The sequence below is a fragment of the Agelaius tricolor genome, unplaced genomic scaffold (assembly GCF_023055355.1).
Source record: "Agelaius tricolor isolate 1412-34295 unplaced genomic scaffold, bAgeTri1.0.p SCAF_4, whole genome shotgun sequence".
NCBI lineage: Eukaryota > Metazoa > Chordata > Aves > Passeriformes > Icteridae > Agelaius > Agelaius tricolor.
In genome coordinates this window covers 33,798,662-33,942,440 of record NW_027269264.1, presented here as the reverse complement: position 1 = coordinate 33,942,440, position 143,779 = coordinate 33,798,662, and the positions used below count along the sequence as shown (strand labels likewise).

The 143,779-nt window shown below is 39.9% G+C and overlaps 4 protein-coding genes and 1 long non-coding RNA gene across 9 annotated transcripts; 3 read left to right on the top strand and 2 right to left on the bottom strand.

Annotated features, from left to right (window-relative positions):
* The first annotated feature begins 43,272 nt into the window (after positions 1-43,272).
* Positions 43,273-82,312, top strand: FAM169A (family with sequence similarity 169 member A). 4 transcript variants are annotated; one of them, XM_071425195.1, is made up of 13 exons: positions 43,273-43,431; positions 58,102-58,239; positions 59,658-59,757; positions 60,838-60,923; positions 62,245-62,416; positions 64,324-64,503; positions 65,936-66,064; positions 70,464-70,570; positions 73,479-73,533; positions 73,867-74,005; positions 76,137-76,302; positions 77,165-77,371; positions 78,133-82,312. In XM_071425195.1, exons 1-13 carry the CDS (start codon positions 43,300-43,302, stop codon positions 78,664-78,666), a joined length of 2,145 nt encoding a protein of 714 aa, XP_071281296.1. In that variant the 5' UTR covers positions 43,273-43,299; the 3' UTR covers positions 78,667-82,312. The 4 variants fall into 4 exon arrangements, with proteins under 4 accessions (XP_071281296.1, XP_071281294.1, XP_071281298.1 ...); XM_071425193.1 differs by having other exon boundaries at positions 70,461-70,570; XM_071425196.1 differs by having other exon boundaries at positions 43,395-43,534; positions 70,461-70,570.
* An 11,939-nt stretch (positions 82,313-94,251) lies between these two features.
* On the bottom strand, positions 94,252-100,047 carry NSA2 (NSA2 ribosome biogenesis factor). The gene is made up of 6 exons (XM_071425192.1): positions 99,909-100,047; positions 99,494-99,681; positions 97,645-97,795; positions 97,131-97,310; positions 95,873-96,065; positions 94,252-94,506 (listed from the first exon to the last, which is right to left on the bottom strand). Exons 1-6 carry the CDS (start codon positions 99,909-99,911, stop codon positions 94,439-94,441), a joined length of 783 nt encoding a protein of 260 aa, XP_071281293.1. The 5' UTR covers positions 99,912-100,047; the 3' UTR covers positions 94,252-94,438.
* Positions 100,048-100,192: 145 nt separating this feature from the next.
* On the top strand, positions 100,193-118,320 carry GFM2 (GTP dependent ribosome recycling factor mitochondrial 2). 2 transcript variants are annotated; one of them, XM_071425189.1, is made up of 22 exons: positions 100,193-100,505; positions 100,696-100,787; positions 101,095-101,177; positions 101,721-101,805; positions 102,899-102,944; positions 103,908-104,005; positions 105,046-105,171; positions 105,573-105,661; positions 107,973-108,061; positions 108,289-108,349; positions 108,448-108,633; positions 110,294-110,374; positions 111,090-111,238; positions 111,775-111,915; positions 111,996-112,095; positions 112,586-112,775; positions 113,950-114,026; positions 114,527-114,665; positions 114,784-114,969; positions 116,401-116,516; positions 116,758-116,940; positions 117,403-118,320. In XM_071425189.1, the coding sequence occupies exons 2-22, from the start codon at positions 100,766-100,768 to the stop codon at positions 117,529-117,531; spliced, it is 2,376 nt and encodes a 791-aa protein (XP_071281290.1). In that variant the 5' UTR covers positions 100,193-100,505; positions 100,696-100,765; the 3' UTR covers positions 117,532-118,320. The 2 variants fall into 2 exon arrangements, with proteins under 2 accessions (XP_071281290.1, XP_071281291.1); XM_071425190.1 differs by having other exon boundaries at positions 101,088-101,177.
* A 130-nt stretch (positions 118,321-118,450) lies between these two features.
* HEXB (hexosaminidase subunit beta) lies at positions 118,451-136,051 on the bottom strand. The gene is made up of 14 exons (XM_071425191.1): positions 135,704-136,051; positions 135,453-135,610; positions 132,029-132,094; positions 131,203-131,249; positions 130,894-131,004; positions 128,281-128,382; positions 126,618-126,747; positions 125,755-125,935; positions 124,645-124,731; positions 124,002-124,074; positions 123,156-123,330; positions 122,256-122,346; positions 121,925-122,029; positions 118,451-118,635 (listed from the first exon to the last, which is right to left on the bottom strand). The coding sequence occupies exons 1-14, from the start codon at positions 135,994-135,996 to the stop codon at positions 118,572-118,574; spliced, it is 1,683 nt and encodes a 560-aa protein (XP_071281292.1). The 5' UTR covers positions 135,997-136,051; the 3' UTR covers positions 118,451-118,571.
* LOC139589101 (uncharacterized) lies at positions 135,883-140,158 on the top strand. The gene is made up of 2 exons (XR_011678935.1): positions 135,883-137,598; positions 137,698-140,158. It is a non-coding gene; the product is annotated as an uncharacterized lncRNA (long non-coding RNA).
* The last annotated feature ends 3,621 nt before the right edge of the window (positions 140,159-143,779 follow it).

Genomic DNA, 143,779 nt, shown 5'->3' with positions numbered 1-143,779 from the left:
GCCAGGTGTGCCATGTGTGCCCTTAAACTGCCTTGTAGTTCAAGTAGTGACAGTGGTTGCTGGGCCAGGTAGCAGTGTAACTGAGCTGAAAACGAATCTTGGAAAAATTACTGCATCAAATGCAGGCAAAATGATAAACAGTAAGGAGAAGTGAAAGATACCAGGAAGTTTTAATTCCTGAAAATACTGCTCTGGTTTTTGTGTATGATGCCCCTGTGAATTTCACAAGAGGGGCCAGCTGTGGCAAACAGCATTGGAGGCAGTTTGCCTAGTCACAGGCTGCAAACAGTAGAGTTTGCAGGAAGGGAGAGAAAAAACCCAATTCACTTAGTTTGCTCCCTTATCTAAGACAAATGCGTTATGTAGCAGGTTACTGAGTTACCAGGCCTAATGCTTCACTTTGCTTTTCATCTTAGACAGCCCTGATAGGAAAAGCTATTAGGAAAACTCACTGGAAAACAATGTGTCACATTTTGTACTGAACCACTTTATGAAAAGGTACTTACTGTACCTTCCTGAAGCACATGGTAATGACCTGAAAGAGTTGCTGAAAGATTGGTTTAGGCTTGGCCTTATCTCAAAGAAGACAAATAAGGAAGGTCATTTATACACTCTGTGTCATAGGGATGATTTTACTCTTTGATAGTTCATGAGAGCCCTCATGAACCATCTGGAAGGAGCTTTGATACATAAATCTCATGTAGTCATCTCTTGAAAACAGTGACCTTCAAAACAGTGAGTCAGCCAGTGACGGAAGCAATGCAGAAACACATTTAACAAAACTGCTGTCTTTGCTTTTGTGAGCGTCAGTGCTTCAAGAGGATGAAAAGCAATGGTGGTCACCCAAGACACCGCTTCCAAGTAGCAAATGTGATTTGCAAAATACATCCATGTGGTTTTCAAGTGCAAAGCTTGGGACAGCTTCCCCACAAGATGGGGAGATGTATGTCTGTGTGTCTGTATATGTTTAAAGGTGGCCATGTGCATGCCAGTCACATTGGTGCTTTGTATTGAGCTGTCCTTTGGTGTTTTTTTAACAAAATCAGCATTCTGCCATGTGGGCTGTGGTTTTCTTGTGCTGTATGTGACTCAGGTTTGTCATCAGGGCTACCTTAAGGAAAATTTTATGGCTCACCTGAGATATTTGTGTATGTATCAATATATAATAATGTGATCCACTACTAGTCCAGCTACTCAGACCTACACTTAATGGATGTTGACAAATGGAGGAAAGGGGTGTCTCTGTTTGGCCAGGCTTCTCAGATTTGGAGGGATCATTGTGCCAGGCTCTGTGCCATACTGCCATGAGTCTGACTCACTGTAGGCTTGTGCTGGCTGGGCCAGCTCCTCAGAGAGCTCAGCCTGATGCCATGCTGGTCTCCTTCTCCTCTCTCCAGGTGGAAAGTCTCTTCTGTGCTCTGTCTCCATGGACTTGGGCCTTTGCACTTTCACTTCCTACAGAAGCTCAGAGCAACCCACTCAGCCCGCAGCAGACTTCCTCAGCCACAAGAAGAATGTGCCATCCTCTAAGCAAAGCATAAAAATTACCACAGGGACAGCAGTATAATTCATATGAAGTTAGTTTTCTCCTTCTCTGCCACAGTTAAAGCATTTATCTCAACTTTCCTTAATTTTCTGTTCTCTGGAGCTTACATTAGGGCTTACCATGTGCTCCCACATGAAAAAGAAACGGGATCCTCTGATTTTCTCGCCTGAACAGCTTTGATGCATCTTCTTTGATGCATTGTCTCGTGGAAAAGAGGTGTGACCTACTGAGGTTCCAGGCATGAGTGTGGTATTTGGTTATTCCTAGGAGAAAATTGGATCAAATAGTGATACAGTATAAGACTTACTGTCCAGGGTGCAACGGTTCAGGAAGGATTTGTGTAGTCTGCCTTAGTCAGTGGGAGAAATCACTGATAGCAGATGTTTTGTGTAGGCAAGCACAAGCTGGGAGCAAGATATTATACCATTTGCACTAGCCATTGTACAAACATTAATCTCCAGGTTTTAATACCAATTTATTTTATGCAAAAGCTGTTAAGATACTGTGTAGTGTTTTCAGCACACTTATTTGCAGAAATTACTAGTGACCTAGGAAAATTTTCCCATTCTACGCAATATAACCCCTGGTGATTAGGACTTAAAAAAAATGAACAAGAAATTTTGATTAATAGAATGAGAAATTACATTAAAATTAGAACAGGTTGCTGTAAAATGGGTCAGCTAGTCATACACATTTATAATCACTAAGAGGATTTATGTTAAATGACATGAGGATTTAATTCTGTACATTTGCAACATTTCCCTTCCTCTTTCCCAAAACAGAAACCTGCTCTCTAGTGAAGGATGAATGATGCTACATATTTTTCACAGAGATTGCTCTTAAAAGCAATCTGAGGTCCTGATTCCAGTGATTGTGTGGTAGTGACGTTGAGTGACATGATGTGTGACCCACTAAATGGAAAGTGTTATGACTAGTGACAGACAAAAGGCCAGAAAGGTTCTCCCTAGATAAGCTGACCATAACCCATTAACACTGGCTGATTAAAAGCAATCCAAATGATGGGAAATAAGGTTGAGTTTAACTAGTAACCAGAGAAATATGAAGAAGAATTTGTAGGTGGGAGACAGGAGTGAGATTCAAGTAAGTCACTATCTCCAAAAAAATGAATGGAAGTTCAGAACACAGAAGACTTGTGCTGGAGGGACAGTCAAAAGTAGCAAAATATAGGGAAACTGGCAAAAAGAATGGGTAGAAATAGGATGAAGCTGGAGAAAAAGGCAGTGCTGCTCTGGGTTGCATGCACATGAGGAACTTGTCAGGGAATGATTGATGACTCTGTAGAAATAGAGGAGGTCCAATTTTCCAGTGTACAGTTCAGTTAATTTGGATTTTTCAAAATGAATTGGTATCCAGCAGCCTGTGGTTTTGTGTCTTGCAACCTGAGCAATTAGTCATGTTTGCTGCTACCCAGAAACCTGAGGGTTTTGCTGGTAAATGTTTCCTCCTTTGTACTGAAGACCATTGTGTTTGCTTCTGAAAAGTGGAAGAGAAGATCATGTTTTAGTGGGCACTCATTCATTGTTCCCTGGTGAAAGGCTCTAAGTCCCTGCAAGGTGCCTGAGAACATCATGAGACCATACCTTCCATGGGCAAATCCTTGAGGGTTTGGCAGAAAGCCATCTTTCTTATGGGAGGCTGAAAAAATCCTATATGTCATGTAGCAGACTATTCCACTGTCCAAACTTACAGGCAGGTTTTCTCTAATATTCACAGAAAGATACCATTGTCTGGACCAGGAGACTGACTCTGGAAAAAAATGGAGCTCAGTATGTTTTTCTCAATTATTAAAATGTTTTTTCTTTTTTGATGTGTTTTATAACGCCTTCATCTGACAAATTTGGCTCTAAATAGAGATAATGATCTGTAGGAGCCACAGCATGGAAGATAGGGAGGGTGATGTTGACAGTAAGGATGCTGTCCTCTGAAAGGGCTGTATCTGCTTCTCACAATGGCTCCTGGGGCAAGTGCCACTGTGGTGCTGCTCCTCTGAGGACAGTGGGAAGTGGCTTAGACACTGTAAGCCTGCAGAGTGACAGGGCTGCTTCTGCATACCCTCCTAGGAGACTTCACGTTGTTCAGCTCTTCATGGTGTTGCTGATTTCTCAGTTTTAAATACTGCACTCTCATTTTTTTACATGGGTGAAGGGGCTCAGAAGCTCAGCAGAAGCAGCTGCAGTATTGCAGGACGTGGCTGCCTGTGCTTGGCTGTTGTGTGTCCTGGTAGACAGGTGTGGGCTTTGCTCGAAGCTCACAGTTGAACTGTGTTTTACAGTGTGAAGAGTGCTTTTTAAGACAATAGAAAAAAGAGAAAAATTAGAAGATCAGTTTTGATTTGAATTTGGTGTGTTATTTTTACTGCAGACATTTAAGTGTTACATACCTGAGAAGGTAATAAATAAAACTTGGAGCCTGGGCAGTGAAATCAGCAAAGACCCCGAGCCTGTGTTGCTAGGAGTGCCCACTCCTCTCAGCTGTGCATAGCACCACAGAGACTTTAGGATGCTGAAGAGATGCTGTGTTTGTTTTGGAACCATGTTCAGGTCGGTGCACATGACTGAAAACTTTGGGATGTGAAGTCAAGGGGTTGCTCCTGACATGTGAGTGACAGGGTTGTAGACTGCGTACTGAGAAGTGGAAGGCTGCTTTTGTCTCTGGAGAAACTCCAAGGATGCTGCAAGCTTAACAGCTAAAATCTAAAGAGAGAGATGAGGACAGGGCTTTGTGATGCAGTCTGAGGAGGAATAATTAATATAAAAGTAAGGTATTTTTCTGAAGAAATTCCCAAATGGAAAAGTCCCTTGCATTTTGAGAATTAATGTCCTCCAGGAAAAAAATTAAGTTTGAAAAAGATAGCTTTTTGCAGTGTTCATTAAATGGAAGAGCCATCTGATAAGCTCTGTGTGGAGAATAGGAGGGAGACTGGAGGAATTGTGACAAGCTGCCTCTCCTATTTCCTTCTAGTGATGATTTAAAACAGTGTTGCTTCTGTACTACTGAGAAAGCTCTGTGAGAAAGCCTACGAGGAAGGCAGCTCTAAGAGTTTGGGGAAAACAAGAAACTCTCTCTTAGTGAGCAAGCTCTTTCACACGGCAGAAACTCCTGCTACTTCCCGTGGTTTGGCGGGGTTTGTCACTTGGCAAGCTGTCACCAGCGTGCGGTGAGCAGGGCAGCAGAGGGTCCTCTGTGCCAGCTGCTGTAAGGAGATACTCCTTTGGTGGCTTCTGACCAGCTGACACAGGGCTCAAAGCAAGTTATTTTTCTGAAGCAAGACTTTTTGCACCCATTCACTCACTGGAGGCAGAATTTAGTAGGACTGTGTTTACTCACAGTGCCAGAGACAGCAGATACAGCCTCCCTGTGCAAGCACGTGTACATGCATAAATATATATATATATATTTCTGTGTCTATTTATGAGGATGTATACACACTTTCATATAAATAAAAACATAAAATACATATTCTAAAATAAAGGCTTTATCTTTGCTTTCCTGAATCACAGATAATTATGTTGTTGCAACTCTCCAAATGAAAAGATGTAAAGTTCATGTCTTTCTCTTTGACCACTGCTTAAGGACTTTACTGCTGCTCTCTGTGCTTAGGTAGGTGCTTTCATGAGTACAAAATGCATATTAATGACTTCTGGTCAATTTCTTCCCACTTTATTGGTATGGATTTTAGAGCATTTTATGCTATTTTACTCAGATAAGAGTGAACTCAACTTTTCAAACTTTTCCTTACATTGTGACATTGCTTTGATTTAATTTTTGGGATCTCCCTTTGACACTTCCCATGGCCCTTCCTGGGAATTTTTGAAAGCATATGTTAAAAAGAGAAGAGTGAGGGCTGTTGATTCAGTCACATTACCCTGACTGTAACAGCCCTGTCTGTAACAGCAGCATGCAATTCCATGTCCCTCTGAGCTGTCACAGTCCAGCACAGCTTGGTCCAGCAGGGAAAGCACAGGACTTTTGCTGCTCTCCCACCCATTCTTTCAGGATTCAAAAATCTCTCCATGAAGGTCCAGAACATGGACATAATATAGGCTGGATAAGATGTGGGGAGGTTTTCTGGCACCTGTGAAATCAGCATTTGAGATCTGCTCCTTTGTGCTTTTGATAGTCCTGCATGATCTGTATCCAGAGTACTTTGCTCCTGTTTGGTTTTGCTTTGTACTGCTCTAGGATGTCAGAACATTAAATTATTTCTTCCCCTTCTTTTTTTACACCAGCTTTCACCATGTCCCACATAACAGAGACCTCCTTCCTCGTGTCTTGAAAATAAAATATTCTTTCATCAAGTCCTGATATTCTCTTCTGATAAAAGGAAATCTCCCACCACCTTCAAAAGGTTGCCATTACCTGGTATGATATCTGTAAGCTGTTGTTTCTGACTACATCCTCTATTCCTAGCAAGTGCTTTCCTGACACAGTGCTTGTTCCTGCCACTCACTCAATGATAGTTTAATGCAGAGTCTTGTGGGTTTTGCAGATGTGAGCAGGCCTTATATGTGAATTAGCTGAACAAAAATTAATGATTTAGAATGTAAATTACAGCAAAAAATCTACAATGGCTTTTCCCACACTGTTGAATCTGCTGGTTTCATAGCACTAGAGATAAGAACCAAAGGAGTCAATTATTCCGAAAATGTTAGGAGAAGCATAAAATGTTACCATTGGATTTTAAATCCATTGGTGCTAGATACCTACAAAATACCTTGGAAAATTCAACACCTCTTTATAAGTGCTAGTAGGTGAAAAATCACAAAGCATCCTTTTTGATGCCTTGAACAGATTTGTTGAGTGTCTGCAGAAGGGTAATTAATAATACTAGGAACTAAGCAGTATCAAGAAGAACTATCTGTTCATAATAACACTAGATATGAGAAAATTTAAAAGGGTAAAATAAATATATTAGATTATCACTGAGGCATTTGTATATCATGTCCTGTTCAAAGCCCAGGCTATTTGACAGAACATGAAACTTAAGTCTCGGTATGAATGTGAACAGTTCTGCCTGTGGAGATGTAACTACGAGTTGCAATTGACCTGCTGTGAATAGAAAGGATAAATGATTTTCCAGGCAAAAGTTTCACAGACCTATGTGTGAATGCTGCATGAAAAAAAATTACCCATAGTTGTCTTTGTTTTCCTACAGAATAGTTATCAGTAATATCAAAGGTATGGAGCCCTAATTTTGGACCAGTCTTTGCTGTTAGAATTTATGCCAGCTGTTTTCAAGGTCCAAGAAAGTACTGAAACAAAGAATGGAAGTAAAAATTAGGACATATAAATTTTCAGCCGCCAGAACTTGCATATCTGTCTGATTGCAGAGTCATAAACTTCTAAAATGTATTTTGACTCTTTACAGGAAAAAAAGTTCACTATCATCTCATTCTCAGACAACTTCCAATGGGGAAAATATTAATTACTTGCAATACTTGAATATACTGAGTTTTTATTAAGGGCTGCAGTTGCAGCAACCTCCATGCTCAAATGAGTTCTGCATTTAGCAGCCTCCCTGGGGTGCTGTCTGACCTCTCCTGAAAGCTGTCATACTGACATTAATTAGTGAAAGAACAAGTACAACAAAATCTTCCTTGTTCAATGACCATTCAGTGAGAGGCCATTAAAGTGAGCTGCATGTGCCCCTTTGCTGGCTGACATCTCCAGTTTGTAAATATGAGTCACCTTGACCCATATTTATTGTGGTTTTGTAGCAAGCACACAGGAGGTGGAAATCAGACAGAGAGAGGAGAAGGGATTTACCACACCTCAGCTTGTGGCTCAGGGCACACACAGGGACAGAAGCAGCTCTGGAACATGAGATGGTATGGCAGCACCTGCATTGCCAGGCCAGGCCTAGGAGAAAACACAGCAAACTGTAGCCAAGTCAGAGAATGAAAGGGATCAGGCCAGAAAAATGGCATGGCCTCCTTTTAGTCTGTTCCAGATAACTGGGAAGCTGGGCTGGGGGGTGGAATTATACCCAGGAAAGGTCTGTGCAGAGCTTGTGCTATGCAAGTGGCAACACATCTCTTCCCAAAATCTCTAACAGCTAATGGTAAAGGAACATAAAGACTAACTGTCCACAATTCCTTCTTACTACCTCTTCCTTTCCAGGGTTCTCAACAACATGACCTTGGTCCAGCCCCAGCCTTTGTTTCTGATGTTGCCAGGGAAGCCTCAAGGCAGCTCTGCAGCAAAAATGCACAGCTGAACCTGCAGCACTGGTTCTCCCAGGCATGGGGTGGGGAACATTTGTGCTCTCTGAAAGGAAAAAAAAATGTGAAATACATCTCTTGTGTTCAGGCATAAGAGGGAGTAATTTTGAGACTCTCTTCTCTATTTACATAACTGGTCAGAGATGGATGTATCTTCACAGTTCCTAGGCCATTTAGTTAAAGAGAAAGCTTAAATCTGCCTATTGTTATGAGTATTTTGTTTTGCTGGAGTTTTTATTTTGTCCCTATCTTCTGCAATTCAGGCCCACTGGCATTAGTACAGCAGGCTCAGTTAAAGTCTGTAACTGAAAGGATGGCTGCATCCAGGAGAGCTGACCTCTATTTGCCTTCAAACTTTTTGGAGATACCCTGTATTGCACTATGGTGTGAAACAGGGCAGTGAGCTCTGCCTCTGTCAACAAATACAACCTACTCACTAAATCAGGAAAAAAAGAAACCAAATCAAAACACCACTGAATAAGACAAATCAGAACACTTGGGATTACTGGATCCTATTTAGGCAGCTAGTCTCAGGCAGGCAGGTTTGTCCCTGTTCTCTCTCTTGGGAACACAGGCAGTAATTTTAGGAAGCTGGCTTTCCAACTTCCCTAGACTTCAGGTGTGACTTCATTGTTTCTGTCAAACAGAGTAAAGCCTTCCCTGGAATCCAACAAAAAGTTGGTTTCTTCTGGCCATTAGCCAGATTAAAGTGTATTTAATGGATCTTCTGTACTGACTTGTGGATAAGACAATGCTCACTAACAACCAAGAAGAAAAGGAAATGAGAAAGAGACTGCAGTCTGGGATGGTTACTTCTTTTGACAGAAATGTCCTGGATACAAATTAGGTTCCTACTTAAATCATTTACAAGTAACTTCCTTTTACATGCCCTTGGGTGAGAATTGCATGCTCTGTGACACACTGTGGACTGGTATCATCACAACTTACTTTGTCACCTACGAATATGTGTGGTCCCTTTCCATCAGATTATGTCCAAGCCTAATGCTCAGTAAGTCTCAGGAGGGTTTCTCTACTTCTGATGTTTTACTATCCTCTTTCTTTTCTACTTTTTTAGAGTCCAAGATACAGAAATATCTGTTTTGGTCTGATTCTCAGTAGTTTCTGCATTGATACCAGTAAAACAGTATCATTATATGACATAAATATAAGATATATATTATATATGTGATATATGTTTTATGTATATATGAGATGATTCTATTTTTGTAGATATATAGATATATAGAGATATAGATATATGGATATGTGATGGTCCCCAGTGAAGAGGGTAGCATCTCCTCTTGTGAGAATTATGTTACAGTGATACTTCATTGCTTTTTGGTTATTTTTAATTTCCTGCTCACTGCTGAGCAGGATATGGTAACGTATAACTATGGTGTGGGTGTGGGCAAAGTGGTTCAGAAGAGCTGGGAAAAGAAAGCAGATAGAACATGTGCAGGGCAGAAATTGCTGTTGTACATTTTGAGTTTTTTGGTAATTAGGGCATTACATTTCTTTGACTCTTGCTACAAAAGCCACAAAGTTAGATTGTATTAAAAGGTTTCACACCATGCGAAAAAATGAAACTCAGAATTTTTCTGGGCATCAGGTCAACCATATGGCCACATGCTGGGGGAGAACAAAATGCTCTACAGCTTCCCTACTTTACTTCTGAGTCTATGGGCAAACATTAGACAACATGTAACTTGATTAAGGAAACAAGCTTCATGTTTCTGCAGCACACAGACAAAAACCATAACAAATCAAACCAGTACCCATTTTCATACCCAGTTTTTACCTCCTGAAGAAAGCCAGCTTTCAGTATTCCTGAGGGCAGCAATGTTAAAAGGAAGGAATTTTCATAATTCATCAGGTTTCTTCTCTTCAGAAACTGGTTGGTCAGGTCTCTTTTTCCCCCAGGTCTTTCCCAGCCCTGGAGGAGAGGCTGCCCTATGAATGTGTGAGGTTTATGTGCTGTGCTTTGGGATTGACAAACAAAGCTCACTAACCCTGTTGTAATCTATAAATGCCATGCAGCTCAGCAGAAAAGAACAAAGCTGGTGACTCTCCTGGACTGATGTATTTGACAGACAGGCAGGGCAGTAAACACCAAGCCTGTTTGGGGTTTTTGTATCTTACTGTTGTATTCTGTTGACTCTAACAATCTGATCAGACAAACATTCTCATTAACTACTGCTAAAAGAAAAAACAGGAGTTGAGCCTGATACGGTGAGCAGTCAATGTAGTTTGTAAAGAAGCAGCTCATCTGGAAGGTGAAAACTTTTCCAGCAGTACTTTTTTTCCTAAGGGGGGGAATACTTGAAGACATTCATACTTAATTGATGTTCACTTTTTCTAAAAAGACAGCAGGACAAGATAAAACCGTGTTTTATTAGTTCTTTTCTTTTTCTCTCTGGTGTCTGTGTCCCTCATCATCAGGAGACTGGTGCAGAGTTTTCCAAGGCTGAGTATCTGTCTAAATCTTCCTTTTATTTCCTCCTCTCTCTGGGTAGTGATCTGGGAAACACATCTTGAACTTATATTACTGTTATTTTATATATGTTATTTGATCTCTGTGTGCATCTAGTCTAACTACCTCTATGACTAAGTTAAATGAAAAATAATTTGTTCTAACCAATTTTTTCTAACCAACTCCTTGCCTGCAGTAAAGTGCAGCATCTGGGAAATAATCAGCTTCAAAAGGCAGACATCTATCACTTGCACTAAAAAGGGGACCCATTAGCTGTGAGCAGCAGGGTGCTATAGCTGTTGAGATCAGGCAAGACAGAGACACAAGATCAAACACAAAGCTGGAATACAGCACTCTGCATTCAGAAATGTGGTTGTGGTTGTGAGAGCTGTGAAGCAGACCTGTTGAGTTCACTGAAGAGGCCTTCACTGAACTTGACAGAAACAAGATCTAGAAATATGAGCAAGAAGCAAGCACTAGTACTACAGTGGTTAAAATCAGCTTTAAAATGTGTGTGAAACCGATTAAAGCAAATTTTCCTCTGAAATATTTGCTTCTTGATGACAGGCCTGTGAGGTTGGGTGACCCCACCATGGCAGAGAGGAACAGATGTGTGCTCTGCAACAACACCATCAGCCCTGCTCCTGCACAGGCAGCGCCCGTGGGTGCCCTGCCCTGGGACATGGTCAGCACGGGCAGCCACAGGGCTGGCACTGCACGGCTGGCTGCACCACAGCCCCAGCTTGAAAGGCACTCCAGTCATCTGGCTGCACAGCTCCTCTGCCCCTACCTCATTTCAAGTAACAACATTTAAGAAGAGCAGATGGAGACAGAACTGCATCCATGGAGAAATTGCCTCTGAGTGTGGATACAGACTCTTCCCTCAGCTCATCACCGCAGGAGCTTGGGATGGTGATGATGCCAGGTAAGCCAAGGCTTGAGGCACAATGATAGGCTAAGCCTATGCTTCTTATAGGGTGCAGTGCACAGTACAGGTGCACAAAGCCAGAGATCTTTATTGTTTGTGTATAAGGACTTGTTGGCATTGAAATGATCCTCTGATTTCAGTAGAATATTGTCAATGTTGCCCTTCCAAGGAATGTTTATGTTCTACTGGGACTTTGCCAAGGCAGGCTTTAAGCTCCATTCCAGACTTCTGATTTGTTAAGTTGGTGTCTATATGCACAAGTTAGTTTGGTATTAGAACTTAAATGTACTTCTCTTTGAAAGGCATATATGTACTGAGGTACGTATAAGCAGCTCATCATTGTTGGCTGGAAAATTATCTTTAGCCTAGATGAAACACCTTTCTAGTTTTTTCCATTCATTTGATATTCACTTGGCATTTCTCAGGTCCAGGCTGGGAAATTTTTTGTTTTAAATTCTAAATATGAAACCTCAAATTCGCAGTTAGAAGGTCAGAGTCAACTGGCTGGATAATTTAATATTTAGTTTTGTTAGTGAAAGAGTAGTTGTTGGATAGCCCTCTGGGATGGATTGGGTGAAACCAGTATCTGGAAGACAGTGTTAGTGGTAGGAGGTGGCTAGCAAAGGAAACTGGAGAAGGGTTGGTACTAGGTCATAATGGGAGATATGGACAAAACTTTGTGGTCTATATAAAATACTTTGGATGGGAAATGTCATAATGCCTGGTTTGGAATGCAAATGGAAGTAGACAAAGATAGTGCTTATGAATCTGTAATTGCCTTACGTTGTGTGTGTTAGGTTTTAATAAAACTCTAATCTTGCAGTGTTGTTGTGGTTTAACCCCAGCCAAAATTCTTTTACTGTGAAAGACATTAACCCTGCTCCAGCCAAAACCAGTACGAGTGTACTGTGCTTCATATTACAGGACCTTATTTTTGTTACTCCAACTATGATCCTTTCAGACCTATTTTTCCATTTGCTGCAATGCTGTTTTTCTTATTCAGAAAATATATGAATATTTTCTATGCCTTCTATGTTTTCTTTGCTCACCTATTCCTCTGAAATGAAGAAAAACTTGGCATGCTTGAAAACTGCTCCTGCTGCAGAAGGCCATACAGACTAAGCACGCAGTCGTGGCACTTTCTGCTCTATGTCTCTTATATCCCACAGGTCTCCTCCATCCCAAAGCACACATGTGGCATTTGTCAGTGCTATTGGAACCTGGTCTACCCCAGAGCTGACTGCTTGTGACTGCCATTTTTCCTATAGGGGCAAAATTATGTGAGTTTATTTGACTGGCTATTTTTTCCCACATTAATTTCTATCTCCTGTGCCATGTGCCTGATGTGACTAGAAGTAGATGAGAGGTATTACTTTACAATTATACAGCATGTTGTGAAAGAAATGCATATAGTCCTTTTGAGGGGCTTGCTCTCTTATGTAACACTGTGCTATATATTGTAAATACGTAACTTGGTTTTGACCTTATTAGTAGCTTAGTTTTGTGTTCAGACAAATCAAATCCTTCTTAAGTATCTGCAAAAGAAATGCATAAATTGTTAAATAATTGTGTTTCCAACTGTCTTTCTAAATGTACGGAATATTTCAACTGTCTTGTCACATTATTGAAATTGCCTTTCATTGGACTTAGCAGAATGTATCTGGTCCAAACTTACAGCAGCTTAATATTAAAATGCCTTTGTGCCGACACTGTGATTTGCTGACTTTATGAATTATTAAGGCATCTGGGTGCAGGAATATATTTCAGAGACAGCTTTGCAAGCCTTTGCCATTAGCAATATTATGACAAAATAATCTGGGAGTTTTGGTACCTTGAGGAACACAGCCTGCTTGGAGAACCCAAATGTGTCCATTAGCTGAGCTGCAGTCAAGCCCTGAAAGACATACAGGAATAGGGTATGGAAATTATGTGAGGTTTTCAGATTTGTGCACCAACACTTGCAGTGTGCTAATGGAGGGCAGTTCATGATACATTTAGGAGAGAGTTGCTTCCAGCCCCTCGGCCCCTGGAGGTGACAGGTTCATCCAAACCTTCTTCTGCTCTGCCCAGCTGCTCCCCAGGGCTAAGGGAAGCTGAGAGCCTCCAGATCCCGACAAGATGAGAGGGTGTTCCCAAAGTGTGGAGATATGCAAGGTAAGGAAGGAGACAAGCAACACCCAGGGAAAGGGACACAGAAGGCAGCTCCCCAGCTGGGGGTCACGGGGCTTCCAGCAATTCTGAGGTGGTACAAGATCTTCTGATATTTAAGCTGTGGTTTGCAGCAGGATGTGTGTGCAAGAACACGTCATTGGCAGCATACAAGCAGGAGATGATTAAGATTTCTCAACAGAGCACAGCTGCTCCGAGGAGATTTGGATTTAAATCAGCCCAGAGCAGCTCATGCCAGGCAGCAACCTGCTGCTGGCTTGGCAGCAGCTTTGCTTTGCAGTGTCTCCCAAGCCAATTTTCAGCCACTGGGGGCCTGTGCCAGGTGTTTTAAATGCCAAAAGAGATACAGCAGCACATCTTCATCTGGGCTGTGGCCAAGCCTTCCTGTAGATTAAAACCATTTTGTCTGTTAAGATGTATGAAGGGAATTACAAACACCTGAGAAAAAACTGATACAGATCCTAAAATAAAGACTCTGAGGTGGAAAATATTAAATGCTTTGTTTTCAGTTTCATATTTTGAAACATGATTCCATTAATATACTGATTAAATGGCACATTAGATATTCTACTCCAATATTAAAATTTTAATTTTATCTAGATTAGGTATGGAAGATATTTAATTTCTAAATTTAGTATCTCTTCCCTGTCACACAACCCAGAAGGGATTGTAGATGTGATGTGCAAGTTGAATTTCCATCTTACGCTCTTACAATTGGACTATGTTTTGGAATGGTGCATGTAGTCAAGAAATATATCAGTGCAATGCAAAGGAAATAGATTTTTCCCTTTTGTATATAAAAAATAATGAAGTTAGATGGGATTTGAATAAAAGAGGCTGAACACCAGGAGGCTTGGAAAAGGATATGACAGTGAGAGTGTCTGTTTGCTGCAGGGCTAGGAAAATGGAGGAGGGAATGCAAGTGAGAGATGATATGCAATCAGACAAAAAATCCCCCAGAAAACAGAAAGCCAGTCAGATCCAGAGGGCATATTTTGTACTTTGGAGAGAAACGTCTCAATTTAAATATTAGCCAGAGAGTTATGAAAATCCCTCTGAATATGTAGTGCAGTAAGTTTGCTTTTTGTAGTAAGAGATACTTGCGCCTTTTTGTAATAAGACTATTTAGTATATTCCTATTGTTTCTGTTTTCCTCAGAGGTGATACTGGAAGATGCTTCACTACGCAGCTGTCCAAGCAAATACTCTACTTGTCCTGTGTCCAGAAGGCAACTACAGGCTCAGTGTAGATCATCACTAATGTTAAGAGGTATATTTGGTGACCCACAGTAAAAGGTAAGGTTCCTGGGTCTATTATCATTTTCTTTATGACTTGAACTAAAGCCTGTTGAAGTTACTGATACAGAGTCCTATGATATCAGTAGAAATAAAAACTACAGGTTGGTTAACCTCCCCTTGATTCTTGGGATGGTGATAGAACAGATAGCTCTGGAAACCATTTTCAAGCACATGAAGAACAAGAAAATCATCAGAACGGATTCACCAAGGGAGTATTTACAAATTGAAACACAGGATTCACTATTCTTTCTGAATGTACCTGAACAGGAAACACATTTTTCCTGTGAAAGTGCCAGAGCACTACCAGAGGTTGCTCAGAAAGGTTGTGGAGTTCCTATTCCTGAGCTCCTCGCTGTAGGTGGCCCTGTTTGAGCAAGGGTCTGGGCAAGATGACCTCAAAAGGCCCTTCCTGTTGAGTTTGTGGGGGTCCCCAGGAAGAAGTGAGAGATGAGAATCTGACTCCATGTTCTCAGAAGGCTGATTTATTATTTTATGATATTTATGTTATATTAAGGAATACTATACTAAAGAAAGAGAAAGGATACAGACAGAAGGTTTAAGAAGAATGATAATGAAAACTCGTGACTGACTTCTCAGAGTCGACACAGCTGATGATGATTGGTCATTAAGTAAAAACAACTCACATGTTTGGATAAACAATCTCCGGACCACATTCCAGAGCAGCAAACACAGGAGAAGATGAAACTTCTCATCTTCCCAGAAGAAGAAATCCTGGCGAAGGGATTTTTCAGAAAATATGACAGGGACACCCTCCCAGTCCCAACCATGCTGTCATTCTGTAAACCATGGAGAAATCCATCATAGGCAAAAACCAGCATGTCAGCATCTCAATGTGTTTATTTTTAAAATAAACATGTTACACACTTTCAGAGTTGTTGTGAGATTAGGAGTACCAAAATGCTGATAATCTATTCTGTGAGCTAGTAATATTAAACCAAAATGTCAGTGTGAGATTAAACCCTGTTGACTTTCACATGATTATGCTTCTGTTCCTTTCGGGTCATCTTTGGCAAGTATTAGGCAGTATCTAGAATTTTCTGGGAATGGACATAGTGGATGTCTGATAGTGTAGTTCTTCTGAGTGAATTACCTTATAAATGTGCTCGTGTGTGGCTGGCTCTGACAGTCTCCTCTGATCTTGCATTCTTCTGTGATCTCCCTGGAGAGGGGGGAGGACCCCTGTGCCCTTCTCTCCCAATACATTCATATATCAGGTCAATGTCCTCCACTGAAAAAGGTGACATGCCCTTTTCACTAAACACATCCATAGATGTGATGGCCAGACAGAATGACCAGAATGACCTAGGGGACAGATATCTTTAAGAAGCCAGTATTTTGGCATTATTCCATAAGATAGGAGGAAGTGGTAGGTTGTTAGCCTGCAAAAATGAGTCAGAGACAAGGAGCTGGCTATCAGGAGCTGGACACTACATACAAACTACACTACTATACACTACACTGCACTACTATACACTACACTGCATACTACAATGTGTCTGGGGACTCACTGCTGACCTGTCATTTGCTGATGCTCTGATTTACTGGCCCATTTTTTCAGATCTAGAGAAACTGCACGCATGGAGACATCAGAAGCATTTGGGGGATTTATGGTCAGAACATAAGGTTTTCTGTAAGTCAGTAAGGTTTCTGTATCTAGATCTTTCATCTGGCTTTAAAATTCAATCCTGAAAGCTGTAAATGACTAGGGTAAAAGGCATTAGGTCCTTGGCAATTGTATTAGAAGGTCTGCAATTGTACCACTAAGAGGAAAAAACCACATAGATTGTCTGGATGTTTCTCCTCTGTTTGTTTTTTAGATTATTTTCATTAATTCAATTTCTCTTCTTCAAAAGTATGTGCAGAGGTGGTTCTTGAGCACAGATAACATAGCTGTGCTTTCTGAGCGTGGATCCAATGTGATCTCAATGACCTTTGAATCACAATTTAACTGAATAAGCTTCATAAAGAGGTAAGTAATAATAAAACTTTAAGTCCATTTGAAATAGAGATAATACTCAATTATTGAAAAATGTTTAACAGAAGCCTGCCTTTTGTAGTCCTTGGAAATGAACAATTTTCACTATCTCACAAGAACTATTATTTAGACACTGGGACAGGCTGATCTCTATTGAATAATTACTCAAATCTTGAGTACATTAAAAAATTAATTTTGAAACTGCAGAGAGGCAGAAAATGAGTCACATGCCTTTAAAGAGTCTATGTCAGGTTTCTAGGGAAATGAACTCTCTTCATAAGGAGGTTTCATATGTTGGTTAATAAAAAAATGCAATAAAGACATGCAATGCAAGTCATGTGATAGAAAATAGATTAGCATTATCAAACTTGTCTAACAATTGGAGCAGGGTAAGGGTTTAACAGCCAGCTTGTAACAAGGGCTGAAATAACAAGGGCTGAAAGTGAACATCAAAGATCTAGGAAGGAGGGGAGGAAAGAGGAGGGAGGACTGATGGCTTACAGTTTAGTACAATTAACGGTTAAATGAACCTAATGTAATCCTTTTCTCTCCCCACGGAATTTTTTATGCCCATCTGTGAGCTTCAAATTGAGATGGGATATACTTAGAAAAATATGCAATGATTTAGTGAGGAATGTTTGTGTTGTTAGCAATTTGTGGAACCCTGTATTGTAGAAGAGATCATATAATAATTTTTGAACCTGTGCTTTTGATTGAAGTTTAGGATAAGAGTTTTAAAAATATTTAAAAAGTTTTGTTTTTCTTGGGTCCTGCCTAAAAATTTCACTGGTATGGTCACCTGACATAAGTTTTGCCATGAAGGTAAAAGACAAAGATGAATTTTTTAAAAGAACTTTTCTATTGAGAGTTTGAATGGCTTTCAGACATTAGATGAGAAGATAGGAAATTTCAAGTAAAATTTTGGAAGCTGATGCAGAGGAAAACACAGAAAAAGGGGTGCATGAACCATTGTGATATGCCTGACTGTATCTCATACATTAATGAGAGAGATTTTCTGTCAATTTTCTTCTGTGTAAGAAAATCAAAGCCTAAAGGAAAGCATATCTGGGCTTCACATACTCTTTATAGGCTAAAAATATCTTGACATATTCCACTTAAAAATTTAAACACTTTTCTGACACTTCAAGACTTTTCTAGCATCATTCATACTATATTTATTATAAAGAAATAGTTGATAAATGAAATAGGTAACCCCAAAATAAACTTGAAAGAAAGCTGAGTTAGGATGAATGTTTCTTGTAAAATCATTATATTTAGGATTGAGTCTTTTACCACACTGATGGTCATTCTCTTTATTGATTTTTTAAGAGCAAGGCTTAATGGTTGACTCACATGTATAGTAAAATCTTCAGCACTATAACAAAGGAATGATGCTTCATTTATCAAATGAGACTGGTTGCTAGGAACTTCTTAGAGTGTCTTAACTGTAGATCATGATGTGAAGTAAATGAATCCTGAACAGTTCAAAATTCTCTTGTGTTCACATGTGGAAAATTATTCAAGCATTAGAGGTTTACTCTAGAGTCTGTCCTCCAGGAATGTGCCTGTCTTAAGAGGAAAAGCTCTCAGCATAAATACCTTGAAAAAGCAGGAGGAATGCTGCCAATGTCCCAACATGTTCATCACTGCAGAAGAGCTTGAGGTCTTGTGTTCAGCAGGAGGAGCATAGCCAGAGTTTTCAAATGCCCTTGGTTTCATTTTGATACCACAACCTCTATTCCACCTCCCACATAAATGCTCCTTGCCTCCCAATACCTCAGTGCATATATAAGCCACTCACTCCCTTTAGATGTTTCTCACACCCTTCCTGTATCCTTCTCCCATGGTTATGGTGTATCCAGTTGCTGTTTGTGTCTGTAGGGCTAGATTTTGTAGATCAAGGAGCTCTTGGTGTTCATGTTGCAGCCTTCACATCTGAATTCCCATTGCCTCTTCCAAATATAGTGAATTAGAGCTGCCTAATATCCTTGGAGCTAGGAAATCTTCCTGTGCTTATTTTCTGGATGATGTAGATGTTTTCAAAAGCACAAGGGAATTTAGGAACATTGTCTCTCTCTGGAAAACTATTCACAAAAAGTACAAACTTTTATGAGATGGAGATATTGGTTAGGAGGATTATTTACTTCATATATATTACTTCAGCTTTATGCATGTTTATTGCAGTGAAAGCAAGTTGTATGGAGGCTCCTAGAACAATAAAAAATATTGCCTATACAATTTATTTGAATGAGAAACAGTACTGACCCAAGGAATTTTTTGGCAATATTTTGCCATATACTTTTTATTCAGTTGGAGAACCTACCTATGACTAAACTAGCAATAGTTACTTGCTTTCAGTATTTCTAGATAAATCTTTGTCCCTGTTTTTGGTGTCCCTTTGTGCCTCTGTGAAAACATCAAAGATCAGTTGCTGTGGCATCTAAGGTTCATTTTCAAGATCAAACATTTCACTGAGATAAGCCTTATATTATATATAATGACAAGTTTGCAGCAGCAGCAGCTGTCACACAGGTGTGGGGGATTTATAAATAACAAATTACTTGGGAGCTGCTGGGGCAGGAGCAAGGAAGATGGCCATGAAAATCACAATCATGGAATGGTTTAGATTGGAAGACACCTTAAAGATTATCTAATTCCAGCCCCCCTGCCATGGGCAGGGACACCTTCCACTTGACTGGGCTGCTCAGAGCTCCATCCAACCAGAACACTGCCAGGGAATGGGCCATCCACAACTTCTCTGTGTAACCTGTGCCAGGGCTTCATCACCCTCAGAGTAAAGAATTTATTTCCTAATATCTAATCTAAATCTTCTTCTCTTCAGTTTGAAGCCATTTTCCCTTGTCCTGAGCACTGGTTTCAGCTGGCTAGGGTTGAACCACACCATGCTGTCACTGCATGCTCTTGTAAAAAGTTCTGCTCCATCTTGCTTGTAGGTCACCCCTTCAGGTACTGAGGGCAGAAAGTAAGTCCCTCCAAACCCTTCTCTTCTCCAGGCTGAATAAGCCCAATTTCTTTGGCCTTTCCTCATAAGAGAGATGGTCCATCACTCTAATCAGCTTGGTGGCCTCCTCTGGACTCACTCCAACAGTCTGATGTCAAAATAGTCGAGCTGCAGTTCTTGCACCTGTCAATTCCCTGCCTTCAAAAATGTCTTTAAGGTCAGCATCATATCAGGATTTTGTCAGAGATTCCCTACTCATTACTATCTGTCTGGTAAGGTTAAGTTCATACTGTGATACAGTATACTGTGATAAGGTTAAATTCATACAACTATGATTATAAGAAAAAGTGATATTTTTAAAATATATTAAATTAAAAACTTAAGATTTAATTTAATTACATATTAGTATGCACTCTGTAAAATTTTTAAAAGAATTTTTGAAGTGTCATTAATTTAAACTGATAGCAAAATTGGTCATTCACTGCTGTCCTGATTAAAGCCCCAAAGGTGTTGAATCTCCTCACTTTTGTGGGAGGACTTGAAATACCAAAGGTTGAGGGCCCCCAAATCAGAAAGCAGGCCTAAATATTCCTTTTCTTGTTTTTTTCTATCACCATTTATTTAAGCCATTCTTCTTGTGACTAGGAGGAACCAGGTATGCTTTTAGTCTTGAACCTGGTGGTGGGCAAAAAAACCCTTGTGTTTATTTCCTGTCTTTGCTGACATGTTTGAACAATGCCTGGTGTGTGTCCTCCACTGTGCTGTTCATCAAGAGCTGCCTGCTCAGACTGGGCAGCTAAATTTCCTTGATAAAAGAGAAACCGTCCAGACCCGACTATCCCTCTTCCTCCATTTTGCATAGTACCTCTTCATGGGGACTAAATGAATGGCCAGGAAGTCTAATGGAAAACTGTAAAAGCTATTAGATTGCAAGCCAATATCTGATAACAAGAGCAGCAATAGATTATTTATCGTCTGTTGGTTTCAGACTATGTTTGTGGTATTGTCTTGGCACTGATCTTAGTATGCAGTTGCAAAATGCATTAGCAAAGCCCCCACTGTTTAAACATTCATTACATGGAAATGAATCATTTCATCAATTAATGTGAACCTTGGCCAGTGCATATCTTTGGAAAGAGCCTTGAACAGCCCCAGACCAGCTCCTTTCTGGAGGAAGGGACCTGGACAGTAGCAGTAAAACAGATTCGCATTAGCTGGAGAAACAGTATAACATCATCTTCTAACTGCACTTTTGTGCCATGTCTCTAGGACCTGTGTCCTTTTCAGGTGTTCTGCTCTGATGGATAAAAACACATCTTCATTCTGAACATAGAATCAGGTAACCTGCTGAAAATTTTTATCAGGATGTTATGACCTCGTCTATTCCTATAAAAATAGCATGAGGCAACTGAATAGAGGAATGGCTCTTGTAAAAACTCTTCAGTCCACAAACATCTTCAGATTATTCTGTTTAAAGCCACTAAAAATTCTCACTCTGTCTGGATAATGTTGATTTATTTTCAGCAATCCAACTCTAGCTCCTATTTCTGAGAATTTACACACTAATTTAATTTACACTTATTAGTTTACAGTAATTTGTCTCTTTCTCTAGAGGTGGTTAGTGAGAAAGAATTTTGTCTCTGATTAAATTAAGCACAGTTAGTTTTTCAAGTTATTTTTGTAAAGGTTTGTAGCATTCATTATTGCATATTTTTCCACTATCTTAAACAATTTTTAGTTATACCACACAAATAACTAAATTTGATGGGCAGCTCCCTGACAAAATGAGAGATATCATAGTCCAAAGAGATACAACAATGTATTTGATTTTAACATCTCTTCGCTCTGTTACTCTAAATATTATTTATTGTAGGCCATAATGGTAGGATTTTTCCTGTCCCCTAGTGGCTATTTCATTTTCTGATTTCAGTACACTCATTACCATTTCTGTCATCCTATCAGAAATTATGACCTGACTTGTGGCTTGATTTTCAAGAGAGAAAGCACATAAAAACAAACTCACTTAAAAATATTTTCTGCTATAAAACATGACCCCTAATAGGAGTCCTATGAAATTAAGAGAAATTGTAGCTGTTTTGCTCTAACTTTCCAGGAAGGTGCCAGAGACTGTGTGGTGCCCTTTCACACAAGCTTGCAGTGAAAGATGAAAGCAATGAAACATGGAAACAGCTAGAAAAGTAGCTTCTGTTTTTATTGAAGTAAATAGTTGATATTTTGACCTAGTGCTGAATTTGCTTAACTTGTGAAAACAATGTTCTGAGAGGGCAGGAGTGGCACAGAGACTCCCTCTCCCCTGCATCCTGATGTCAGGCTGAGCTTGTGCACTCAGACCCCTCCATCTGCTGGCTGAGAACACTTCTGCAGCAGCAAAGCTGAACAGATGGCAGCATTGCCTGACCTGCAGCCTGAACACAGCGATAACTTCATGAGGTGAGATTAAAAGGAGCTTTATGAGTGAGTCTTCTATGATATTCCTGCTGCTAATGAGAGGAAAGGTCTGCCCAGCTTCAGTAGGCTGGAGATGGGGAAAATGTGTGACATTTGTAAAGTACCTGAAGAACAGAGGTTGTTGTTGAAATGTGGTTCGTACATTACAACTCAGTTCAAACTGCTTGTGTAGAATGATCAAATCTTTCCATAGAACTCTACAGATTGAACAAATCCAAGAAGAGAATTTTGTGATCCTTATGTCTCAGAGCATTTTATCTCCATCATATTGCATTGCTTAAAGACTTTTTTGATACTTCTACCCTATATAAGCATGGTTTGAGCATCCTCAAACATGTATCAGGCATTCTGGGCTCCAGAGAGCATCCATAATGTTCTGCTACACTTTTTCCAGTCATGCAATAGTTTGCATGACTTGATATAAGCTGTATTGGAGCTTCAGCTGATGTGAGGGACAGTCTTACAGCAACTTTTTGTGTTGAGCTTGGAGCCAGCAGTACAGTTGTCTTGGGAGCTCTGCTCTGGGAAGTTTCAAGTGCAGTCAGGGCTGCCAAACATCAGCATTTCACTGCAAGCTGACAATATCTATTGCTTTTCATGAAGCCTTTGTCTCCTTGCATAACATTACATTCAAATGCTGACCATCACAGGAGAGTGCTGGCGTCCATGCCTAGGGAGCAAAGGGTTTAGGGGCAGGGGTGGCTCCACCCTGACAAGCACTGAACAAGGCAGACTGACAGGACTTTGAGTGCCTTGGGAGAAGACTTCCTTCTAGGCCATGAAAAGACTGTTAGCTCAGACACAGCACTAGTCAGAATGTCTGTGTTCAGTTTTGAGTCTCTATGTGCAAACCTGACTTAAGGAGCTAATAAACAGGATCCTGTCAGGACTCCATAAAGATTAATAATTAAAAATATGAACTTTTTTTTAACAGCTTGGCTGGCTCTGATTTAATTCAGGTGCACAAGTATTCAGCTTACCCTTGGGTTAGAGGAGTAGTGGATTTCGTGAATGGAGATTTTTTTGTACCTATTTTCTTGTATGCAAATCTACAGTTTAGAAAACAATTTCCACTATCAGCGGAAAAATCTGAAATTTTCAAAGTGTCTTAATTATATTGAAGTTCAATGGATGAGCCTGAGCCTCTATGAATCTTCAGTGAAAACAGGGCCAGTTTTGCAAAGATATTCTAGCCTAAAAGATAGTACCTGGCATAAAGGGGAGATGTCTTGGTATCTACCACATCAGTGGATATCCTTATTTTAATAAAAGTCCTATTTAATTATTAAACCAATATATAAATTGGCACAAACTGGAAAAAAATTCCCAGTCAGAAGGGAGGAGGTAGGGGCCATAACCTGGGCAGGCACTGTGCCTTTCTTGTGCCTACACATTCTCCAGGCGCAGTGACCTGAGAAGTTTGTGCAGGTGCAGCTGTTCCCTTTAGTCTTGTGCTTTACAGCACTGGAGCTGCAATGCTTGCATGTGAATTTTATATATAAGATTTAACAGATGTCTGCTGCAAACCTTATTTTTTTTTGTACAATTCTCATTTTTGTAGAGATTATTTGACAGAGACATTAATTAATTGTTTTTTATTACTTCTTAGTACCATAAGTGGACTTCATGCACAATGGCTATAATGTTTTCCATCTGCTAACTACATCAATAATAAACAACCCACTCCATACAAACATGGAAAAAAAAAAAACCCAAAACTCTGCTCATTTACTCACTTCTCTGTTGTTGATACACAGCCAAATGCAGTCCTTATTTTTAAGTCAATGGAGCAGCTATGTGGATAAATTTATGCATGTTGAACAAATTACACAAAACAATCTTATAGTTTGTTTGCACATGCACAAATGGTGTAAGGAGTCATGGAGCAACATAACATATGCTTCTGTATCCTTTTTTTTCAGTAAGAACTTCAGCTGAGCAGGGAAACTATTCTTTTACAAGACTAAAATGTAATGTAGCTAATATATTCATAATGGATTCTTATGATCCACTCTTTTTCCCCAATGACTCATTTTCAGAGCTTAATTCAATACTCCAAAAGCTAAAAAATGTAATTCAGAGCAGCTTCCTGGTCTAAAATATTGATTCACTAGTTCAGTTTATAGCTTCTTGTGGCAGACTTTCCTGGTAAGTAAAACACAAACCAACTGAATATCCCAATTCTTTCACTGAAATCATCAGGGAAGTGTTTGATCACAACTCCAATAAACCCCAAATATATTTTAAAACTGGAGTGTATCCTTATGTATCTTTCCAGAGCAAAGAGGCTTTTCTAAACTTATACCAAAACCAGAAGGGTTTGTCTAGAAACCAAAAGAAGACAAATTACAATTATAAAATGTATTGAATTCTTCAATGTGGTTTTATAATTAGGTGAACAGAAGCCAAGAATTTCTCTTACACATTCAAAAGAAGCAGTTGCAAAAATGCAGCAAATATAAGAAAAAACTGACCATGAGAACACTACAGCTTCTGTTTGTTTATTTCTCCAGAAATGCTCAGCCATGAGTGCCCATGGACCACAGTGCATATTTCAGAATTTTGTTCTAATGTTTGGGCCCTGTTAAATCTCAGCTAAAAAATTACAATTTAGCCTGTTTTAAGTACAATCATGAATTAAACTTCTCAGGCTTTTATTATAAAAAAATTGTTGGTGTTTGAGAGTTGTGGATTTAGAATTTATTGTTTTCTTTTAGCAAAACTAAAAGCTTGTGACTTTTCATCTTTGCTAGTGACTACATTCTATTCAGCTTCAGAACTTGAATGCTGTTGGCAAGTGAAACTCCTGGGTCTCTGCTCCCCACCAAACCCAGAATCTGGATCCAGTTCTGGCACCTCATTCACTTGAGCATTTGAGTGACTTCGGTAGAATTAGAACATTATTCAAGCATGTCTTGCAACCCTAAGATAAACATTACTTTCGTTTTTACAGCCAAAAGACCAAGTGAGAGATCAGAAGATTTAAGCAGTACTATCCAAAGTCTACCTGCCCCCTTGTCTGCTGCCTGAGCCTCCCAGTGTCTGAAACTTTGAAGTTGAAATTCCCTTGATGCCTGAAGGACTTGTCCTGGGCACATTAGAGGTTCTTTGTTCCTGCTGCTGCATAGATCATCTTGCAGCTGTAGACTGATCCTGTCAAGATTCACAAACCTGCTGATTCCTCACTCAGCCTTTTTAAAGGACCATTTGTCATGTGTGCCCAGAGACCTGCTGCACAGGCCTTCATGTTAAATGAAGTTCTTCTGTCCAGAGCAATGGATGAGGCAAGACCTTTGTGTTTTTCAGAGCTTGAACCAGGAGGTTTGGCCTCACTTCCCCCATGAGCCTGGCAGATTTGCTGTAACCATCAGGACACAGGTTCCATGGAGCTGAAGGACAAACTGGGGAAAATGACCTGGGTCTCCACATGAAGCCATGCTGCTAACAAAAAACAAATAAGATGCAGAGTGATGTAGGACTACAGCCAAATGTAGATCTTTGGGACTGGGCATCCAGACTCTTAATCCTACCTGTGCAATTTTGATAACTGAGTCCCTAATTTCCAGTTGATTTCCCTAACTTTTAGTTTTAGTTTCTTTCACAACTCTTGCTTGGCATACAAAACCAGCTTCTCTCCTGAAAAACGGACTATTAGGTGTCTAGAACACTTTCTGGAGATATGTGAGTTTGGGCATTGTCAGGCAGAAGTGAGAATAGGAGCTGTCTCTTCTGTAGCCTGTAACTCATCTGAGCAGTAGTCATTTGGCATTGAAAGAGGGGTGCATCCTGGCCCCAGCAGCTATGTTGGAGGCACAGAAAAGACCTATAGAACAGTATGGTGGTGAAGGCTTAATGTGGGCAAGGTTTTGAGAGGCATTTCTTTGCACAGGCATCACCTTTTCAGGCTATTTTCAGCACTCCCTTTTCTTTACTGTCTGTAATGGTTTCTAGTTTGAAGCCATTTATTCCCACTGGCGTTTGTTTGGGAACTGAACAGGGACCTGAGGAGGCAGCTCTCTGCAGAGGTGATGCTGTGAGACTGAGTGGCCGACTCACATTACAGATCTGGGCTTAAATTTCTTGTTTAGAATAAGACCCAAGGGCTTGATTCTAGAAAAGAGAAGCTAAAAAACCCCGGAGGCTCATTCCCTTAAGTCTCCCTTTCTAGTGAAGACTGATTCCCTCCATGTGGGTGCAGGAAGCCTCCTCCATTCCCTAGCTGATGGCACAGGCCATTTCTTGAGGGGATTTCAGCAGTGTAGACACTTCAAATTCAATTCAGGAATCAAATAAACGTATTAATTGATATATTAATTGACAAAATCGTTATTTTAATTATAAAAGATCCGGATGTTAGCAGGGGAAGCATGGTGATCCTCTGAGTCTTTTCTCTGAGGCAGAGGCTCAAGCAAAAGGCTTGAGAATAGCACCATCTCCTGGAAATACTTCATATGGCTTGGCTTTTCAAAGATGTCTGAAGGCGCTTTTTTTCCTAAAACTGCTATAATTTAACTGGTACTGTAGTAAAAGTATTCTTTACCACTACCAAAGTGTTGCTTCAGCAATAACTGAATACTACCCATGCACGCTTTTTCATGTATCCCATGTTAATCGTGAACCAAATATGACACCAGCATAGGGAAGTTTGTCAGTGTAGAAGTTGTGGGTGCACCATGTCCACCACAGGGACATGTCAGCATGCTCTGAAAGCCAACTGGGATAGTAGCCCACAACCCAAACTAAATTAATTTTACATTTTCTCTGAAGCCTTCATCCGAAACCTAATTTTTCTTAGAGCTAACAAAGAAAATAACAGAAAAACAAAAATGTATTTTGTGTGCAAGGCAAGACTTTACAGCAGGGGGCTGTGGGGGTGGCTTACATGAGATGCTGCCAGAAGCTTCCCCTGTATCTGACAGAGCCAGTTCCAGACAGCTCCAAGGTAAACCTGCCACTGTCCAGGCCCATCAGCAATGGTGGTAGCACCTCTGGTGTAATCTATTTGACAAGGGGGAAAGCATGACTGGACAGCAGCGACTGCAGCCAAAGAGAGGAGTGAGAAGTACTCCATGAACCTGCTCACCTTGTATCACAGTAAGTTTTTTCTTAAGAACAGCACTTGAATGCTTATTTCACTTGAACACATGTAAGGAGATAGCAACTAGGTAGTCACATGGTTTAGATTAAGCCTTTGACAAAATTTGCCACACCAGTGAGTTACCACATATAAATTATCAATTAAGCACACACAAACCTCTTGAAAATTAGCTGACAACCAGCTTATTATTAACCTGAGAGGATAATTTGAATAATGAAATTAGAAATGTTATATTTGGCATTATGTAGAATTTCAATATAAATATAAATATCTAGATTTACCTATACTGTTCTTGTCAAGTGTTACATTTTGCCTTTTGTATCTGTACCACATTGAGGGCTAGCTAATGCCCACTTTGCTCAGTGTTAGAGTGATTTTCCTAGTAGCAAAATTATTTACTGCAGCCTTTGATTTTGCAGTTACATAAATTTTTTGATTTAATGTTTTTTCCCATGCTCTAATTTGAAGACCTCTCCTTATATTACCTGCTAGATTTTTTAATCTTTAGACATGACTAATTTCTTTTCTTTCCATATGAAACCTAGCCTGAGGATGAAGCAGCTGACTACAGTGATTGGACAAGATGCTCTGCTTTCTTAGCTTTAACTCATCAACCAGGCTGTGTCTCAAGAATTAAGTCACGCAGATCTCCATGTGGGCTTTTCTTTGCCTTAAAATAGTACCTTGAAAAAAACAGATAATCCTTCTGTATCTTAAGGTCTATCACTAAATACTGTCAGCTCTTTACTTCTTTTACAAATGGGAGGAGATTGTGTAATTCCCAGTGTAACTTCTCTTCCCCATAAGTCATTGTGGGAAACCATAGTTATTGTAACTGTGTATCAACTCATTTAGAATCTCAGCTGACAGTCATACCTAGCTTTCAAGCCTGTTCTTTGATGTTGCATTTTTCTTTCTGTTTTTCTTCTGAGTCTGTGACTCTCAGCCTGACCTTTCACAGAAGAATTTTATGTGCATTCCATTCCCTTGCATCTCTTCTACAAAATGTTACACTACTGAAGACAAAGAAGGGACTTGCAACAAAACTTGCTTTTGTTTTCATTCAGGGACAGAAGAAGCAGTTTGGTTTAACACTTCAACCAGTGTCACCCTTTTATTTTTTTTCTCCCAATTTTCCAGTCTAAACTATCTGTCTTTGTTAAATCTGATTAAGACTAAACCCAGGGTCAATCTGATTTCAACTAACACTTTTACTGCTGTCAGTCATGTGTGTTATGCTTGCTTCAGCTAATAAACCATGGCATACAGAATTAAGAATAGATTGCCTAAAAAAACAACACCTTTCATGTTCCACTGGTGATGGAATATAATCTTACATTTCGCAATATACTAATGCATAGTCAATTCAACATGGACTTCAGACAGGATAAGAGACTGGAGCTCGGTTTTGCTGTAGCTGAAGCAAAAACATTTTGAAGGAATCATATCTAATTTTCATGCCCAACCCAAAGATTTTCCAGAAATAATTGCCCTTTCTTAGGTGGCTAGATGTATAGTTACTAAGTAAATAATTATTTTTTATAAAAAGCAAGAGAGTAATCGCAGTGGCTCACTGGCTGCAGAGGAGAACAGTTGTTAAGTAGCAGAAAATGACCTGTGTGACTTCTGCCCTGCACCCAGATGACAAAATGGTCCTCTGACAGTGTCTGTTTTGCATGTCTTCCTATGATGAATTTGTTATTCTCCTGCTCAAGCATACTCATGGCAGCGTGCCCATGTCAGGCTTAGAGAGACCTGAAATGGGGGCACTAGTCCCATCAATATACAACGAGATATTCAGGGAGATAACAAGCACTATAATGTGTTGCCTTTTATTGGTAACTTCTTCCATGATTTTTCCATTAGCAACCACTCAGGCTTTTTACAGTTAAGGGACTTTCAGTGTGAGTGATGGTGCATGGGGTACAGTGCAGTACAGCAGAAATTCCTAGAAGAGAAGCAAGCAGAAGAGTGCGATTAGCAATTCTGTCTGGCTTCTGTTACAAGGTATGTATGTCTGGCTTGCTCTGAAATAGGAGAAGCTATTGAAAAAGCAGAATGAAGGCTGCAGCAACTTCCTTCTTGCATGCACTTAGCAAGTTCATCTAAGGAAACTGAGCAAGACATAGACAAGGCCGCTCCATGAGCTCCCTCCTGCCTTGAGACAATGGAGTGAGGTGGAAGGTGATTGCTTTTCAGACCAGTGCAAAAAATTATCCCCTCGCCGTCAGATGGCAAACAGCCCAGCTTGTCTCTTGGGCAGTGAAAGGCAGTCCCAGAGGAAAGCACTATGAAGCACATATCCAGGTACATATCCAGGGGTGAAGCTGGTGGTGTAAACAGGGAGCAGTGCTTTCTGTGTGGTAGCTGATCTGCAGACTCTGAAGCCACAAGGCTGACAACTGAGAAACATAAGTTCAACAGACCTCCACCCAGAGCCTCTGCTGGGGATAGGAAGAAGCAATGAGCAGGAGAAATGTGAAAATGTCATTTCCTCCTTTCTGTGTCACTTTTAATTTCTTTCTCCCTCCCTACTGTAAAGTGACCTATGCAAATCTGGAGTGTTTTCACAATTCACTGTGCTTTTTTGGTTTAGGTGCTGATGACCATAATGGACCACCGTTGCATTTCCAAGACATTAACAATTTCAGTTGTCACACTGGTCAGATTTACATTTCATGCTCCTTCCCCTCTGCCAGCCAAACTGCTTTAGTGAAGGTCATTGCAGGAGTCTGTCACAACATGACACAAAATGAATGATTCTCACATGCTGAGATGTCTAAGGTAAAAAGGGCTTATTTCTTTTTGGACTTTGATGTTTATAGAATTTTAAATGTGACCATGGATTGGAGGATGAAATTGTTACTTCTCCAACCACACTGGTCAAACTAACAGTCTATTAATTTTCTCTTCTTCTAGAAAGGAATGCAAAACAATCATTATTTACATGAAAAGTGCGTGAGAAGCTCCATTACAAAAATGTAAAAATCAGAATGCTTAGAAGAACTTTAGAAGAACAGGGTGACAGGAGTCAGCTGGGAGATGCAAAACTCAGTCTCTGGCTAGTGGGCACAGTGTGAGCTCCAGCACAAAGATGAACAATCCTGCATAGGTTTGCTCTTCTTAAGAAGAGAGGGACCAGGGAGCTGTGCCTCAGGAATTTCATATAACATTATCACACTACAGGCATTGCTGAATCCTGAAACTCTGGAAATTTCCTGGGAGCACAGCAAAGGAGATGGAATGATCAGCAAAATACTGAAATGAACAAAATCTATATGCAAGTATTATGTCAGATTTATTCATAGGTGTTTGAAAGCCTAGGTTTAGATCTCAATTTGTAGTGTTGAGAACACAGTACATTCAAACATAAATAAATGTGAATCATGAATAAAGTGTCAATATACATGATATGGGCCTACTTAAAAAGATCATATTTGTTCATGGAGTCAAGCAAGGGCAGTATTTTGTATTAACAGTTACCTATGACTTTTTGATTTTGAGGATTATTTTGGTCTACATTGAACTTTCCATGCTAAATTTAAGCTTATGACAGAATTTATTACTTATTAGGTTATAGAGATCTGATTTGTAATATACTTTAATTAATAAAATTATTATTATCTTCTTGAATAAATCTCTTTAGACAGCCTACTTTGACTTTAAGATGAGCTCTAGATGCAGCATTAAGTGGTAAACTCAAATTGTTAGTTTACCACATGTGATTTTTGTGTTTTATGCCTGAATTAATTGTAAATTCTGTGCAGTACCTCAGAAAACTAAAATGCCCTGGGAAAAATCTAAAGTCTACAAGCAGAATCAAAGCTCAACTTTTTTCAACAACCTTTACAAAAGCTTTTTAGATGTCTCTGGATCTTCCATGGGAAGAAGAAAAAGAAAAAAGAAAAGCAAGCTGGGATATTTTGTTCTGGTCCACTCTAATACCAGTCTGGATGTCTGATTTTGCCTTTTTAAATTCTGGCATACAATTTCAGCAGGACATGACAGGAGACACTTCTTGTCCTAAACTGCTGCTTGTGTTCTCAGTGGCTTAATCCTCCAACTCCAGCAGCACCAGGAGGATATTGGGCATCCCATTGTGTATCAGTGCCCATTAAACAGGAATACAATACCAGAGCAGTCTGCTCCTCATTTATTATAGTACACAAGGGGTGTTGTAAGAGAAGATATTTTCACTGGGACTAATGAGCAGAGTTTTAATTGCAGTGGAACTAGGACAACAACTTTTCAATTGCAGCATAACTGACTGAGGTAAAATGAGGGTATTCTCCTCAGGTCATCCTGGGCCTTTTGAAATTATTGTCAATGTAGATACTAGTACTTGGTAACTGTACCATGGAATTGTTTGCTCAGTTCAACCTGTGGCAATTCTTTTTTTTATTTCAAATACAGCTTAACAAGTATATACTAATGCAAAATTTCTAGTAATTTATTTACCCTTTCTGGAAATGCCAGAGACTCTCAGAAATGCATGTAATGAGGAATCCTTTTTTCCCCATTAATTATTTTGTATTTGGGGTTCTTGTTCTTTTAATTTGAAACAAGAAGCCAAAATATCTCTCTCCAATTTGAGCCTGGGGTGAGATTTTATTATTATAAACAAAATAAAAACTCTTTGCAATGCAATTGTATTCAGATGACATCAAAACCTAGTAATGGAGAGGGTATATTGGGTAGTCCAACAGAGGTAGAGCCATTGCAGCTCCACACTGCCAGGCCCTTCCAAGACTACACACTCACATATTTATGATACTTTTATACTCAGATACTTGTATACAATACACACACATATATATACATATGCACATAGCTAGCCACATTGATGGAGTCAAACACAAAAATGCACTACTCACACAAACTGCACCGATGGCCTTGTACTGCTGCCTTCTCTGGCTCATCAGGATGAAGGTCAATTGATGGGAAACATATCTGTATGTTCAAACAAAATATAGATTGCTCCAATAGCTGAAATCCTCTCTAAATATTCCTGGATCCTTAGTTTACATGGTTACTGGCATGTCTGCACACACACTCCCTGTGCCTGCAGCTTTACTCATGGACATAAGCACACTATGGCTCCCCAAGTGTCACCTGGATTCTCTTGTCTCCAGCTGTCTCACACAGACACAGACACACAGACAGATAGAAACAGGTCTTTCAGTTGACCCCAACCCTTCCTTTCTGGCATGGCCTCCCAATGCCTACAGTGGCCAGCTTGCACACCTGCACCCATGCCAGTCCCTGGCACTGTGGATGGAAAGGATTCCCGTGACACATGGTCCCTGCTCCATCCTGATGAGCCAGAGAAGGAAACAGTGCAAGGCCATTGGTGCAGCTGGCCCTCAGACACCCATGTCTGCATGTGCACACAGAATAGACAGTCCTTCACCCAGGAAATTGCTTAGGAATGGATTTTAGTGGGAAGACAACACCACCTGAATGTGGTGACCAGGCACATGGCACAGCCAGAGAAGCAAGCAGAGCAGCAATGGACATGTTTGAATTGTCACTATGCCTTTTATCCTCTTATCCTTCCATTTCCCGTACCTGTTCCTCCCTAAAACATCTTGATCTCTTGCTTTCTCCCCTAACCAACCCTAACTCAGTATTAAATAATCCCCAAATACTCTTCCCAGTATCTTTATCATAGTTTATGGTTTATCTACAGCAGGCAGAAAAGCCTGATACAGCTGCTCACTCAGATGCCACCCTCCTCCTCCACTCTGACGCAGGAGAATCAGAATGGTACAAGTGAGAAAATGCAGGGACATAAGTAAAGACAATTTAGTAGGCAAAGCAAGAGCTGTGTGTACAAAAAAGCACAACAAGAAATCATTACTTTTCTACCTGGATAATGTAGCTGTCATTCTGTCATTTATATAAAGAATATAACATCAAAAATGAAAACTAATATAGCTCCTGGTCCTGCAGGAACATACACAAGTACTGAATTTCTTAACAGTGTTCAGTCTGAACAAGCAGAATGCTGAACAAGCAGAATGCTAAGTACTACCTACAAGTATAGGTAGTAATCCTATACTTGCTTCTAGTAATCAAGAAAGAGGTTGGGTGTTTTGTTTTCTGTTTTGTTTTGATTTGTTTTGTTTTGTTTTGTTATAAAGGTTGACTACATAACACCAATGACTAAAGATTATCTTTGTTTTAAGGAATATTCTCTAATTCCTTTGTTTGTAGACAAATTGAGGTTTAGGGCTCATGATCACAATTGCTTCTAAGAAGAACAGTTCTTGTAGATCACTCCTCCCAGAGACTTGAAATGTTTTCTTTGGCAGGTGTTAAGATCTGCCTTTGCCCAGGTGAGGAGGTTCTATTCAAAATATCTCAAATGTTTATCCTTTAAAAATGAAGACCTGAATTAAGGTTACAGGTATTGTAGCATTTTAAGGTAATACATGGTCAGAGTCACTTAGCCAACAGTTTCATTTTATTCTACATTTACATTTGTTCATCCTCTTGATTTTTCAGGATGAAAATCTCTTGTGTTTGGAAGTGTTCAAGGCTGTGCATAATTTGAAGATAATGGAACATGAAAGTACATTTGAGACTGGAGTTCAAGTGTCACTTTCAAGACTAGGTCACTCACCCCATAGCTCCTACCTACCTGTGCAGACTGCTTCTCAGGAAACCCCACAGGACACCTGACACTGAAGTATCCCTCTTCCTCACACAGAATGCTAGTTGATAGTGACTGCAAGAACTAAGACTTGAGATTTGTATATATTCACTTCAGAAACACACAGCAGAAGCATAGACATTCCCTCTGGAGTGTGAGAGTGTAGGCACAGCCACAGAGCAGTGAGAGCCAATGTCACCACTGTCCTGTGCATCAGGATGAACAGGCACACCCTCTGCACCAATGGGAGAATCAATGTATAGAAACATGGTGCGCAGGGAGAGCTGCAAGAGAATTTTAAAAGCAATTTTTGCTGTGAATTTGGGGAGTAAAAACTAATTTTTTTTTTTTCTGATAAAGTAGGTAAGGTCACTGAAGTGCTAACAAGTGAGCAAATTTATGTTTTGTAGCAATAAATATACATAGATAACCTGAGGGTGAAACCAAGAGTTTGATATTTTCCAGCTCTTTTATATTAAAAGTATGCTCTGTTAGAGCAATTGTTTTCATTCTTACCCATGTCAGACTTCTGCATCGCAATGCCTATTTCTGTATGGTAAAATTAAGTATAACAACTGAAAATTGCCTTTTATTTAGTTTTATTTCAATATTCTTTAAAAAATTTTCAAAAACCCGCACACAAACTTACCCATGTTAAAATCACCATATTAGGTGAGTGAAAAGAAGAGGTAGTGAGACATTGTTATCTTCAAAAACACGATGTAAGCTACATTCTTGCCACATGCGCAACCATCTATGGGTCTTCTGGTTCTGTTGAAGCTACAGGATAAATCCTGGCTTCGGGGTTATCATTTGACTGTGGTAATCTGTGTGCGGTATTTTAGGGCAAAGGCAATCCTTCATTTTTTCTTTTCTACCATAAAATGCTAATCCTCTCATAAGTGAATTTTATCAATGACCAGAAGATGGTTTCTGTTTAAAGAATTGACAGTCTCATGATAGGGAAGGAAATAATGGGGGTTTATGGGCTGACAGAAGCAGCATGAGGCAACAGGGACACAACTGTGTCTGACAAGGAGTGGCCAAGGCTATGAGTTGTTTGTCTTACCCATCTTCTATCAGGTGTTTGCGGCTACCACAGACAATAGATGCATTAAGAAAGGATTTGAAGGAAACCATGGGGAACTGATTTGGTATTTACAAAAAAAAAAAAAAATCATGTAAGTGCAAGGAAAATGTGTGAATTTCTGCAGAAGTTAGGGTAACAGCACCATAGTTTGGTTTGGGGTTTTTTTATGAAAAGGGTAACCCTACAGTCACCTTATTCAAACCGGGGTAAGGCTAGTGTCCTGGGGTGACTTTATGATGCTTGTATCCCCATTTGTCTGTTTATCCCAGAAATAAGTTTTGCACCTTTAAGACTGGTTCCAAGATCGAAGGGGGGGAGAGAAGAAGTGCGGAGTTGTGACCAGAATCTGCACCTGCTCCCCCACATCCTGCTCCTGGACTGTGTTGTCTGCAGACAGACAGACAGCTCTCCTCTGCTTTTTACTTAGTTTTTAGCTAGCTGAGGCAGAGAAGTTCCCTAGACTGTGGTTTCTCTTTTTATTGGAACTGTTCAAACCTGCTCTGGACTGAGCACCCAGCAGAGCACGGGCAGCTCGTACCTGTGGCCACTGGGCTGGGCCTGGACTGTGGCATTTCCAGTGCAAGCTACAGCCCACCAAGGGGACTTTCTGAGTTTGTCATCTCTTCAGATTGGCAAGAGGTTTTATTGTTTAATATTGTTCATTTCTTGTGCTGGTGAATGCTTTGCCTGTTAAATAAACAGGTTTTTTTCACTTTTCTCCAAATAAATATTTTCCCAAACCAGATGGGGAAAGGGCCACTTAAATCTGCTTTCTAGAATAACACCTTTGAAGGTTTTCTCCCAGATTTGACCTAAACCAGGACAGGTAGTTTCATAGGTAGTTGCTATAGATTATTTAAACCTGCATGAAGAATTGTTTGACATCAGCTTGCTCCTGTCATTGCTGCAGAATATTCTGAGCTGGAAAATGCCCTCAAGGATCATTGAGCCCAGGTCTTAAATGAATGACCCATACAGGGATTGAACCTTAGTGTTATTAACACCCTGCTCTAACCCTCTGAACTCAATCTGAATTTGTCACTCCATAGTGAGATAGGTTGACCTTGCTTACTTTAATGCTTTCTGCTCTTTACCATTTTAATAATGTATGGCAAATTAGATCCAAGTTTTTCAGCTTACTTTATTTTTTTCATTTTGTGTCTTTTCCCTGATTCTTCCCGTGTGTGCCCTGATAAGGGCCTCTAACTCTCAAGGACTGCAACTACTGAATGACTTGTTGACTTTCTCCTGCACAGAGCAGATGGGACTGCTGCCATATTTCATTTCACATGAGGAAAGCTGTGAGGGGCCCTAAGTCTTGCAGCCAGAAGGAACAGTAAGTCATGGGGCCAGCAAGAGGGCAGGAGCCACAAGGCCAGGTTTCAAATTAGGTGCATAATAAGACCTTTGTACTGGGAGAGTGGGGGAGTAGGGCATATAAATCCTGCAGAAGTCAGGCTGCTGATTGCAGGCAGTCCTAATTGGAAGATGTGGAGGATGAAATGAAAAAATGAACCTACATGTTTGAGTAAAAAAATTTGACCAGTCTTAGAATGGTAAAGACATTTTAAAGGCTTTGTGAAGTGTCTTCTCTTGGATTGCACTATGATGGAGCTCTCCTAGAGACACTGACAATTCCATGTGGCATCTTTCAAAACAGTCACAGGTCTTTGCATTATTAGTGCCCTCTTGCTATGAATAAGAGCTGTCCGGGTTAAAGGCCTGCACACTGTGCACATTAATGTGTTTGCCTTTGTGGCAGCCACACCTCTGACTGCAACACCAACGTGGTGCAAGAGGGAGTCTCTGTTGGTGACTTACAGTCCAGTTCCACTTGTGTGAGGTCAGAAGACTTCCAAATGTATAAAGTGACTCCTTAACACAAGATAAGGAAGAGCTGTCCAGATTTTATTCTCAGCTTCACAGTTTTTTTACAGGAGAAAGCTTTTTATTTGGCTCATTTAGAGAACTTTGGTTCACCTATAAATGCCGATTCTGTACTTGGGAAATAAGAAGCTTTTGTCCAGAAATGGAAGATGCAGACAAAAGTTTACGAAATAATTAAAAAATGCTTCAAAATTTTCACCTCCTGGTAAAACTTGTTAAAATCATGCAAAAACATTCTCATACTAGAAGACAGAATATGGAATCTTTGGGAGAATGGGGGCTAGGCAAAAATAAGGCCAGACTGGGAAAGCAAAACTCCTACAGTACTTGGAGGGAAAAGGGAGATTTCAGACTATGAAACTGGAAATTGAAAAGAAGTGTTAACTGAAGTACTGTTATTTCTATTGCATGCATTGGACAGTGAAACTTCCAAAGGCACATAAAAATCCTTTCTTGTATGAAATAAGGCTGACCAAAAAGGGAGATGTTTCTAGCCTTGCTAGAGGACTGTAAGAAGAGAGTGACAAACTTTGTAGTGTGATAGTGATTGTATTGGGTTTGTGTGGCAAGGATTTGGTAGGACGATGTTGCTTCTTTAGGAAGCTAAAAAAAGTTTCCCTCATGTCCAGCCGAGGCAGTTCTAGTTGGCTCCAAGATGCACCCACCAATGGCCAAAGTTGAGCAAAACTTGTTTAGCTGTAATCACAGTGCCTCTGTGATAGTGTATTTAAGAAAGAGTAACAGCATATATGTGAGGGGAGTGAGAAAATGTCAGAGGCTCTGCAGACACTGAGGACAGTGAAGAAGCAGGGAGAGGAGATGAATCTCATGCCTGGAGCTGAGATTCCCCTGCAGCCTGTGATGAAAACAATGGTGAGGTAGCCCATGGAGGTCCCAGGCAGAACACACAGCAGCCATTGGAGAACCCTAGAACAGAACATGCTGAAGCAGTTCATGAAGAACCCCAGTTCATGGGGAGGAGAAATTTGTGGAGAATTGCTCTCCCAAGTGTAGGACTCCACACTGGAGCAAAGAAAGAGTGGGAGGAGGAAGGAGAAGCAGAGACAATGCATGATAGACTGACAGCAACTCCGGTTCCATGTTCCCCTGTGAGACTCTGGGAAAGAAGGTAGAGAAATTGTGAGTGAAGTTGAGCTTGGGAAGAAGGGAGGGGAAGGGTAAAGGTGTTTTTAAGATCTATTCTAATTTCCTGTTATTCACCTGTGATATGCTTGTCAATCAACTAAATTAAATACCCCAATTTGAGCCTGTTTGTCCTTGACAGTGATTGGTGAGTGATCCCTCCCTGTCCTTATCTCAACCCACAAGTCTTTCATTATATTCTCTTTTCCCTGTACAGATAAGAAGGAGGAGTGGTAGAGTGGCTTGGTGAGAATGTGACAGCAGCCAAGATCAATCACATGGGTGGAAATATATCACCAATAAAGATGAAGAGATAACATCACTCCTTCTGGAATGAACACATCTGTGCAGATGCTGCATTTGTTCTTGCTGTGGAGGGTGGTGGGTGAGGATAAGGAAGAGAAAGGAGGGTAGTTGGACCTGACATAGCTGCTTGATGTGCTTTCAAAGAACTTGTTAGTAAAAGGAAGTTGCAGATGCATGCTTCTTTCTTTAAACCTTTCTTTCTTTCCACAAAATTTATTAATATCCCTAGGATTGCCATTTTCTGAGGATGAAAGGAAAGAAATACAAGTGGTCAGTAGCTATGATATCGCATGCTTTGTATGTTTGTTTTGTTATGCTTTGGTCTGTTACATAAATCTTGCCAAGAGCAGGGTTGTCCTTTTCCTACTGAAAGGTTGTCCTTTTCAGTTAGGGACTGAGTCATTAGCAATAAATGACTTGGCTGCCAAATCCTGCTAGCCCTACCTGTGTCCTTCAGCAGGAATATAGACATCAGAGCCACCCAGCAGTATCTGCCAATGATTCTTGTCTGACCCAGAATTTTGCATGTTAAATTCTTGATTTTTTCTATTGAGAAGTCTCATGATCATTAGCTGCAATGTCTATTAATTAATATATTTCTATGACTTTGTTTTGGGGTAGGGTGTTTGTTTGTTTGGGTTTTTTTTTGTTTTTTTTGTTTGGCTGGTTGGTTTGGTTTGGTTTTGGTTTTTGTGAGGGTAGTGAGACACTGGACCAGGCTGCCCAGGGAAGTTATTGATGCCCCATTTTCAAAATGCTCAAGGTCAAGGCAGACAGCTCTGGTTAATCTGGTCTGGTGGAAGATGTCCCTGCTCAAAGCAGAGGCAGTTGAACTAGATGATCTTTAAAGCTCCTTTCCAACCCAGAAAATTCTATGATTCTGTGTTTCCAAGCACCTGTGTCACTTGAATGAATGTTTGGAGTACAAGTCACAGGAGTTATGCTGAATGCATGTTCAGATGCATGTCTGGTAGCTACACTGGCACGCTCCTATTGGGCATGCTGCACAGTGTGCTTGCCATTTAGAAGACACTGTTCATGACTGTGGCTAATTCGAACCTGCTACCTTTCCTTTTAGTTGCTTTTACTGGAAAAACCTTTAGTCTGGAAGTCTCCTTAGGCAAGCTGCAGGCATCTTGTCACTAGAGATGAAAAATTAGCCTAGAAAAAACATCTGACAGTGAGATGTGCCAGACAATTTACTGGGGTTTCTTCCAGTCTGACATTCCTTGGAAGGTATCAATTGTGCTAAGATACCAGAGGCAGAAGTGTGAAAATACAGGGTAAGATGTAAGACCTTCCATGTCTACATCCATTCTCTTTTTAATGCAAAGGTTTGACAAACTTTTTAGTTGTGGGAGCATAACCTTCTTCTATATACTACCATGAATGTCATGGTGTATGGTCTTCCAGGTAAAAATTGCCATGGGAATCCAAAATGTTGAAAGAGATCCAAAGTCTCCTTGTGGCAGATGGGAATGTGTGTGTGTGTGTGTGTGTGTGTGTGTGTGTGTGATCTACAGCACATATATTCAGAGGATCATCCTAGCACTATGTACTGTAGTCTGTAAGGTCTCCACTGCACTTACTTAATGTTATTGGTGTGGGTACTTGTACTAGTGAGGTTTAACATGCTTCTAAAAATTTACTATATAAGCATGAGGGAAGGGAAGGGAGAGGGAGAGGGAGAGGGAGAGGGAGAGGGAGAGGGAGAGGGAGAGGGAGAAACCCCATTGAGATTAATTTGATAAAAGCACTAGTCTTAAACAAGAATCTTTTGTCAAGATCTCTGTAACTCTCACAACAGTAGAAAATACATTATTTATTTGAGGGGTTTGCATGGAGATTCTTCCAGATACAAGAGGTGGCATGATATAAATAATAATAGTTTAAAAACAAATTTACATGCAAATGTGTTTCTAAGCAATATTGGAGATGACCTGCAAAGGCAGTAATTTATTGGAGAATTTCTGCATGAATTAATTTTTTTGCCTTTTATTTCCTCTCCTGAAAGGTTTTATGAGAGGATTTTAATAGCATGTCCATATCTCAAACAACTGAGAAGGCAAATACTTTTATTAAATTACATTGTGCATGTCCAAGTCTCCTTTAAAATGTCTAGTAAATGACCATGGACAAAAAGTTTTTCTCCAAAGAAGTCCAAAGGTTCTTGGTTCTTTGATGAAACTGTTAACAACAATTCAGGTAGAAAACTACCACCAATTTCTATGTTCTTTCATTCATTTGTTGTGAAAGCAAAAAATACAGGAAGCAGAGGACCTTATTTTAGGAATTTCCTGCCAGGTTTAGTTCATAATCTTATTCCTTTAAGATATCTTATTTTGCATACTACATACTGCAGAACAATTTCCACTACATAATGCTGCACTAAAAAAGTTTTCCTTTGAAATGCAAGTGTAAAATATAATCAGTATTACTCTAACTAGGAGAGGAAATTAGGAGAGCATAAACATTGACCATTTTCTCTAGAAAAGAGAAACTTTGAGAGAGAGAACTTTGTCAAAGCTTGTCATAAATGGAGTTTTAAGATGACTGCTCATTCAAAAAAGTTCTGTTGATGCTTCATCCCAGCCCCTGACTTGTAATCTGTTTCAGCAAAGTTACATCATTTTAGTTTGATGGGTTCACCATGCCTGGATGCCAGGTGCCCACCAAAGCTGCTCTGTCTCTCCCTTTCTCATCTGGACAGGCAAGAAAAAGTATAACAAAAAGGCTTCTGAGTCAACATAAGGGCAGGGAGAGATCACTCACCTATTGCTGCTATGGGCCAAACAGATTCAAGTTTGAGGAAAATTAATTTGATTTATTAGCAATCCTGTCAGAGTAGGAAAATGAGAAATAACCCCAAATCTTAGATGGGTTGGCCACAACCCATTCCTTCTTCCCAAACTCAGCTTCACTCCTGATTTTCTCTACCTCCTCCACCCAAGCAGCACAGGGTGACAGGAATGGGGGTTGTGGTCAGTTCACCATATGCTGTCTCTACTGCTGTGTCATCAGGGGAAGGACTCCTCACACTTTTCCCTGCTCCAGCATGGGGCCCCTCTTAAGGAATACACTCCTCCCTGTTTTGCAGTATAAGCTCTTCCCATGGGTTTCTGTTCTTCAAAACCTGCCCCAGCGTGGGTTCCTTCCTTGAAGTGCAGTCCTTCAGGAGCAGACTGCCTCAGGCTGTGTTGTCCCTGGGATCACAAGCCCTGGTAGAAAACTTGCTCCAGCATGGGCTAGTCTCTCCACAGGTCCATAGATCCTGACAGAAGTCCACAGGTCATGGCAGAAGCTCCAACATGGGTTTACCATGGGATCACAGGCCTTCTTTGGGCATTCACCCGCTCCAGTGTGAGTGATCCACCACAGGTTTCAAGTGGATCTCATGTTCCACCATGGGCTGTAGGTCTTCACCACACGTGGCAGGGGAACATCTGCTCTGGTGCCTGTGGCACCTCCTCCACTCCTTCTTCACAGTCCTCAGTGTCTGCAGAGCTGTTTCTCACAGAATCACAGAATATGCTGAGTTGGAAGGGGCCCACAAGGACCATGGAGTCCAACTCCTGGCTCTGCACAGAACCATACCCAAGAGTCACACCATGTGCCTGAGGGCATTGTCCAAACCCTCCTTGAGCTCTATCAGATTTGTGCTATGACCACTACCCTGGGGACCCTCTTCCAGTCACCAACCAACCCTGGGTGAAGAACCAAATCCAACCTAATATCCAACCTAAACCTCCCCTGACACAACTCCAGGCCATTCCCTTGGGTCCTGCCATTCTTCACCACAGAGAAGAAAGCAGTGCCTGCCCCTCCTCTTCCCCTCATTAGGAAGCTGGTAACCACAATGAGGTCACACTTCAGTCTCTTCTCCAGGCTGAACAGACCAAGTGATGTCAGGTGTTACTTATAAGTCTTCCCCTAAAGGTCCTTCACCATCTTAGTTGCTCTCCTTTGGATGTTTTCTAATAGCTTTAGTCTTCTTCTCCCATATGTTTTCATTCCTCTCTTGGGCTGGAGGTGTGCAGGTTGTTTTCTCCCTTCTCAAATATATGACCCCTGAGGTGCTACCATAATCACTGATGGGCTCAGCGTTGGCCAGTGGCAGGTCCAACTTGGAGTCATCTGGCGGGGGCTCTGTCAGACACAGGGGAAGTTCCTGGCAGCTTATCAGAGTGCTCATTCCTGCAGCCTCCCCATGACCGAAACCTTGTTACACCAATCTAATACATTTGGACAAGCATATAATCATAAATACACCGAATACAGAGCTGTCTTTGGTAAATAACACTTAGAAGCCCTTGAAATGACTGCTGCCTCTGGGCAGTGACCCCAGTTTGGGCCCAGCCTCCTTTGTTCCATGGATGTTATCACAGATGTGCACCTACTACTTCTCATTCTCAGAACAAATCATCGTACCTATAAAACAAGGGTACATTTTACAGCCAGAGCCAAGGGCAAGTGCTGTCCTCTCACCAACTCCTTCATTTGATTTCGGTGTTCTTTGGTTTCCTGGCATACAGGTCTTCTTGGGGGTGGATACTCAGGTGCTGTGGCCAGTGGTGGTCAGTGCTGGGGAACAGGGATTAATGTTTCTGTTTAGAAAATAGGCTTCTGAGTAACTGAGTTTAATCAGCACCCCAATTTGGTAACAGGAGGAGGGGTGAGGGCTTGGGCTGGTCCACGGTGAGTTGATGGAAATGCGGAAGCAATCCTTACTGCCCGAGTCCATGAGGTCACCTTTCCTGCAAAGGGGATATTTCACCCCTAGCTTGTGGTGAGCTACCCAGCACCAGGAGACGATGCACGGCCTTTCTCCGTTCTCCTTGCGAGTACCACAGATCTCTGAGGCAGCTCCGGGCTCCCTCTGTATGCCAGGGCCCCAGGACAGGTGTCACCAGCCCAGCGGTGCTGAGCGATGGCGTGGGTACCCCGCCTGCCCGTGAGGCTGGCCGTGGCACACAGGGAGTAGTGCCGGGGTACCACACCCCGCCGCGGCCGGGGGGGCGATGCGGGGTCCCCGCAGCCGTCATGGCGGGCGGCGCGGGGCGAGCGGCGGCGGCTCCAGGCGTATCAGCGGGAGTGCGTCAGCGGCGAGGGGCGGGGAGGCCGCCGGGGGAGATGATATCAGGCGCCGGGCAGCAGGACCGGGCGAAGCCGGAGGTGAGTGGGGGTGTGCCGTGAACGCTGTTAGGGAGCCCGGCCGCCTCCGCCTCCTTCTCCGTTTATCCCCGCGCCGCCGCGGCAGGCTGCCCGGCCGGCTGAGGTGAGGCGCGGCGGGGTGTCGCGGTGACCTGCCGAGGCGTCCCGCATCTCCGCAGCCTAGCCGGGCCCGGCGGGCAGGGCGCGGGGGGCGCTCGGCGGCGGCCCGGGGGCGCTCGGCGGGAGGCGATGGGCGGGCTGGGCTGGCCGCTGCCCGCGGCCCCTCGTCCGCCGCGGGCTCCAGGTGTCCGTCCGCATCCCCGCCCGCGCCGCAGCCGCCGCCCCCCGGGCGCGCTCTCCCGCCCCGGGGCAGTGCCCGACCCCGCCGCTGCCATCGCGGGCGGGCAGGGCCGCGCCGGGCCGGCGGGCGGTGGGCGGAGGCGGCTCGGCCGCGCAGTGGGACCGGCCCGGCTCCCCCGCGGCGGGCGCTGGCCGAGCTCGACCCCCCGAGCTTCCCCCGGCCTTGGCGGAGCTTGCGGCACGCCGAGTTCGGTGTGAGTTCTGGCCCAGGCCATTCCGTGTTGGCCAGGACCAGCCATCTTTTGTGGGGTCTTCTATTGTAGCGTTGAAATTTACATGTTATAGCCACGCACACGTGTAAGAGCCATTTATACATCTATACGCCTCTACGCATGTATGAAAACAGTAATTGCAATGCTACAGTTGCTGTCTCCCACAAAGATGGCTGTGTGTACGTGTGCAAATACATGTGGACACACGCAATTGCACACACGCACACACTCTTCTGTTTTCCTACGTATGATGTGTAAGTCTTCTGCAATTTTATTTTGAGGTAGGGTTGGTTCATTCCTCTTAAAACATAGGGAAGCATCTTGCCTAAGATATCCATTGACGTAGCACTGCTATCCTGCTTATGATTGTTAAATGCAGCCTGAGAAAGTGGATTGCACTGAGAGCTAGAGCAAAAGGTTTTACTAGCATTAATGGAAAACAAAATATATTAACTCACCAATTTAATACATGTATTAATGCTCTATTTAGAAGAAAAGATTATCTAAAAAATTATCTTTCATTTCTTCTGAGCTGTGGAGTTTTCAGTTATTAATAGTCAGAAATTTAGAAACATAACCTTTGGTGTGGAGACACTGTTCAGCTGATACTTGCTTTTTTGTGTACATGCAACACAGGAGGAGGGAACTCTTTTCTTGTTCTGCATAATTGCATTTACTCATTTTATACATTGGGCTGTACCATTGGTCATAGCCTAGTACAAAGCTCACCAGTTTGTATGGGGAATAAGTATTGTGTCAGAGTGATCATTATAATAAAATCAGTGCTGCCTCACTGGAGGACCTATAAAAGATTGCTGCAGATTAGAGTGACCGTGGTTTTCCTCCTCCTTCAAACTCTATAGGAACTGAGTGCATCTGTTTCTTCAACCACATTGGTACCTCTTCTTGTTTAATTGACCTCCTCTAGGTCCAAAGAACTTCTTGTTTTTTCTCTTGGTGGCTAGTGAAAAAAACATTCATCACCTATTTCATAGTGGAAAAATGTTAGGGCAGAGAGTGGTTTATAAAATTAATGTTCAAATTCAAGTGTTATTAATGTCAGCGAGCATCTCAATTTCAACACTGTTTTTTAAGAGCCGCTAATATAGGCAGGTTTTAAATCCTTTCCTTGTTTCTCCTTCTCCAGTCTGATGTTCGTTATAATTTTCTTTATGCAGAATCAAATGTTTTACAATGTCTTTCTTTCCTGTTGTGCAGGATGAGTAATTAAGATGGGATTCTACTGTACGTTTACAATATCTCTTTAGCAGTGCGTGATCCAGAACTCTTTTTGGAGTGTTACATAACTAGACACTTTACAAAATGAATTGGAAAATACTCAATTTATTCAGTATGCACATCAAGGTAGATAATATTTCTTTGATTTAATAATAAAAAAGGTGGAGGTTTATGTGTTTGTGCAGGGTTTTTTTCCTTTTTTAATCTCTGTTAGTGTTGTAAAGATAATACCATTCAAAATTATCTTAAAGCTCTTCTTATCCGCAATTCATATTAGCAAAAATTTGTTTTAAATAGTTGTACTTGCATATCTAGTCCAGTGCAGAGTCTTTGCCAGTGAAAGACAGAGGAACTTCATTTCTGTACTAAGGCTAACACTTATTAATGCTTTTTTCTTTTTCCCTGTGTTTGATGCAAAATCACTAAAGGACAAACATGAGATTTGATGATTCTAGAGAAATTTATCAGAGTAGAAGTGTTCTTCCATTGTTTTACGTTCTTAGATATGATAAGATTTGATATCAGTCTGTATTTTCTGTCAAGCAATGAATATCAAGTAGTGGTGATCATTTAAAGCTGTTGCCAATTATGTTTCTAAACTGCAAGTATAAATGTGGCATTAGAGCTGAAGTGATGTCTACTAAGGCTTATTTTCACATGGGCATTCCTTAAATATTTTTCCATGCAAAATACCAGCTTCTTGTTTCCTCGCAGATAAATACTTTACTCCTGACTCTCAAGGTTGTAGCTTATCCATCACATTGTATCAACTATACATTCCAGAAAGCCACTGTCATCTTTTTGTCTGTGAATGTTTGGGGCCGCAGTGGTAGAGGTGTGCACTTTGGAACTGCTTTTGTCAGTCAATGTCTCTCGGGTAATCATTTTGTAAGCTGTTGAAAAACAACAAAAATAATTTTCTTACAATAGAAACAGATTAAAAAAAAAAAATTATTCAATCAAAATTCAACCCTCCTCTCAAACGTATGCTTCCAGGTGGTGCAGCATGGATTAAACAAGTCTGAGTGGAAAAGCCTGCTCTTATGTATTTCCTCTACTGCATTGTTTTAAACATAACCAAAATGGCATAAGCAGTGTCTTTGTAGCTATTCTCTCGTACTCTTGCAGTTTTGTCTGCTATTGCTGATTTTTTTTCCCTGAACAATGGGATGTGACAGCATATATTTATTTAATCATTATAAATTTAGTTGGTGTTCTCTAGTGACTCTGAGATTTCAGAGAAGCTTTTAAATAGCTTGCTAAAATATGTAAAAAATCCTGTCCCAAAAGAGTCATGAGCTTTCAAATCTTTACTAAAATCCCAATAAAATTAGTGAGAACTATCAGGACTAGCATATCTGTTTCTTTGCCTTCAAAGTGAACTGGAAAACCTACTATTGTTTTGAATGATAAGTCTGTAAGTTCCGAATGATTCCTTGAATTGAAAATCTAGGAAAATCCATTTCTCTGAATTGTATACTGAACTGTATGTTGTACAGTTATTGAAAGTAATAGTTATGATTTTTGTTTTGTTTTCAAATCTGAGCTGTCTCTCTCTTTGTCTTTTTTTTTTTTTTGTGCACATTAACATTTTGTGTCAGAATACTGTAGGACAGGGCATCTCTGTAATTACATCTCTTGCCACTGCTTATAATTAGAAATTTTTTATGGACCAGGATGAATTGAATTCACTGTTATCCTTTCTTCTAAGCTTCATCAAAACATGTAAAATAAAGGTGGTTAATTAGGTTTCTTTAATTCTGTGGATTACTGAAGGGGAAGAATAATCAGTAAAGGTGTGGTCTCTGCCGAATCAGTAGCCCCTGAGGCAGTGCTAGAAGAATACACCCAGCTCAGAAGTTCTGGTGCGGCAGTGGCTGTGAGCCTGCAGCAGCACCAGCCTTTCCCCAGCACGGAGAATCGGTGAACTTCGAATGGTATGAAATGCTGTCTTCACCCTAACTGCCTTCGTGCTCCTAAAACACCAGGTGTAAAAATGTGAAGTGTGCTTAAGTTAGCGAGTGCTTTGCTGGAAGACCAGTTTTTGTCTAGCTCTTTTGCAGCCAGCATATTCTGCAAATAGAAATGTTTCCTAGGTTGAATAATACTTCTCACAGCTGTTGTAGAGTTAGGCAGCAGTAACCATAACTGGGGAATTTGAGTAATTTGTGAGTTGATAATGATAAAATAGTGGGGGATTTTAACAGTAGCAATGTAAATGTTACTACAGTGCAGCACAGACAACTTTATAGGATTTTAAAATGTTGGAATAATTTATTTCTTTTGATACCTCAACACTGGGAGTTTATGTTGTCAACATTTAGTCTGAAGCTGCAGAGAGGAGTTTTTTGAAGGAGCAGGAGATAATAAGCTGATTCCTGGCAACTCCTTCTTAAGCTGAGCACTAATTTAAGGTAGTATAATGTGTCAGCAGTATGAATACTTTTTTCTAGTAATACTAGTACTTTTTGTTGTGAGGGGTTTTTTGTTGGGTTGGGGGGTTTTGTTTGCTTTTTAACAAAGTACAGTAAGGTGGTATGTTCAGAAGTATGAGTAGCTTACTTACGTTATCCAAACCCACCACTAACAATCAAGCAATGTCTGCATTTCCAGAGAAGGCAAGTAACTGAAGCTTTTAAAACAGTTTGTTCATTAGTTTTTATTTTCAAAAATTCAAGTACGCCTGTAACAGGATAGCCTAGGTACTAGAAGATATAGCTTAAAAGTTCCAGTCTTACAAGCATGTATTACAGTGAGAAGCAGGGGAAGTGCAGTGTGCTGACAGAAGTTTGTGAGTTCTTGGAATGTCAGGATGATTGCTGATGGTGATGAGGACAGATGACACCAGGGAGAAGGTTGTGTGTGAATTCCTTTCTGCTATTAGAGACATTCTTGCTAAAGTTTGCAGACATAGATCTTGAGTCCTGTAGTAACATGTTTAGTGATACCTTGTGGATTCACATTAATGGATGGGTTTTTATAACATGGCTGTCATGGGTAGAACAAAACCAGCAGTGGCTATATCCAGACAATTGTGGGAAACAAAAATTAACCATCCACAAGTATAAGACTACTGAAATAAAAGGCAAACACACAACTGCTCAGGAATCAATCTACTAAGAATTTTGTTAAATATTTGTTTGGATGACAAGGAAGTATGAATACTGGGGAGAAGAGGTTCATTTTGAGGAAGAGAGACGTAAGTCAGTTGATTCTGTCAGTCAGAACAGATTCTTGATTCTGATTTTGGGAATGAAATATTCTTTTTGATGTTTTATTCTTCCTTTGTTATGGGAGCAGGATTTCTACACAAACAAATACCAGACCTTCCTAACCTTTTTTTTTCCTACTAGCTAGAGCAGCTTACAAGATGTCTGACTCTTTCCTAGCTTTTTAATTGTATTGATATGAGGCTTGCATATTATTTTACTTGTTTATTTTTCAGAGGACATGGTTTACTTCTAATTTTCCAGTTTTAGTCCACGTGTGCCTTTTTTCCATCCTTCTGAAGATGGGATGAAGAAGATAAACACAGTCGCTGCTGACTACAACTGACAGAGCTAGACAGAGACAGTCAGTTTTTGTGGCCTTTGTAAAGCTGAGGAAGTAAAGGTGCTGTTTTGTATGGACATATGGGGCCGCTTACAGCTATTACTGTTTTTGTGAGAATTGTCTCTGTCACCTGGGATGATAACTTGTAATATCTTCCTAACATGACTGGGCTCAGACTGGGACTCAGTAATGACTCCCTATCTGGTCTGTGACCCAAGCATGTTGTCTAAAAGCCTTTGTTTTTAGACAAAAATGTTTTTGTTGTGTTACAATCTTGACATATGATTTTCACCTTAGCTTTCCTTTGAGAAAGGCAAGGTAAAATTCTTTCTAATTATCTGTGTCTCTAGTTATTTTGAAGCGATCCCACACTGTTTTGGTAAGTCCACAAACTACTTTGTGTGCATGCCTGTGAAGTTCATCACTTTGTTGTAGTTTATCATTTGTTGTGCAAAGAAACTGAAAAACTTGCTATGATTGGACACTGAGCACAAGTAGCAGGTAAAATTCAGAACTTGCTCATTTGAAACAGTAGTTTTTTAGGCATCTGTCATCTTCTGAAGATAATTGTAGTATCTTCAAAATACTAGAGTTGGATCAAGAATTTGGAGATAGCTGCCTATTCACTTTCTGGGAAAAATAGAAATTTTTAATCTATGATGAGGTTTAAATACTTGCTGCTCCAAATGTGTTATATTTACTGTCTTACTGCTTTCAGAATTCTGATGCTCAGGCAGTTGTAAATGGCCCATAGGGCCATACAATGAGAGTCTGGAACATCTCTGGTTTGCAAGGAAGTTTTATGGTTGGCTGACAAGGATCTCTTGTTGCAGCCTTGTTTATTTGCAATTCTGTGTCCAGGAACATCTCATGTTAATTCCTATTCCCCTTTCTGCATTTTCATTTGAATCCCCTGCAAAACCAAGGCAGTTGCTGCTTTCTTAGTTGTATGCTGTTTTCTTAGTTGTACGTTTCCTGCTGCAAATGACATTAAAAAGCAGGCAAAACCAGCAAAACCACCTACAGATAATTTAAACAAGAAAAAAGAGATTGCATACTACTTAACTGTTGAATTTTCCTACAGCTTGTCTGCTGAAAGCCAGACTTCATGTGGCATAGTTGTAGTTCAGACAACTGTTTTAGTAACTCCTTGGATATGGAGACTGTGATTGCAAAGATTAATCACCTGCTCCTCGTTGTTAGTAGCCATAGGCACCATCACTTGAATTTCCATGTGGAATATTCTCGAAACAGCCACAGAGAGTTGCTGTTATTTGGCTGATGAGAAGTAACTCATTAGACTTTGCTAACATATACCTATGATTGCTAATCTAATCTGTGCAGCTTTGACGTCTGCCCCAGTTGTGGGGATAGGGGATAGGACAGTGCAGCCAAGCATTTTAAAAATAGATGCAAATGTGGACATAGGGTGACTGCAACTCCAGTCTCACTGTGGTGTTAGATTAGTGATGTTAGGTTTGATAGTCCACCAGCTGTCTACCCAGATTTGGTGGGTTTTATTGTCCCTTTCTTTTTTTTTCCCTAAGGGTGTTAGAAAAAGAGCTTTCTTTATTGTCCTTATCTCTGAAATCACTAGATGTATTTATGAGATGGCCCTTGTAAACCAGTGGGATAACGTTAGAGAAGGATATGAAGGTTTGAAAATGGAAGGAGTTGCCAAGAAATGCAGGTTCCAAGTGGGAGTAAGAGATAATCTTTTGATATCAAGCAGCAAATTAAGCTTCAGAATGTTGCCTTGTTAGGTTCCTGGAGAAGCAGGAGGTAAACCTATGGAAATTATAGCACATGAGCAGGAGTAAGAGTAGTGTGGCTGTGTATGTTCCAGGTGGCCCATCAACCACCTGTGGAGAGAGGCTGTGGGGGCTCTAAGTGATGAGTGCTATAAGAAGGTCATCAAGGTCTTTAGGAGCAGATGGTGTAAGGCCTAAACTGCAGAAGCAAAACTGGAGAGTACTGAGGGTGGAGCTGGAGAACTGCACACCAACAGCTTCAAACTGCTACGGCATGGAAGGGAGAAATAGTAGTGACCAGAGAGGAAAGGTGGGTCATTAGGGGTATCTGTGGAGTTTGGTGTTTTTTTCCTAGCCCCTAAACAGGTTTGTCATGTAGTGAAGAAAAGGTAAAGGAAAGTGGGAAATTAGAAAGAAGAGTGAGTGCTGAGCAGTGGAAATATCAGATATATGTCAGAGAGAGGCAGATTAATGAAGTAATAATCCCACCTGGCTGTATCTTTCTGTCTTGTTAATTATACATGTTAATTATTTTCAATGATTAGAATGGTTTTAATTTTATGTATGGATATAGTCACGTTGAATTGGAGAGGGGAGGCATGAGAGGTTTCTTTAAGAAAAACTAGTTTTCCAAATTTATTAATTGTGTTTATTTTGATCAGTCTCAAACACAGAATTTTAATTTAGCATATGTCTGGCACATTTTCATTGTAGGAAACATTTGTGCACATTAGTTTCTAAAACTCCCTACTAAAGGAAGTGTTCTTCAAAAAACCAGACAATCTCATTAAAATGTGAGACTGTAGAAAAATGTAAATAACAGGTCAGTAATTTGTATACCTAAGTAGCTTGTATACTTAGTTGTTGATTAAATAAGCGATCTAATATATTATCTAATTTAAATCACCTGAGTAAAATGCCAGTGGTGTTACACAGGTGGCTAATTTGGCATATGACTAAGAACCTTACCTGCCTAAGGTGGGTTTGAGAGAGAAGTTGCATGTCTTCTTGTGATACTACCCTGTCTCCTTTAATTAAAGAAATCAGACGCAAGATTTTTTGTTACTTTGTTTTTGGTTTGTTTTGTGGGGTTTTTTTGGGTTTTTTTGGGGTTTTTTGTTTGTTTGTTTTTTGGGTTTTTTTGTTTGTTTTTTGGTTTTTTGGTTTTTGTTTTTGTTTTGTTTTTGTTGTTGTTGGGTTTTTTTGTTTTTAATGTGGAGGACTCTTCCTCTTTCTGTCCTTGTTCATGTTTCATCTGACAAGAAAGTGCTCAAGCCCAGCACTTAGAACTTCTGACAATAATTCTTGCTGGGGAATTGAGTCCTGTATGTAGATTTCATAATTCTGTGCTACACATGTAAGTTACATTGTGTGGCTAATTGATGAATGGAAAGGATTTGCTCTTTTTGTTTGTTTATTTGTGTTCAGATCAACAGCTTTGATTTGTGTGTCTGATAGAAAACCAGAGTTGCATAAGCTGCTTCAGGGAGATTATGGGTAATGTGGCTGGCATATTAATCCAGAGATCCTGGTTGATGTTGACAGCAATTTCTAGACACTGCCGTGTGTTTCCTTAAGAACTTTCAATATGTGATTTTGCTGGGTATGAATAGATACTGTTTGGGGTTTATGTTACTATAAACCAAACAAAAAACCAAAAAAATCTTATTTTGTCTTTAAAGAAAAAAAAAAAAGAAACCAGTGCAAAACTATCTGAACTGTCAAGAACTTGTATTTATTAGCTTATATTCTCAAAAAATGTGAAAAAAAGCTATACTGCAGGGAAATATGCCTTAGTGCTAATGTGTGGATCATGGTTTGAAGACTTGTTGTCCAACCCCCAAATTTGTGATTTAAACCCCAAGAAAACCTACCTCTAAATAAGTAGTTATTTGAGTGAGAAAGACTTGAGTTGTCTATTCAATGTGGCAGATCAGTGTATTATTGTTGCTGCTTCAAGCTGGTGCAGTTTTCAAGAAATCCTAATAAAAATTCTGTTGTTTAAAATTTTAACACCTCTTCCCTAAAATGTGTTCCTTTTCCTACAGCCAATGTACATAACATTACAGATTAAAATTAATAGAGTTTTAAGAAATGGGAATGTTTATAAAACTCAAAATCTGTGTTACAATAGTGGTCTAAATAGGTAATTATGAGACAGGTTTTCTCTATGTATTTCAATTATGTTGGCTCATGATAAACCAACTACGTACTCTCTTAGACATACTTAAATGACTAATTATCTTAGCACAGGTTTAAAATTTACTTATTTTTATAATAGAAAATTATGAACTTTTAAACATAAGTATTTCAGAGACTCTATTTATAGAAATAAAAAAAAATTACTTTAAAACAACTTATCTCAGTTTAAAGTATTTGTTGTTGAACAAAGAAGAAACAACATTAAAATGGTGTGTGTATATAACAGCTGGTAGTAAAAGCAAAGAAACATTTATGTAATTTATCTGTTAATAGAATAACTGATAAGCTTAACAACTCTAGTAGCAGATGTGATGGTTTTGTTTTGTAGTTGAAGCCAGAAGACTGAAAAGACTACTTTTAAAAAATCTTAGATTTTCTTACAACCTTTATGTAGTTTCACAGCTTTCACCAGACCAGCAACTGGATGCTGCAAGGTAGGAAACAAACAAAGCAAAATGGAAATGATGCTCCTGCTGCTCTGATCAAGGTTGTTGCGGCTTTGGTGCATCGTCAGTCTGGGCCTGGAGCCTTGCCTGGGACTTCTGCAGTCCTGTCTTGGCTTTGTCTGGAACTGGTGTATGTGTGGGCATATATATCTGTTTAGTTTGGTTTTTATGTCTCTTCCCATGATGTGAGCCCAGGTGTAGCTCACAGCTAGGCTGGGAGGTTGTGGTAGGATCATGGATTATATTTTTAAAGCAGAACTTGGTTTAAGGTGTGTGATGATTCATTCGAAATGCATGGCAGTCATTGAGGGATTTGGTCATCCGATGCTTCTGCACTCATTGAAATCAATCAAAGCGTGGGTCAGACATTACTGCAGGTTACTTTTTGTGTGAGTGAGCCGGTGCTTCATCACAGGACTGGACTTGTATTTGTATCCTGCAGGCTGGGTCTAAGTTGGTTTTCCTGGTTTAGCAGGAAATTTTGCAGGTTATGGCTTGAGCACCCTGGCACCTGTTCTCCAAACTGCAAATCACTATTTAAAAAAGCCCCAAACAACTACTTAAATTTTAATTATTTATTATTAAAAACAAATTTAAACCTGAAGATTGTTCACCTGCATGATTATTTGTCCCAATTATTATCTTATCTTGAAAAGGTCTTGGATGATTTTTTTATATTTTTTTTTAATTATTATTTTATTTTTTCAAGGAGAATAAGTTGTTCAGGTAAGCTGTGCAGTGTAAGTAACTATGTATTTGTACTTGTCAAGTTTTGATACAATGTTCAAGTATCTCATGATCTCGGTAAAGTATTTCTCACGCTGGTCCCTCTGAGGTAATGATTATTTGTGTTTTGTAGAGGAGTTCAGGCAGATCACATAACATGTCTGTGTCACATAACATTAAGTCTGCTACAGCTGGAAATTTTTCTAAATCCTAATCTGTTAGCCTAACTCCATTTCCCCTGAGTTAAAGGCACCCAAACCCAGTTTTAAGCTGTATTTAAGCCCTCTGACATACTGTAAGAAATAACATAGCTTTTGGGTTATTATCCTTCTGCAATTTTGTGTCATTCATTATTGAGGAACTGCAAGGAGATGAATAGATCTCTTGATTCCTGCTCAAATCCACATGTAAGCTGGAAGCTGTGTGTACTGTGCACCTCTCAGGCACTCTGAGATGAAATAGGAGTTGTAGATATAATTTATAATTAAACTTATTTCCAATGTTGCTCACTTATTCCATGGCTTTTCTTTACCATAGTACTAATAGTAATAAAGAGTTTGTGAATAAAGTGCCTGTGTTGCACAGGAATGTGTTCACTCATCCTGTTAAATGTGGTTTTTGTTGGCATTCCATGAATTGATCTGTTACCCTCTGGTGCTGCAGCTGTTCCTAAAAAAGGACGTGCCATTCCTCGTGTAATAGCTTGCATAATGCTGACAAGGGTGAAAGTCATATGATTCCACATTAAAGCAAATATTTTTCATGTGAATTTATGATACAAAATCATTAATATTATTTTGTTCAATGTTACATTTTTGAAGAGTGTAAGATTTATTTTCTTTCACTTGAAAAATGAAATGCTCAAGTTGTCTCATTTAAAAAATAAAATTAATTTTCTTCCTTCCCCTCCAAACACATTCTTCTAATATGCTTTTATGTACAAATGTACATAAAAGCATATTATGTACTCATGATGAATTTGGTTGCTTAGGGCTACACTGCATGTGCTCAGTCAGCCTGACTGTGTGCTAACCAATTGGAAGGTTACCCCATGAGCAGAGCATGGTCGTGCTATGTGTGACAAAGATCTGACCTGACAGTTTTACAGTTGTGCAGTGCATGGAGGTTTAGAGCAACAAGGGGCATGAGGAACTGCATGGTAGAGACCTGTGCTGTTCCTGCTGCCTCTGCAACAAAAATGTGTTAATGCTGTAGTCAAAAAAAACTGAAAAGTGGTTTTCTCCAGTCCTTTTTCTCTCTCCTGTTTTACTTGAGACTGGCTAGATATGGAGCCATCTGTATTTTTACTTTGTTCAACATACATACTGTCAAACCAACTGTGTTTTAATGAGGGACTAATATTAATTCATTGCTGTTGGAAAGCATTTCATTTGTCTTTGGTAGGTTATTTTGCATTTCAAATTTGAGATGCTTGCATTTTGTATTGTGATCTAATTCCTTATGCTCTGCTGTAGATTGCCATGGACCATTCTTCTTTCATCACTTGTTTAATGCTTTTATTATAACTTGATAGCTTTGTGAACAGTTACTGATTTCTTCAGGGATGTAGTGAACTTAAATGTGAACTATTTCTGACCTCTTCTGCACAGAGACAAAACACATCAAGCAAGTGTATGAGAGTTTGTGACTTTACATATCTAACCTGCTGTGTGGTAAAAAAGATTAATGTTTATTTAGAAGGGATGCTGACTAGGTTTTCCTCAGTTTAGTCTTGAAAATTTCTCTGTATTGCTTTCTTTTGCATAACATAAATGTTCTCTGTAAATGCTGTAAAGGGAAAGTCAAAAGTGACTGCTGGGAGTTGAGAGTAAATAAAATCTAAGTATGCCATGAGAAATTAGGTAGCCCAAATAGCAAACAGAAAAGAGGTCTCTGAGTGATTTTGAGGGTAGTTTAATGAATGCAGTAATTAGCCTTTTTTGTTTTTAAGCAAAGATATGGTTGCTGCTTTTATTTTTGTAGTGGTGTAGTGGTTGGAACTCAGATAATCTATTGAATTTCTTATTGCATGTTTTCTGCTTTGGTCCTTCATTGTTTTATTCCAAAAAAATGTCAGGAATTATTACCTAGAGGCTTAAAGTTGTAGCTTCTGGCTTGTTTGTCTGTTTGCCATGCAGTAATGGAACCTCAGCTCAATTTCTTTGTTAATAGCAAAGTTATCTAAGCACTTAGGTATTTGTTTAGTAATAGAGGGGGGTTACCTTTTCTGCCAGCATACAGAAAATAATATTTTGTGTTTTTCATATAGCTGTATTCCTTCACAGCTGAATTTACCTTGTCTGTTGCAGTTAATATGGTGGCAAAACCTCATCCTCTTGTAGAAGTAGTCTCGTGTGATCTTATGCTCCTCCTTGTTTTGTCTTGCAACATGCTTATCGGCATAGTCTGTGCAGTATTGCTGGTGTGTTTGAGAACTGTCATATCCGCAGGCAAGCCATATCTGCCAGAGAAATGGAGGCTGGTGGTGGGTGAATTTCACAGCAGCCCCTGACAGCAGCTCCTTCATCTGCTGTGCATTGCTGCTGCACTCAAAGGCATGCACCCCTCACCTTTGGCTCTGGAAATCAGTCTGCTTGCAAACAGGAGGAGCCAAACGAGTTGATTGTTAGCAACGGCAAGGGGGCAAGGGTAGCCCTGAAAACATGGGAAGAAACAGGTGGAGAATTACAAGATGCAGCAAAGTATCTGATAGGGTCAGTGGGCAATAATAGAAGGAATGTGAGAGACTGGAGAGCAAGGCGGGAGAAAATGCAAATAACAGTTGAGGAGAAGGAGTTACCTGAATTTGAAAGGAAATGGCTCTGAGGAATGCATGTGTATATCTGAACAATAGCATTCATGGAGAACATTAGTGTTTTCATCAGCAACAGTGTTAAGGGCAGCCGTTGTAGATGCCGATGAAGTCATGTCCAAGTTCCATTTTAACAGGGGACAAAAATCTCTTCTGTAGAAGGAGCAGCCTCTTCTCTCCAATCAACTTAGTAGTAGCATATTATTGCTGTTTAAAAGCCTTCAAAATGTACACTTAATTTCTAGAGATTGAGTCAGAATAAGATGTTTTTTCACCCTTGATTCACCTGTGTCAGTAGAATAATGAATGATGGATTAAATAGGGGGACTGAAGGTAAAGAGGAAAAAAAAATCATTGCACATTAAGGTTTAAAATAAAATCGAAAAATAAGCCTCCATAGTGAAGACTAGGAATCATAAAACTTGTATGAAAACTTTTGTGTTCAGAAACTTGTGTGGTGGGTTCATGGGAACTGAGAAAGACAGAGTAATATCCCTGTGTTCCTCCAGAACACTGGAGTAGGTTCTCATGAACTTGTTTTTGTGTTTGTTCATGCTTCTGAGATTGAGTCATATCTTTAAAGCAGCTGTGGAATATCTTTCTGTATATAGAGCTGGAAGAACCTTACCTGAAGACCACACTGTGGATTCCAGGAGCTCTTGCTCATTTTAATTTCACACTGTTTTGACAAGGAAAATCTGAATCTAAGAGCTTTTAAGGAGTTATTGCCACTAAGGTTTGGCTTCAGTGTTGTAGTCTTGTCTCGTCACCTCCTTTAAGTGTCTCTTTAGTCTGTTGTGGGCTCTTGTTTTTAATGAGCTTGTGTAAGTTTCTGTTCACAGCTGAAATGCTTTTGGAAACAACCATCTGTTAAGAACACTAACTGGCCAGTTGATGTGGAAAAACCCTGAACAATGTTTTGGTTTCTTCAGAGATGGATTTAAATGCAAAGTCTCAAATTAACTCCATCTTGTTGTCATCTGGGTGGTTTACTTTTTTTTACCACCTAGTTATAACGTGACTGGTGACATCATAAACATCATCTGGGAGGGAGATAGAACCAAGTCTGCCACCTCGAAGCAGCATGTACTTGTGCAACAAACATGAGGCTTGTATGTTGGAAGTCTGCCACAAATGAGGTCTAGGGGGATAGGCTAATCTCATTCTTTTCTGCTTATGAGCACAGATTTGATTATTTTACAGACTGGGTCTTACTGGTCACCTTCCTAATTAATTGTAAATGCTGGAACATTTCTCTTTTCTGTCATGGATATAGAGTCAACAGCAGAGTGTGGGTGTTCAACAGCAGTGTGGGTGTTCAACAGTCTTATTTACATCTACATTGTATCTCTCAAAGCACCCACATTAATAATGTTGCTTTATTTCTCAAGAGCATGTCATTCCCTGTGGATATATTGAACAATTACAGTCATGAGGACTTGGAGAACTCAGCAGAGGACTACCTCTTTGACCTTCGGTGGGGGAATCCAAACTCTCCTGAATTCTTTTCTCTGCCAGACCACCGCAAGGTAAAAACCAGCAAATACTGTAGTACTGGTGTTCTTAATAGATCTAAAATTTAGGATATCCAGTCCTATTGAATTTCAGAATTATTTTATCAAAGCTTTCATATTTTCCAAATTCAAATTTTTTTCACTCTGTAACTGGGTTTAAATCTGGGTTTCAGTTATTGTCTGCTGCTGCTAGGCAATGGATCTGTATATAATGAGCAATTTTAAAAAACCTAAAAAAACCCAACCTCATGCACTCTCAAAAACCTGTCATCACTAAGGGGTTCATGATTTACTTAAGCTAACTGGCTCTTTTTTGTATCTCAGTCCTTCAGTGTTCTTTATGTTTGGGTTCAAGTTTTGATTAATAACTTCACTAATTTCAAAAGGTGGTTCTTTTTTCTTTATCTGAAATATCCTGTGCTGTTACTAATCTCTAGTAGTGAATAGCTGTGACACTTTTAAACACTTATGTTTTAAGCACTTATCCCTTGTGATGAGTTGGTCAGTGTTGGTTCTGTCCAGACAAATGCTTTTATTAGAAATAGTACCAATAAAACCAGCAGTGTGTATAGTTTTAATGAAAAGTAAGTGAACTGAGAGGATTTTCTGTGGGATCTAAAGGTCAGTGCCACAGATTCCTTGGCAGAATCAGAATCTTGACTACTTTTCTATATTTATACAAGTGCTGTATGCCTAAATGATTGCTTGTATTAATGTCCTCATTTGTGACAATGGTATGTCATAATCTTCTTAAAATTGTTAAGCAAGTCTATCTACCACACCATTCATGTCTGTCAAGTTTTGTATACATTAATTTAATAATAGAAGCATGTGAATTTAAATATCAAAATGCATTTCCACAGAGTTACTTGATTCCTTAAAAGAAGATTTTTTGACCCTTCTCATATTCTTTTCTGAGGAGGAATATCAAGTAGGCAACTTCAGAATTTCTAACATGTGTATAACTTCAGGGAACAAAACCCTTTTGAATTTGCCTTCCCACTGTAGCACATTAGAACTTGTTAACAAACACAGTTTTGCTGTGCCAGCTTGTTTCAGTGCCTGACTGACTGCCTCATTCTTCTGTTGGCTTTGACAGCTTGCACAGTTGGGACTGTTGAATGGAACATAATGCTGGCTCCTTGCACACCTTACTTCAGTTGTGCACACAAATGCAAACTGTCAGCAGAAAAGAGCTGTGCAAATTACTGTAGCTAAATCTGCCACAGCTTGAGAGTCAGAGCTCTTTAGATGCAGTTTGTCTTTGTAGAAGATGTGTCTAAAGAAAGGACTTAAGAAAGGCTTGTCTTTTACACCTAGCTGTTAAGGACTTGATTTTTATTATTCTTCTTTTTTACCTTGATAAACTCTCTGTATTTTATTACTGTTGTTTTAGCAAAAGTCTACTGTATTATTGTACATTCTTCTTGCAGGTTCCTATTACCTTGACATCTGTGGGCTTTGTTCCTCTTTATGGTGAAGAGCAAACAAACAAAGTTCTTGCACTGTTTGCACCATGGGACTCACTCACAGGTTTCATTTGAAGTTTATCTCTGTGTTGCCTTTTTTATTTTTGTGGAAAATGTGTGTAACCAGGCCCTTGCTCATTTCATGCTACTGTAGCCCATAACTTTTCCATTGTACATTTGTTGTTCCCTGTCTTTTTGTTCACATACTATTATTTTTTGTTGTATATTTATATACACAAGTGCTAGAACTTCACACACTAATCAGATCAGAACTGGACCTGTTGAATTCAAAATATATGTAGCAAAATAATTTGGTGCTTGTCTGGACCATAGTACAACATGTATCTCTTGATCTCTTTATGTATGCTTCACCTCTCCAAAAGGTATTTATTGAACATTCTTAGAATCCATCAATTTGCACATGAATTTAAATGCTCTTTATTAATAGTGATTGATCAGAATTGTGTGTAAATGTGTCTTTAGCTTGAAGTCCTAGCATAGCTCTGGCTGAGATTATGGTTTTTGTGATTTTCTCCTCCCATTCTTCCTCCCTTCTTCCTCCTCTTCCAGCTCTCCACATTTCCTTCTTCCATTTAATGCCATGTATATGATTGCCTAGTATGCCACAAATGCCTATATATCATACTCTTCCTGACTGCTGCTCAAATGGCTATCAGCCTTTTACATTCATCTAACTCCCTAAAACTTGCACAGTTTCAATACTAATATCTATTAGCTACCCAATAGTAAAATACATGTATAAGTGAGACTTACCTTGACAAGCAGTTTTTAGTGGAAAGAGATGTTAGAGCACAGTGTTGAAGGGTAGTGCTTATGTTTGAAAAATGGTTCCTGTATACAACATCACAAAAAAAAAACCCCAACCAAACCAAACCCCTCTAGTGTTTATTAGTCTCAGTAATCAAAAAAGGTTTTGGACTAGGGAGCATTTACATGGGTGGGGTGTACCGTGCCCCATTGGTTGTGCTAGGGTAGTAGGAGCTACATTAATATAGTGCCTTCTAGAAGATGCCTAATGTGATTACTACATTGTTATTCCAGGGTATTTAGCAACTTTAATGAAATATGATTCTTTTGGAATGGTAAGAATCACTAACTTTGTATTTCCCTTGTTTCTTTCAAGCTGTAGCCCTGTATCTTGCTGACCAGTGGTGGTCAATTGATGACATTGTGAGAACATCTGTCCCTGCTAGACAGGGGCTTCATCAGGTAAAGCGCTCCAACATTCACCTAGTAATTAATCCTATACTCCAAGATAATGGCAAATAGATAGTGTGCAAGATATTACATGTTTTAATTTAATTTGGAAATGAGAGGGCTGTTGCAAGGGAATAGAAGAATAGGTACAATGGGGAAAGGAACTTCAGTGTGAAATAGTCTTGAGCAAGCATGACCTTTGTAGAGCAGCTTCATATGTAGACAGCTTAGGTGCTAGCTGTGTTACCATTTATTTTCTTTATTCTTTAGAATATTGTGATCTGGTTGTGTTGAAACATCTTGGTAGAATAGTGCATTGTACCATAGAAGTACCTATTGATCTTATCAGGAGATTAGTAAACCAAAAATACTGTCAGGAATGTGTTGACAGAAGCAAGTTGGAGCTGGTGGCTTGCAGTGGCAATACATGAAGTTTGGAAAAGTAAGTTGCCTGGTATCTGCTTTATTGCCCATCATTGACCTTTACCATTATTTAACCCTGTGTAGCATCGAGATTTCTAAAACTGGAAATCTGTGTTTTTCCAGGAGTGTAATTTTTATCTGCTCATGGAATCTGGGCATTTGTCTTTGATTTTTGTGATTTTTAAAATTTTCTCTTGAGAGTTTGGCATGTAGCCTGGCTTTCCACATAATTCTTAATGGTAGGAAAATCAAGAAAGCTGAGTCTTTTACAAGGGAGGTAGCTGAGACTAAGCATTGGAACAGATCATGGTTCCTCCTTCCTTCACAATAAGTAGAACAGTGGTGAACTCATATTTCATATATAAAAGGAACCCTGTAGGATAGATAAAAGGATATTTAATTCCTTATTTCATGCCACAGAAACTGTTGTAACAAGTTTTTTCACTGCATCATGTCCTGTTGCCTGCCACTCTATCAGGAGTGATTGAGTGTGCCAAGTCCTTCCACACTGAGGCTCATCATTTCTCCTTTGTAGGACTTCAGTTACCTGCTAGCCTGGGAATTCTGAGGCTGATGTTCTGCTGTTGTGTTTGGTGAATGTTTAAGGACAAGTATAGGTTTGAGTTAGATCATAATATTCTCACTCCACTGCCCTTCTCCCAGATTTTACACATTGGATTGGGAGTGATATTGAAGACATGAAATATCCTCTGTGGTTGTGATTTGTATTTAACGTATTGCAACTTCTGAGCATCTTCTTGCCTTATAAAAAACCTCAGAGAGTCACCCTGCTTTAGCATTTACAGCCTTCCCTTGAAATCTGTCTGCAGCTGTGTTAAATAAGGTCTCTCATGTATGGGTATTAACTAAACTGACCAATCTACTGAAATGTTTTTCTGTGTTCCTTTAGGTGAAGTCTGTTGGAGAAAGAGTTGTTCTCTATGTTCTAAATCGAATTATCTATCGAACACAAGAAATGGAAAGAAATGAGATCCCATTTCTCTGTCATGGTAGCAACCATTATGCTAAGATCATGTGGAAAAAAGGAGAGGCTATTGGGTTCTATTCTGTTAAACCTACAGGTAGAATATTTGAGGATTGTGGGATTTGGGAAGTAAAGGGGAGGAGATAGTTTGTTTGAAGAATATTGTATTAGTAGGCTTTATAAGCCTTGCAGGCCTAATTGAATTGGTGTTTTCCTGCAGTCATAAGAGATCAGATGGCTGTTAAAATCTCTAGCTGAAATAATTACATGCTTTAGCAATATAAGCTCTTCATAATTACAAATTCTATTTAAAAATAAGAAACTTGATATACCTGACAGCATTTTTTTCTTCTCTAGCATGATTATTTACACTTAGACTGGACTTGAGTTAGCAAAATGGAAGGCTTGAGTTAGCAAAAATGGAAAGCTTTTCTTTCAAAAAATTTTCAAAATTTCACCCATGTTTGAGTGTGTGTTATACTCTCCAAACGAATAGCCTATGTGGAAAAGACCACTCTGTAAACAGACGTTTTGAGGAGTGGTGGAGCTCTTCAAGCATCCCAAAGGGTACCCAAGTAATGTAACCTCTCTGCTCAAGTTTCCCTTGCTTGAAACATGAAAATAATAATAGAATCATAGAATGATTTTGGTGGGAATGCACTATTAAAGACCATCTAGTTTCAACCCCCCCTGCCATGGGCAGAGACACCTTCCACTAGACCAGGACTCCATCCAGACTGGTGTGAACATGGGGTGGGGCATTCACAACTTTACAGTTTAAGCACAGTTTGAACATCCCCTTTCAGGGATGGGGCATTCGCACCTTCTTTGAGCAACCTGTCCCAGAGCCTCAGCACCCTCACAGTAAAACATTTCTTCTTAATATCCAATCTAAATCTACCCTCCTGTGGCTTAAGGCTACTGCCCCTTATCGTATCATACATGGCCTTTCAAAAAGCCCCTCTCCAGCTCTCTTGTAGGCTCCTTTCAGGTGCTGAAAGGCCACAATTAGGTCACCCCAGAGTCTTCTCTTCTCCAGGCTGAACAGCCCCAGCTTTCCTCATGTGAACAGTGCTCCAGCCCTCTGATTATTTTCATGGCCCATGAAATAATTATGTTCATGGGCCCTAAAAAATACAAGGTTGCAAAGACTATCTAAAGCATTGCATAGACAACTTTGTTTCTCATTGGCCTTGTTAGAGAAGAAGGCAACTCTTTGCCATTGTTCACAGGTTCACTGAAGGGCCTGAAAACAGATTGGCTATCAATGGACTGTTTTAATGCCATTATAATGCCATCCTTTTCTCACTGCTGAGTTTATAGCTACCCCTGGAATCCTTTGATACTGAAGAAGCTAGTGTTGCTGCCATCTGTTCCATGTTTGTTTAATTTGGGATAATTATTGTTTAATAAATATTGTTTAAAGGAGATAAATATTGTTTAAGGGAGAATTTCAGTGTAAAATGTCCTAGCATTATTTTGTGTCTTCATTTGAAAAATTGGAATCACTGTTTCAGTCTTTAAGCAAGAACTGAACTACTTTTCAAATTTATCCTGAGAAGTCATGTAATCAGCATAAAAGTGTAATTAAATAATTTTGTTTTCTCCTATTCCCTCCTCCATCTTTCAGCTCCATTTTTGCTAGTTTTCATATAGAACCGTATAGTGAGATTTCAAAGTGAGCCTTTCCTCTCTGTCACGTCTATTCTTTTCTGGTGCTACAGACTTTTGCTGTTACATTATTCTATTGATGTATCTTATGAGTACCTTATGAAGCTTGCTCAAAAAAGCTAATAAATGACTATTAGAAATTACATATTTTTAATGAAATTATAATTTTTTTTATAAATTTACTTACTTTTACTTACTATTATATAGTTTGGAATTTTTATAACTTATAAAAGTCTTTATTTAAATATGCTTAAATCCATGCTGCAGCATGTCAGTCAGCATGCAGTTATGTCATCCATACTGATGGATATTTTTTCCCTCTGATTATTTCAGGAAGTGTTTGTATCTCTCTTCCTCATCAGAAGTATAAGTTGCCAGTGCTAGACACAATGTTCGTTAGAAAGAAACATCGTGGGAAAGACTCTGGGCTAATCATGTTGGAAGACTTTGTGGATTCCTTTACTGAAGAGTCTCTTGGCCTACGATATCCACTGTCATCTTTCATGTATACAGGCAAGCTGTCTAATTTTTTCTTCTGATCTTCTTTGTGATTTCTTTTCATGTCCAAATGAGTATTGTCATTCAACCTCCATATCTGTGGACTTATCCTCAGGTTCTTCATTAAATTTTCTGCACTTTGGTGGAGGCTAAAAATCCTGATTCGTCTAAGATGTAGTTCCTGATTCAATTTTTTATCCTCTATGTAAAAGTAGATTATTTGAACTCTGTTGGCTTTCTGCTGCTGTGAAGTTTACCACTGTCCCATTTCCCCCACCAAGCCTGTGGCATGGGCAGAGGTGTTTCTCTGTGGGATCTAATGTCTATCTGCCTTGTTTCACCTTTTTCTTGCTCACACCTAAACCTCACAAGGTTGTTTAATTCATGCATTCTCTGAACTTCTGGTGAAGAGGACATACTAGGCTCTGCTTTCACTTGCGTATCAGAAGGGACAGTTCTAAAACACAAGGAAAACACATATGGTTCTTCCATTAGCAACCTAAGAGAGCTATGTCATGCAGGAAATTACATGGAAACTATGTTCTTGGGACTGTGTTCAGACAAGAAGCACATTTCTTTTGCCCTGTTTCTCAAGGCACGCTCCTTCTTAGGCCATTTGCCAGTATTCCTTCTATGAACATTTTTGTCTGGCCTCCTTAACCAGTAGAAATTTTCTGCTTTTTGAAGCACCACAGTCTGTCACTGGATCTGATAAGACCTAATTGTTAGGCTTCAATGAGAAAAATTACTTGAGCAGAATTTAATGACTAATTCATTTTTGTAGTCAAGAAGCAACACAGTGGAGATCTTGTGCTCTGAAATTGTGTATCAGTATTGAACCTGGTGAAAAATGGTAGCTTTTTCTAGCGAAGACCAAAGAATAGTGTCAAAGCATGCATGCCTCTTCCCTTGTATGTTTGATACAGGTATAAATAGAAAAAAGATGGAAGGACAGCAGTGCAGAAAATGTTTTGGAAATGAACAGTGATTAACCATTCAATGGTAACATATTAACACTCCTAGAGAGTGCTTGTCACAGATGCCTAGAGAGTGTGAGGGGACAAAAAGCACTTGATTACATCCTCTGCTTAAGAACCCTTCTGTCCTGAGTTTGGTTTTTTAGTTGGCAGGAACAGTAACTAGTGAGGTTGCAAAAATCTCAAGTGGGTACTAGGAAAAGAAGAAAATCCCATTAATCTTTGTTTGCAGATTAAGATAATAATGGAAAGTATTTAAACTTATATTCAGAAAGGGTTAATTAGGAAAGGTGTGTAGGGTAAAGCAAAGTTTATTTCAGACTTGACTATTTTGTTTAGCAGTTCTTTCTATTGTTGTTTGTGGATGATGGTAGAGGGCAAAATAATTTTATTTCAGATAAACTTTAAATCTGAGATATAGCTGAGTATATGGTATCTATAATATAGTGTTTTTTCTTATGTTTGCTCAGCTTGTAAGCAATACCTTGAGAAGTACCCTGGGGATAAAAACCTTTTGTGGCAAGTGGAGGGAGGAGGAGATTGGTTCCAGAGAAAGTCTATTATGTCTATAGTGCAAAATGAAAATCTCGAAATTGCAGGTATGGATGCTTTGTTTTGTTGTTTTCTGACACAATGTAAAAGTTGAACAAATACTGTACAAGAGTGACTTCTGTGAACTCTGTGTAGAAACTAGCAGAAAGATTTCTATTTGTCCTGAGACCTTTGAGATCATATTTGGAATGGTGTCGTATTTTAACCCCAGCTGGCAACTAAGTACCATGCAGATGCTTGTTCACCCTCTCCTCCCCCAGCAGGATGGGAAGGAGAGTCTGGAAAAAAAAAAATAAAACTTCTGGGTTGAGATAAGAACAGTTTAATAATTTAAATAAGATAAAATATAATAATGAAAAGGGAGACGAAAGCAGATAAATAAAACTGAAGAGAGAGAAGTATTGCACAGTGCAGTTGCTCACTACCTGCTGACAGATGCTGAGGCAATTGCCAAGCAGCCCTTTCTAGCCAAGTGTCCCCAGTTTATGTACTGAACATGATGTTCTGTGGTGTGGAATATCCCTGTGGCCACTTCAGGTCAGCTGTTCTAGCTATGGTTCCTCCCATCTTCTTGTGCACCTGCTCACTGGCAAAGCATGGGAAAGCAAAAAGTCCTTCAGAAAGGGTAAACACCACTCAGCAGCAATGAAAACAGTGTGGCATCATTATTCTCATACTGAATTCACAATGCAGCACTGTGTCAGCTACTAGGAACAGTAATAATTCTATCCCTTCTGAAAGTGGGATGATATCCACTCCTTATTTTCTGTATCTTTTATGTCATACCCAGGTTCTGTTCTTTGCAGTTACCAGTTACTCTGACACTGTTACCTTTCCTGTCTTCTGATATATACACACGCATCCCACATGTGTATCATTGTCTATGGGCCATCCCTCTAAAATGAATTCCTTTAGTCCATGACTTTGAGTTCTATCTGTTGTAACAGTCTTGCAGAGCAGAAAAGATTTTGCATCAAGTTGGATTGTTGCAGGCTGGAGCCAGTTCTGCTTCTGTCACCACTGCACTTGTTTGCCTTTGCAAAGTTAATTCTTCATTGGTCTGGGTGATTTTTACTGTAATACCCTTGATATGGCAATTGAATGGGAATCAGGTTCTGATCCTCAAATTCAGAATGGTGAAAACAGGTGCTGTGAGGTACCCAGTTGAGTGATAGGCATATAACCATGAAAGAGACAGTATAAAGTGTTATATGGCAATTAAACATAATGCAATTTAATTTATTGGCTACTCACACCCAAAACCAAATCCCTGTAAGGAATGCAATGGAATTCCCCATTTCCTGTATTACCTGCTAAGTGGAGCCAAGTGCTTGAGCAAACTCAGTTCCACAAATTGTTTTGCCTTTTCCTGAAGCAGGAATAACCCAGACTGTTTCCCTCAACACACCACTTTTATCTCTTTCTACAATGTGTAGAAGTTTGGACTGTGCTGTGTCAGACTGACTGTCAGATTCCCTAGGGTTTACTTAACAGGTGGCTTCTGCTAAATGTGTATCCCAATGTTTGAAGGTCCTGCCACCCACTGCTCCAGGATAAATGGATTGTTGTATCATTTAATTTTTCTGGAGGGTGGTACATGACAGAGAATGTGATATTCCCACTCAGTGCCATGGTCTGTGGCCCAGTTGTCTATGATGTTGTTTAGAAAATTAGTTGCACTATCTCATTCTGGAATTCTGTCATCTTCTTAAGGTTTCCTTCTTAAGGCTCACTGATCCTGGTGGTGGCATGGGGTTCAGGCTATGTTTTCTCCTCTCTAGGTGTTGCTTCCACCATTATAAGGACATGACATTTTTGCCTGGAATTTTGAGGGAGTGTGATATAGTCTATCTGCCCAGTCTCCCCATATTTCTATTTCAGTTGTCATTCTCCATACTAGAGAGGTTTTAACCACTTGGCTTCTTTAATTGCATGTTTCACATTCATGAAAAATTTGTGCAATTGTGTCCATGGTCGAGTCCACTCCTGGATCATGTGTCCACCTATAATTTGCATCTTATCCTTGATTATCTGAGGTGTCATAGGTGCACCAAGCTAGAAATAATTTTCCCTTGTATTTACAATTCTGATCCACCTGAGTCGCTTCAATCTTAGCAGCCTGATGCACTTTCTGGTTGTTCTGATGTTCTTCTGTGGCCCATTTCTTGGGTGCATCAGTCTCTACATGAGGTATTATTTTCACAACCAGGTTCTCCACCTAGACAGAATTATCTTGTCACAATGTGGCAGCTCAGATGGCTTTACCTTTTTGCTGCAGTTACTCTGCTTCCATCACTGCAACCACCCCACAGGGCATTTGTCACTACACAAGTCAGTATAGAACTAAAATGTTGGTCATTTTTCTCATTCAGCAATGTCTAAAGCCAGCTGGATGGCCTTCACCTCTGCAAACTCACTTGATTCACTTTCTCCTTCAGCATTTTGTTGTAGGAGACTCGATCTCTGATCCTTTCCTACAATGTGGCAGAACAATCAGTAAATAAGGCATATTTCTTCAATTTTCTGGTAATTTATTACACAGTGAGTCCTCTTCAGTATGGGTCACCTCCTCTAGTGATATTCCAAAATCTTTTCAGGCCAGTCCTTGATCACTTTCAAGATTCCTGGACAATCTAGTTGGTGCAGTATTTCTGCTGGTGCACCGTTGTGGTAGTTAGACTGGCACCTGTTATTCTTCAAGAGCCCCACACCAAAAGGGTCCTCTGAGAGAAAAAGCCAGGCAGACAGATGCTTAATTTCCTCTGTCTACAAGGCAGCTGTAGTGAAAGCCCAATGCTACCCTTTTGGGTCCCTGAAATGTCCTCTTCTGAAATGGTCTGTGCCAAAGGTGCACAGAGTCTCTGGGCCAGTCACAGTGACATGCTTTTGCCAGTCATTCCCAGTCAGGCTAGTTTCAGCCTCCATTATAGTCAGCTCTTGGGACCTCCCTGTCACTTCAGAACTACATTAGGATATTGCTGTTTATAGCAGGATGGCATTATGGCACACTGTGCACTAATGTCTATTAGACCATTATACTCTTGTGGGTTTGACATTCTAGGCTACTGAATCCTCACATTCCTGTGAACTTAACTGATCATCATCTCCCATTGAAAGGAGAAAGGGCCCTCTAGTACTGGACATAGAATTCTCCACCCACTTCTTGTGAACAAGGATTAGAATTCTTTACCATAGAATCAGGGTAAGATTAGCCATTCCATTCTGTCTGGGAAGTTGCATGCTAGAGACTGGAGCAGCAATTTTCCTGGAAGAATCCGCATTTGTGACTGTTTTTCCTTACAGTCCATGCCTCTAGGGTGGAGGTGGATTTTCCATATAATTTTTTCATTTCCTTTCTGTGGTCCCACAGGATTTTAAAAACCATGGTGTGTACCCTTTATCCTCATTTTTGAGCAAAAGAATGCTCTCTTAATAGCTGAGATACTTGTCTGTACAGGTGGGGAGTAGAACCTGTCTTCTTTTTGTTGCTGTAACTCCTGGACCTGTTTTTCATACCTTTTTTCATAACTGAGAGGCAAGACCATAGCTAGGACGAGAGATTTTCTTTGTATTCCCAGAATTAGGAAACCACTTAATCCACTGCAGATATTCCTTCATCTCTCTAGGTCATTAATGCCAATGAGTTGAGATGATGGTGTGCTACATATACAAATATCTACCATGTGGGTTATGTGCATTGGCCTTTGTCTAAATCTGTGTGTGACTGCACATTCTTTGGCTCATAACAAATCATCTCTAGCACAGCTGGCTCCCTCAGGTACTAGACACCTCTTTGTCCATGGTAGTCCACTTGCCTGGCTGACATGGAATGTCTTCCTTGAAGGCCTTTCCTTCACACTTGACAAGCAACTAAGTGCCACATATCTGCTTGTTCCCCACTTAGTGGGGTGGGGAGGAGAATCTGAAAAAAATGCAAAACCACTGTATTGAAACAAGAACAGTTTAATAATTGAAATAAAATTAAACAGAAGCATAATATAACAATAATCATAATGAGAAGGGAGACAACAAAACCAGAAAAATGAAACGCGCGAGAGAGAACTGATACACAATGCAGTTGCAGTGATTAACACCTCCCAGTTTATGTACTGGGATTAACAATGTGATATGGAATATTTCTTTGGTCGGTTGTCCTGGCTGTGTCTTGTTCCCAGCTTCTTGTGCAACTGCTCACTCAGCATAAGACAGTGAAAAGTCCTTGAATTAGAGTAACCCTTATTTAGCACAACTAAAACATCAATGTGTTGTCTTACTCTAAATTCAAGACAGAGCACTGTATAAGCTATTAGGAAGAAAAGTAACTCTATCCCATGATAGCAAAGTAACTCTATCCATGTACAATGTTCTGAAAGCAGGACAAACAGTTGTTCTATAAAGGTACTAATTTTCTCTTGTGCTGTTTACTCTTTTAAATCTTCACAGCAGAGACCTCAAAGAAGGAAAATAAGAGTTTGCAAGCAGAGGACAATTTTTGTCAGTCTGCAGTATCTGAAGCAGGTGGACCAAGGACTGAGGTAGAAACACAGCTAAGTGTAGGTACACAGTCTGTTACCTCTGTTTTTTGAGTGTATTGTTACCGGAAAAACAGTTATGAGAAATTATTTTTGCTTACTTTTGCTTACTTGTTACTTTCTGTGTGGATGTAATGCTTCCCAGTGATGTAATGCTAATGTCTAAGATGGGTTGGTGTTTTTTTGTTTTGGTTTTGTTTTGTTTGTTTTTTGTTTTGTTTGTTTTTTGTTTTGGTTTGGTTTGGTTCTCGGTTTTGGCTTTTTTGTTGTTTTTTTTGTGCACAGGTGGGTTTTCCCCATGCATGTAGAGTCTGTGCCGCAGCTGTCAGGGTCTGCAATTTAAGCCTTTTACCAGCAGATTATATAAAGGAGAGTATTTCAACTATCTCTGAGATTAAACTGTTTAGAGAGTTTTTAGAGGTATCTATCCATGTCACAGTTCAGTACAGTGGCTGATGTTAAGTTTGCATGAACAGTTGCATTGTCTGTACAAAAAGACCGCAGCTTTCTTTGTATGTATTTGATACAGCAACAAGATTACAGCTGCTCATGGACATGTGCTTATGAATAGGTTTGGGTCATTAAAAATTATGAAGCTCTTCCTTTATTTCATTTGTATTCTGAAGCCACACAGAATCTACTTGACAGTCATTCATAGCTCTAAATACTGTGAGCATGGATTTGCATGCTTTAAGAAATGTCTGTGTTACTGACAGGCTTTCATAGAAGTCAGTGCTTTAATTAAAAATGGGAAATAATGGCTGAATCAATACTCTCAGATATTAACGTTTAAACTTTAGATTTGGAATTTAAGTCAAGTTTTCCCAATTGAGAAAATTAGTATTTCCCAAAGCAAAATTAACAGGGAAAATAGTGAAATTTTTAATCTCTCAATGACTGGAAGCAAAACTCTTAGTTGTCTTTCATTTGTAACAATGTCTCTAGCCTCATATCTGTTTTAGATAGATTCCAGTTATGATCATATCAGCAAAATTATCTAAAAAGTTGCACGATTTGGTTATACAGCTATATGGATATACCTGGAGAAAATAGAAGAGTGACAGTAGTTCTTTTGATTTTTATTGCTGTGAGTTAAGAAGTCATGCCCTGCCTCTTGCCCTTTTGCAAAGGAAAAGACAGTAGATACCAAAGTGCTCCAACTCCTCATAGCTTGGTAAAACTGTGGGCAGCTCTAAAATTGGCATCTGCAGTATCTATAAGCAGTTCTGTAATGGTTTGAAAATTATTGGACCACCTAAGAAAGTAAAATACCCCACCTTCCCCCAAACCATGAAAAAACCATCTCCCAACTTTAATTTTCACCTTTCCATTAGTGCTCCCCATTTTGTGCATTTTGATTCTAGAATAATTTGGTGTTAGTTTACAAATTCTTATGTATTTAGTACTCACTTGAAACTACTTGTCTTGGTTTGAAAAGACAGGTGTCTGCTAAGGAAGGCAGGAGCCTCCCCCAAACTGGAAACTGTAAACCCCCTCCCTCTGAATTGTTATAAATTTGAAATTAAGGGGCTCTCAGGCAAAGATATGGGAGCAGGAATAATGATTCTTTACTGGGGAAGAAAATAAAAAATAAAATAAACAATGCAGTAATACAAAACAACACTGACAGAGTCAGAATTCGACCTGACACCGTGTTGGTAGCAGTCCAATTGGAATTGTAGCTGCAGTCCTCCTGGAGTGACCGATGTGGTTCTGTTGGAGCAGTGATCCTAGAGAAGGGTGTAGTCTCCCTCTGAAGGTCCTGTGGAAGAGGCAGCTGTTCCTCTGGGAATCCAATGGAAAGGCTGTTCTAGTGTCCCAGAATCTCAGATTATATCCAGGCAGGAATGCTTGGCTCCTCCCTCTGGGTGGAACATCTCACAATGGTATGCTGTAATTTTATCAGTTGTGCAGTGACACTCAATGGACCATTAACAGCAGCTGTCTCCCCAGAGGGAAGATTGGTTTGTGGAAGAGATAAACTGCCCACTTAACAGAAGATAACTGCCACACCACACCTCTGATGGCAAATAGAATACGCATTGCTTTGCAATCTAGGACACTACTTCAAATAGCAGAACATAGACATGGCCACTTTTTGCCAGCCTTCTTCCACAGTATTGGAAGTGAGACTAGAAAAGTGGACCAGGATGCTGGTAATTGCTGTTCCACCTTATTACTAGCAGCTAAGAAAAAACAATGTACATAATTTTATTTTAATATGTCCAGCTTGTACTCACTTTACTGTATCAAGTGCTGAATCCTCAGCTAACTTGCAGGAAAAAATTGAGATATTTAAGGGATGGTGTGGAGAAACAGGAGACAAAAAATGCTCTAGGGAGAGGGAGCTAAGCAGCCTCCTGTGCTGACTGTGCATGTAAGCTGCATTACTGATGAATCACCAAGTTCTGGCTTTTCTTATTTTCTACATGGGTTGCCATATTCTGTTGGGTGTCATGATAAAAATAAAACTATAGAATAGCATAAAAGTATAAAAATAAGACTTTGCAAATAAATTTTGCCAACCACTGCAGTGTAGTCCCTTGGGTTTATACAGAAAGGGGAAACAAACAGAAAGAGGCTCCTATAATTGAATTGTGTGGACGCTTATAATAAGTAGAACTGTTAGAAAAAAATCTTGGTAGTATTGTTGACAGGTCACTTTGAAGTCTTATCTTCTACATTGAGGCCAGAAGTAAAACACAGAAAAACTAGTCATCCATGACATAAAGATAACTTTTAAAAAAGATAAAATTTGCTGAGGTGAGACAGAAGACTTAGCTATAAATTAAGAATTATTTTAGTTGCTGTTTTATAGGATCATTACTATGAGTGCTTTAGAAAGGTGCAACCATAGGTAGGATGATGAAGGTACTTTAATAAATTCAGAAAATTTTAGAATAACATTAGCTTTGTTTTTCTTCCACAGGCTGACTCTCAAAAAGGTAAAGAATCAACAGATGTTCATGCAAGCACATCTGAAGGTAAAAACTTTGATTATCAGTATTGCAGTTACTCTAGATGGATAGTTTTGCAGGCTATTTTACAGCTTTCCATTTTACTTCATTCATCTGTAAAATGGATATAAAAACATGCTTCCCTCCAAGGTGCTGAAATTCAACTCCTATACCTTTTAGAGGAATTCAGATAAAATTATGAGTCTTGATAAAGATACTATTCAGATAAAAAGTACCACAACAAAATGCTGTTTTAGTGGCACTCAATTTCTTTCATGAACTATTTTGGGTGGGGAGGTCATATGTAGATCTTAGACTGAATTTGTTCACTTGAATTTTTTTTTGTGTTATTCTTCTAAGACCCTAATACAACTCATGCTTCCATCTGGACACGAAGCAGTCATTTAAAACGTCAGAGGCAAAATAAAAATAGACAGGAACCTGGACTTGAAACTTCCCAACAAGATGAGGAAAATGCTCTTCAACTGCCCAAAAGCAGGTACCAGGAGCCCATTTTTACTGATTTCTTATTTTGTTGCTTAGGCAGACATGAACTACATTGGTGTCACAAGATGTGCAACTGGTATTTCTTCTCCTTTCTCCCTACTTTACTTGCTTGATTTTAAGATTACTAAAAGTAAAGTCTAATGCAAGATGGGAAGAGAGAAAAGTGAGACATCATTTAAAGAGTGATTGCACCAAAATATAGTACCTGTGAAAGCTCAGTAGATAGTAGAAATAATAGGAAAAGAGTGAAGGCTGAGAGTGTCCTGTTGTAACTGAACCTGTACAATAGTAAAAATATTTGTATTTGCAGCACAGTTTCTTGAGGTAATATATCTGGACTTATATCCATAATACTCTGTGTGGTCTTTGAGGAAGTATCCCTTCCCCACTTCTTGTTACAGTCTTGTTATTTCTTTATTGCAGTAAAATATGGTCTGACTGTTCAGCTGGCGGGCTGGTTACTGCTTGTCAGCTAATAACAACTGTTATAGGGGCCATGTCTTCAAAGGAAAGCCCTTTACTCAGACAATATTTTAAACCATCACATCTGATCTAACATCCTGAAAAGAACCCAAAACCTTTTCCAGTTTAAATGATGTTAACCTGTGTAACAATCATCAGATGTGGATGTGAAGAGTAGTGTAACTTTTGTGCCATAACAGTTCTTACAGAACAGTGCTTGGAGTAATAATTTGTACTGGTTTTCCATTCAGAATATCTATTTTTTGTAAATAAGTAGCCCCTTCCTCCCTCATAGACACACTGTGCCCACCCCACCCTGCGCCATGTGTATGTCTTCCTCTCATTCTCTTCCAAAGAAATCCACTTCAACCCCTAAAACCTCTTTAGACAAACTGAAGATAACTTGATTATCTTCTAGGAAATCACTCAAGCTTGTGACATGAGGCTTCTTTAAACAGAATTTTTCATGAGGATTTTCTTTGTGCAGCTGAGGCCTTCCACTAGGCAGTGCCTAATTTTTGTTTAAATTGCTCTGTGAAATTACAGATATTGTATTGCTATGCTGCCCTGTGAGTGCACTGCCCTAAGCTGGTTCAAACAGGTCAAGCAGCACACTTGATCTGCCACAGCTTAAGAAATGCTGTTACTTCTAATAATTGGCTAGTTCGTATGTAAGAGGACTACCCTGATATGATTGGTTACTAAGCTAACCTAATTTGAATGTCAAATTTTGGGCCTTGCAAAATTTAGACAATGAGGTGTTGCTGTTACACAAGATGTGTTACATGGTATTTTTAAGCAGAGCTAAGAGGAACACTAAAATGAAGACATCAGAACAGCATATGAGCTTGGTACTTTCCATGCACACCAACAAATGAATCAGGGTCTTCTGTTGTGCACTTTCCTCTTGAGTCCTACTTTCATCTCCAGACTGGCATGTAGGATAAAACCCTCCAGTACTGCCTTTACTATGAGATCATAAAGTAGACTCCTGTGCATCTATTACGTGCACTTTTTTTCTTTGCTTGTATGTAGTAGTTTCAGTTCATCTAAACTTTATCATCTTGAAAATGAGAACTGAATATTTGAGTTTCTGTTACTATCCTGCAGTAGTGGCAGTGCACCAGCACTTCATCTTTAGATATTTGCTAATGTAACCTCTAGCTGATGGTAACTTATTCACTCATGATGTGTTTATTGCCTTGAGTTACTTTCCAGTCATGATCTTTGTAATATCTGTATTTTCAGTGATTATATGAATACAGTTGTTTTCATAATTCCATTATTTGAAACTGTTTCTACAGTAGGGATGAGGGGAAAAAGAAGTTGCTGCTTTTCTTAACCCTTTGTAGCTTTCAAATATGTAATACATCACTACTTTCTAAATTTAAAATAACAAACTTAGAGAAATTTCAGATTTCTTTCCATAACATGGAAGTGAGACAGATATAATTTTATAATTGCCAGAGTAGTTTTCCTAGTTATAATTTTTTTCCTAGTGAGGAAAAAATTTTTTTTCCTAGTGAGGAGTTAGCCATTTTTAGATGCATTTAGTTTTCTAGATTTGTATTTCCTATGGCAAGCACGTACTACATAATTGGTCATGAAAGAATTTCCCTAAATCATGTATTAATCTAAAAGAAATATCTTAATACCTACAGGTCAGAACTTCTTTCCCACACATCTGAAAGCTCTGAAGACTTAGTAGAAGTGCCTAAGGTGGATACTGTTGAGAAGGATGAGGAAATAATTGTTGAAAACGAGGACCAGTCTGTATTAGAAGCCGAAATGCATGTATCACCCTCTGAGAAACAAAGTGAGATGGAGGTGAGCTGGATGGGATAGCAATAGCAGATAGGTTTGGAATACAGCTACAGTTTCTGTTAAATGTGGTCCTTGCTACCTTGCTCCATGTGATTCTCAGCTCTTTGGTTTTTTGCACCAGTGCTTCATTAAGAAGTGTATCTGAGAAGTTAAGGCTAGTACAGAATTAGTTTCAGGGAATATTTCACTGTACATATTTTGAACAATAAAGTTTATAGGATCTTCAGTAAGATGAATTTCTAGCTTGTCTACCATCCTAATTTTCTTAATTGATTTCTCCTGATAAGAAATTCCAGAGAACTAGGATAAGATCAAGATCTGACCAGTATCTCTAATCTTAAAAAAAAGATTTTTCAAGATATCAGTACCTGGTATGCTTCAGTGACTTCTATTGGTTCTCTTTACTTCTCTACATAAAAATTGCCTGTTGGATTTAAACATCAACTTTAAATCCAGCTTTTAGCTTCACCTTGTTAACAACTTGAATTTAAATTTCTGAATATTCTTTATGCCTAGCAATGCCTCAGGGTTTTTTGTTCTTACTGATGGATGCGAAAGTGTACTTTATGTATGTTAGGTTCAAGGAATGATTGCAGGAGGCATGAGAGATGCATTGAAAACTTCTTATCTTGGCTCCTAACTGTAAGCTATGGTCATATATTTAGTACAGGTGACAATAACAAACTAATACTCTGGTTAAGTTTGCCAATCTGCATTAAGTTCTGTCTTAGTACTCAATTCTAGATATCTCAGCTATCTGCTTCTCACATTAAGCTTCAAATTTAGATTGCATGTACATCCATTAGTGGGGAACAATAGCTGGGTGTAATTTTGACTCACAAATATGACTTTTTTTTTTTTTTAGGAAATGCCATCAGAACCTCTTAATGGTGAGGTAGCAGAAGAAACTGGTAAGACCTCACTCATGGCTGAAGGGGAGATGGTAAATGAAGTTCCAAGTGGTGAATCAAAATTGCTGTCTGAGAATCAAGGAAAAGAACCTGTAACGCCATTTGTTCCATTAACTCTTGATGCTCCAGCAAAACCCCCAGAAGACACTGAATCAGAGAAGGTGAGAGAACTGAAACAAAATGTGAAGTCATTTTTACTTGTGTAAGTGTATTTACCTTGCGGGATTTTTTTTCTTTTGTTAAGTAACAGAAAGTAGCTCCTGACATTGTATGAAATTACTGGGAGAAGCAATTATTAGGCCAGATGATGTAAATGCATAAGGAGGATACACTAACATTTCTGTTTCAATGTGCAGAAGTGGGACCTATATGCGTGGAATACCCAAAAGAAAGATATGTTTGCAGCAGTTTGCCTTGACAGTCATGAAACTGCTGTATCTCACTAAAATACTGGTTTGGTAAGAGTGAAAAGCCACATACTTTTTTGTCTAGCAATTTGTGCCCGATGAGGTGTACAAATAATTAACTACTGCTAAAATGCCTTTGCTTTCAGGACACAGGTTTTATTAATTTCTTGTTTATAGTGCAAAAGCAGATTATTATATGCTAGCAAAACAATATTTGTATTTGTCTAAATTAATTTTTTTCCCCTTGGGATTAGTATCAGAGTGTTTTTCCTGTACCTCAAATTATTCAACTCTTTTGAACAATTTGAAAATCAGAGACCAACTCTGGATATGAAATGCAGGTCAAAAAATAGTCCTGTGCAAAAGGGAGAACTGTTTTTTCAAGTTATGTGTGTAGAATTAAAAACCTGCTGAATGCCAAACTATCCTCTGATGTTAATGATTAGAGGTAGTAGTTGTTCAGTGTCTTTTACCTTCAACTAATTGTCTTTTTGATTGTTTTCCTCCACACATAGGTTTTAAATGAAAATGATTCTGAAATGCTGACTGAAGAAGTTACATCAGTAGAGAAGGAGGGCACCGAAGAACAGCAAGAATCTGAAAAGGCCAGCACTGAAAACGCAGCTGCTGTGGCATCAAAGGAAGAGCCCTCTGACAATGGCCTGCCCAACTCTATGGTAACTGAAGCAGCAGAAGAATCTGTTTCTGAAAACCTACCTTCCTCATTAGAAGATCAAAATGAGCAAGCAGGGCACAACTCACAGGAGGCCCCTGCTGCCTTGAGTCAGAGCTCCTTGGTAATGGTTGAACTTGAGGGTGTTTCTTTTCAGCAGCCTTCTGGGCAGGAAGCACAGAAGAACCAGTTGGAAGAGCCCTCAGAAGAGTCTGCAGAGCAGCCAGATCACTACACGCAGGCAGTGGCAGAGCGGGCTGCTGACAGCAGCTCTGAGGAAGCAGAAATTGAGGTACCTGTTGTAGATCGGAGAAACTTGCGAAGAAAGGCTAAAGGCTACAAAGGTCCACCCAAGAAAAAAGGAAAGCCAGCTTAAAAATCAAATAGTGATAATTTATCTATTTATAACAAGGCTATTTTGTGTAAAACATTAAGGTGTAACTGCACCATATCTGGCACAGGACACATGTGCTTAAAATTCTGTGTTGGATTTCCTCTTGGGTTCATCACCTTTCCTCAAGCTTTGATTTGTTTGTTTTTTAAATTTAACCACTAGAAATTGAGCTTCTTCATAGTATGAAAGTAAATAGCCAGTCTCCTCCCTTCATAAAGGATACATGATGAATAAATACAGTTGTGCTTTCAAAGGGAATAGTTTGTATATTTGAGATGGTAGTCATGGAAGAAAAATGCAGTGTAAAATCTTGGCCCTGTCAAGGTCCCTTAAATTGCTATAGACTTCCTTGTCACTGGACATGACTTGAGATAATTTTTTAAATAACTTTGTGTTCTCTACTGTGGAGAAAAGCAGAACAAGAAAAATCCTTCATTGTTTCTTGTTCCCTTCCCACAGGCTTAAGATATTAAAAGAATGTAGGATTCTTCATTCTAGGTCTGAAAATCTACAAGAAGGTGTAGCTCAGTAGATCAATGCAACATGAGCAGCACTTGTCTTTCATGAGAATCACTTGAAACAGCTGAGTCAGTAGAGTGCAGTGCAGTGTCTGCCACAGCACTTCCTGATAATGGATTTCTTGAGCAAACATTAAGAAATGCCTACGCAGCAAACTATTTGTAGCTTCCAAAGCAAGCATTTTGGTAAGCCCAAGTTTTTCCAGAGTATATGGAATGGAGCCTCTGTATGGAATCATTTGAACTGCCTTCCTAACTGCTTGCATGTGTTGAGTGGATAGCTGCTTCCTTGTTGCATTACAGGAAAAGGATATGACTACTCTTGATCTTGTTTTGGTCTGAATGGAAGTGGTTCTTTGTGTTTTCCAAATACTTGGCTGGTGCTGTGGGATAACTACTAAAATGTTGTGTCTTCCAGGTGTGTGACTCCTGTGAGCACTGACATTTCAGGTGGTTGTGATATTCATTAGTGTATTAGTGGGTATTTCAGCAAATGCTTGCTTGCCAAACTTCTATGCCTTTAGGAGTTAGTGGGTGATACCTTGCAAATACTTCTAATTCCCACATTTGTTTTCTAACTTGAGTGTAATTTCTGGGATGACAGCTTCCCAGTTGATGACCTTTCTTAAAAGCAGCAACCAAAATTTCACTGTATGCCAACAGGAATAAACCCAGACTTTCCATGCTCATTTCCCTTCTGAGTTTCTCTTGGCAAACTGTGTATTTAACTTGTCACACATACCTAAGTTGGCCTTAGTTTGCTGTGTGTTTCTTTCCAATAAATGCAGATCCTTTTGTAATGGGCTAAAAACTCAGAAATAAAAGAACAATGATTCTGAGAACAGAAAATTACACCTTTTGTCCTGCATATGCCTTTTCCAAGATGCGTGAACTAGTCTTTTGCAGTGTTGCAAAAACAGAGGTACAAGGTTCACTTGAATAGTTGCAATGCTGTCTTAACTTTTATCCCTTTATGAAGTTAATGTAAGAATCTGGTTTTGGATTTTATGCTTATGAAGTTTAACTCTATTTATATGATATTTTAACTATTTAAGATGCATTCATACTTCTTATTTTTCAGGTGATGAAGCACCATGCTCCTTTTTAATCTGTTAAGAGCAACTTACAGGAAAAAAAAAGGCGGCTAAAAAAAAAGTATTAACTTTAGATGCAGGGTATGTGAGATTACTGAGTTAAGTATGGGTTTCTTGAACTATTGCATGTAGCTATAGTATCTTATCAATATACATACAGGTACTCATTATGAACCCCATGATTGATAAATATTCAAGATCTTTCCTGATTGTGTGTAAACATATTCAAGTGAACCTTAAGCATTTCTAAAACTCATAAAGCTTTTTATATAAAGCATATAAGACAAAACTTTTGATATTTTCTGTATGGTTTCTCTTTTACTGCTGAGATTAATTGTTTCAAAAAAAGAAGTAGCTAGAAAACACATCTATTGCATTGCTAAGAATTGGGGATTTTTGAGGACTGGTGGTCCTCAAAAAAAGAGTGGTTGTATACAATATACTGCAACTCATCTTCCATTTTTAGGGCAAGCTTTACTGAAGATTCATCTTCTGAGTCCTTCAATTGATACAAATGTTTCCACTTTGTAAAAGTTAAGTACTCTTTTACTTATGAGCCCCAGTAATTTCAATTACTTCTAGGTGGATTTTTGATATGTACGTTTATCGCTTATATTCCTGGTGAGGTTGGAAAACTGTTCATGAGAAGGTAATTTCACTCACCCAGATTTTACTTTTCATGGCTAAGTTGGAATTATTTCAATTAGTACCTTTCTTTTGAGACATTTGCAGAGTAAATACATAAATATAATGAGATTATGGTATTAGGATAGTTTTAATTTCTATTGAGAATGATAAAATCTCTGATTTCATTTCAGTGAGTCAGTTTTAAATACTGAACTTAAATTCACATATTAAAAGTACACCCTTGAGTAGATATCTTTATAAATCTGGGGTGGCTGGGATAATAGCTGATGAGCAGACTTTTACAAACAGAATGTGGGCAGTTGTGGTGCAATTAGCAATTCCAATAACCAGTACAGTCATGAAAGATGGACACTGTTCTAACAGTGATCACAGCACTACTTTGCACCAAAGAACGTGTTTTATGTCTACAACTTCTTTGGCATCAAACTTTCTCCAGTAAATGCAGAGTAGCAAAATCAAAATACTGATTTTAACTAATAGTTTTTATTGCTGTACTGATTGTCCCACAGGAACAGTAGTTCAATACCTTATTAATTCTGTTACGTTTGACAACTATATTGACTGGAGTGCTTTACCTTGGGGACTATTAACTGTCTTATTAATATCAAAGTCTTAAACAATTTTAAAGATCCTATTGCACCAGCAACGAAAGATTAAAAGATCAACTTTATACAAGTTTGTACCAAATGTTATTACAACATGCTGTGGAACTATGTGTGTACAGTGAAAGCAGGCAGTATTATTTTTGAGCTTTATTTAGTCTAGGAATAGAGTTTAAAGAACATTAATTTGTGACTTCAGCCTTGCACTTAAATGGTAAATGGTTTTGTACTTGAATCCAATATTTGTTCAAATGTCTGTCTTGTACTGCTTCTCCCATATTCTCTCTTGGTCCATTTTAATTTAATGCAGAATTCTTGTTTGCTGTTCTCCTGTTTCACAGTCCTTCGCATGAAAGTGTAAAATCTTATTTCAAAAGCGCTTTAACTTATTTCAAATGATGTCTGACCTTGCTGCTTTTTTGTATCATTTCTTTTGTAAATGTCATTAGTCAAATTGATCATTTACAATGTCATTGACACTATTAGCAACAAATTGGCCTAAGTTTCAGCTTCCTTGCTTCTACGTGACTGTTCTAAAATATTACTATGGGGATACACTTTAAATTTATTTCCACAAATGTGGTGTTAGATGTTTTCTAAACTGGTGATACCCTGTTTTTAAATCTTATGAAAGATGTATTGCTATTGCATAGTATTGTACCTTAGTCTTGTTACTGTGTTAATTTTTCCTTTTTTTTTTTTTTAGTACTGTCTTGGCTGCTTTTGAAATGTTTTGAAGTAGTAATAAACTTTTATTTTGTGATTATTTTTTGCTTGGTTCTTAATATTTGAGTCCTTTTCTGCTATATAGGAAGCACATTTTAAAGTGGTTCAATGCACTGGTACATGAATTTTACCACCTGTCTTCTACAAAGGAGTTTTTAAGAAATCAAAAATTATTAATTAAAAACCCTTGTATCAATGAAAATAATTTTCTTTAGCTTTTGCATCAGATTTTATTTTAAAAAAGCAGCAGAATCAGCTCTTCTGAGCATTATGGCATGCATTCTGCTGTTTATGTCAGTTCTGCAACATGATGTAAACCTAGAAGTTATTAACACAGCTTGCTATAGACAAGCCAACTAGAAATGCTGTAACACACTCCCCACAGTGTGGTACATTAAAATGCCTTAAGTGCAGTTGTGATATTCAGCCAACAAGTTATGTATTTATAGCACTAAATATAGTAAAGGTTTTCAAGACAGCTGTAGGGAATTAAAATATTCACTTCATGTTGTTAATGTTCAGCAAAGACTAAAGCAACAAGAACTTTACTTTATAAAAATAAATGGAGGTTTATCTATTCTGACAAAATGCCCTCTCTCCAAGCAAGTAACTTACTGGTTTTTTACCCTCTCTTACTTTCAAATACTTGTAAGTTACTAAGTCTAGAGTGGGGCAGTGTGTCAAACTAATAAAATAGTGACAGGTTGTGGTTACAGTTACTGTGTTTGTAGGATCCTATAAGAGAAGTTATGAAGATTGTACAAAAGCAGCTAGCTTGACTTCCTGTCTGAGTTCCAGATCTGAAACCTGACAGGAGAAGCATCTGTGATAGAAGAGATCTCATCTCTGGAGAAGAGAAAGTTCAGGAGGGTCTTAACCTTGTGTACACATACCTGGTGGAAGGGAAGTGTATGTCACAAGTAGTTTAGGTTGCTTAATGAACCGCTGTCAAAGGTATTAGCAAAAGCAGGTTTAATATAAATTTGCAAATCATGACTTTAAAAAATTTGATGGCAAGATTCGCTCTATTACTTACTAGAGAGATGAAGCATAGAAAGGAAAATTGAATTAGAATCAATCTGAAATTATTCACGGAGATAGGGAATGCAAAAAGGTTAGGGAGACCTCCTGCTGAGTCATGACATTCAAAGAGGATCCCCTTTTGTAGAAGCATAGAAGATAATATTGGGATCTTATCTCAATATTTTGATGCCCAACGTGAGGCAGCTCGACCCTGCAGCCTCAAATCCTCTCGGTATCTCAGAACCTCGGAAAGACTTTAAGGCAGCTTAGCATCCACTGGAAGAGTGCTGACTGCATTGCTCTCAGCAGAGACTTTGGAACTGAATCCACAAGAAGTCTCATGGAATGCTTTGCACCTCTGGAAAGTGCAGCTCCTTCCTGCCCATGAGGTCCTATTCAGGTGAAGAGATTTATCCTGCCTGACCTTGCCACCAAAAGCTTTGATTTCGGTGAGTATTTCTGCTCCTTAGGGGGGGGTAGAAACTTGAATTACAGTCTCTGCCGTGAGATCTGTTCTTTTTTGCCCTTAATCAGAGCATTTAATAGGTTGCGCAGCCCCACGGAGCGGGAGCAATACCCTGTTAGGCATCGCTCACTGCGGCGTGGCTTTGCTGCTTTTCTAAATTCGCGGCACCGGCGGAGGAGCGGAAGAGTTCTGCCCGCCCCTCCTCTCTCTCGGAGCAGCATGGGGGCTCTCCGGAGGCGGCGCGGGGTTTCCCTGGTTTCGGCTTGGCCGTGCGGCACCGGAGAGTGCTTTCTTGGGGCAGGGCGGCTCTGGTTTCACCTTCACCACGCGGTGCCGGCGGGAGAGGCTTGGTCTATCCCCCGCCGCGGCAGGGCAGGTCTCGATTCCGTGCTGCTGCCGCGGAATTGTAAAGCAGTATAAGCAGCTGCAATGTGAAGGGCTATCGTCTACTCGTTTTTGCTTCTCAACCGTGGTTTTTTTTAGAAATCGGTAGCTGATTTGGCTTTGTTTTTGGTCGGCGGGAGTTTGTATTGTGCCTTTTATATCTAAAATGGGCTCTAAGTTTAGCACAGCACAAAAAGGAGTGTATTATCATATTGTTAGAATTTTAGTCAGTGGAGATGTTAAGTTCGCTAAAGGAAAATTGAAACAGTTTATAAGGTGGCTTTTTCTACACTTCCCACGAATTTCCACAATATTAAATTTTGGGACAAAGTTGGGAATGAATTGATAACCTTGGGACAGTCTGGGAATACATCTTCAGCTAAATTCGTGTTCTGGAGTTTACAAGTTCAAGCAGCCTTGCTCAAACAAAGGTAATTGGAGAAAAAAGCCAAATAATAAAGAATGTACCTCTGCTCTCCCTGTTTCTCCCCCCCCTCCCAGCTCTAAACCCTGTACCCCAAAACTTGGTATTTTAAAGAGAGCACACTCTGCTCATGCCCTGGGAAGACGGCTCCCTGAGTACTTTAAAATGCCTGAGTTTCTTTGTCCACAACGTCCTGGCCAAACCATGTGGAACGTTTCCCAAACCCCTGTGTCCCCTGCTCTGAAACCCAGAGCACGTGTCACCTTTTCAGAGAGCAGTGATCCCCAAAATGGCCCCCAGTCCCTAGGGGGTCAACAAGATGGAGGATGCCATGTGGCACCATCCCACACCTGGTCTTCTTCCCAAGATCCTCTTAAGCATCCCAAAATTCCTTCCCCGTCCCAAGGCTTCCGATTCAAAGCATACGGGGCAGGGAACAGCAGACCCAATACAGGGTCCCACTTTGTCATTCACTCCTGTTATGTATCAGCCTGCAGCTCAAGGGGGAGCCCCAACTGCTAATTGGAAAACTTTTGGATGAGAATTGATTAAAGAGGTTTGCAAATCCCATAGGGAGTATGGCTCACACACTTCTGTGGCCTTTTAAATTCTGAACTAAGAAGTATGTATCATGTAGTTGTCCCACATGATTTGAAACAGCTTTTTTCATGCCTCATGACCTCTACAGAATTCAAATTATGGGAATTAGCATGGAAACAACTGCTAAAAGAAGCTCTCCCAGTCTTGCATGCTGATCCAAACACAGCAAAAGATATCAATGGCATGCCAATTACCATTGAGCATCTCTCCGGTGAAGGCCAATGGTCCTTACCCTCAATCCAAGCTGCTGCAATTCCTGTAGAAACATTCGAGAAAGTCAAAGAAGCAGCTGAAAAAGCCTCCTTTTCCCTTCAGCCTGAAGGGCCATTTGAGCCTTATAGTAAGATCAAGCAGCTACCATCAGAGCCTTTTCTGAAATTTGTAGAAAGGTTAACTAGAGCTATTGAAATCCAAGTTAAAAAAGAGAATGCTAGGGAAGAAGTTTTAGAGGAAATGGCATTTATAAATGCAAATGAACAGTGTCAAGCGGCAATTTTAAGCCTACCTTTAGACCCCCACCCCACTAAAAGATATGCTTCCAGTCTGTAACAGGAAAGTGCCTCTGATGAACGTTGCTGAGGACACCAGACCAAGGCTGCTGCCAAGACCACCTCAGCGTGTTGCCGTTGCCAGCCCTGCGCCCATTCCCTCAGCGGGGCAGCAGCGACGACCAGCAATGGTTGACCCCACAAAGCCATGCCTGCTTTGCAATAACCTTGGAATTGGAGTAGCCAGTGCCCCCTGAAAAAGCAATTTGATAAATTTAGAAATAGCAGGGGAGGAGAACTACAAGCACTCCCAGGGGGTCAACAACAACAAAAAAACTGAATGGGGAGTGCTGGCCTGCCAGGCATGCAGACACAAAAAGAGCAGGCCAAGGGAATGAGGGAACCAAAACAAACCAAGTGCGCGCTAATATTACTATTTCTGTAAGTGAAGCAGATGCTTCAAAGACCATGTCTGCTGGCCCACTGTTGAAAGTTAAACAAAATAACCTTTGTTATGATTTAGGTGAACCTATGTTACCCACATCTTCTGTCAATGAGCCTTTCAAGTTGCAACTGACAGAATCACTCCACCTGAAAGACACTGACTGGCATTTTGTCTCCATCAACCCAGAAAAGCAGGGTACTCGGCACCAAATTCGTTGTAAGTACATCGTAACTGGGGACACCAAACACACACCACAAGAGATCGAAATTGCTCCAGGAATGACAACACCAGATCCTGAGCAATTCATTCTCAGGCTGCACTGTTTCCACCCACCCCTGTTTCTTCCCAAAGGACAAATTGTTGGACAAGCTATCCCTGGGCCGTGTTTACCTGAAGGCACCCAAAAACAAGGGCCCACAGTCGCCCTAGTCCGAGTTATTGGGAGAGACAAACCCAAAATCTGGTGTAATGTCAGTGGGGGTGGGGAGTCAAAATGCATTGAGATGCTTGTAGACACAGGTGCAGACTGCACAGTGATCCCAGTACAAGACTGGCCAGCACATTGGCCTTTGCAAAACGTTGCCGGTCATGTTCGAGGTGTAGGGGGCATGTAATTGGCGAGACAATCCAAAAGCATCATCCAAATCGAGGGATCAAACGGACAATTGGCAAATATCTGTCCATTTGTGTTGGATTATTCTCCCTTTGTTAGGGAGAGATTTAATAGCCCAGTGGAGTGTCACAATTGATATTCCAGACTCCCCACAGGATTTTTGTACAGCAGTCGTTCAACAGCGCTACACCCAAAAACTGAATTGGAAGACAGACAAACCAGTTGAGGTGAAACAGTGGCCACTCAGTAAACAAAAAATAAGGGCGCTTGAAGAGCTAGTGGAAGAGCAACTGAAAAAGGGTCACATTGTGGAGACCACATCCCCATGGAACTCTCCAGTGTTTGTCATTCAGAAAGCTGACAAAAAGGGATCGCAGCTCCTCCATGACCTCCAACAAATTAATAATGACATTGAAGATATGGGCTCTCCCCAGCCTGGTGTGCCATCCCCAACAATGCTTCCCCAGGATTGGAAATTAGCTGTTATTGATATAAAAGATTGTTTTTTCCATATTCCCCTCCACCCTGATGATGCACCGCGTTTTGCATTCTCGGTCCCCACCATCAACATGGAAGCCCCTATGAAAAGGTACCATTGGACAGTTCTCCCTCAGGGCCTTAAGGTCTCGCCAGCGATCTGCCAGTGGTATGTCTCTTCCCTGCTTTCCCCAGTGCGTGCAGCTGCAGAAAAGGCCATCATCTATTATTATACAGATGATATCCTTGTGTGTGCCCCCAATGATGATTTACTCACACATGCGCTTGACCTAACGATCCATGCATTGATTGTTGCAGGGTTTGAGCTCCAGGAAAAGAAAATTCAAAGGATGCCACCTTGGAAATATTTGGGCTTAGAGATTGGAAATAGGACCATTGTTCCTCAAAAACTAGAAATCAATCCAAAGATCAAGACCCTTGCGGATGTCCACAAGTTGTGTGGGTCTTTAAATTGGGTAAGGCCATGGCTTGGTCTGACTAACGAAGACCTTGCCCCTCTTTTCAATTTATTGAAAGGGGGAGAGGATCCAGGTGCTCCTAGGTCAATTACCCCAGAGGCACAGAAAGCTCTAGAAAAAGTTCAGATGGCAATGTCCACAAGACAGGCCAACTGATGTCAGCCTGACCTGCCATTCAAATTTATCATCTTAGGTAAGTTGCCACACCTCCATCGAACCATTTTCCAGTGGGAGGGAAAACAAACACCTAAGGCAAAGGATACACCTAAAAAGGGTCAGGACCAGAGGGACCCTCTCTTGATCATGGAATGGGTTTTCCTCAGTCACAAAAGGTCCAAGAGAATGACAAAGCCTCAAGAGCTGGTAGCAGAACTGATCTGGAAAGCAAGGACCTGGATCAAGGAGTTAGCAGGATGTGACTTTGAGTGCATTCACATTCCAACTGAGTTAAAATCAGGCCAAAATTCTATGCAAATATTGGAACAATTGTTTCGAGAAAATGAAGTGTTGCAGTTTGCTCTGGATTCCTACTCAGGACAAATTTCTGTCCAATGGCCTGCCCACAAAATTTTCGAGCAAGATGTTCAATTTACTCTGAAATTGAGAAGTGCTCTGAGTAGGAGACCTTTAAAAAAGGCTCTGACCGTTTTTACAGATGCGGATGGGAGGTCCCACAAGTCCGTTATGACTTGGAAGGATCTTCAAACCAGCAATGGGAGACAGACATTGCTGAGGTGGAAGGTTCACCTCAGGTTGCTGAGTTGGCTGCAGTTGTTAGGGCTTTTGAAAAGTTCTCAGAACCATTCAATCTGATTACAGATTCTGCATATGTAGCAGGAGTAGTATCCAGGGCAGATCAAACAATACTGCAAGAAGTGTCTAACATCACACTTTTCAAATTGCTCTCAAAACTTGTAAAGTTAGTCACTCACTGGGAGCAACCATTTTATGTGATGCACGTCTGGTCACACACTGACTTGACAGGGTTTATCGCTGAAGGCAACAGAAGGGCAGATGCTCTTGCTGCACCTGCAGTGATGGCCACTCTCCCAAATGTTTTTGAACAGGCAAAAATCAGCCACCAGCTTTTCCACCAAAATGCACCTGGCCTAGTTCGTCAGTTTCACATCACTTGAGAACAGGCCAAAGCGATTGTGGACACATGCCCAAATTGCCAACAACATGCACTCCCTACAGTGAGTACGGAGCAAACCCTAGGGGGTTGAACACTTGTGAACTGTGGCAGACAGATGTTACACACATACAGTCATTTGAACGGCAGAAATGCGTTCATGTTAGTGTAGATACCTTTTCTGGACTAGTCTATGCCTCTGCCCACACAGGAGAGTCATCTAATGATGCCATTAAGCACCTCTTACAGGCTTTTTCTTTCATGGGCATCCCCAAGGAGTTGAAAACTGATAATGAGCCTGCTTACAAATCCAAGGAATCCGGGAGCTTCCTGCAGCAATGGGAAGTAGAGCACAAAACTGGCATCCCCTACTCCCTACAAGTCAAGCCATAGTAGAAAGGACTCACCGTGATATTAAAAGAGTCCTGGACCAGCAACAACAGGTTCTGAAGCTGGAACCCCCCCACATCCGGTTGTCCAGGGCACTGTTCACAATCAATTTTCTGAACTGTTCTTTTGACAGCCTGAATCCGCCCATCCTACGCCACTTTGGGGGGAGCAGTCATACGATGTTAAAAGAAAAGCCTCCAGTCTTAGTAAAGGACGCTGAGACTTGGAAGACAGTGGGACCTTACAAATTGGTTACTTGGGGACGTGCATACGCCTGTGTGTCCACCCCCTCTGGGTTAAAGTGGGTTCCTTCCAAATGGGTAAGGCCCTATGTTCCCAAGGTCTCAGAGAAATCGACAGAAGCACCCCAGGTTGCCAATGCTGCCTGGAGAAGGAAACGCCGCACGTGTTCTCTGGAGGAAATTCCATTTAAACCTCCTATCTGGAATAGTTTGTAATATGTTTGTCTTAAGTTTCCTTGTACCAGTTTAGATCCCACGGTTCGTGTGTAGCCTCAAGATGCCATGAGACCAAGCCTGCTCCTCGTCCTACTCGTGATCTTCCCACCAGTGATCTCCTTGATAGTCCCTCAGCCCAAAGCACGTATGGACTACCATGGCAAAAGCCCTCGGACATCAAGAGAGAAACTGACGACTGGCTGAGTGGACTGTTCAATAGCTGGGGACTCTCAGGCTGGTTGGGATCTATTCTGAAAACTGTAATTTTAGTACTGTTTATCTTAGTTATTGTTATTGTAGTTGTTATCATTGTTTTCAGACTAATCAAATGCATGGTTCTCAAGTTAATTTCAGGCTCATCTCCCCCTCCTGGAGTTTACCATTTGGAAGCCCTTAGTGCTCCAATGGATGACATGAAAGCCTCAGTGGAAAATGCTGACCCTCCTGTAGAGGAGGAACCGATTTACCAACCATGGTATGGCAAGCACTCGGCACCACAAACCCAGTCCTCTTCTTTTTAAACAAAACTAGAGGGAGATGTTGCAGTGTGATGCAATATCCTGTTTTAGCTATATCAGTTCCTCCCTCAGGTGTGCCAATACCTTCTCCCTTCCCCTCCTCTTGCCTCCTGCTGAGAGCTGTCCGTCAATCTCAGTAGGCCAGCAAGGCCGTGGTCTGATTGGCAAAGTTCAAAAGATGCCTCTCAGCCCTGGGGACATTGGGCCATCCAAGTGTCATTTGTCCCCTGAGCCTTCCCCCTTCCTACCTGGTTGGTGGCATACCTACCCCTTCCCCTCCCCCTCTCCCTGGGGCTTAAAAGACACAGCGACCATGCGGTCTTTATTCTGTTGGCGCTGTTACAAGATTCAGAGATCTGTGACCCCGAAATAAAACTCTGGATTAAACCTTCTGCCAGAATCTGTCTCCTTTTTCTCTTCACCATCGCCTGAAGCCTTTCCACCAGAGGTAAACCTGAGTTCCTGCTTGCCTGGACTTGTTCCAAGTGCCAGCTGCAACTTACAGCCAGCCAAAGGTGTCTCTGAGGTAAAACCCCTTCAGCTGCCACCTCTGGTCAGGCAGCAAGGGCCAGACGAGCCCAGGCATGTTCCGCCCGGTAATATTGGGATCTTATCTCAATAAGGTTTGTTGGTAATTACACAGTGAGCAAGAGCAGGACATGGATTGAGATGGGGACATACAAAGGTAGGGCAGCACTTTTTCAGGACAAACATCCTTGTTCTGGCTTCTGCAAATAAAGCACAACACAGTACAGTGCAGGCACAGGAATGGGGCTGAGGTATCCCCATGACTCCACAAAGCTCAGGTGCACATGAGCCCCAGGACCTGGGCACCCCATCAGCTGGATTTTCCTTTCCCTTTTCCCCCTCCCTCATCTCTCTTCCTTTTCACCCTACCCTTTATCCAAACTGTTCCTTTTCACCCTACCCACTGTTGAGTCTAGGAGATCAGGGACTAACATACCAATTTCCATGCTAAGTATGGAACTTTGAGGATCCTCTGACTTTTATCATTCTGTTCAACCACAAGCGCATATGAATTTTGGATGCTTCCTTCTCCTTACAGATGGGATGCCACAGCATTCCAAACTGCTGATAGAGCATGATTGAGAACAGTCATAATTCTGGACTTCGTCGGTGGTTTATCTGTAAAGGACTTGGCAACACTCAATCATTGACTAGTTTAATATTTATGGAGAGATTAAATAGGATTTACTCAACAATATAACATAATTATAGATCTGAGATGGCAACGCTTATAGTGTACTTGCTACATGTTTAAATCAACTCACAGATATGTGTGTGTATGTGCATACGTACAAAGATAAAGATACCTACTAAATTTCCCCTTAAGTTCAGTGAAATACTCATATTGAATGCCTTTACATTTCTGAAGGAGTGAGGTTTGCGCCTTAAGCAATATGGGGAGCTATCAGTTCAGGTCCCATCTTCAGCTTTTGACATGGGTCCTCTGAGTATTGCAAACTCTTGAGTTGGTGAGCTGTGGGAAGTGTTCCACTCAGAGGAGCCTGCTGTGGCCCAGGACGGTTAGAAGGGCCTCACTTAGGAACATTGTTTATGGGATTGCAAGTTGATTGACTTAAGACATCAATTAATCATCATCCTGGCTGTAAGTAATTACTGGAATTCTTCAAAAGTCCAGTAATAATAGTACCGTTCCACTGGCTATGGTTCAGATAAGTAATGTTCGAAGCCTATTGGGGATGAGCAATCATCTCCTATGCCCCTCCTTGGTTAGGCATCAGAAGTTCCTGTTTAAGGAGTGTTTCTGGTAAGCTCAAGGGAAGTTTAACTGTGCAGGAATCATTAATCAAGGCAAAAACCTAATGACATCTATGGAGGAGGCAGAGGCCATATATCACTGCAGGATATAAAGATGGATTAAGACTCTGTGGTGCCCAGTTGGGGAAAAACTGGAATATAGGAAATTCTATTTAAATAAAAACTAGAAGTGGTATAAACTAGAAGTGGTCAAATGCTGGATCAGGTTGCTTAGAGGTGGTGGAATCTCCCCACCTGGATATACTCAAATCTGCTGTAGGTGACTACTGCCTGTATAAACTGGAAGAAATTTATTAGGGTTTGATTTGCAATTTGTGCTAAAAACTCTTTGGCTAGAAGTGAAATGCTATTTAAGAGTAAGAATATAAAGTAGTGAGTGTAGTGAGGATATTTACAGTGATAAAATATTTCTGTTTGCCACTAAATCCATAACTGGAAGATTACCAATTCAGTTGCAACATTGCTGAAAGCTCCCAGTTTAGAAGTAGCCTTTGATTCTTTTATTTCAAGAATGCAAGCTAAATATATATTGATCAGCTAAAGCTTGTGACCTTTAGCTTCTCTTCAGTATTTCTTAAAGCCACCAAAATTGCTACAAATAATTGTAGTATCAAGACTGTCAAGCCATTTTCAAAGTTCACATATTTAAGCCCCTTTAAATTCATATATTTTAACTTCTGAAACTGTTCTCTTGCTTGAAACTAAGGTGCTACACTCTCCTAGATTAATTCATTCCATTAATGCAGTCGTGGAAAGAAAGGGGAGAAAGGCAGGAAGTAAGGGGGCAGGTAGAGAGTAGCTGCCCTTGTGGTTATCTTTCACCCTGCTCTGTGGTAGTGCATCCCCTGCTCCTTTTCCAGGCACCGCAGTGATCTGACAAAAGCTTGCTGGGCCTCAGCCGTGACTGAACAGCACCAGGGCTCAGCTCCTCTAGGGCTCATCAGGAACACTGCCTGCTCCCAGAAACAGCTGATAACAAGCTCCTGTTTTCATAATGAAGAGCCTTGAAAACAGTTTCTCTTGCCTGACTGCCCTAACATTGTTGCTCTAACACTTTCAAATAAAGTGGCCGACCCAAACTATGGCCAGGATGAAACATTGTTATGACTGAAATTCACTCTCTCGGGCCCACAGAGGTCAAAAATAATAGCTCCTGAGCTCTCCTGAGCTGCAGCAGGCTGCAACTAGCAACTTCTGAGTGAGGCCTCTCAGAGCCAGCTAACCCTTGTTTGTTGTATACACAGGATTGCTGAACAAGGATACCCTCACTCCTTGAGGCCCAACCCTTTGGCTGCTGAGGACATAAAAAGCATCCAGAGTGAGCATTTCTCTACCTTTGAGGAGAATGTTTCACAGGTACCTTGCACTAATTCTTTGTGTGTATGCATGTGCACATATTTTACAGAAAATCTAGGAGAAATTCTGCTTTCTTAGATGTTTAAGTATCTGAGGTACCTAACTAAGTTAGGCCTGTAAGGTAAAGACATAAGCAAAGTTAAATGTTGTCAAGTGTTGCTCTTTCACTAAGCTGTTAAGCTACAAGTTAGGTTAAGTCCTGTTAAATGTTATTCCTCTGTTAAACTGTTAAGGCTAAGTTATAAGTTAAGTTATGAGTGAAGTTTAAGCTATAAGTTAAACATGGTTACATTTGAGTGCTGCTGGGCTGCAAACAGACTGTTTTCTTTTTTATCCTTACCCTTTCTATCCTTTTGTTACACACACACAGACACACACATCCTTGACAGTTCTTGGTTAATTTCTGTTTTGATTTACTAGATTTTCTTTTTTGCTTTGTTGTGTCACTTTTTCCTTAGTGTGCCTTAATTGTCTCATAGAAGTAGAGCAAATCTTGCCAATCAACTTCATTGTGCTGCTGCTTAATATTAAATCTATTTCTTTCAGGTGCCCTTGCCAGTGATTTTTTAAGCAATCTCAAACATTCATTTGTAACACACACCCCCATTGCTGCTCACATGCTCCCAAGCCCATGATTCTGCAGGGGCAGGTATCAAACTTGGTTTCTAATGTCAGTCTGCAGTAACATTCCAGCTGCAGCCTCCCAAGTCTTCTTTCCCAGAAGTCAAATACAAATTAGCACACACTACTGTATCTTTAGTTGTTACAGCAGGACATTGTGTGAGATAGTGGCTGTATTTCCCATATGGGAAATTTCCCCTATAGGAATGTGACCTGAATTAGGTACAACATACTTAAGCAAGGAAACTGCTATTGTAAAAACACCAAGAAGGTTTAGATCAAATCCATACCACATGAAGAAATAAAAATTAAATCTCTTTATTTGGGCAATGTTCAACTGAGCAAACATAAATATAAAAATGTGAGCAGTTATTTCTGGCTGAAGTTCCTCATCAGCTTGTAGGGTCACTCTCCTGGAATGGCTGAAGGTTCCAATGATTTTCCAAATTTGGGTTAAGTCCACTTATTTTGTAGGTGTCCACATCCAATTTAAACAAGTAGAATTGCATTAATACAGCCATCATTTTCTGGATTATTAGTTACTTGGGCGTATTTCCCTAGAGAGAAAAGGGAAGTACATGTGTATAAAACCTGGAAGTAGTTCTTATAGATTAGATCTTTCTATATTTGCAAATGCAATCAACAAGTCTCTAAAGCACAGGGACTCAAATGCATTTTGAAATCTAAATCTACCTTCTACTGAGCTGTAAACTTATGTTCTCAAAACATTATATTAAAGCTCTGTTTTTATAAATGAATCATTTAGAGTTCTGAGATTAAAAAAAAAAAATCTTAGGTTTCCAAGTGAACTCCTCTGTTAAATGAAGTCTGTCTGATCCTATGAAGATCACAGAATATGCTAAGTTGGAAGCGATCCATCAGGATCATTTAGTCCAACTTCTGGCCCTGCACAGGACACCCCCAAGAATCACACCATGTGCCTGAAAGCATTGTTCAAATGCCTCTCGAAATCTGTCAGGCTGGTGCTGTGACCACTTCCCTGGGGAGCCTGTTCCACTGCTCAGCCACAGCCTAGGTGAAGAACCTTTTCCCTGATACCAACTTAAACCTCCCTTGACTCAGCTTGGTGCTGTTACCTCAAGTCCTGTCACTGGTCACAAGAGTGAAGAGATCAGGACCTGCCCCTCAGCTTCGTCTTGTGAGGACACTGAAGACCACAGTGATATCTCCCCTCAGTCTCCTCTGCTCCAGGCTGAACAAACCAAATGACCTTAGCCACTCCTCAAACAGCTTTCCCTCCAGACCCTGCACCATGTTTGTGGCCCTCCTTTGCACACTCCCCCATAGTTTTGTATCTCTCTTACACTGCGGCACCCAGAGCTGCCCCCAGCACTGGAGGTGAGGCTGCCCCAGTGCAGAGCACAGCAGGACAATCCCCTCCCTTGCCTGGCTGATGCCCCCCAAGGACACGGGTGGCCCTCCTGGCTGCCAGGGCACTGCTGACCATGTTCAACTTGACACCAACCTTTCCATGGCACTGCTTTCCAGCCTACTGTTCCCCAGTCCATACATACATACAACCATGGATGCCCTGTCCCAGGTGCAGAATCTGTTAATGAGGCTCCTACACAGAACTTCCACTGCAAGTGTAGTTCAATTGTTCATGGTTCACATGGTAACAGATTTGTGGCATTGCTCAATATGATATACAAGCAAGCAAGCTGAGTCTTTGCTCTGAACTTTATCTAATTTGATTTTGCAAGTCTGAATGGAAAGTGTAAGATTAACACTTAAAGCACGTATTTTTAGAGTTGCTATTAGTTGCTTCTGCTACAGCCCAAACCTAACTTTTAACAATCCATCAATTATGACTAGAGGATGAGATCTTGACAACACACGGTGCAATGAAGATTAAAAACTTTAAAAAGTAGTTCAGCAGTATAAGTAGTTAAATTTACTTACCCCAGATAACTTTGCCCCCTTGTGTCACAAGGCCAAGCTCACTCACGTTCACCTCAATGACAGTACCCTTAGTAATTACTCCCAGCTGGGTATACAAAGGAGATGATGGATTCTTTTTTACACCAAGGATAGGCAAGCAAAAAGTAGCTTTAAGTTCAGGATGTGTCACATGTGCCTTCTTGAAACGTAAGCCCTGTTGCATAAAGAGTGTTAGAATGAGTTAATATTTGCTTTAAACTCTCACAACTGATCTAGTTAAACCCTTTGGGAATTATGTCCTCATCTCTGTATGTTTAGAAAGACTAGGGAGAATGAAACAACTTAGAATACAGAATGCCATCTGCCTACTGTAGATTGACAGACTTATTTTAAAATTTGGTTAAATTTGGTTAATAAAAAGATAAAGCTTTCCATGTATGTTTTCAGTAGTAGCCCAACAATAATACTTGTTGCTTAGACAATTTCTGTTCCATGAAGAAGTATGACAAAATATGAAATACCCATCTCCTAGAGCAGTTTTTATCTAGTGACCTGCACTTCATAGAGGGTACTTGACAATTATGTACCATAATTTTTCTGTGCCAAAAAAATCTTTCCAAAGCTAGTTTGTAAGACCAAAACTAGCAGTGAAGTACAATTCAATGGGCAGCCTGCACAGTGACTGTTGAGTCCTGTAAGGGAACAGGAATGGCTCTTTATATAAAACCAATACTATCTCACTGAATCCAGCTCTTCTGCCTGTGTGCTGCCAGGCTGATTGAACCCAGGCACTGCTCCTGCAGCTGAGTGAGTAAAGGCTGGACTGGAGGCACAGCTTTTCCCTTCACAGTCACAAGTGTGCTTCAAGCTTATTTAAGCCAAAAGGAGGGAATTCTGAAGTCCTAGAACAGAGTGGGCTTCTGCAGTTCGGAGAATCAGTGCAGCTTGAAAAAGACACCTCCATCTAAAATATATGCGAAGTATTTTTGATAAAGATTTTCCTATGCTAATTCAAAAGCTTGTAGCTTTAACTTACTGGCATCACCTGAGTTATAGGAATAAAAGCAGGAATTTCCACATATACTGGGACTGTAGAGGCATCTCCCCACCCTCCATGCTATTAGAAGTTTATATTTTGGCAAGGAAACTAACAGGAATGTTCTACATGAGTAATGATCAAGTGCATAATCACACAAGAAAGTTTCTTTAACACAGAAAATCAAAGCAGTAAGTCAAAAGAATTATTACTTAAATGTTCTTTAAGGCTCTAAAACATTACCATTGGTCGAATGAATCGCTCGTACTTAGGAGGCTTCCTAGTAAAGCCATCTCCAACAAAACAAACTTTTGTAACCATCCTCTTCCATGCCTTCTTTTTTCTCTTTCCTGTACGAATCACCTTTAAAACTTCTGTTTCTCCTTGTGCACGAACCTTTGGCACAGGCACCTCCCACTTCCCCTGGAAGGAGGGTAAAACAAACAAAAAAAAAGGTCAATTTTCTTACCTGTCACATATTTAAATAAAAAGGGAAAAACCAAAAAAAATCAAATTTCTGGAAAGCAAAGGGTTAGACCATAGCTGTTATGCAATTCATAGCTACTTATTTAATTAGCACTTAAAAGTTCCAAAAATCAAGATACTTCATATGCTCACATTGTCCTAAACTGTTCAGTCACTCAAGATTTCATGTTTTAATCAGTCTTTGCTTGAAGGCTGTTACATAACCTTGGCATCAGCAATATAAAGTGGTTGTTGTTATTTTAGGTATCTGAACTTTGATACATTTACTTACAGCTTTTTCCTTTCTTTTTTGTTTGATCATGTTAGAGAGGACCTTGGCCCGGGACTGGCCCTCTCTGTCCAGCAGGTATGCTGGTACAGCTCCTTTGGGTGTTTTTTCATCACTCTTCTGCTTTGTATTTCTCTTCTCATGCATTTTAATGCTGCAAAGAAAGAAAACCAGTATTAACAGCACAAGAAAAAAGACTTATTTTTAGATATACCATTTTGAGCCTGTGCCTGCTCAAATTTTTCTTTAAGAGGTATTTGTGAAATATTATATATTTGTATTTGAGGAATAATATATATATTATATATTGTTTTATACATATATATATATATATATATATATATATATGTATGTACGTATGTACGGAATAATACTAAATAATTTTCAAGGTAAACTACTAATTTCACTCAATCTTGTCACTTCCTACCAGGACAGGAACACAAGAAAGACATGCACCTCTTTTAAGGAATTTCTGTGTGACCCAAAGCAAACAGTCAAGCACTTTGAGAGAGGGTAGCCTTCCTCTCTGCTGACAAAAAAACCCCATTCTATTCCTCTTCTGAGATTTGATGGCAATGCTTACACACGTGAGGAATGTGTGTTTGTAAGAGGAGCCAAGTTTTGTTAATTTTGAGGTTGTTTACCAGGGGGAAGAAAAGAAGAAAAGACCCACAAACTAATAACGGGTTAATAAACCCATCACCTCTAAAAGTAGCAGAGGAAAGCAGCTATCTACACTTTGAAACCAGCAAAAACTACACGGTGGATAGGTATGAAGTTCATTAGCAATTAATGAGATGTTAATGATGCTGAGGCAACAATATAATGCTTGAGCTATGCAAAAAGCTGTAGCTATGCAGAAAGAAGTAGTTACTTTGTAGCAGAGTATGTGAATGAAGCATGTTTTAATAACCTGTAAATTTAGCAGAACAAGCTAACAGCAAAAAGCTAACCACTGGCTACTTAAGCAGACAATCTTGCAAAGCATGTGCAGGCACCCGGGTGAAAAGTTCAAGGCTGAGGAAGACTAAGGAGCCTTCATCAAAAAACAACCACCAGGAGGCTTGCGACCACCTCCTGTGAAAACCATGCATGTGCTACAAGGGCTCACATAATCATGTAGTTAGAAACTATGTTGCAACATGAAGGCTACGAAAGTGTAATGTGCACATTAAGTAAGAAAAGCAGAAAAGCTAGTGCTGTGGAAAGAACGGACAGGTGAGTTTGTGGTGCCGCTATCCCCCTCACTCCCAGCATCAAATAAACAAAGACCCGCTCCACAGGCTTTACACTATGGAGTATTGTTTTTTTGCCTAGTTTTCAGGCATCATTAACAGCTTTGATTTCAAGTTCTGGATGACAGAAAAAAATTTACAGAAAAATGCTTTTATCGTCTATGTTTGACACTGCTGTTTATCCTTGAAGACAGGCCTCATCTTTTGCTTAAATACTTCGTATGCTACTGTATATTTGCTATTAACCACTAAAAAATACTGCCTCTTGCTACACTAACTTTATATCAGCTAACAGCAGCTGATATAAAAGCTCCAAAGGATTGCATTCACTTTTTTTGTCATGATTACATTAGTCACGGTTACTGCCCATCAACACTTGTCTCAGGAAGTACTTCTAGGAGCGAAATTGTTATGAAATGAACATTCATTTAAAAGAGAGGGACTCTGAAATGTGTCTGCTGCGGCAAAGCCCCTTTCCTTCTACAGCCCGATCGCTATTTAAGACCACAACATGTGACTCAAGCAATAGTGAGCTCTTTGTAACAATATAAGCGTCTCATCTCATCCTTCAAGCGTCAAGATGAAAGGACGGTATCAGAGAGGAGGCGGACACTCACGTCTTTTTCATCTGTATCTTCTCGGCATGCCGCTGCTTATGGTACAGCTTCGCCTTCAGCCCGATCATCTTCTTGGCCTTGCGGGACCGCTCGTGCGCCTCCCGGCCCTCCTTCTTCCTCCGCTTCTCGTGGTAGTCCAGCCGGTAGCCATAGCGCTTGCGGTGGAGCTCGATGTGCTCGTTCTGCGGCTGTGGGCACAAAGGCAGCGCGGTCAGCGGGCACGGCCGCCCGCGGGCCGGTGACGGCTCCTCCGCCACACGCGGGGAGGCGGCGGGCCGACAGCGGTACCCTCACTGCGGGGCCCACCCGGCCTCCTGCAGCCTCCCGTCCCTCCCCTGCACCGCCGTTTGCATCCCGCCGCCCGACCCCGTGCCCCGCGCCCCCGGCTGCCGTATCCCCCAGCGCCGGCTCCCACCATGTCGGCAGCCGCGCGGCCTCCTCCGCGACGGAAAGGGCGGGCCTTCTCGGAAGTGGCGCCGAATGGAAACGCTTCCGCGCGCCTCTTTAGTTCCTCCCGGCGGAGAGGCGGCGTCAGCGCCCCCCGAGGGCTTCACGCCGGGCTTGGCGAGGCCAGGAAGAGGGGGAGAAACGGAGCGAGAGAGGTCCAAGAGGCGCTTTTTGCTGCCTGGTCTGTCAGGTTGTGGCGGGAGAGCGGAACGCAGGAGGGAGGTGAGGTAGCGGGGGAAGGCAGAAGCAGGTTGCCTTCCGGCGGCTGCGCTGGCCGGGGCGGGTCCGGCGCGGTCCCGGGCTGGGCCGAGGGGGAGGTCCGGGAGCAGAAGGTGACCCGGAGCTAGCGCACGAAACGCCCCGGGGGTTCGGAACGCGGCCAGGAAGGCGGTGTCACTTTGCAGAGAGCCTCCGGGGGTCGGCCTCTGGCGGGACTCGGCTGGGCTCGGCTTGGGGACTCGTCACGGACAACGTGAAGGCAGCGCGCCCTTCCCGCTCCCCCGGTTAGCAAACTGCGCCGGCACCATCAGGAGACGTGTGCGAATCGCAAGATGAGGGAGTGGAGGTGAGCGTGTGCGCTGAGCCCTTACTCTGCATTGTGAAACTACTCCGAAACATGAAAGTCACGGGAGCTGGACAGTGATGTCTCGTCAAATAACCGGCAGCCATCTAGGAATGCTTTTGACGCTGCTGCACTTGGCTGTGCTTAAAAGGTCATAGTACTTAATATTTTCTGTTGTTTCTGACCTAAATAGGTACTTTGCCCTGCCATCCTTCGTTCTTCAAGACTAGAAAAGCTGTTCGCACTTTGCTCACCAGTAGTCGATGCTCTGGATCTTATCTGAGAGTGAGTGTAAATTCTCTAATTTTCGTTATTCTGCTTTAATTTTTCCTGGAGAAATATATTATTTCCATGAGAAATATTTTTAGTGTTTGTGGGCATGCATTTATGCTGCATTGTTAAGACTTGATAATATTATTATTACAGATGTGACACTGATTTATCTTGCAAAGCAATAACCTGAAAAATATTAACCTGATTTCCCATGAAGAAGAAGGAAGTTTTGTGATTGAGTTATGTCAAAGGAACATGGTTAGCCTATCTCGTGTCATAAACATTTTATGCAATGTTTACTTACCTTGCCAGGGAACAGCTTTAGAGACGGGAGGCAGAATGTTGAGAATTATGGGGAAATTTTCAGTGAATGCATTGAAGTCATCAGGTTTGTGCAATAAGGTAAGCTCTCCCCCAGTTTTGATACTTTTTCTGTGAGCAAGGGGAACACTTGTGTTATTCTGAGTAAGCTTTTTTTAATTGATGTGTTGGTTTTTGCTTGGTTTTTTTTTGTCTTTAACGGTTGGCCTCTGGACATTTCATACTTTCATTTAAAATGGGACTTCAGAATTGGGAATTGAATTTGTAAATTTTGTGTAAATTTTTTGAGTGCTTAACTCTTGTTATTGTTGAATTATTTACACAAGTAATTAGATGTATTTAAAAATTTTTGGCTATTGAAAAATATTTTGATGTTGCCATAAATTTTTACTGATTATCCCAAATATTATTTGGATCAACTTTGGTTTAAACCTCAGTGTGGACATCAACTTCAAGCATCTGATTTTAAATAGATGTTTTTTTGACCTATATAAATATCTAGCAACAATATCTCTTCTGGTAGATATTTTTTTTTAGTTTATTTTTCTACAGCTGCCAGAAATGTGGCTGCAAAATAGCTAATCATAACAATTAACATTCTCTATGATTCTTTTTTCTTTCAAGTACATGTATTTCAGAAATACAAGAATGAGAGTCATGGGTGTGACACAGCGAAACTGCAGTCTGAGAAACTACAGTTCTCCGCCAGGTATAAGTTTATGTGGTTTTCTTTATAGTAAGGATTAATTTAAAAGTGAATAAAAATAAGAAATTCTTTCTATTTCTGTACACTTTCTGTTTCGTTGTACTCTTTTGGTCATTTTTTATAAAATTTAATGCATGAAACATAAATAGAGCACTTAGCTCAAGGACTGAAGAGTTTTGTGTTGCTGCTCTTTCTCAGTAGATTTACGGTATAAAGCCTTTAGAAAGCAATAATAAGCTAAGGTACATGTTATAAGAAGTCAGGTCAGTTGTGAAGTGTGCTGGGACCCCTCATTAAGGGTTCCTGTAAGATGCTACTCAGTCTGTCTCTGATGAGACAGATGATCTGTAGGTGGTAAAAGAATGTTGGCTTAAATATTGTTGAATTCTGTGTGGCCTATCAAGGATGAACTATACTACTTTTTTCCCGAAACACAACTTCAATAGCTTGAAGAAGTGAATTTGGGTTAGTTTCATAAAAAATTACCTTGATAATATATATTGTTATAATATTGTTAAAATATATTTATTATTATTGTTATAATATTGTTATAATATATTGTTATATTATAACAATAAAACTTATTTTATAGTTAAGCTGTGTGAGAAAGAATGTATCTTGCAAGAAAATAGCTTTTAAAACTTCCCAGTCCCATATTTTCTCAACACGGGTCAGCTTGCCTTTTATCCCTGAGAATTATACTGTATAGCTTTAAGGCTTAAAGAAGAAATAACTTTTCAAATTAATTATCTAATCACCAGTTCAGATGAATGTCAGCATTACAGTTGTCTTGAACTGAGGTATGCTTCTGCAGAGTAAGATGATGATACTTTCCTGTGTTGCCTTTTTTCTGTTCTTTCTAAGTTACAGCTGTTTTCTCAACCATTTCTCTTTTTTTTGAGATGTGGAGAGGTTTGTTTAAAATTAGGTTAATATCTTTAAAAATTTGAGGTGGTAGAGATTACAGATTGTCATGACTTGTGGCTCTGAATCTTTTTTTTAAATAAGGTTTTTAGAAGCTTTCTTAAATATGTTTCTATATTGGGTTCTGTCTGAAAAGTTTTGTTTTGTTTCTTTTTTTTTTTTTTGTTTCCAGGAGATGTTAAGTCTCTGCATTCTGTCATTAATCCTCATATATCCAGGTACATCAAGCTAGTTTATTGTTGGGATGTAACTTCAGTCAGAACAGTTGATGTGATAAAGCACTGTAGGTTGTTGCCCTGCCTGTCTGATGTGCATGTTTAATATAAAGTTAGTACTTGCTTACCTTTACCCTTGTGGCATTTTAATAGAGAGTGCCTGCTGGTGGCACAGAGGTCCTGTGTTGTCCTTTGCTTGCACCATCATAACCAAAACCAGACTGTTAAGGGAAGCTCCAAATACGTGGTATTGCTGGGAGATGGAGAAGGGGGAAGGATGTCTTGGCAGCTAGAGGGCTGCGGGTGGGCAGGGCTCTGTGCTTTGTTTTCATGGCATGTTTCATGAGGGCAAGGCAATTAGGGGCTAAGCTGCCAAAGTGCCTTAGGGCTGAAGTTCCCTTGGAAGGGTAGTGTGTACCTGAGGGTGAGGTCAAGGCAGCATTAATGGTGAACATGGGGCTGATCACAAGCTGTGCTGTGCAGAACAAGCAAAGCAGTTCTGGAAGCTACTGGCGAGGTACTTCAGGAAGGAAGAGTAGGCTGAACGGGATCAAGGACAGCTTCATGGGAACTTGGGTGTGCTATATTTGGGGTGTAAAGCGTATCTGTGCTATAGGTTGTTTAGAGCACCAGGTGTCAGGGATTAGGATGGACAAGAGAGAGGCGGGGCTGTTTCTGTTTGTTGGGAGGGCAGGTGGGTGAGCATGATCCGAAGAGGGGGCCTTCCATGAACTGGAGCTTGCAAACCTGTTGCAACACTGTTCAGTACTGTTGATTTGAAGAAAATCCACCATATCAATACTGACATTTTTCAGTGTTAAGAGTGTACACTATATCAGATATGCAGCAGAGAAACAATGCTATTAATCTGGTGTGCTGTTCTTAGGGAATATTAACTATACAAATAAGAATTATCACAGGCTTAAAAAATTACTGCACTAACCACAATGTTTTCACTTAATGCAGAATCCGAAACATTGGCATTATGGCCCACATTGATGCAGGCAAAACTACAACAACAGAGAGGATGCTGTATTATTCTGGATATATAAGAACACTTGGAGGTTAGAAATGCTCTTTGTATTTCAGTAGGTTTAAGAAATTTATAGTCAACAATTACATGCAGTACAGTTGCTGATGGAATATCTCATGTAGGAGGCAGTTGTTCCTAAGTTGTGCTGCAGTTTAATTGAATTTTAATGCATGTTCCTTTTTCCACTAAGGTAGTTTTGATTTCAGATATCATAGGTTGATATTTTTCTTTTACTTTCAGCATATTATGTTTTATTTAACATTTAATTACAGAATCTCCTTATTTTGCTGTTTGCTAATTGGCCATTCTGGTAAAGCAGTTTGTTGAGTTCTCTTTTGACCTGTGAAGAGGGCACAGTAAGAAAAAGTATTCATTTCTTTTGAAAGCCATGACACAGAAAGACTTCTTTGCTACAGCAAGTTTAATAGAATTCTTCAATATTGAAATGGTCACAGCAACCTCTTTTTGTGTTTCATTTTGACATTTTAAGTTTTATACCCTGTTCTCAACTGTATATGACTGATGGAAGATGTTCAGCTTGTCAAGCAGTTGAACTTGGGATCCCACTAATTTAAAAATGTGAACTGCTTCTCTTGTTATTAAAAAGTAAGCAAAACCCAACCTCTTTCTTGGTGGTTTGTTTGCTTGTACTTTACTTTTGATTTAATTACCTTTTGATTACCAAATTTCAAAATGTCAGTCACATTCCATACAGTGAGTGCAGCCAGGTTTTTTAAAGTTGTAGTTTGTTCATGATTTTGGACTTTGTTTAGTTTTTAAGATTCTCATGGTGCTACTGGGATTAAGAACAACAAAAATGTTGTTGAAATAGCTTGTCTTTTACTTGCAGGGCATTTATTCCTAGGAAAGGGAGCCTGGTAAATTACCCGGCATTGTAATGTTTCCAAAAGGCTAATTTTCTTAGCTTACACACACACACACACATATATATATGTATATCTATATATATATGTAAAAGAGACTATTTCCACATCTCTCTTGACATCTGTATTCAAAGACAATTTCAGATTTTGAGTTGATTACCTACCTAGTCCTAGTTTCTGTTTGCAGATGTTGATGATGGAGACACAGTGACAGATTTTATGGCACAAGAGCGAGAGCGTGGTATTACCATTCAGTCTGCTGCTGTTACATTTGACTGGAAGGACTACAGAATCAATCTGATTGACACCCCTGGTACTGTTCTTTAGTTGCACTCATGTTATTAAGGGAGAGAGGGTGAGGTGGAGTGTTGCAGAGTGTCTTTGTCTTAAATGTCATGCAAAATTTAATTGGTTTAATTGCATCAATAAAAACACCTATACTAAGCTCTGTTCAGCTTTGGATAATTATTACTTGCTGACTCCTAGCTTATATAAAGTGAGCTCAGATGTTTCCACATTAAATCGTTCTCAGTTCTAGGATTGCTTTATAATAATCTTGCTTATTTCAAAAACTGATAGGTGTATTTCCCTGCAAGTAAAGAAAAAGTTGTTTTGACTTTATTTAAAAGAAAAAAGATGTTGTTTAAATGTGTAATGACCTATTGATGGTTCCTGTTTCAATTATGATGGTATAAAAGGAAGATTGTTTTTTAGGCCATGTGGACTTTACAGTGGAAGTTGAGCGTTGTTTGAGAGTCCTAGATGGAGCAGTAGCGGTATTTGATGCTTCAGCTGGTGTTGAGGTAAAATCAGCTGTTATATTTTTTGTGTGTGTGTGTGCAGTCTGTCTGGTAAAGGGGAGAGATTTTCTCAAACCCTTTGTGTTTGATTAGTCTTTCAGTTCCCCAGGAAAGATGAAATTCTCGTGACCAATTCAGTCTCTCAGTGTTCTGTTATGGGGACCCAAGAGTGCATATGACCCTTCAGTGAACAATCCACTTGATCAGAGCATGGTTCAACTACCTTGTTCAGGGTCATCTGCAAACAGAAAGACATCCTCCTAAGGGGTCCTTAATTGGTCTGTTGGTGCCTCAGGAAAGATCCAGGGAGACATGCCAGCAGGTTAAGAGAGACCCTGGACCTTCACAGTGCAGTATGTTGCCTTCTGCTAGCAACTGTTAGCACCCTTAAAGGACTAAGACTTAACAGTTTATGGAATAGCACTCCTCATTGATGTAATTGAATTCTGTGACTGGTTAAGGTTTGAAGACTTCTGGTGATAGCATTTGGTTGCAAAAGTGCCTTCAAAGCAATATGCTAACCAGCTCCAATCCTTAACCAAAGCTAGCTTGAGGTAGTCATTCATCATGAATAGAGTATGGTTCTTACCCAATAGATGTCGCTGTAGGAATGAAGACAAGTTCAGCCTGTTTTCTGATCCCAGAAGTTCCCAGGAGCCAACTTCTCTCCATTTTTAATTTACTTTAATACTATTTTTGTGTCTAGGTGGAGCTTCAGTGACTGTAGTCATGCGTCATGTTCAGTGGGGGTGGTCGTACCTTCTAGCTGGGTAATAGTAGTGTTACATCTAAGGTCACCTTTAAGATGGAGGTGTATCTTTAAGAAATTAAAGATCTTAATTAAAGGTCTGTGATCTTGCCATGGTTCCCGGTTCTTATTTTTTTTCTCCCTTGGTTGACAGCTGCTATGTGACTTACTAGCCACAAGGTACCACTGAGTTCCCCCTCTTGCAAGGATTTAAACAGAACCTGGACACAGTGTCTTCACTCTGCTCAGCATGTATTGTGTAGGAAGTCAGGCATGCTGACCCCATCCTGTCTGGGGAATAGCAACTGCATCTCACCCTGTAGTTTCCACAGTTACAAATTCTCTTAGAGGGTGAATGTGCCTTCCCAGTTTTCTCTGATTTTACCTCCAGTCACTCGTCATTAAACACTCCTGCACTGTTTAATGACTTTAATCAGGCAGAAATAGTGTACAGAGATTTTTCTCTGTATTAACTCTCTCAATGCTTTTATAAAAACTCAGCTTCAGGAAACTGAGCATTTAATTTTAAGTCATGTGGTGCACAGGAATTTCCATGGTAATGAACAGCAAGTGTGATTATCATTAAAAGTTTGGAATGGTTTTGTTATTTTGTTGCTGTCTTTTACAACTGTTGATTGAGGTGAATGCTTCTGACTAGCTCCACAAATTGAATGAAATTAATCTAGGCCAATTTCTCATTTTCACATTTCATGTAGAAAACAGATAATTTTCAAGGAGGTTTTCTGCCTCCCCAGTGGCCCTTTTAACAGAGTGCAGAAAAGGTGGAGGCAAGCTAGAACTGGACTTTTTACAGCATAAGATGTTTAAGTAGTTCAATCCTGTAGAAAAGTTACATGTGAAGTCCCTCTTGCATGGGACATAGGTTTTTCCTGGATGAGGGATGAGTGAATTCTTAATCACTGTAAGTCACATTATTTAACTTCCTACTGGAAAACATGTAGGTGCCACTAAATATGAACCTGAACTGAGTAATAGCTTCCACCCTCAAAAACAAAGCAATTAGAACTTCTTGTTTTTTTCTAAAACTCTGTAGCAAATTCCTGCATTATTCCTTGTAGTGGCAAGAGTCTATTACTGAATCTGAACTGATTTTTCTATATACCTGTTTTAATTTTCAAATAAAAATACATATGATAAAGGTCTCAGCAGTGCACAAATTACTGTTAAAACCACAGTAGTTTTTAGTGTTGTATGTGTTGCCACAGAAATGCTTGCCTGTGTGTGCCTAAGTAATTTGGCAATAAAACATAAAGTCACTACATTACAGAGTTTTCCCCATATATGCCCCCCATAATGCTTAGTTTCTCTTCACATTCCCTTGCCACTATGCCTGCATGCCTTTAGTGCAGAAAAGGAAATGACAACAGCTGAGAGACAAGATAAGATAAAGCTGCTTTTGGAGTTCATCTGTTAAGCTAGATATGGGATTGTCACAATACACAGCACAGTTCACTTCTCTACTCTCAACTCAGACCTTCAGTGGTATTGGGGAGCATGTAGTGCAGCTGTTGACACTAATGTTTCCATTTTGTGTTTTGCTTTTAGGCACAAACTCTGACAGTCTGGAGACAAGCGGACAAACACCAGATTCCACGAATTTGCTTTTTAAACAAGATGGACAAAAACAGGGCAAGGTATTCAGGCAGTTATTTTAATAATTGTTAAGAAGCTCATAAGAGAATGTCTAGCATTTTCTGTTAAGCATAGAGCAACCCAATTATGTTAATACTGTATACTTCTTTGGTTATGGAAATGCATATTTTTGTATAATTGTAGGAGTAATTTTTGCAGTAAATAGGGAATGGTGAGCCTATCATACTAATATCATAAAGTTTTGTTTAACTTAGTATCTTTTCTGTAGTTTTACATATGCTGTCGAGAGCATCAAACAAAAGTTGAAGACAAAACCCTTACTGTTACAGGTAAGCTTAGAAATTAAATGCTTGTTTCATTTCTTTTGAATGGAACTACTTTCTTAATTTTTTTTGCATCTGTCTAAGACAAAGTCTCTGATTTGCAGTTGCCTATTGGGGAAGCCAAGACCTTCAGAGGACTGGTTGATGTTGTGACTAAGGAGCAAATAATTTGGAAACCTACTTCTGATGTGGATGATGGAAAAAATTTTGAGCGAAAACTGCTGCTGGAGACTGATGATCCAAACCTGTTCCAAGAAGTCCAGGATGCAAGAAATACCTTAATAGAACAAGTAAAGTTCTAAAGTAAATACATAATATATTTAAACTCATTACTCAGAGCAGTAGGAAAAGTAGGCTGAAAGAGACCTCTGGAGGCGTCTGGTTAAGTGATCAGCTTAAAGCATTAGGTCGACTTGTTCAGGCTTGTTCAGTTGAGTTTTCAAGTCCAAGGATGATGATTCTCTGTAGACAGCCTGTTCCAGTGCTTGATCATAATTTCTTTATGTCCAGTGGGATTTTACTGGGGTGCAAGCTTGAACTGCCAGGCTGGTGCTTTCCTTGTGTACCTCTGAGGAGAATCTGGTTCTGTTTTCCCTGAAGCAGGGCCACTACTGCTAGTTCAAATAGTAAGAAACAGTATTTGCATCCTGATCTAGCGTTTCCAAGCCAGACAAACCCATTGCTCTGGGCCTCCAGCTGCGCTCCAGCCCCATTAGTGGTTTTGCAATTGAGTTCCTACAATTTGTCTGTCTCTTTTGTGCTGGGGAAGCTAAAAGCAGACAGTGTTTGTACTGTCTTAGATGCCAAAATATATTTGGTACATTGACATGAAATGTGACAGATATGACTTGAAACCTGCAGGGTATCCATACTCTTCTGAAATGACAGCTAAAAGCTGGATGGGATGTTGCAGCCTGGTCAAAATGGCACTAAATGCTGTATTAGAAGCAGCTCAATCCGATTATAAATCGATCCTTTTTGTTGGAAGGGCTGCCTTCCACACAACTTTGAATAACATTGTGCAAGTGCATAAACAGATTATGGTAGCTCTGTTTCCTTTGAAATTGGAGAGATCTTTTTTATATTGCTCTGAGTTCAGTAGAACATATACACAATCTGGTTTTCAAACTTAGTAGGTTTTGAAATGGCAGTGTTAATACCCAGCCTTTTTTCTTAAGAAATGTGTTGTCAGGTAGAAAGATTTGTAAGAACAGTGTTGGTTTTTTTCCCCTTTGTTTTCTGGGCCCTTCCTGAAGGAGGAAGGGGTGTACCAGAAGTGAGATAATTGAGATAACCCTGTATTTGTAAAACATTTTTGAAATGCTTTCTATGCTGTTAATACTCCTTATCAAAACCCTGTAAACTGTAGCATTTTGAATACTGGCCATTTTGCACACGTTACTTTCACTTAATTAAATGAACTATTTCCTTTATCTCTCATGTTTTAACTGTTAACTTGATAAGACTTCTAATTGCTTATTTCAGAATTTGGCCAATTGGTGTGTAGCCAATAGAGAGGGCAAAGTGCTTTCCTGTGCTTGGGTGTCCTGAACCTGTGACAGTGCAGGGATGTATGTTAGATGTTTAAGGAGTTAATTTACATGTCAAGCTAACTGGTACAATTTAAAATCAGAGACATGTTCTTGGACCTACAAACCCTTGGCATGAAGAAGGCCAAAATGCCATGATGCTTGTCTGTTTCTTCTCGCTCAGTATCTGTTGGCTTGTAAAGGTTGCTTGCTGCTTACTTCAGACTTCCCTGGGTTTTTTTCCTCCATCCTTTCTTGAAGCCTTCATTTCCATAATTTTATATGATCTGAGTTTATAATTGCTGATGTCTTTAAAGGCTTTGTTTCTGCTCTGTTTAGCTATATATTCTAAGTAAGTTAGATATGTAACTTTTCTGTGAAACTGCTGTATGCCAAATAATAAAGAACTATTCTGTTGAAGGTTGCAGATCTGGATGATGAATTTGCTGAGCTGGTTCTAGGAGAAAATAGTGAAAATTTTGACTTAATACCAGCTGACAAGGTATTTTTTTACATTTACAAGTGTTTACTAGTTCTTGTTGCAAGGGTTTGGGTTATTCTTCCTTTAACACATGCAAATTATGATTTTGCAGATTTTTCAATAAAATGAGATCATACCATCTTACGCAGTATATTAACAGTAGTGTGGATGTAGAACAATATATTCAGAGTTAGTAGGAATTTTATAAAGATATGCTATTTTAGGATTCTTAGGCATGCTAGGCTTTATTTTAAAAGTTGGGTACATTTATTTAGGAAGGTGGGGTTTTTTTTGAAAGTTAGACTGCTACAAAAAGGTTTAGGGAAAGGTGAATGGAACTTTCAGGTAGACTCAGTGCAGTTTGTGACTGAGCTGCTGATTCTCACTAACAAAAATAGCATCTCAGCTACTTTGAAATGGTTGGATCTTTAGACACTGCATGTTGAAAGCAGTAAGTTACAACATACTGAATTCAAAGGATTGTTATAACAAGAACAGCAGCAGATTTGTGTGAAATGTTTAGAAATCTTAAAACCAGTGTCTTCTGTTTTAGCATCTAAATGTTTGGGTTTATGGTTTGGAGCTTGCTAAAAGCAGTGAAAGGATTTTGGATGAGTGATGTTGTATTTACAAACATACTTTTTAGATTTTTGGAGATTAGTTAGCAGTATCTAATAGCTGGAGTGCAACTAAATTGTAGATCACGTAGTAACAGAAAATAACTGGTTTTTTGCAGCTGCAGTCTGCTATCCGCAGAATCACGCTAGCTCAGAAGGCTGTCCCTGTGCTCTGTGGCAGTGCGCTGAAGAACAAAGGGGTGCAGCCATTACTGGATGCTATTACTTTGTACCTGCCCGCACCTAATGAGCGTTCATATGAGTTTCTGTAAGTACAGGTAGAAAAGGAGATTCAGAAAAAAAGAAGGAAAGATAAGTAGGAAAGCACAAAAGGAGAAAATGAAATATATTAACAAAGCATTCATATTTTTAAAAAATATTTACTGTCTTTAGGTATTAAATAATAGTAGAGATGTGTAGACAGAAAAATACACTTGAGTACTGAACCTGCTTTGTTCAGTTCTACTGGAATTGGATGCATTTATCTCCAACTGTCAAACTTGCACTTTAGAGTTCTTTAGTCTTTTTTTAATCTGAGGACATTGTCATTTCACAAAAATGTGATCTAGTAATCCTGTTTAGTATTGTCTGAATCACATAACATCTTACATAACATATCCTATTGGAGGTGGAACTGCTTAGATTATTATTTTTTGGTACAAATTACAGTTTTTGAAAATCTGCCTCCACTAACATTGCAGTAAGAAGCATATCACCTCTTAAATGAGTGAAAGTTTAGGTAAAAGTGCATGTGAGCAGATTAATCCTACAAGTATGCTTTTTGTTGTGCTTTTTATTTTGCAGACAGTGGTACAAGGATGACCTGTGTGCCCTGGCATTCAAAGTTCTTCATGATAAATGTCGTGGACCACTAGTTTTTGTTCGCGTTTACTCAGGTTCACTGAAACCTCAGTCAGCTGTATATAATATTAACAAAAGTTGCACGTGAGTAAGATAGAGGTGTGGTTCTATGTAGTATTGGAATGCCTGTTAAAGTCCTGAGTAACAGAGAATTTAATTTTCAGGGAGAGAATGAGCCGGCTGCTCCTGCCTTTTGCTGATCAGCAAATTGAAATACCATCACTAATGCCTGGCAACATTGCTCTCACTGTTGGGTTAAAACAGGTAATGAAGAATACGGATACTGTAAAGGAGCTTGTTTCACTAGTGTGCTTCCTACTTCTATGATATCATATCTCTGATATTCTTGATTATGGTGACGTATGTAAACTTGCTTTATTTGAAGTACATTTAGATGTACTTCCTCCTAAAATTAAATACCACAATCTACAAATATCAATAATTGACCTGGAAACTGCAGTGCTGATGGGAAAGGACTGATAGCTGAAGGTGTATTTTGTTAGGGTTGGGCTCGTATTAATACTGTAACTCTTAAAATACAGTGTAATATCACAAAGAGACCTCCTGTGGGGAAGGGGAATGTTGGTCTGAATCAGTTACCCAAAAGGAACAGTTTCAAGTTCAAATAAATGTATTTTGTGCTTGCTTCATGAATCTCATTTACACAGATTTTCTAAAATGTAACCAGCTTTAGCATACATTTTGAATTTGGGGTTGGTTTTTTTTTCACATCACTTCCTTTGTTGATCTCTAGAGTGCCACTGGAGATACCATAGTGTCATCAAAGGCTTCAGCTGTTGCTGCAGCACGCCGAGCTGGAAGGGATGCTGGGGAAAAGAAGAGGTCTGGTAGTGGTGTAGACAGTCTTCTGCTGGCAGGTGTTGAGATCCCTGAGCCTGTCTTCTTCTGTACCATTGAACCGCCTTCAATGGCCAGACAACAAGGTACAATGCAGCCACCTAACTGGATGACTTAACAGACTTAACAGCCCATTGATCTAGTATGGTTCTTTCTGGTGTTTTTTATACTGAGGGTATACTTCAGATCATGATTGTCCATATCCTTTGCTATAACTGCATCAAGCAGTAGTGGTACTACTACTTTTCTAGTTTTTGTGTCTAGAAAAGTAGTAGTTCTTCATTTAGAAATAGAAGGATACTTATTCTGAGTTTTGCTGCAGTTACAGTGGTGGGCTGAACATAGTGTCTCGAGTACAAATAGCCTTAAAATGTGGGGTTTTTTTCAGCTGGCACTCTTGAGTTTTACTCTATAAAGTCTTCGTATACCAAGAATTCTCTGTGTCTAGTTAGGGTTCATCTTTGCATCCTTACAGTCCTGTAATCTTACTGTTTTCTCAACAGTAGATGGCTTGGTGATATGACTCTTTTTGGAAATACCCTTTAAATTCTGTATCTTTGTTCTAACAAAGCTGAGCTTGTTTGGGGGTGAAGAGGAGGAGGGGAAGTACCAGTGTACTGTTACAGAATGGAGTGAGGTAGAAAACAGATTTGGAGCAACATGTCTGCAGGCTGAGCCACTGGGTTATAAGGTGTTACTGATTTTGTAGTGTTTGGATGTTTTAGTTTGCTTTTGTTTGTTTACTTTTGTGGCTTTTCCCCCCAAAGACTGTAAGGTATGGTGGATACAGTCTTGGCTCTTGATTCATCATCTGCTGCTTTCCTCAACAGTTAAGATAATGCGGAATCAGAAAAAAACCCAAAACTATGTATAAAAAGTGATTTACATTTTCATTTGGGCCATTTCATGTTATCTTGAAGTACTTAGGTAAATCATGTAACAGTTGACATTTCTCTTATCAGTTATTTACTGGCTTCATTAGTAATTTGTTGGTTCCAGTCTGTCTTCATAGAAACACAAAATATCACTCTGAAAATAGCATGTATAATAATTAAATTCAAGCACTTTTTAGCACAGTTAATCTGTGGGATAAAATCAGAAGTTGCTGGTTACTTGTAATTTGACCTGAATTTTTTTGTCAAAATCTATGCTCCTCAAGGATTCTTTTGCTTGTTTTGAGGAAAGTGATATTTAGGCACTAACTCTGATCTTCAGATTACTGAATTTGCTTCAGATAAAATGTTTGATATTTCTGTACAGACTTGGATAATGCATTGAGCTGCCTTCAGCGTGAAGATCCCAGTTTAAAAGTGAAGCCAGATCCTGACACAGGACAAGTAAGATGAATCTTCTATTGCTCATCTTATAACATTATTTTAGAACATTAAGACCACAGTTTAGTTAGTTCATTTGCATATTGATGTGTTCTTGATTAAAAAGAACTCTCTGAATGTTCCTATGATATGTGTATGAAACTAAAATAGAGCCTTGTCACTTGTGCTTTACAGAACAGAGGAAGTCAGCCCATGCTCTGCATGTTTTTGACAATTCTGTATTTAAAAAGGTTTGAATTACATAGTCTTTAAGGTTAGGTAAGATTATCTTTTTTATGATGAGCACAGTACTGGTAACAACACTCTCACTTAAACGGTGTTTATGTTAGATGACTTAGAGCCATAATACTTCAAATTCTAAGGGTCCTTTGAATTAGAAGCATTTGAATTAGAAGCATTTTTCAGAGACAATTTGAAGCATGCAAGTCATTGCTTAAAGAATTTGTATTAAAACCTGAATTTTGCATGTTTTTCCACTTCCCTCTTAATTATCTTCTCACCAGACTATCCTCTGTGGCATGGGAGAGCTACACATAGAAATTATTCATGACCGAATCAAACGTGAATATGGAATTGAGACTTACTTGGGACCTCTTCAAATAGCATACCGAGAAACCATCTTAAATGCTGCCCAAGCTACAGGTAAAATGAGTGAATGCAAGGCACATCTTGTTTCTGGCTGTGTAGCTTGATTTACTTTAAATGATATATGAGTAGCTTTCAGATGAATTTTATGTATTATTTTTTCCTCCCCCTGCAGATATATTGGACAAAACAGTAGGTGATAAACGACACTGTGTAACTGCAGAGATAGAGGTGAGGCCCACGTCAGGAGAAGGGGCAGCAACAAAACCCATCATCAGCTATGCTGAGAATGTCAGTGAAGTACTGCCCAAAGAACTCCAAGGAGCTATAGAAAATGGAATCACAAATTCATGCATTCAAGGTAAAGGAAATGTTATGTCAGCTATACTGGTCTAATATTTTTGTAAGAATCCATTTTCTGGAAGGCAAAACTGCTTGGTAGCTTGAAAAAAAGATAGTACATAAACGTACAACTAATGTATATGTAAGGTACAAAGGAAAATTACAAAAACTACAAAAAATTCTACTACAAAAATTGCCAAATGTCTTTTTCTCTTTGCCTGGAATGGAAATCAGTTTGCCTTTGGTTTGCTTTCAAGGTTGTTGTCTTCTCAGTCACTCAACAGTGAGCTTGGAGTTCTTTTGGTTTATTTTTTTAATGTGGTGTAAGAGATAAGACATTTACTTCATGACATCATGTAAACCATAGTGATAAAACAGAAATGGTTTCATAGGCCAACATGTATTACACTTCTATTACAGTTACAATACTAATGCATTTTTTTAATTTTCAAATATGCTAAATCCATGAGTTTTCAGCAAAAAGCCTTACCTAATTGGAAAGTGTGTTTTCTAAAGGATTAAAGTGCCCTTGAATAAATTAAAAGTGTCCCTGACTTTTAATTAAAAATAGGAAGTCTTATGTAACTTGTGGACAAAAATAACTTGTGGACAGTAATATCAGTAGGTTGCGGATTAACAAAGGAGATTTTAAGAACCAGCATGAAGTGATTTTTCATATTTGTTCTGTGGAACTCGAAAGCATCTCCTATCTTTGGCTGTAGAATGTCTTAACCATGTGCTTTCTTTACACTTCTTGAAGAAACTTCAGAACTGTGCTGTCTCCAGCCTAAAATTGATGCCATTAAGTGCTTTAAAAAAATAAAAATACCTGGCCATGTTCTTCATTTAAAAAAAGTAGTGTTTCTTTTCTCAGATGTGTTTCAAGCCTCATATGTAGTCTAAGACAGTTTGGTCTAGTTGAGAGTCCTGGGTTGGAGGTAATCTGCCTTAGGACACTAGTTTATGGAATTGAATTACCCCTAGAGTTTTGGTTATGTGTTAGTATCAGGCATTGCAGAAAATACAGAAAATATTCTGTCTTCTGGTTAAACAAAAGTTTTACCTGCTTTCTCAAATGATGTCTTGTAAAAGAGACTTGTTTTAGAAAGTATAATGTATTTAAAAATAACTTTTTGGTAATGGTTGTCTGGATGAGTATATATCAGGAGGTTCTGAAAATTATCTGTGCTTTTGGTAGAGAGAGTTAAGAAAGTATGAGGCTGCATTCCTTTGTCTCTTTTGGTAAAGTTAGGCAATGACAAAACCTCTAAATCAGGAACATGACCAGTAGCCACACCCCTGGGAGAGGACAGGAAAGGAAAGAGCAAAGAGGAAAGTGAGAAACTTCCAGTTAATTCTGAAAAATTTTTGCACATGTCCTAATGTTCTGAAAACAAATGAGCTTGTTTGTTTTTTTTCCCATTTATCTCTTCTTCATGGCCCTACCCAGGACCTCTGCTTGGATTCCCAGTTCAAGATATAGATGTGACAGTGCAATCACTGACAGTGCACCCAGACACCTCGCACACAATGGTATCAGCCTGTGTCTCCCGTTGCTTGCAAAAGGTACAGTGAAACTGTGAGCTTCTCTGAACACAGTAGCGTGATCTACTGCTGGGAGAATACATGTGTATCAATATCTGGTCACTTTTCCTCTTTGCATGCTCTCCTAATGCCCTTGCTGGGGAATTTACAGCTTTTGCAAGTAGAGAGTTTGAGTCAGCTTCAGTGATACAAGTACTTATGTCAATTTTATTTAAAAAAGCCCATAGAGTACATCAGCATAACTTCCTTCCTTTCCACATAGGCTTTAAAGAAAGCTGGTATACAAATACTGGAGCCCCTGATGAACCTAGAAATCACAGTAAGTGAAGATCATCTCAGTGCAGCACTTGCTGATCTTGCACAGCGGAGAGGTAATATTCAGGAAATCCTGTCTCGTCAAGACAACAGAGTTGTGGTTGCTGCTGTTCCACTAGCAGAAATGATGGTATGTGATTACCTTACCAATGATAAAACCGATCTTTTTTATATGCTTTAACATATTTGGCTTCAGTTTACTTTTCCTTAGTTATGGATAAGTAAATTTAGAATGGATTTTTTAAATTGTATTTTAATTATTGAAGGTCAGAAGGAAGTGTCCTCAAATTGAGTAGCTGTTTTTTATGCCAAATTCAGATTGCTAAACCAGCATGTATTCAGCTGTAAGCTAGAGAACTAGTAAATACTACTAAAACAGGTTTTATGGAGAACAGTTTTTAAAAAAGATTATTATTGACTCATGCATGTGTTGCAATTCTAATATAGTAATATTGGAAAGTTAACTTACTAGTACACTGCAGTATACTTCTGACACTCTTTTTTACTCTCTCTGTGGTCTAAGCAGCTTCCTGTGCTAACTTATCTTGCCCTTATCCTAACCTGAGTGACATGCATTCTCCATTTTGTCCAGGGCTACTCAACAGTTTTGCGTTCTCTAACGTCGGGCTCAGCCACCTTCACATTGGAGCTTGCCAGTTATCAAGCCCTGAGCAGTCAAGAGCAAAGTGCACTTCTTCAGAGGAAGATGGGGTTGGTGTGATCTTTTCTCTCTAGGAACAGTGTTTTCTGTCCTCTTGCTAAATATTTTCGTATGTACACCAGTGTGTTCGTCTGGGACCAACTGGTGATGGCAAATAATGAGTTAGCAGCTGTATGAACAGACTGCTTTTAGCTGTCCAGGGAGGAAGGTTCAAGAGACTCTGCTCTGCTGCCATAACCTTATGATTGCAAAGCAGCAATGCAACCACAAATTGCTGCTCTGCAAATTCTTATCTTGCGGACATTTGTAATGAGAAGTGATGCAAATCGTCTTCACAGAAATGAGCACTAAGTCCACCTTAATGTGCCACTGGACTGTTTTCCTGATCTAGTAAATAAAATTTGTGGAAGTTTTGTTTATCACTGAAGTAACTTCACAGTTTTGGCACTCTGTATTTTGTTTCCAGCTGTACAAAGGATATGGTTAATAAGCACTTTACATTGTACAACTTACAGGTATTACTTCTACTGGTAGAAACCAGTTTTGAACCAGAGTTCAGGACTGGGTGTAATTTTTACCTGAGTTTATCAAGTAAGAAATGGATACTTCTGCAAATCAAGTAAGATATATGTCAAAAAGAAAAATACAAGAAAGGCAGTTTTTCCAGATCAAATTCCTACCTACCACCCTGCAGTATGTTAAGAACAGATTTGTTTGTTTGTTTACCTTTTGGAATTAGTAAACTAAGCTGTAATCATTCTGATTTGCTATGGGTTGCAATTATCTGGTTACCTAGAAAAGGGGCAAGTGATACTTTGAAATAAAAAAATAGTTTGCTCCAAATTTAAATAATGTCTTAGCTTTATTTTCTTCAACCTTAGAGTGTACGGAATTAGTAACTCTATGGTATCAAGTTTCATGATTTCACAGTGAAGAATCCCTACTTTTGAAAGGTTAATAATGATAATTTTTACTCCAATAAGGCTGTCAAATAATTTTATTTTAAAAGTGAAAATTTTAAGTCTTGATTCAGATATGAAACCACACATACATATCCCCCAGAGGCACTTCAGGCTGTTGAGAAGAAGTCTTTGCAGCAGTTATGGCCCTCTTGCTTCGTGGGCACAGTATCCAACAAACACTGGTTCGGCCGCTATGCCACGGCTGTTAAAATAAAGCAGAATGGGTATGGCTATAATCAAACAACTGGCTGCTTGTGTAGGCAGGAAGAGAGATACTGGCAATCTATTTTAATAACTATATAAACAAAACTACTCCTAGAAAACAACAGATGAACTATTTAGGGAGTGAAAAGGGCCCTATTCTACTTCTGATTACACTTTAGACTGAACCTCTGTTTCAATAAGAGGCACCAAGCTATTAGCAGACATGCTGAAAAGCTTAAATTCAGGGGCTAGTTCTTTTGATGTTTTGCAAAATCTACTGCTTTTATTGAAAAGAAGTCCTAAGAAAGGCAAATAAGAACCAACTGACATTTACACATTCTTCCCTCTCCTCTCCCAACCTCAATGTTTCATTCATATGCAGCTCTAGTTCCATAATTTTCATTATTTTGGGGGGAGTAGTCAGCTTCTTTCAGCTTACACAATCATAAATTATTCTGTTCTCATGTGGCATTACAAACAAACCAACCCCTGTGGCTTATGATGGTGCAGTTAGATAGTATAAAAAACATGTTTCAGAATTAAAATAGTTGTAAAAAATAATCTATTTCTCAAATGTTTAAGATATAGATACTATTGCCACTAATGTTTAGTGGTGCAGTGGAAGAAACTGAGTAATAGCTCAGCTTAATGACTGCTGCCCCTAAGCAAGACACATTCTTAGTAAAGACAAGGCTTGGTTTCTAAGTCTCTGGAATATATGCCCATCTTACTGTTTCCTTCCTCCCATCATCATTCCTCTGCAATCTGGGTTGCTGTATCCTAGAAGAAGCTGATTTTGGATCTGCATAGTACCTACTGCATTCACAGTAGTATTTCAAGAGCAGTGGCCTCGATCTTCAATAGGCAGAGTTACTGTTCGTCCAGTGACCAGGATCTAGCTGTTACAATGTGCTAGCTACCCATTCCCCTTGCTCCCTGGTAACCAGCTGCAGAGCAAGCCAGATCTTTGTTCTCTTGGAAAAGACCCTTGTCCTCCTACAACTGCCACTGTCAGTACATATGTGATGAATAAAAACATTAATAGGAACACAGTCGTTACATACATGCTAAGACTACAACATCCTGATACTAAGCTCTTTGAGGAAGCCCCATATACATGAATAACAACAACTGCAGCCCCATGGAATTTTCACTTCATCAAGGGGAAAGGAATTGTTCCTCTAGTCTTTTTCTGGTTCAAAGTCTGTATAAAAAGAGTCATTTTCAGGACAACATATCTTTTTATTAAGGTAGTTACTTTCTAACAGGAATTGTTCATCCTAAGTCAGCAAAACAGTTTTTCCTTAGACTACTTTCTGTTGCTAAATATATGCAACAAGTACAAGGAGTAGTCCTTAGTCTGCCCCTGCATTCTGCATCTCTCATGCCAGCATTAGAAGAGCAGCTGCTGTTATCTGGACCAGCTCCTTTTACAGCTTTACAAGTACCAGTGTTAAGGAAGATGATGCAGATGCAGCAGTGGAGTCAACCAGGTCCAGGAACAGCATAGTTCACTGTAAAACCCTAATCCTAGTGGTACAGCCACTGTACACTTAACTGCTCAGTTGTAGCAGTGTTTTCCTAGGCCCCATCAAGAGATGCACCACCCTAAGTTTTGAAATCCCCTTAATATAGTTTTTAACATGTATTTGTCAACTCTCACTTAACGTATCTATTTTTTCTCATGACTGAGGGAAATAGCACAACTTACATACAGCTATTTTCCTCACATGATTATTTTAAGCCAGTTTGAAATAACCCAGCCAAGTCAAAACTTTCAAGTCCTTCAGTAACTCTTGATTAAAGAGTGACAGCAAGCTAAACACATACTATATACTCTAAACTAAAGTGCTGTGTCCAGTTCTGGGCCCTCAGTTTGGGAAGGACCTTGAGACGCTTGAGTGCATCCAGAGGAGGCAACGAGGCTGGAGAGGGGCTGGGAACACAAACCCTGTGAGGAACAACTGAGGGAGCCGGGGGTGTTTAGCCTGGAGAAAAGGAGACTCAGGGGTGACCTCATCACCCTCTACAACTCCCTGAAAGGTGGCTGTAGTCAGGTGGGGTTGGTCTCTTTCTCCAGGCAGCAATGGACAGAACCAGAGGTCACAGTCTCAAGCTGCACCAAGGGAAATATAGGTTGGATATTAGGAAGAAGTTTTTTACGGAAAGAGTGATAAAGTTCTAGATTGGCCTGCCCAGGGAGGTCACCATCCCTGGATGTGTTTAAGAAAAGATGATGTGGCACTCAGTGCCATGGTTTAGTTGAGGTGTTAGGGCTGGGTTGGACTCGATGATCTTTAAGGTCTCTTCCAACCTAGGAATTCTGTGATTCCAACACATAATTATGCTAAGACATCTTCATGAACATGAGTAGAGAGCTTGAGTTTCAAGTGCTGACTATAACTGCTGTTGTATCCTGTTCTTTAAAGAAATTATTTGTATCTACCTTGAACTACTACCACACAGAGTTGACATTTTCTGTGAGTTATCATAAATTTCTGTAGAGAAATAAAATGGTATGTTTCATGCCTGTTGCAGTTCAACTATTCAGCTCTCTGACTGTATACTTCAAAAGTGGAGTCAAACTTGAGACTTACAACCTAGAAATCACTCATATCTGCTGCTGTGAATGTACAAAAACAACATTAGCAATAAATAACCAGTAACTTGTCGAGGTACTTTTTAGCAAAAGAACTGGGAGAAGAATGTGTTATGACTACTGTAAACAAAGTCAGTACATAAATGAATTAAAATTTGTCATGGACTGCTTATCCACCCCTTTCAGCCCCTAAAGTAAGGTAATACCTGAAAGGATAGCTTGCCCAAGCTCAACTCTCATGCAAACAGCTCCAATTGATTACCTGCTGCAGGTCTTTAATTATTATTATATAACAAATAAGTAACACCACCTTTTTTTTTTTCAGAAGTCTGCTCTTTCTTCTGTCAGTGTACTCTTCTCACATACCCTTTAATATAATTTTTGTCTGAAATAAGTTAATTGTGGTGTTAATTTTTCCTTTACAGGAAAGAGAAACTCAGAAGAGTCTTAGTATTTCATTGAAAAAAGTGAGTTCTGAAAATTTTAGTTGCAAAACTGTCCCGAGCTCCTGTCTTAAAGTATCTGTCTTCCTCTTCTGTGGATACAAAATCAAATGGGATTGCCTTTACAGTCAGATTAAACTGCTAGCTCTCTTCCTTATCTCCAGGCCAGCAGTTTATGCCCGTACCTTTATTCCATTTGTAATGAAACCTGAGAACCAAGATACACAGTACCTACTAAATCTTACCGGAGCATGCGGCATCGGTGATTAGTTAGCCTTTTGTAGGCATCCTGCAAGTTGGTCACATTGCTGCTGCTCCAGAGTCTTTCCCCAACAGCACTTGCTCGAGGCCTGTAAAGGTATACTAAGTTTTAGAGTAGGTATGGTCTGTAACCAAGAATGGATAATTTTTTTTTAATACCAGGTCTAATATAATACTTAATATCCAGAAGCGTTACTTTTCATAGCTGCTTAGGTTCAGCACAAAGCACTGTTAGCAATAGCATACAGTCTTGTGGGATTAATTATTGCTTCTTATAGCTGGCTTTTTAAAATCTAATGATAAAGCAGTCCATACCATAATCTTGGTGTCAGGTTAGTTGCATCCACAAATTCTCCCCACAGGCAAGCTTCTCCACCTATTAAAAGTTTCTTCTGTTCTTCAGATCCTGAATTCAAACCAGAAAGTCAGCATTCTTCTCTGTCCAGAAGATGGGCATATATCAACAGTTAGATAGGACTGATGTTCAGTTGTTTTCATATAAAATACCTGAGCTATTCTAAGCATTCACTAACATTTTGGTAGTCTTGTTACTGAATAGGAGAACCACCAAGCCATTTGCCCAGAGAAGCTATTTCTCTGCTCTGTCAGAAAGGATTTTACCTTTTATGCTCTGAAGAGATTCCTCAGCTTTTTGACATTCCTCAGAGATTTAAAACCTCATGGAAACTGTTCATTCTATCACATGGAGAACATTCCTTGAAAAAATTACTTAGTCAGGTATTGTGCTTAATGAGGTCTAAAAGTCTGAGAGCTCCCTTGCACAAAATGAAAGCCCGGTGGAAAGCATAAGACGTTTGTATCAACTTTAGATACAAAATTGAAGGGAAGAGAACATGTCTTTTTCTAGACTAGTTTAACAATCAAGTAAATAACAACAAATTCAGTGTCTATCTACGAACAGCCATTTTGCACAACTCCACTCCTAAAGCATCTGCCCACCTAGTCCAGCATTCTATCTTATGCAAAACACTAGTATCAGATGCTTGAGGAAGGTAATACCTTTCCCTGTGCGAAGTGCAAAGTTCCTTTTTTTTAAAGAGTTTTTCAGAGTTCTAGCTGACCATAATTCCTTTGATGATACTATAATCACAGTGATGGAATGGCCACTCTAAACAGCCCTATTCTTTCCATTTACGCTGTACTATAAACCAAGGAGTTTCATGCACAGAACACGCGTATAAAAAAGTGACAAACCAGGGAAGTTAAGTGGTTCAACACTGTAGTATTTCTTCCAGTCTTGCCCATAACTAATGTAGTCTAAGTACCACGGTGCTGACAGGACAGCAGTGAACCCAGCTCCTGTGACCCTACTCAGTTCACGAGCGTAGTTATTTGCCATCCACACTTGAACTACAGTGTCCGGTTTCAGCTAAAAGAGGAAAAGACAAAATAAACAAACTAACCAACTTAACCAAAACTACTAATGGCAATCCTAATTGCTGTTATCAAGGAAAAGGATCATGACTTTCAAAATTCTCTATTTTGTTTCAAAGAGGACCATTTTGGAAACTACTTGTCATCCCTCCCCCCTCCCTCCCAGTCTAAAGCTGATTAGCTTTTTGCTGGTTTTAAACACTCAGCTAGAGTGAAGCCTAGGTTATACTACAGACAGTTAATGCTCTAAGAGGATTCCGACAAGCACCACGTATCTGACCAGCTGTTAAATGCTGAGTATTTGGTGTTACTAGACCAGACACATAGTTACATGAGACAAAAAAAAAAAGGAAAACTCATAGAAACTTCACCCTTTACTCAGATGTTTTAAACCTATTTTTTTTACTCAGATGTTTTAAACCTATGTTTTAACTATTTTTTAAACTGTTTTTCAATGCTGGTGTTCCTGTTTCACCTACTACATATTCAACAAATGATGATTTCAAGGGATTGAAATTACCCACAGCTGGAGAGACTTGCTAAAGTCAGCAGGCTCTGGTTTAACTCTTAAGAGACAAAGCCAGATCTACTTAACAGTCTGCTCTGGAAGCCTCACACAATATTGTGGTATTATGCAAGAGTACCTTACTAATTTTCCCATCTTACTTGTGCTTTGTGATCAAATACTTCTTGCCAGACCATTTGTCCTTTATTGTAGGAGGAAACAATGTCCAAAATGCTAGAATTTAGAAATAAGATCAGGTTTGTTAACATCAATGAGATAATTAGAAGCACTCAAAGTAGCAACATTTTCTACCCCAAGGCATATCAGACCTTTCCCACCACTGCATAAGGGACCAAGAAAAAGCAGGTTGTTCTGGTTTCAGAACCATGCTTGCAGAGCATGTTCTACCATGTAGAACAATGGGCACATGCATTAACACAAACCAGCAATTCATGCAGTGACTAAGTGATGGGTGACTAAGTCCATTTTATTTAAGGAGAGAAAGAAGTGTCTGCAAAAGCTTCCTCCCCACCCTTGTGCTGACACTACTGCAGATACCTAGTTTAAGACACACAATACATTCACAGTGTATGTAAAACTAGCTTACATATCCATGCTGTGTCGAACATTTTAAAGCCATGAACTTCAGACCTGGTATTTTAAAATAAAGTGGATAGTTCCAAATATGTGGCAATTTTTCAAAATAATATGATAGATACTAAGTCAGCTTCCATATCTGCACCTCAAATCCACCCTCTAATAATGGCTGTGAAAAACTGAGCAAGAATTAAAAAGTCAACATACTTCTGAACATAGTAAGATTCCAGTTTAGCATAGTCAATGCCAAAACCTTGCTTCTTCATGAACTCTTTCACCTCAGGGTTAGATTTCCTTAAATAATAACAAGAAAACAAGTTTAAAAAAAGATTATTTTTTAATGTTTTAAACCAGATTTCTCAATCATTTCTACCTATGCACGGCACACTAACTGGTGCCTTAGCATGCCACAGCCTGGAACACAATGCAGAGCAGAAGCAGCAGGTTAACATGACTTAGATATTTTGAAAGAGTTTCATCCAGATTTGAAATAAAGCCAACAGACCTAACCTCAGGTAAATCTGGTGGAGTCTCTGTTCTGAAGTGGTCCTTGGCAGGCTGCTTCCTAATAGCTTTGGGGTTCCTAGCATCTCAGCTACTTTGTGCCAACATTATCAGCAGTCTGAGAACTCAACAATTTTGTGTTTCTACCACAAAAAGCAAACCAACATTTCTGTGCTACAGCATTTTTACAGCATTTCTGTGCTACAGCCAGTTTTCCTTCTCTATAAAAATTAAATAATGTCCTGAGTGTTTGAATTTGATCTTTAAAGAGAATGTAGAAATACTAACTAGATCAATTTTAATACTCATCAAAATGCTCCAAATCCTTTATTATTAGTCTCTCCAGAAGAAAGACTCCAAAATATTCAACATCCACAACTGAATTAAGAACACTATTAATACATGCTGTACTTCTAATACAAACACATATGAATCTGTTTGGTAATTCTTACTGTTACCTGATTTTCTGGTGGGCAGAACTCAATATAAACATCTACTTTAACACAAACAATTTAAATGTTAATTTTCTTATCTAATATTTTTCTAACATATTAGTCTTCTGTCCTGCCAAGGTAAGAGGACTAGTATTCTAAATCCTTTAGAATACTTGAATATTTATGAAACTACAAGTCAAAGCAAAATTCTGCACATCAGTTGCTTTTTGAGGATCACAAATGATCTGCCTGTAAAGGTAGGAGTGAAGATCTTTTGGTTATGCAGTGAAAACTATCTTATGCAACTGAGTTCCATAACTGATGCCGGTGGACAGGTTTAGGAGGCACTAGGTATTTGTTCCTTGAATTGTCACCATACCAACAACTGAAGTCCACTTCATCTCCTCCCAAATGAATGAATTCATCTGGAAATACACTGCTGATCTCCTTAAAGAACTTAGTCATGAAGTCGTAAGTTGTATTCCAAACAGGATTTACAGGTCCAAAGGACCCAGTTGGCTGTCCTCCATTGTAACAAGGAGTGAGAAGATCTTTTTGACCTAATAAAAACAATTAATAGATGATACTCAGTTTCATATTGCTATGCTAACTTTGCTACCAGGGAGAAGCAGTTAGTCACATTAAAAAGGTAAATATTCATTACCTAAATGCTCATCTATTTTAAATATAACCAAATAGAGGCAGGATGAAATAAAACAACTTGTAAAAGGTTGAGGAACCCTCTAACTGGCAGTCAGGATTCTGACTTTCAGATCTATGATTTAACACAACCTAACATATGTAACCCGTCACAATACCTGGAAAACAGCATTTGGATAACTACTTGAACAAAAGAAAAAGCTTTAATAAACATCAGAAGGAAGCCAGTTGGAAGAAAGCCAAACATAATGAGTATGCTTCAGAGGCTTCTCTTCTCTTTTTATTACTCTGGGTTTTTAACACCTAAGTCACTGTGAAGTGGTAGCTGAAGCTAGAATGATGTCTAAAGCAGAATCTGTACCCTTGCACACACATCTAGCATAGAACATGTCAACAGAACACGTTTCTTCATTCATTTTATTTCCTGTAACCTGTAAAGTCATGACATCACTTAATGCCTCTTCCTTGCCTCTCTCTTATCAAGGGCCTTCCAAAGCACTTTATTGGTTAGTCCTTAAAAAATTAATTTTTTTGCTACTACTTACCACAATTTCTTAACAATTAACACTTTCTTGGGCATACCTTTTCCCCAAGACTGTGTGTGTCCTGGTGTATCAAACTCCGGGATAACTCTGATGCCTCTTAACCGGGCATACTCAATCACCAGACGGACATCGGTAGGAGTATAGATGAGATTAGAGGAGTATGCCCCCTGTAAAATATTCAAATTTTAAGACAACACACTATACCAGTAGATCACAAAATTTGGACGGAAGTATTTTAACTTAGACTGGAGAGCAGTTTTTACAAGTAGGCTGTGGTTTTATCAACTGCACAGACATAATTTTTCATGTAACTTGTGGAGAGGAAAAAAACCCTACCAAAACAACAAACTCAAAACACTAAGAGAGATTGCCTTAAGGAGACCTTCCTTTCCTCCTTAGCTTGCAGTTACTGAAGAACACAGAAAAGCTAGTTTCTTATCCTTCAGAATTTTGAAAGATATGGTTCTCAATTCTTCTGTACAGAAGCAAGTTATTTTTGCCTATTAGCTCTGAAATATAGGGCCCTCACTACATAACATACAAGACTAATGGAAAAATTCTGCCAAGTCAGAAAGAACTCCCAGCACCTCTGCTTCTCGATTTTGTGCATGACTAATTTAGCATCAGGATATGTTTCTTTTGTGACACTAAATTTGAGTGTAATTCCACTCCCACACAGCCAACAAATGTGACAATGACCCAGATTACTACAGTTTGGTGAAACAGATACTTGCCAAAGATGCTCTTCATGATAAATAGCACCTTAAGCTTTTGCTTATCTGAAAATGGTTTCCACAGCTGAGTTACTCAAAAAAGGAAAGAGTAGACAATAAGCCTTTCAAAGAGGAGCTTGTTGAGACAAAGACGATCTCCCTCTCTCTAGCTGTCAGTGGGATATATGACAGAGCTCTACTAGAGTTTGCTTTTACCACAAAAAATAATCTGACTGCACTATGTAACATCTACAATTTTTGAATTATAAAATTCTTCACAGCATCTACTCTAGCACTGCCAACATAGTTTTCAGGAGAATCAGATTCTAGCAGGCATTTTAAAACAGAATCACAAATCTTGTACTTAGTCTTAGTCTACTTAACTATTCTTAACTACATTTGATTTGGCTCCTATTGTACCGTGACTGAGCAAGAACTTCATGGTGGATCTCGCTAATGTAATAAAGCTTACTATGTGTCTAGAAATAAAGAGACACATTCCACTGTATTCACTTCAGGAAACAACCTTGCACTTTTGGATCTCTTACAGACATGATGTGTTTTGTAAGGATAATATTACTATTGCAGTGGTGCTAAGAGCTGGCAGGAAAATCTCTTACATTTGTTTGAGTGGCAGAAGTCAACCAATTTAAAGAAATCCATCAACAGAAATCCAGGCAGTGTTCACTACTTATTTGCATACCATTAGTGTTTGAAGGCCTGCAAACACTGAGGATCATTCAGAAAATTTGCACAGAAGAGTAAAGGTGGTCATTTACCCTGTATCCAAAAGAAGACTTAAAAATGATACACATAGAAACTCAGGCAGGATCCTAAATATGGACTTGCTGGTTATTCGTCCCATGGTACTGTTTCACAATCAGCCAGAGCAGATGTAGTCAAGCATTGGTTAGCTCTGCATGATATTTCCATTAAATATATGCCAGATTTCTGCCCTTCTACCCTGCTGCAATGATGTTCACTCACCTTATCACTTAATTCAGGGAAATAAATGCTCTGGTAAGGGAAGGACTGATCATCTACTATATGCCAGTGGAGAACATTGAACTTATTAAAAGCCATGGCATCCTGTAAGAAATAACGCAATAGAGTCTAGTTAAACACTTCATTCTCATAGAAAATCTATGGAAAAAAGTGGTCTTGTCCCAGCATATCCCACATGCCTAGAGCAACAACTAAGAAAGAAAAAAACCTCAACCAAACCAAACCACTGGAAAAAACCAACCAAAACTCACCAATCCCCCCATCAACGAACCAAAAAAGCATTCTATGTTTCATTTAGTAGCACATACCTCTACTGCTCCACCCCTCTGCAGTCTATTTTCACCACTGCTGTCAACAAACTCTTCATTTGATCCCCATTCTACCAGCCTGTGTAGTATGAACTGCCATGAACACTTAGGAATTTTTTCCACTTCAGAACACGTACCCTGGGATTAGCTCAGTGCTTACAGCACTGTGCCACTAACACCAAGGTCACAGATTTGACCCTCATGGACCATTCATTTAAAAGTTGGACTTGATGATCCTTCTGGGTCCCTTCCAACACAGATGATTCTGTGGGCTATTTTCTATGCACCATCAACTATTTCAGCTTACCGAAAAGCTTATACTTTTATAACTAAATACCTTGGACTTGAAAACAGAACAGCATGAGAGTTTCCTACTACATAGTACATCCCTTTTCACTAGTGACTTCTGCAGAATCCTTTACAAATGCATGCAAAATAAACTAAGCGTTTTCCCTGCAAAAGGCAGTGCTTCTTTTATGTTTTCATTCATAACAGTGTCAGTACTTCCTTTTTTTCATCTTGAAGATGAATAAGATCAATGTTTAGACACTTATTTTAGAATTATGACTCCAATTGGACAGTTACACACATACCTTGAGTTATGCTGGTTTGCTAGTTACTTGAAGGGTGTGCTGTGAGCAGACCAAATAAGTGTTTACATCGTTCATGACTGACAGCAACACAGCTGCTCCCAAACCCTTGCTACACTACAGTTGTTTTCCCCACCCATTCCTCTCATTATTTCTTCACCTAGGTGTATTTAAGGAGGTAATAAAATCTCTTCAGGAACTCCCACCAAATACAAAGGAAGATTTATATCTTGTCCATTTCCTAGATTTATTTCATCTGTTTCATTACACTGCAGAAGTTTTAATTTCCATGTCTTCATGCATTTCTAACCAATATCATCCTTCAACATAAAAAATTACATCTCTGGACCTTCAATGCACCTACTCCTTCCTCAAGAACAATGCCGTTCCTGGAAATACAGTGCAGTAGTTGAACACAGACAAGAAATCAACTTGAACTGCTGCCCTAAGTATCTAATCACCACATGTTGGAGAAGACATTACTGATGCTTTTTATTAGTTGGGATTCAAGCAGGCACAGAGGTGGGAAGAAAAGCATATTTCTTAAACCAGCAAACATCATGAAATGTAGGTCTGATAATGTATTAGAGACAGACATGCAATTTAAGGAAAAAAAGCAGAACAGCAGCAGTTATAGAAACACAAAAATAGTTAGAAATGCAAGTCTCTTTGGACATCTCTTTTAGACAAGACAAAAAATATCGACACAAATATTTGAGGCTTTGAAGCACCCTCTGTCACAAATGTAATACTACACAAGCATTACTTGCTGAACAGGTGTTGACCTTGAATGTGAAAACAAGGTGGTAAATACCTAAAGGACAAGTTCTGAGCACAGATCAAGAATGACCTCAGAAATTAAGGACTGTTTTTATCTGCACTCTTTCTTCCTATCCTATATCTATTTTTCAAAGTTCTGCAACATGGAGGGGAAATTTCAAGTATTATTTCATCTTGGAGAAGCAAGACAGAGACAAGATGGGAAACTGCCAGTTCCTTCACTTTAACCAGCTAAATAATCCCTCCCACAAGGACTTCAACAAAAAAAAAAAGGGGAGTGCAAAACAGTAAACACCCCATCTTTGGCTGCTAAGCTTATACAAATACATCACCTTTCCATCAGGGCTGGAGCACATTAATTCTTAATGTACTTGCTTAAGCTTTTTGGAGGAAGTTTTGTTTGTTTTTATTGGTTAGTCTTATTATTCAGTAACTTCCCATCAACATTTTGAATTTCCTCCCTTGCTCTGTAATACTTAATGACTGGCTTGCACTTAGCAGCCTAAGAAAGGATTACCTAAGCCTGCTGCTGGATTACCAAAGTCTGCTCCAAAAGACTGGAGTTCTCCTGAAATCACTGGCACTGAAGCAAGGTATCCCTTGTATTGCTTGATGACAGTCAGACATCTCAAAACATGCTTCCAAGATATAATGCATAAGCTGGTTTAGGCATCAGAAAATACAGAGAATCTGAGGTACCACAAATACCAGTCCCCTTTAGAGAGCCAATAATCACTGTGTCTGCCCACTTGACTCCTCTCCAGTCTATGTTTGCTTAGCAAAGTTCACTCTGTCCTTTTACAGTCAGTCAGAGGAGATGGGTTCTTCTTTCATACCATCTCCAGTTGCTACCTGTTTCAGGAGCCAAAACACAACAAAAAGCCTTTATTATTAATGATATAAAACTGCCTACTTACCAGGTTTGTAAGAATAGATTTCAATGGTAAATAATGCCTTGAAGTATCTAATAAGACTCCTCTATGAGCAAATCTTGGGAAGTCATTGATTTCAGATTCATTGACAAGAACCTATGAGAACAAAATTTAAAAATTAGAATTTTATACTAATTTCATATTAATTTCAAACAGGAAGTACTTTTTCTTTTTTCAGAAATGATTCTTGGAAATATGTAACAAACTGAAATGTTGCTGAATGAAACTGATCTGCTCAGTCTAGAGAAGCACTCAGTTACCAGGACAGTGGATTTAGTTAATAGCCATACTTACACTTCCATAGTCATCTTCATGAACCAACTGGCTGAAGGTTTCCAAACCTGGAAAAATGTCCAAGAAAGGGATCTCAATTACAGCCCAGTACTTGCCCTTAAAATTTTAGTTACAAACAGCACAACTATGTACAGGCATTCATCTAGCTAGAAAGAATGCTTTGTAGCTGAGTTTCTTTCTCTTTAGCACAGTTCCCTTAATTGCTCAAGCATCACCATTTAAAAATTCTGGAGAGAACCATTCACATTCTCTATTATGCACAGATACTGAATACCTGTGCTACCACTCAGCTGCAGCAGATTAATCCCTAAATAGTAATAAAGTTATTGAGAGTGAGGTGGGAATCTCTGGTCTTGTTGTACATCTATTCCTGTAATTTCGGGAACTGGTGAAGTTTCTAATTCAGCATGAAAAATCTGTTGATTTATAGGTAACTAATATATAGACTTAACATTCCAGTAAAAACAGCAGACTAAAATGTCAGGATTGTTATTCTTTGTGATTGTGATGCCTTCAGCATGTCCACTTTATAGGTGCAGTGAGAAAATAATCTGTTCACAGTATAGTTTAAAAAGCTTTTTGCTTGGTCTGGCTTATTTCAAGTACAGCAAGCATGTACTCACAGTATGCCACTGGATCTGAGATGCTGAGCATCTGGACCAAGGGTCTAACTGATAAACATCTGAGTATCCTTCTGGCCTGCCTAAGCTTACTTCCAATGAAGTAATGAATGAGGGCAAGGCTCAGTGATCAGCTGGTTCTTGGTCTGCCATGAAGTTTGTATAAACCCTAAACAAATAGCTCAATGTGAAAAGCATCAGCTTACCTCTTAAAGCACCCCATACCTCAGGAGCTTTCAGTATAGCCACAGGTTCAGTTACAGTTAAATGATCTAAAGAAAAGAAAAAAAACTGCTTACTCTTTAAGAAAGAATGAATTGCAAGGACAATGCCAAAAGGCATTAAAAAGATTCTCCAAGTGCAACATCTCCCTTTGTGTATTAAATTCCAATCAATCCTGCTTTTAATGGTGATAGCATGCAATTATTTTTCATCTCTGTTTTCCTGTGAAGCAAGCTGTTGCACTGTTCAGAGAGTCAACAGCTCATCAGAAAGAAGATAAAAGAAGTAAGGTGCTTAGTAAGAGCAATGCTAAAATATTGTACATGAGCCAGAATTCCAGCAAAGTTTAACCCAATTGACTTAAAAAATAACACACTCTATTTAAGACATTATAAAGGTTGGGTGGCTAAGCCAAACTTTTCATGATTATGAAAAATTTACTTCTCCTTTTACCTCCTTTCATATAGTTTATGGTTTCATATTTTTTAAAGATATAAGTTGTCATATAATATTGTCAGGTGCTTACTATTAAGTCTTATTAAAAAAAATTACTAATCAAAATACAGAATCACAGAGTATTGGAAGGGAGTTGAGTTGGAAGGGATGCATCAAGATCATTTAGTCCAACTTCTGGCCGTGCACAGGACACCCCCAAGAATCACACCATGTGCCTGAAAGCATTGTTCAAATGCCTCTTGAAATCTGTCAAGCTGGTGCTGTGATCACTTCCCTGGAAAGCCTGTTCCACTGCTCAGCCACAGCCTAGGTGAAGAACTTTTTTCCTGATATCCAGCCTAAACCTCCCCTACTCAGCTTTCTGCTATTACCTCAAGTCCTGTCACTGGTTATGAGAATGAAGAGATCAGGACCTGCCCCTCAGCTTCGTCTTGTGAAGACCACAGTGAGGTTTCCTCTCAGTCTCCTCCAGGTTGAACAGAACAAGTGACCTCAGCTGCTCCTCAAAGAGATTCCTCTCAAGCCCCCTCACCATGTTTGTGGCCCTCCTTTGGACACTCCCCCATAGTTTTGTATCTCTCTTACACTGTTGCACCCAGAGCTGCCCCCAGCACTCGAGGTGAGGCTGCCCCAGTGCAGAGCACAGCAGGACAATCCCCTCCCTTGCCCAGCTGGCCATGCTGTCCCTAATGCACCTACAGGATGCCAGGTCACCCTCTTGACCTGAGCACCAGTATGGAGGCAGGTAAGATGAAGTACAGTAAGTAAAATGAAGAATGGTACCTGAAGGAATCCATAAGAATCCTCCCTGAAGCTGAGTACTGCAGTACAGTACAAAATACTAATGAAAAAAGAAAGCTAAAATAATTTTGGCTTCAAATTTAAGGTGATTTAGTAGTTTTTTGAGAAGAAACAAATATATTTTAAGTATTTTTTTTAAATCACATACATTTATATGCATAAAAATATACTACATCTATACATCTATACATCTATAGATTTATATTATTATTCAAACATCAAAGCAATAATTGCACATCTGAAAGAGCAGAGAAAAAAATCAAGATGTTGAATTACTGTACAATGACTTACATAATCTGTGCCAGTAGGAAAGAATGGTTGGCTACAATTTACACACTTCATACATTTATCTAAACTACCAGAGAAAAGGCATTTAGTGACATGAAGAAAGTACCTCAAGCGTCCCTGTTAACCTAAGAACCGATTACACATACTGGATGTTGGGGGTAAGAAAGAAAATTTAGAAGACTACTGCAATTTCCACAGGTAAACTGTAGGGAAAACGTTTGTTTTCCCTAAATAAAATAAATAAATTGTCAAGGATTTATTTCCAACACAGCAGGTTTGTTTGGGTTTTGTTTTTTTTTTTTCCTGAACAAAACCCAAACAAAGAGGAACTTGGAAAGTGTTATAATAAGCTACTTGAAACATTTTGCACAAACAGGTAAGCAGGCAGGAGGGGAGATATCCTGTACTCTGATTACATATCAAATACTCTTGCCACAGGACAGTGACTAACTGGTCCATACTACCTTTATTGATAAGACAGACCACCACAACCAGCAAGTCACCAATAACAGCATTTTTCAGAATCTGTACCCTCAAAAAGATAGCCCATTAAAAACCAGGAAATTAAAACTTACAGCTGAGCTTGGAATGCTCAGCTTATTATATGAAGAAAACACGTTATTTGTAACAGAAAACTTATTTCTTAAAGCAGAAGGAAAAAAACTGCTTGCTCTAAAGAATGCAACCTAAAAATCACATGGTCTGACAGATTCCATGACAAGAACCAGCTTTGATTGAAATCTTAAGTTCACAAACAAGCTCAAAGTTCAAATAATAATAAAGCAGCACAATAACCTGACTGGCAGAACTACGTCAAGAACATTAGCATTTTTGCTCCTATGTTTAATTTGCATTGAAATATAAGTTTGCACATAAAAACCAAACTCCTTGGCTATATGTTCCAAAAGGATTGACTAAATTTAATATTAGTACATTCTTTCACAAGTCAGGTGGAATTAATCCTGCTGCAGGATGTATGACTTGAGATTAAAAGGATCTTTTTTCTAAGGATCTGTATCCTGGATACCAAACAACAGAAGGTTATCTTAAAACAGGTCTAGATTAACAGAGTATGTTTAACTGAATATGTTGATTTCTGTGTTAGACTGTCTAGACAGAAAGCACTATTACTGCTCAATCTTATTTCTGTTAAGGAAATCCTCTGGTGATTAGTACTTTAATACTTAGAGTACTTCTCCACTCTGGACTCTAGTCACAGAACTAAAGAAGCACAGGAAACTAAGTCCAATATAAACATAATGTTTTTAAATCCTTTCTTGTATCTACAGATAGAAAGGGAGTGGATTTATAGGACTGCAAGATGAATAACAAGTTCAACAAACACTTTCTGGTTTTCCTGGAAAAACAGGAAATACCATGTACATATCTCAATGTAAGTAGCTTCAATTTAAATGCAGTCACTTCTTAGGAGATGGTAAGCAGTGACAGCCTTCACTGAATAAATACCCTGTACTGAAAGGGAACATCTCCTGACTATGCACAGATCTCACCAAAGATAACTGGCTACTGCATACTATAGTATCTCTGATTCCTAATGACAGCTGCTAGAAAAGACAGAGGCAGTTAAGTGATCTGTACGATAGCTGAACTGCAAAAATTATAGGCGAGCTTCACGATTCACTGTGGGCTGAGATTGCCCACAGTATAAAGAGCAAGAATTATCTTCTGGTCGCCACTGCTGTGAAATGTTTTTGCGGGCTTCCGAGAGCCTTCGCTTTCCAGTTCCTTAAAAAAACCACCCCAAAACCTGCTGACTTCTACAGCGGACACGTGATAGGAAATCAAGCGCGTAACGGTGCTGCCGAAGCCGGGGAAAGAGGGGCGCGGCGAGCGGGTACTCACAGGCCTCGCTGGAGGCGAGCTGCGGGTGCCTGTCACAGCCAGGGTCCCCCGCCTCGATCACCACCTGCAGCTGGAACAGCTCGGGCTCCGCTCGGGCAGCCAGCGGCCTGCGGCCCCACGTCCGCCGCCAGGAATGCCCGAATATGTACTCATAGTACCTGCCGGGGAAGCAGAGGCGCCGGCGGGGCCCTGAGGCGGCTGCTCCCGTCCCCGGGCCGCCACTGCAGCACCCCGGCCCCGCCGCCGCTCACCTGCGGAAGGCGTCCTGCAGCAGCCCGCAGCTCGGCCCCGCCGAGGAGCCGGCGCCATGCACCAGCTGGAATCGGCTGGGCGCTAGCTGCAGCTGGCGAGGATACGTGCGGACCCACTGCGGCAGTGGCCACAGCGAGTCCTCGGGGACGGCGCCTGTCGCCAGCTCCCAGCCGGACGGCTCCGGCTCGGCCTCGTTCCGCGGGACGCCGTGGCGGAGGCTGGTGCTCACCAGCACGGCGGGGACCACGACGAGCCCCAGCAGCAGCCCAGCCAGCCCCATGGCTCTGCCCATAGTGGGGCAGCTGCCTCAGCCCGCCCGCTCCACTGACAGGGCAGCCTGACTCCGCCTCCAGTGCTACGGGGCGGGCTCGGGAGCCTCAGTGCCCGCCCGCGGTACCGCCCGCCCTGCGGCCCCTCGGCGGGAGCGCGGTCCGGTAAGGGGCCCGAGGGACCCTCTGCTGGAGCGGGTACGTCCTTCATGCTCCTCTGAGGGGTTTTCTCACATAAAATCCATTAACTGTTAGCGTCTAAAGGAGAGCCACGAGGATGGTGAAGGGTCTGGGTGAGAAGATGTATGAAGACCGGCTGAGGTCACTTGGTCGGTCCAACCTGGAGGAGACTGAGGAGAGACCTCATTGTGGTTTTCAACATCCTGGTGAGGGGAAACAGAGGGGCAGGTCCCTATCTACTCAGGTAACTAGTGACAGGATTTGAGGAAACAGTATGCAGCTGAGTTACGAGAAGTTCACGTTATTACCAGGAAAATGTTCTTCACACAGAGGGTGACTGGGCACTGGAACAGGCTCCCCAGGGAAGTGGTCACAGCACCCGCCTGACACTGTTCAAGAGGCATTTGAACAATGCTTTCAGACACGTGGTGTGATTCATGGGACTATCCTGTTCAGAGCTATGAGTTAGACTTTAATGATCCTGATGGGTCCCTTCCAGCTCAGCATATTCCATGACTTTCCATCAGCCAGCACCATAATGTCCTGCACATGGCACCGTTCTACAGAATAAGAGAGTGTGGCAGGGCCAGCTTAATTTCTGTATGGAAAGTGTGTGATGCAGACCACACTTTTATGAAGCAAAGATTCTGCATCTCTTGTACTGCTACAAAACAATTTCAGTCTCAGCAGAAAATACTTTTTCACAGGCTTTCTACAGAATGTGCTATAAGCTATATGGTGAACAAGCCAGAGTCTGAGTTGCAGTGAAGTGTTTTAGCCTTTAACCAAACAAACCCAGTGTTCTGGCCAATCTCGGTGCATACCTGGGGAAGTTGTGCTGAAGTGTTGTGAAGAAGGCAAATCAAGCATTTCAAGACTTGAAGTCAAAGTGGGGAGGAATTCAGGCTTCATGCCACTTCTAATTGAATGCTTAATGCAAACACTGAAGTGTCATCATTGCTGCTTTGTCTCATGCACCAGTTAAACCTACAGCAATGATGGAGAGCTGATATCTGCAGTCTGCTCCTGGAAAGTAATGGAGGAGCTGGTCAGCCATCCTCAAGGGGATGGATCACAAAACATGCTAGTTTTGCCATTTACTGTCCCTGACCATGCAAGTGGAGTGGAAAGGCTTAATGGAAAGTGTTTGATGCAGGCTATCCACAGCAGAATGTTATTTAATCTTGTAATGCTATAAGTAAAAGGAATTCTTTATTAGGTAATTTCAAAGAGGCACAACAGGACATGCCACCTGCAAGCCTACCCTCCTGCCCCTGCATGCCAGGAGACACATGGAAATGACAGTGCTGTCTTTTCTGGTGCTCTCAAAGGGAATTGTAATGCTCTTCAAGCTGTGGCTGAGGTTTCCAGCTGCCTGTTAAATATACCTTATATATCTTTCCTTTGCCTGGTGTGATTGTGTCCTCAACTGTGTTGATTCAACTGTTCCTGCTGCCACCCTCTGTTCATCTTTTTAGACATACTTAGAAATTATGGGTTATTCAATAGTTTCCTTTGACATATCTTGATCAGTAAGCTCTCAGGGAAGGAGAGTGTAAGGATAATTAGCTGTAGTTGAAGGGGGCCTGTAAGATACTGAACTAAATCTTCTGTTAACCAGCTTGGCCACCACTAATGTAATTCTCCGACAGACTGAGTATTTTTTCTTTCAGTTGTTTTCAGTGGCTGTATCTTCTGTAGAGCAAGTCTGTTTTATACCAATGAAGTGCACTTATTCATTAGTCATCTAATATATATTCACCTAATAATTTATCATAATCACACTTTAAAATACTTATTCTGTGCACAAAATAATAATTAAATGAAGTTTGATTTTTTATCTTCTCTGGATAGATTTTCTGATGATGAATAAAGAGATCAGGTAGTCTTTCCTTGTGTAAGTCCATGAGTATAGTTTCTTTCTTTTACCCACTGGTATACCGGACAAAAGTTGTCCGGTATACCAGTGGGTATATACCAAGTTGTAGAAACTTGGTATCTAGGCCTCTGGCATTTAACAATTACTGGGTGGAGTACTCAGACATAAACATGCTATCCTCATTTTCTGAGGAAACCTTGCTGTAGTGTCTTTGGTTACCACAAACAATCTAAGTCTGCATTGACATTTTCAGACACCTAGGTTTGAAGTGTTATGATGTAATCCGGTTTTATGTTGCATCTTAGGACTGGTTCTAAGCTCACAGTAGAGGATAAGCAGGATACATAGAATTGAAGAGTATTGGACTGCAGGCTGTAGTTGTTCTCTTCAGGGACCAGGTGATTTCAGAGGGATTTCCACCAACACAGCAGAACAATGAAACTGCACAGTAGGACTGTAATTGTTTCCAGCATTGTGCACAAGCAAAGAAGACATCAGTGTGCTTCACACTCTTAAAAAAAAAAAAAAGAGCTCCAGTATCAAGTCTATCAACTCAAAATCTTGAATGTGAAAATCCACCATACTCTATTCTTAGCCTGTTCTGTAAGTTTGATGTTGTGCTTCTGAGAGGAATGGAATTTGATCTTTCTTTATTGTTGATGTTTTATTGATGTTTATATTGTAAACTGTGTTGGAATGGAAATGTACTCTTATCTAGGGTTGTAAAGACTTATATGGTTTTATAGGTTACACATACCCATTGAATGAGTACTAAAGTACTATTTTGCATTTTTGTAGAAAAATTGAAAAGTGCAATAATGAGTTATGATCATGAACTTTAATAAAGTTCTGATCATGAACTTTAATCCCCTGGTTCTATCAGAGATGTGTTTTCCATTCCCCAAGGTGAAAGTTATGTGTTATTAAGTTGCAGACTAATCCTTTCTGTAAAGGAGAAGAAAATTGCTGCAGTAAAAATACATGGTAAATGTAGCTGAGCTTGACTCCTACAACAGAACTGTGCAGATTCCTTTATACACATTCCTGTTTTAAATAGGAATTAAAAAAAAAAAAAAAAAAAAAAAAAAGGCAGGCAGTTTTGGGCATTAGGAATCTCAAAAGTTCACCTTGCTAAACAAAATGGTGCAATTGGGCTGCACACCAGTAACTTTTGCAGGACGAAGGTCTTCCATTTGTGTAGCTCAGCTCTTGCAGTTATTCTGTGGCTACAGCAGTCACTACAAAGTGGCAGGAGATCTCTCAGCAGTGTTTCCTGGTGTGCCAAGAAATGTTCCATATAGTTTTGCTGTTGACTCCGCAAAAGAAATGTCCCATATAGTCTCTGCTGTTGATTTCTTATTTGAGAAATAGCAAGGCGGCATAGATGAAACAGTGAATTACTACCACTGAGTAATATTTTATGGCCACTGTAGTCTGGTCAACATATGGGAATGTTACTACCCAGTAGACTAGGGGGTGAATTGAGACCTGACTGGGGATTGCACATCAGTGTCTCACAAAGACATTTTTGGACTATGTTAAAGGTTCATCCATTAAATTTTAAAAGACATTCACCACTGATAGTGAAAAATATGACTTCCCCATTATTTGGAAACCAGGTGATATTTTATTTGCTGCATTGCCAAACTAAGGTAAATTCTTAAGTTACCTGAAACTGACAGATCACAAGGAAGTGTTTTTTACCGTGATTGTAGTAAGTTCTGCTGTTCCACTATCTGGATAGTGGAGCATATGAGTAGTAAATGGTACATATCTTTTGCAGATGGGACTGAATCTTTCCATTCAGCTAATTACTTGCTAGGTACATAGCATAGGGTATCTCAGATGAAGGTCTTGCCTACAAGGGGGTGTTGTGACTGGGTAAAGTAGGAACATAATTTCATATTACATATAGCTGCTGACAATAATTTTGTATAGGGAAAGATTGTGAAGATTCTGCAGTTTGAAAATGAAATAAACTTCTGTTGGGGGCTGCAGTTTGCAAATGTAATAAACTTCTAGAAGGGAATCGCTGCACTGTAAGTTCCTAACCTAGCTTGTGCACAATTTTCTGTATGGTTATTGTATGTCCACATTTTTCCAAATATATGTTCTTTTTCATCCTGGCCACTTTGTATAGCTATCTTTTTATGGATGTCTTTTATAATATCAGGAGTATCCAGGCACTAATTACATCTAGAAAGCTGGAAACCTTGACAAGCCTAGAGATCCTGTGTGTGACCAATGAGTGCTTGAATGATGGGTTTAGAACTGTCTGACTTTAAGTATGTTTGTTGGCTGAAGAGAGTTTCCAAATGGATCATAATACATGAGCTGTCTGTGAGCTACATGCTGGGAATGTTGGTATTGATGTTGACATACATAATTAGGGATAAGAACTAATGAAAACAGGATGTTTAAATGATGTAACTTCAAGGAAACTCACAGGCTGAAAATATTTCAAACAATAGCAAGGGCAGTTTGTGAATGGATGCACATGTCAGATGCATGATTAGTGTAAGTAGGTGAACCAGCTAGAAAGAAACTGTGGACACATATATATAATACACACATGGTTTTTTGTAAGGGGAATTGTGGTTTAGGCTGCCAGCCTTATTGTGTGCTACTGTCTGACTACTTTTAGTCTTTGTTATGTTGTTTGGATAGAAAGAAGTCCGAATGAATCTAGTACTGGGTCAGGTCTGTGGCTTCAATGCCTAAGCACCTAGAAACTGTGAAAAACATGCTGGGAGAAAGTGCTAATGTATGCCAGATGCAGAAAGGTTCTAGGCTACTGGATGGCTATAAAACTCCTCATGGTCTTTTGTTGATTTGTCTTTTTTGTTTCACAGCTGTCTGGGAATTCTGTGAAAGTGAGGTCTAGAGTAGTGCTGCCTCTGGGCTTGGGGACTTCAGACTCATGGAGCCTCCTATTCTGATAGAGATCCACTGCTCACAACCACTGGTCACAACCACTGATCTTTGGTTTCATCAGCACTGTTTCTTTGGTCTGGAGCAATTGCAATGAGATATCAGAGGGAGAAAAAGGCTGAATAAAACCTTTTGTACAGTCTTTTTTGAGTAATGATTTGTGCCTGTTCATTAACTGCTGATTTCTCAAAGTGCTTTGGTCCTCATGGCAGACACAGTTTGTCAAGTAGGATATAATAGAGCTGTTCTCGATTAGAAGTGTGTAGAAAAATTCACAACACCAGAGATTTATGTCCAGAAAGGAAACAGAGGAGTTCAGTAACTTTATTCACTTTATAGAACTTTATATAAAGAGAGAGACCATGGGGCATTCCCCTGGCATCTCTCATGTTGCTGGGGACAGAGCCCCCTATTTATCCTGAGTTCCTGGCCACATCACTCTCTTCATTTCCCCATTGGCTGAGGTTCTTGGAAGATACCGACTACCTGAATCCTACTCTATGCCTCCCTTTAATATACACTCAGTTTTTTTGGTTGGTGTTTTTTTTTCTTTCTTTTATAATGGAACACTAGGAGTGTCCACACAATATCTGAGGTGCAGAGCCCTTGCAAGTTTTATATGTTGGAGATTTCTTTAATAATCAAAGAGGATAAAGTCTATACAGAGAGGTTTGATTGATTGATTGATTGATTGATTGATTGATTGATATCTAACTATTATGGGGAAAGATGGCAAAATCCTTTCCTCCCTTCTGAAGCCAGGTGTTCACCAGCAGGTGGTGCTATGCTCTCACTGCACCAGTGTCTCTCACTCCTGGGGCCTTCACCCTGAAAGTGTAACTACCGGCGTGATGGCAACAATTGGTCTCTTTTGTGCATCTTGTTGGCTGATTACAAACCATCCTAGGATTCCATGCGCATAGTTTTTTGCTGAGCTTCTCCATGCTGTGCTTATACGGCAAAATAAATATTACTGCATTTTGTCACTGAAGAAATCCATGCAAATCAGATGCCTACTTAACAACTATTTGTATTCTGTGTATTTAACATTCAAATATAGTGATTACAGATTACAGGAAAATAGGAACCCTTATTTTCCTGTACAGGGATAAGTCTGTGTACAGGGATAAGTCTGTCCCGTTTTTAGGGACACTAGAAGAACTTTCCAGTGGCAAAAAAAGGCAAAATCAGCTATATTTAGAGAGACAAGAAATAAAATTATTATTTCTCAGGATCAGAGCAGATTTTGTTTTGTTTCTGCCTCCTTCCTTGCTGTCAATTAAAATGTTAAACTTAGAATGAATTTAACTGTTGTGGCCTTGGAAAAGTTTTCATCTTTTTCTCCTAATTTTACTCTGAAAACTAAGTCCCCACGAAATAAACACAGACAGTGTTTTCAAGTGGAGACCCATTGGTCTGCTGTGATGAAATATCCAACTTATGGACATTACAATTTAGTCAGAAAGGGTGACATGCCTGCAGGTAGAACTTCGGAGAGTTTTTGAGAAAGTTAAGGGTTGGACTAACAGAAAGCTCATTAACTTCAGTGCCCTGTGCATCAGAACAGGCTGGTTGGAAAATTCTTCAGTGCAGCACTGAAACAAGCTCTCTGGAGAGGCTGTGGTGTTTCATCCATAGGGTGTTTGAGCTTGGCCAGGTAAGACTGAAGCTGACCTCATCTGATGTTGCTGTTAATACATTCTGTGCAGAAGTCCTTTCCTGCTAGTACCCCTTCAGCTGTGTTACTTTGGCTTAGTGCCAGCTGCAGTAGATCTATGCTACACACTATACTTAAATTAAGAATATACACTGATTAATGTGGGAAATTTGTATGACATAAAAGTTTCTAGGAACAGTAACCTAATGATATTGTCTTCTGTTCACCTTGGGTAGTTGAAGCAAGGTTCATCTGCTCTATGTCACCTGGCCTCTCTCTGCTGTGCTGTGCCTCTCTCTGCTGCAGCTGAACAGAGGGATCCGACAGCTTCACTGTTGTGTGGTGGGGTAGGTAGGGTTTACTAAAGCTGATCTGGACATGGAAAAAAGCTATGGCTGCAGTTATGTTGTCCTGAAAGAGAAGTAAGTTTTGTAGGAGAGCAAAAGAGAAGAACAAAAAAGAGTGCATGTGTTACTCAGTGCTCCAGTGTTTCTATTGAGATAAAGTCCCATACATCAAGTTCTGGCTCAAGGGCAGTGAGATCACCTAGCAAGAAAAGGGTTAGTAAAAGGTAAAAGGAAGAGGTGCTCCAAGAACGAGGTGCTTGTGTAGCTCCTTGTGTTGTAAAGGACTCTGTTCTATATGACCTTTGTCTCTAAACTAGGGAGAAATGGATTGGATGGGTGGGTCACTTGGTGGATGAAGAATTGGCTGGATGGTCAGACTCAAAGGGTTGCAGCCTATAGTTCAATGTCCAAGTGCAGACCATTGATGTGTGGAATTCCTCAGGGATTAGCATTGTGACTCTCCCCGTTTAAAATATTTGTTGGTGACACGGACAGTGGGATTGAGTGCAATCTCAGCAAGGCTGCCAACAGCACCAAGCTGTGTGTATGGTGCAGTTGATGTATTGCCCTGCAGTTGATGTATTGCAGGGCAGGGATGCCATCCAGAGAGACCTTGTTAGTCTTGAGAGCTGGGTCCAACTTCTTACGAAGTTCAACAAGGTCAAATACAACGTCCTACATCTCGTAATCCCAAGCACAAGTTACCAGGGGCGAGGAGGAAATGCTGTAGAGAATGGATTGATAATAGATTTGAGTCAAAAGACTTGGGGGTGCTGGTGGCTGAGAGGCTGGACATGACCCAGCCATGGGCA

What these genes read in the sequence shown, in the direction of transcription:
- NSA2 (XM_071425192.1), bottom strand. An exon ending in AGCGATTCATTCGACCAATG is followed by an intron (nt 96,066 to 97,130) that starts GTAATGTTTTAG and finishes TTTATGCAACAG; the next exon opens with GGCTTACGTTTCAAGAAGGC. An exon ending in AGGGGGCAAAGTTATCTGGG is followed by an intron (nt 94,507 to 95,872) that starts GTAAGTAAATTT and finishes TTTTCTCTCTAG; the next exon opens with GGAAATACGCCCAAGTAACT.
- FAM169A (XM_071425193.1), top strand. Translation starts at nt 43,300, where the DNA reads ATGGCGGGCGGCGCGGGGCGAGCGGCGGCGGCTCCAGGCGTATCAGCG. An exon ending in CTATTCTGTTAAACCTACAG is followed by an intron (nt 62,417 to 64,323) that starts GTAGAATATTTG and finishes TGATTATTTCAG; the next exon opens with GAAGTGTTTGTATCTCTCTT. An exon ending in TGAAAATCTCGAAATTGCAG is followed by an intron (nt 66,065 to 70,460) that starts GTATGGATGCTT and finishes AAATCTTCACAG; the next exon opens with CAGAGACCTCAAAGAAGGAA.
- GFM2 (XM_071425189.1), top strand. Translation starts at nt 100,766, where the DNA reads ATGCTCTGGATCTTATCTGAGA. An exon ending in TCTCCCGTTGCTTGCAAAAG is followed by an intron (nt 116,517 to 116,757) that starts GTACAGTGAAAC and finishes CTTTCCACATAG; the next exon opens with GCTTTAAAGAAAGCTGGTAT. An exon ending in TTCCACTAGCAGAAATGATG is followed by an intron (nt 116,941 to 117,402) that starts GTATGTGATTAC and finishes CATTTTGTCCAG; the next exon opens with GGCTACTCAACAGTTTTGCG.
- HEXB (XM_071425191.1), bottom strand. Translation starts at nt 135,996, where the DNA reads ATGGGCAGAGCCATGGGGCTGGCTGGGCTGCTGCTGGGGCTCGTCGTG. An exon ending in CTGCAGGACGCCTTCCGCAG is followed by an intron (nt 135,611 to 135,703) that starts GTGAGCGGCGGC and finishes CTTCCCCGGCAG; the next exon opens with GTACTATGAGTACATATTCG. An exon ending in AACCTGACACCAAGATTATG is followed by an intron (nt 122,030 to 122,255) that starts GTATGGACTGCT and finishes ATACCTTTACAG; the next exon opens with GCCTCGAGCAAGTGCTGTTG.